At 43.8% G+C, this 143,176-nt stretch overlaps 3 protein-coding genes and 1 long non-coding RNA gene across 15 annotated transcripts; 2 read left to right on the forward strand and 2 right to left on the reverse strand.

Annotated features, from left to right (window-relative positions):
- Positions 1–3,476: 3,476 nt before the first annotated feature.
- Positions 3,477–16,760, reverse strand: GOLT1B (golgi transport 1B). Of its 3 annotated transcripts, XM_064155987.1 has the most exons (6): positions 16,569–16,760; positions 11,494–11,585; positions 10,174–10,352; positions 7,402–7,483; positions 6,402–6,435; positions 3,477–6,054 (listed from the first exon to the last, which is right to left on the reverse strand). In XM_064155987.1, the coding sequence occupies exons 1-5, from the start codon at positions 16,591–16,593 to the stop codon at positions 6,427–6,429; spliced, it is 387 nt and encodes a 128-aa protein (XP_064012057.1). In that variant the 5' UTR covers positions 16,594–16,760; the 3' UTR covers positions 3,477–6,054; positions 6,402–6,426. The 3 variants fall into 3 exon arrangements, with proteins under 3 accessions (XP_064012057.1, XP_064012056.1, XP_064012058.1); XM_064155986.1 differs by lacking the exon at positions 6,402–6,435 and having other exon boundaries at positions 16,569–16,757; XM_064155988.1 differs by lacking the exon at positions 6,402–6,435 and having other exon boundaries at positions 16,539–16,756.
- Positions 16,761–16,879: 119 nt separating this feature from the next.
- Positions 16,880–51,734, forward strand: RECQL (RecQ like helicase). Of its 7 annotated transcripts, none has more exons than XR_010305060.1 (16): positions 16,880–16,932; positions 22,621–22,693; positions 25,190–25,387; positions 27,329–27,508; positions 28,330–28,436; positions 31,314–31,512; positions 32,571–32,737; positions 33,273–33,354; positions 34,346–34,494; positions 34,807–34,924; positions 36,416–36,554; positions 38,082–38,173; positions 39,766–39,985; positions 40,587–40,716; positions 40,907–41,132; positions 51,652–51,734. XR_010305060.1 is itself a non-coding variant. In XM_064155989.1 (15 exons), exons 2-15 carry the CDS (start codon positions 22,678–22,680, stop codon positions 41,060–41,062), a joined length of 1,953 nt encoding a protein of 650 aa, XP_064012059.1. In that variant the 5' UTR covers positions 16,880–16,932; positions 22,621–22,677; the 3' UTR covers positions 41,063–46,132. The 7 variants fall into 7 exon arrangements, 4 of the variants coding, with proteins under 4 accessions (XP_064012059.1, XP_064012063.1, XP_064012061.1 ...); XR_010305059.1 differs by lacking the exon at positions 51,652–51,734 and adding an exon at positions 41,774–46,132; XR_010305061.1 differs by lacking the exon at positions 51,652–51,734 and adding an exon at positions 45,541–46,132.
- PYROXD1 (pyridine nucleotide-disulphide oxidoreductase domain 1) lies at positions 49,722–67,072 on the reverse strand. 4 transcript variants are annotated; one of them, XM_064155995.1, is made up of 12 exons: positions 66,911–67,072; positions 64,342–64,422; positions 62,727–62,846; positions 59,846–59,974; positions 58,013–58,086; positions 57,138–57,298; positions 56,183–56,283; positions 53,711–53,840; positions 52,581–52,693; positions 51,688–51,810; positions 50,805–50,942; positions 49,722–50,309 (listed from the first exon to the last, which is right to left on the reverse strand). In XM_064155995.1, the coding sequence occupies exons 1-12, from the start codon at positions 66,920–66,922 to the stop codon at positions 50,061–50,063; spliced, it is 1,431 nt and encodes a 476-aa protein (XP_064012065.1). In that variant the 5' UTR covers positions 66,923–67,072; the 3' UTR covers positions 49,722–50,060. The 4 variants fall into 4 exon arrangements, with proteins under 4 accessions (XP_064012065.1, XP_064012064.1, XP_064012066.1 ...); XM_064155994.1 differs by having other exon boundaries at positions 66,858–67,072; XM_064155996.1 differs by lacking the exon at positions 66,911–67,072 and adding an exon at positions 66,638–66,713.
- Positions 67,073–83,271: 16,199 nt separating this feature from the next.
- On the forward strand, positions 83,272–91,102 carry LOC135181605 (uncharacterized). Its single transcript, XR_010304945.1, has 3 exons — positions 83,272–83,364; positions 87,159–87,273; positions 90,861–91,102. It is a non-coding gene; the product is annotated as an uncharacterized LOC135181605 (long non-coding RNA).
- The last annotated feature ends 52,074 nt before the right edge of the window (positions 91,103–143,176 follow it).

Consider the following 143,176-nt stretch of genomic DNA (forward strand, 5'->3'; position numbering starts at 1 on the left):
GTTAAAGAAAGTGTTCACCCTCTGAGAAGACTGGAGAGTTGGTGTCAGTAGACAAGGACAAAGCTGAGGTACTCGATAACTTTTTTACCTCATTCTTCACTGAGAATCTTGCTCTGTACTTGTCCCAAGCCAATAGATGGCTAGGTGAGGACCAGGTGAATAAAGTCCCTTCCACTGTAAGGGAGGCAGTCAGGTGAAGCCCCTGGAGACTGGAAGAAGTGAAACACTACACACATTTTAAAAATGGTAAAAAAGAGGACCCTGGAAATTACCAACCTGTCAACCTCACTTCTAGGCCTGGGAAGACCATGGAAGAGATCCTCCTAGAAGCTGTGCTAAAGCACATGAGGATTTGAGACATGACTTTGTGAAGGGGAAGTCATTCCTGAGCAACCCAATTTCTTTCTACAATGGAGTGACTACATCAGTGGACAAGGGAAGACCAACAGATGACATCTATCTGGACTTCTGTAAAGCCTTTGACACAATCCCCCACAACACCCTGCTTTGGAGAGATATGGATTTGAGGGTGAACTGTTCAGTGGCCAAAGAATTGGTTGGATGGTGACATCCGAAAGGTAGTGGTCAATGGCATGATGTCTAGATGGAGAAGGGTGACAAGTGGTGTGGCTCAGACATCCATACTGGGACCAGTGCTGTTTAGTATCTTCTTAGTGTGAGAGAGCCTGGAGAAAAAAAGGCAACTGGCCTGTGGGAAGTGGAATGCTCACTTTATGAATCTTCGAATCACAATCTGAGTGCTTCAGATGCTGTCAGCTAAGGGCTTATGTACAGTGTTTTGTCATGAAAGATATGAAAATTTCAACGTGCACTTTGTCTTCCAAAGCCATGCTGTGGCTCCCCAGAATGAGTTAAAGCGAGCCTAAGAAGAACACATGAAACCAGCCATTTCCAAGACGTGTTTCAGTGCCCGTTTACTAGCTGTGTAGGACTGATTTGCAAATAATACAATAAGAAGTAGCTTTTGCCCTCGCCCACCACTTAATCTCTAATCCTCAACTTTGCTGGTGTCAGCTCCGCTCTGGCTGCCTGACCCGTGCTAGTGGTTGCCCCGCCAGTGAACTGCAGGTACCAGTGGGCCCTTCCTGCTGCCTGTTTCACTTCTTCCTGATGCCCCTCAGTGGTCACCACTTATCATCACAGAAGAACAAGGTGCAAGGTAAGATTAAAAAGGGCAAATAAAGAGGTTGTGGGTCACCGATATTTCTTGGTTTGTGCTAATTTGAGGTTACTTGCAATATTTCAATGAGAAAAAATAGATTATAGGCTGCAAAAAGGAAACAATGGTAATGTCTACTTCACTCATAGGCTTGCTGAGATGTATAAAAACAAGAACACAAAACATAGGTAAGACAAAACAGGAGAATCAGTGTGTTTGTGTGTGTATCTGTTGCGAGGGGGGGGGGGGGGCTGGGCTTTTCTGTATAACTAATTCTTCTGCTTTCTAACCGCTCTTGCCAATCCTCCAAACTCACCTTGCATGTAAGGTATACTCTGGAGTAAGGTAGAAGGGTGGAAAGAAGGTGGAAGGGTAATTTGGAGCCCCTCCTGGGGACTCTTATTTCTGGGACGGGTGTTGTGTTTCAGTATTAAACTTGCATATTTCTGTATATATCTATATACATTTGTGATATATTGCAAATATCTGCTTGTATATTGTGTTAAGCTGTAAATAGAAAGCTTCATTCCTTAACTTTCAGCTGGCTGAGTCTAGTCTGGGTGATTACATAAGAGTGGTGGGGCAGCTAAATCCCAAACCATCACATAGTTATAAGCATCTTGGCTCCTTGATCATGAGACCTACAGCCCTGTGCCCTTTCAATAGATATTTCTGTGCATCCAGCCACAAACCCAATACTTTTATAAGCTTTCAGCACCATATGAAAAAAAAAATGCTTCTTACCTATGCATTTTAATAGGAGATCCCCCACATTCCCCAGCAAAATGGCACTACTACTTCAGTAAAAAATAGTACATGCTAGAACGTACAGAGGAACACACTTGCTTTCCAGCAAATGTATCTCCAGGCATGCATGCACTGCTTCAGCAAGTAAACTAAACACATGAATGAAGGTTAAAAACACATAAATACATTGCCATAAATAGATCTTAAGCAATATCCCAAAATATTAGTCATAACACAGTCTGAGACAAAGAATTCCACACAAAATTACACATAAGTTCTGTTATTTTTTCTGTAAATTGTTTTATATTCAAGGATGCTTCAGCATATAATCATGCTGAAACTAGGCTTGGCAAGGGATTACAGCAGCTGTGAAATCTCTGTTGGACGGAGCATGAGAACCAAGTCTTCTGAAAGTTGCTTTAATATGCCAAGACAAATACTAGAGGGGTAAAACTCAGAAATAGGCCACAAAGGCCAAATTCTGCTGCATAAGTTAGCCTGGTAACAGCACACTAGTGCTGTCGTAGCTGGCAACAGCTATGCAAAGGATAGAGGGAACAGCCAAAGCATGCAGGATGTGGCAGCCAGAGAAATAGTGACAGCAGTCCAAGGGTTGACAACAACATTTGAAGAGGCAACAGGGAGATAACATGTACTACATTTGTTTTAGTGATGTGAACGCTACTTTGCAGTCTGATAATCAAGAAAACCAAGAAAGGATATAACTAGGGGAATCTATGCCTTGAAATCTGGCAAGGAAAGAATTTAAAAATAACCCAATAAAACCTTGCTTTTGATGTCTACTGCAGACAAGATCCCTTTCTTCACAATCTTTTGGACACAAACTCTAGAGTAGTAGCATATTGTCAAAGTATGGTTAAAAAGAGACAACTGTCCACTGGAAGTAACTAGCCATGAGCTAAATACATAGTAATACTGCACGTCTTACAGTTTAATAAATGTAATTATAAATGGGATTTTTTCCCTTTTAAATTACAAAGTGCCAGTCCTTTGGAACTCTTAGTATAGAACTAACTCCAGTAAAAGTTAGTTGAGAGGCTTGAACTTGTCTGTTTGGTTTTAGGGCATCAGATAGCACATGGCACCAACACCACATCTCACCAACCAATCAAAATCCCTGCTTTGCTGTTCTGCTCCATAGAAATCCTCAGCAGCAGGCTGCATGCTTGCAGATCACCGCAGAAGACTAAACCTGTGTATCAGGCTACTCTTTGGCATACAGAAAACTTACACTCCTATCCTTGAGCTAAGCTGAAACCACGGGGGCTAGAACCTGCTCCAGGTTCTAGAGACATACCCTTTTCTTCTGCAGCTTCAGTACTTTTCTCAGAAAGAAGGCAGTTTAACAACACTGATTTCCCATGTAACTTCGATTTCCACACTTTGTTGTGATGTGCTTGAAGTGAGAACCTGAATAACTAGGGGAATGTTTATTGCAAGAAAAAGAGAGCCTACACTCCCTAACCTCCAGAAAGGAAAATCTGTCAAAACACTGTCCTAAAGGTGCATGAATAGAGACACAGACACATTATAGAAAAAGGTACCCATTTATTCAAGGTATGACAAGGATATTTACAGTATTCATTTGCTCAGAATAAGACCCATCCTTACAATTTTGAAAGCAGCAATTATAAATTATATTTCAAAGAGGAAATGCTTCAAGCATGTTTCTGTTAAAGATATTTTCACAATGACAGAAACACTTTAAGGCTAAGTTGTATTGATCTTTGCTGCCACCCACATTTTTCTAGGCCAAACTGTCTCAAAAGCAACATTACTTTGAGGGATGAATTTAGATTCCACATTCAATTTTGCTCCCTCAGACACTTTTCACAATAGCTCACATCTGACAGAAATTGACTTCTATTTAATTGTTTTAAATCAGAAGTGATGAACTGCCTGCATTGCTGCATTTCAGTGGACTAAAAGTGCAGCAATACATTCATCACTTCTGAAGGATATCATTAAGCTTTCTTTTTGACAAAAGTACTTTAGCTTACCAAGCAATTTGCTTTCAGTCAGAGCTCCATAGTAATCTGGTGCAATCCACCTTTCCCATCACATAGCTTTTCAAAAGATAAGAATATACAGCTTGAGGGAGCTGGCTTCTAATGTAAACGAACACTGCTTGATTCCCACATACAGACTAGCTCCCCAGTAAAGCAAACAAGGTGTTTGCTAAACTGCAGTAGTGTTATTGTCTAGTCACACACAACAGATCTACAAGTGCAGTTAAAATTCATTTTTCTCTTGAGGTAGAAGCCACGAGTCATACTTAGTCCTGTCTGTAAACTACAATGCACATGCTACCAGGCAAATATAGTATTTTTTTTTTTTTTTTTGCCATTTATAAAATCACTGATTTTTAAAATGATATTTATTGTAAATAAATGGCTTTTTTTTCTTTTCACTGAGTAGCTTTGTGCCTGTCTTGAGAGGGAAGCAAATTAAAACTTGGGAATGGCAGACTGTAGCTATTTATACAGTTGCAATGAAAATAAAAAATGCTTTGCAGAAGTAAACTTCACAGCAACTTCCAAAACAGTTGGTATACAAGGATTCTTCTTATTTTGGAAAATACCAATTTTAACTGCTTAATAATGAATAAACCAAAACCAAACTCCATTCATTTAATCTTTAAGACTCCTAGCTACTTGAAACACTACCACTGTATTTTGGTCGGTTTTATTCTTGTTTTTATGATTACATTTATGGGAAAAGAAAGATAAACACAACACAAACCCTTAAAGCCTGCACAAATGCAAATTACTGAAATGATCCCATTTTGTTAGGTGAGGACCCAACAGAACTAAATCTATTGAAAGTGCACAAAGTTTTAGCATTTCAATAGAAGCAAAACAGTGACCCTGGCAGAGGACATTTACTCCAGGTTAGCTAAGAATTGCTGCAACAACAAAGTAGCTGCTGTGACTGATAGGAGTTTAAAATTATTTCAAGATAACCCAAGCAACATGATACAAAACACACAGAGAGTGGCACTTGATCTGATCTGCAGTTAGCCCCATCAATTTTCTCCCCAGAGACTCACATACACAGAACTTTAAGTTTTCCTTTTATTACCTTAAAAAAAGTCAAATTGTAGTTCTAAACAAAAACCTTTTAGCCTCCAACTACTTGAAAACAAAGGTTCAAATTCTGCTAAGATACATTTCACAGGGTCCACATCAGCACCTTAACCAAAAGCTTTTTTTTGTGAAATAAGCATATTTCAGAAAGATTTCATCTTAGTGACAAGGGGCTACATTCTCATCTGGATGCACACATAACATGACTCAATGAGAACAAACTGGAAGGAGCGCAAGTCAGTCCCCAGAATCCCCTGTTGAGCTCCACATGGACAGAATCAACATTCATGACTGAAGTTAAAGATTGACCTTTTGCATATTCCAAAAGGGAAGGCAAATACAATCAACTTAATTTGGCTTTGAAACATTAGGATAACAATGTTTTACTTCAGCCACATATGTACAAAAAAAATGTTTACAAGACAACCGTTTAGGAGTTTTAGAGTTTTTTTGCCAGTACACTTAAAGATGAATAGTCATCTGAACCGTCACGCAAAGACGCAGCTCTTGTTATACAAGAAGTTTTCCATTTATAATTTTTTTTATTTTTTCTTCACTCTGAGGATAGCAAGCAGAGAGTTGGGTAAGTTTGGGCCACCTTTAAAAACACAGGCCTGTTTGTTCTACTCTACCTCCTTATTTTGAAGGTAAAGTACAGGCACTGTTAACTCCACAAGGGTTCATCGCCTCTGTCATGTTTCCCAAAACTGACAAAAATGGTCTCAAACAAGTTATAACATGGGTTATTCCATGACTTTCACCTCTTCGGTTTACTCTCTGACCTCTGGAGTTACTTTCCTAGAAGCATACTCTTGCTTAGCTTCTTTTCTAATGTATATTGTTGACTATACATTTTAAATTAAACTTAAGAATGTAACAAGCTTTTCCTTTGTACACGACTTAATCTTTGTGCTGAGTAGTCTTCAAAAGGATTTTATAAATAATACAGTTAAGTTCAGTCAGTCTTCTTCCCTCTTGCCATTATACCATGTTGTTGCTTTCTCCAACTTTATCTACAAGCTGTAGAAAAGACAAAAAGGTTTTAATCTGTATGACACTTATGTACAGTGAAGTTATTCTCAAGTATTATTTGCTGCTTGTACAGTTCGTATGCAACTGAAAATGAGAGTCAAATCATACTCACCAAGGTCTCACGGTTTAATTTGTGAAAATTAAAAATCTAACATTGCAATTGTGCTTCTGCATGACATGTTTTTCTCATATATACATTAACAGTGCAACATGAAGATGCAACAGGATGGAAAAAAGAATGCAGATAACACTGCTAGCTTAAAGATCAAAACAAAACAATACAATACAGTATCAGCCACATGCATTAGTAAACCAAGTAAGATATTTCAACTGACCATTACTGTGGATTCTCTTCTGAGCCTACGTAGGCTTTGAATAAAACATTAACAATTACCTTTTAAAAATAAGATTTAACCCCATTATGATCAAATTAAAGAGGACTAATTAAGATCAATTGCCAAATTAAAAATTCAATTGATCATGAATTACGAGCCAGAACCTGGCCTACCTTTAAGACAGGAACAGATGATCTTGAACACTAATTTTTACAAAGCAGCCTACAGACATCCAAGTTATACCCCCTATTAATTTTGTAGTAGCAGCTATTAAAACCACTGCTTTCTAAGCCAGGGTTAAAAAATGCTTGTGTTAAACTACATACAAAAATTGACACAGTAGTTGACTGAAACACCCTAGATTACCAGCTTTATGGCACCTATAAATGGTTTTCAAATCTCTGGCTATTTGGTTAAGAAAAGTGAAAACTGTACTTGAAAAAATACAAATCTCAGTAAATAGCAAGATGTAGCCTGCTGCAATGGACCTGACTAAATAGATTTGATGAATGTGTTTTGAAAGCTTCTGAATTTGCCATAAAAGCTGCAACTCAATATTGAATTACACTGTTTGCTTTTACAGGTCACTTTTCATAAATATATGCTAATACTGTACCAAGAAAAAGAGCATCCTCACTGTACAGACAAAAGAGGTAGAGAACAGTAGCACAATTCACCTATATGTTCACCTAGAGCCAACAGTGAAGCAGGAAGCAGAATGCCAGCATCCTGAGCTTGCAACCATGGCTTTTGTGACTTCATAACGCCTAAATGGGGGCAGCTTCTGCAACTGATCTTTTGTTCCTTATGTATCTACAATTCTCTCTCTCACTGGGAATGAAAGTGATCACTATGGTGCAAGAACTGTACATGAATACAGACAAAATCACTGCTCTGAAGTTACATTTGCTCTACTACTGATGCATTCCTATTATTGCAATAGCAATGGAATAAAAAACAGTACAAACTTCAAAGTTTGCATGAAGTACCACACACTTACCGAGCTTATACCAGGTAAATTCAAAAGATATCCAAGAACTGGAACTCTTCTAATAAAGCCAACCACCACAGGAAAGAACCCCCTTTAGGCAAGATTAACGAAGACTGCATTAGTTTTCACATTTAAACTTTCTAATGTAGTTACAAAATTAAGAAATAGGAGGTAGTTTTGCAGCTTGTCAGCAGCACATTAGTCTTACCAAACTATCAATTCACATTCTGCAGAGAAAGGAAAAAAACAGGGATGAAAACACTCTTTTAAAATGGACTTACATTTTCTTCATAGCTGGCAAACATATTAAAAGAAACTACAGAAAGAATACTTAACAGTTAACAGAACTGACACTCTCCAGCAATTTCTCAACACTCCTGTAATTCACATATACATCTGCAGAGCAGTATCCAGCTCTGGGGCCACCAACACAAGAGACACATGGGCCTGCTAGAGTGGGCCCAGAGGGCCACCAAGATAATCGGAGGGCTGCAGCACCTCTCTCATGAAGACAGGCTGAAATAATTGGGGCTGTGCAGCCTGGAGAAGAGAAGGGTCTGGAAAGACCTTACTGCTACATTTCACTATCTGAAGGGGACCTTCAGGAAGGCTAGGGAAGGACTGTTTAGAAGGGCTTGGAGTGATAGGATATGAGGCAATGTTTTTAAACTGGAGCAGGGTAGACTTAGGTTGGACATAAGGAGGAAGTTCTTTACAATGAGAGTGGGAAAATACTGGAATAGGCTGCCCAGGGATGTGATTGAGGGCCTGGAGACATTCAAGATCAGATCTGATGTGGCCCTGGGCAGCCTGATCTAATTGGAAGTGTCCCTGCTCACTTCAAAGGTCATCTTGTCCAACCTGCTTGAGGCTCCCTTCCAGCCTAATGCAATCTGTGAAACTGAGATAATTTGCTTTTATGTTACAGAAAATAAATTCTTACCACACCCAATGCAAAAATAACTTAAGGGAATTCTGAATAACCCCCTTTGTAACCATGAATGGTACTTGTTACATTAACTAAATAAACTTAAGCATGACAGAGTCATGTGTTCCTTTATTTCATGAATTCATGTAGTCAGACATTTCTATCATCAGCTAGCAGATGTTGCCTGGCATAGCTGCTATGGTATAGCCCCCTGCATTGTCCACTTCATCTCTGCAGCAGGAAATCAATTTTTCTACAGCATTATCTCATTTGCTTGCAGTCAACTACAGCAGTTCAGCTGGTGGTAGCATCCTAAGTTATCTCTTCAGCTACACATACCTTGTGAAGAATAAGGATTAACGTGTACTGAGATCTCAGCCATAGAGGAACACCTCTATGAGGACAGGCTGAGGGAGCTGAGGTTGTTCAGCTTGGAGAAGAGAAGGTTTCAGGTAGACCTAATCGTGGCCTTCCAGTACCTGAAGAAGACTGCTTACAAAAGCCTGCAGTGATCAGACAAGGGGCAATAGTTTGAAATGAGATTTAGACTGGGTGTTAGGAGCACGTTCTGCACCATGAGGGTGGTGGTAATATCAATACCAGACGTTTTTTCTAGAAATTTTCTTTCTAAAGATGAGATGTCAGTGGTCCAATAAATTGTGATGTAGGGCACACAAGTCACTTGTAACAGATTAAAATAAATGGTGTAGTCAGGAATAAGGAACAGTCAACACTGGATGGATGACGGCATGAGCCATAACTTTAGATGCCTTTAATCTGAACAAAGCTCCAAAGCACCTTAGAGTACATAACTATCCCATCTGCTGGGAAACTTGTAGCAGCATGTTAAAGGCAAGAAAAGAAAGACCAGACTAAAAGAATAACTGTGCCTGTGTCCCATTTAGTCAGATGCAAAATTAATACAAATAATATCTTTGCAATTTTGTAATTGAAGTGTTCTTGATCACCAGTACCTAACCATTGCCTTGTGGATAAGTATGACTCTGCAATTACTGCTCCCAAGGTGCATGAAAGGTGTTTGTGCAGAAATAGTCTAGATAAGACAACAACCTGCAGGTAAAGATTCTAGAGGGAGCTGAACACCTAATGGAACTGCTTTGGTGATCTAAAAATCGAAAGACTGAAGAAAAATACAATCCAGTGATTTACATTTGTATTATCTTAGTCTGAGCTGAAGTTACCAGAACTGCTAAATCGCTTTTGATATAAAAGTTTCCCATGTAGAAATTCTGATAACCCACCTAACTATAACCATTAAATACACAGAAATGTCCATCCTTAAAAGATACTGCTCTAACAAATCCAAAGGTACCTAAGTATTGATCTAGTATCCCTTGGGTTTAAGGAAATTATGTACTTCAGAGACAAATGAAAATGTTTTGCAATCAAACAGCAAGATGCTGAGGAATCATAAAAGTCTGAAGAATGGAGATTAGTTAAGACTTAGGGAAAAAAAGTATTTGAAGTTTTGATTTTAATTTAAAACCAGGTAATTTTACTGAGTGGGGAAAAAAAGCACCATGAGAACACTGGTTTGGGTTTAACAGGAACAGCATTACTTAGCCAGTAGCTGAATATTTTGAAAGTATTTTAAGAGTCCCAGATTTATAAACATTAATGTAATAGTCTGAACAGAAGTCCAAGAACAACTGAAAGCCTCCCTTCTTATTTATTAGCAAATGTAAACCAACAATTTATATATGAAAATAAATCTATCAAAAGCAAACATTTAAAGGATGCTGCTTTGTGTTAGCTGTAATGCAGCAACACTAAACCAATACATTTATTCCTAGATATACCAACCCAGAAAAGTATGTTGCAAAAAGTCTTACCTGAATAATAGGAAGAACCCATAAATTTCAAGAATCATTCCTATTAAAGGCCAGCCAATGAGAACTATAAGCACACCACCCAGGAAAAAGCTTGTCGCTTTCATTTTGTGTTTTTGAAAAAAGAATCTAAATGTTCTCTCTAAACCGATAACAAAAGACAAGCCAGCCACAAATAAAACCTAGAAAAGACAAAAAGCAACAAAGAAAGAAAATAGCTGATTATATTCCTGAATTAAGGATCTAGACATATATTCTACAAAATTAGATCGCACTTCTTGCCTAAGTCTTACTACCAAAAGATAGCAGAGAAGAAATTTACTAGTGATTTTCTTTTGTAAAGCTCATCTTAAGGCATTCGGAGGTAGCATTCTGTCCTGGAGTCCTGTACCCCTAAATTCCTGCCCGGACTTCGGGGAGAAAGGGGAAAAGCCGCCTGGTTTCCCTCCCCCCTCGCCTGCCCTGCAGCCGTGAAGGGGGGGAGGACTGCCCCGTGAGTTCCCGCGCTGGAGCCAGGCTAGGATTGGCCGTGCGCTTTCGCGCCTAAGGTGTGGTAACTCTGCCCTTTGTCTAGTGAAGGTTATAAATATTGGGGGTCTTCCCGCCTTTGGGGTTCCCGCTTTGGAGTTTGCCTGTGCCTGGACGTATGTGTCTGCCTGAGCCCACACACCCCCCTCGCCTGGACTGCAGAGAGACCTTCAAGGATTTGTTTTCCTATTGACACCTTTGTGTGCCTAACGACCCTTAACGACCTCTTAACAATTCACCTGCAGCCGCTGGAGAAGAAGAGGAAGACAGACCACACGAGTCAGCCTGAGTGAGTTATTTGGCTTAGCCTAATTTAGTAAGAAACCGCTATTAATTAATAGCTGAGTCCTTTTCCAACTTCTGACTTCCAAAATAGTCAGATTATTGACGGTGTCCTTGTAGTTTAATTCTCAAGCAACTGAACCTGCTTATCAAACTAAATTAATCTTTGTATATACAGTTGTGGGGGCGGGTTTTGGGAAAATAAAAAATAACTATTTTTGATAAATTCCCGACTCGGCCACACATTAATTCCTGCTCTCCGCAACACATTCTAAACTCTTCTCTCAATTGCTTAAAAAGTGAAGAGTCTGCCTTCATAGACTCTGACAAACACAATCAGGGCACAAGAGCTGATAACAAGTTACACCTGTTCTGTAACATAAGTACAACTGTTATCTACAAGCAGTGCCAAATTGCTACATCTGTTTCAAATTGATAACACTGTTACATTTTTAATATGTCATATACTTAACTATAAGTAAAACAGAATCTGTCTAAACAGAAGACACTTACATTTCCAATAGCCAAAAGAGCTTTGTCAAAGAAGAGTATCATTCCAAAGAAAAGGAAAAAAACTCCAAAGCCTGTTAGCCCCATTCCAATCTCTGAAAAAGAAACATATTTAGGCATATAACAAAGCATGGCATCAGCAAAGGCTCAGGCAAAAATATTGTCAAAAATTTAGAACCTCTAATCTACATTTTGAATGCATAGAAAAACTCAAAGGCTGTGCTGCTATTCAACTAGACCTGGCCAGGCTGGAGAGTTGGGTGAGGAGAACCTGACTGAAATCCAACAAGGACAAATGGAGAGTCTTGCATCTGGGAAAGAGCCACCCCATGGACCAGTATAGGTTGGGAACTGACTTGTTGGAGAGCAGCATAGGGGAAAGACACTGAGGGGGATGGTCCTGGAAGACAGAAGAATGAGCATGAGCCTGCAATCTGTCCTTGTGTCCAAGAAGGCCAACGGCATCCTGGGCTGTATTAGAAAGGGTGTGGTTAGTAGGTCGAGAGAGGCTTTCCTCCCCCCTCTACTCTGCCCTGCTGAGGCCACATCTGGAATACTGTATCCAGTTCTGGGCCATTCAGTTCAAGAAGGACCTCAGGGAACTGCTTTAGTGTCCAGCACAGAACCACAAAGACGATTAAAGGAGTGGCACATCTTCCTTACCAGGAAAGGCTGAGGGAGCTGGGGCTCTTTAGCTTGGAGGAGACCAAGGGGTGACCTCATTCATGTTTACAAAGATGTGATGGGCAGTGTCAGGAGGATGAAGCCAGGCCCTGCTCAGTGTTAGGACAAAAAGACAATGGGTGCAAGCAGAGGAGGTTCCCCAAGAGCATAAGGACAAACTGGAACAGGCTGCCCAGAGAGGCTGTTGACTCTCCTTCCCTGAAGACGTTCCAAATCCACCTGGATGCATTCCTGTGTGACCTACTCTAGGTGATTCTGCTCTGGCAAGGGGGTCAGACTGGATGATCCTTCCAAGTCCCTTCTAACCCCTAACATTCTGTGAACTCAGCCTATTTCATGACCACTTAAAAACTTTACAGTGCCTACAAATATTGCAGACTCCAACAGAAAGATCTCTGGAAGCTGCGTATCCAAAAAGTACACATTTGGAACTCCATACTGAAATTTAAGGCAACAAATAAAGCATGCATGAACACACACGCAGCAAAATCATCTCTCTTGATTTGCTGCTAGTATGGAGAAACAAAGTTTTGTCAGCAGATAATGAAACCTTGTTTCCCACTTGCAACTCTTAGCCATTATGTTCACTGCTGGTCCTTTCCATTCTCTGGAGACTTCACATTCCACCTCCCAAAATCTTGCATAACAATCCCATCTTGTCCAGCTTCCAGACTGCACACAACACAGGCTCTTTCCAAGCAACATATGTACTGATGACTATTAAAAACTAGTTTGGGTCTCCAACCCGTTGCTAGTTTCAAAAGTATTAAATACTAAATATCCTTGCCTGCCTGTAAAGGTTGCTCAAGAAATATCTGGAAGACAAAATTAGGATGGAAGGTTTGTCTGAGAAAACTGGACTAGCTGTGATCAAAGCTACCATTTGAAAATAGCCTCCAATGTATCTTGAAGACCATGGTTAGAAATACATCCTACTTTTGAAATGATAATTAAAGGCCTTCCCATTTGGTCTACATGAGAGTTAAAGGAGAGAAATAACATGACAAGCAGCAACATGGCTGCAAAAGCCTTTGCATTTGTCCAGTCGCTCACCCTTCCACTGCTGTTATCCCTGCGACCAGAGAATTTATAAACCTACAGACCAGGCAAAGACAGGTAGGAAAACCAGCCATAATACTTCAGATGGGGCAGCAGCCCAGTTTGTGTCTGCGTATGCATATATTTTGAAGACCCCACCAGTGTTGGAGAGTCTAGCCTGAAATAACAACAAAACAAACCCACGATACCATAGCCTTCACTGCTATTAGCAAGATCCACTTAAATATATTCTAAGTTGCACTTCAGCTACAATGTAGAACTAGTTGTTTACTGTTGCTTGAGTAGCTCACGAGTAGCTTCACCTATTTCAGAAATTCCCTTAACTAAAAAAACAACAAATCGCAAATCGCAAACAAACAAACAAAAAAGCATCTCTGCATGAAGAGGTTTGTCCTAGCAACACTGAACTTCCCTAATTTCTGTAAGAGCTCATCTTTCAGCAACATTGTAGACCACATAGCGTTAACTTGGTAGTTCTGCCACTTTCAATATTGCTGTAAGAATTTTAACCAACTAGAATCAAAATCCACTACAACTGATTTGCTGCAGACATTCTCACTATTTGCTTACAATGAAGAATGGAATAGAAAATAATTTAAGAAAACAACAATTCGCTGACTGGAGGCAACATAACAATTGCCGTTTGCCCTTTTCTCTAGTACTCTTTACTTTGGAAGAACAGAAATATATTCTGGAAGGAAAACACTTGAGAGGCAGGACTCCAAAGGACTTACCAGCTGCCAGTAAGACAAATATGCAATCATAGGAGGCAAGTGTGCATTCCACCCACAGACAGAACAAAGTATGGATCTAGGAAGGCAACAGAGGCCAACTCCCAACAGCTGCTGAAATTACTACTCTGACACTCCTCCTGCATTCACCTGGAACATGTTTGTAATCAACTACTCCTACAATGGATTCAGATTCATTTTAGAAGTTAACCATATTCTCTCTTTAATGGAAGGAAAACAAAAGGAGGAACATCATTCTCATTGTCCCAAGTCTACCCTCAAAGAAGATAAGTGGTCTAGAACTAATATTCTAATGTCAGTACCTCTGACAAGATATTCCTAACTTAATTCATATCAGAATTAGAAACGTATTTGACTAGCATTCTCAGAAAAGGTAAAAAATGACATTTTATCCACAGTCTTTGCAGCAATGAACTCAGATATTTTGTAGATGATGTGAACAGAAGAATCTTCCTGTATTAGTGAAATTCACCATTTTGGTGCCTAGAAATGCAGAAAAACATACTAGTCATGTGCCATTTATTCTGACTTTTCAATTATAATAATTTATTCCGAGGAGGGAGAGATGCTTTTCTAACGTTTCTGCATAAATCTTGTAAGCGCCACAACAGTGTTGTAGTCTGCATAAAAACATCTTAGTAAATATTAACCTAAGATGTATACAAAAATAATGATGTAGTCATGCACTGTGGGTTCTCAGAAGACAAATTAGTGCAGCTTATAGGTTAGTTAAAAATGAACATTTCCCTGTTATTTTGCTAGTATTGAAAAATTTGTGGAACACTAAGTGTGTTGTTCTGCAATTTGTGGTGATTTAAGCTCACTGAAGAAATAATGAAAAAAATGTTCTTGATTACAGCTGCAAATTTAACTTTTCACACATCAACTGATAGAGTGGTTACCATGCTACTCCACCAGTGACTCTATGGTAAACTCCATATTTTTCCAGGCAGCAGTTAGTTTAAAAATATCTGATTAAATATCTTCAGCATTCCATAAAAAGTGTGAAAAAACCCAAATCAAACAAAGAACCCTAAACTCTACAGCATTTTACCTACTGCTCTTGCATCTGACAATTGAAACCAACAGTCAGCACTAGAATTTGCTGAAGATCCCAAATGAGGAACTAGGAAAAGGAAAAACAGAAAAAAAAAAAAAAAAAAATATATATATTTTTTTTTTCTTTTTTAAAGATATTTTTCCCTTTTCCCCAGTGAATACTCCAGAAAGGAGAATGGGCAAAATCAAAGCTCACAAGGGTTTAATCAATTAGAAATATAAAAGGTAACCCCAAGGGTTAGTATTTGTCCCAGTAACAGGCAGTAGCACTTGAATTTCACAAGAAATCCTTGATCTTGAATGCTTTTCGCCTGCCTTTCTGCCTGGCTTCATTCACTGGCTGGCTCGCCAGCATCTCCATTTCCCATATCCTACTATAAAGTTAAACTTAGCTCTTAGTCCCCTTTGTAACTGACACTATTGTGCTTATCAAGTAGACCAATTTCCTTTTGCGTCAGCCATGCCAGAAACCCATAATTTATGAGATGTTAATTTAAATCAAAGACCTTACCTTCTCCTCTACCTTGCAGTTTAGACTCTTATGAACCCCTTTACTTTGATTCATTTGTATTTTCCTTTTCACTATCTTTATTTCCAAGTATTTTTACTAATAGGAAATCAAACCTACGGTGACATGCAAGTACTTTTTTCACTTCACTGTCTGGTCCTCACCTTAAAACACCTTTAGCGTCATCTGCACTTAGCATGATAATAGAGTTGAGAAACATAATAAAGCCACTAACACGCGTCCACACGGCGGCGTACTAGACGACTTTAACTAATTTTTACTTTTATTTACCATTCACTTTCCATGCATTTTCGTCACCATCACAGCACCGCCCGACACCAAAGACCTTACAGCCCAAGACAGCAACTGCGATAGGAGCACTCATGACAGTGTTCTCCTAACGACGAAAGGACTAATAGCTGTGGCGCGTTCCTTTGTTGCACTGCATCCTATTTCACTGTCCGGTTTACGCTACAGCTCATCGAATTGCCACCACACCAGCGAACAGGGCCAGCACGGTTTTATGACCCCTTACAAAGGGGCGATGCCGGCAGGTGCGGACTGCAAATCTCCACCTGCGTCGTCCGTTCCCCATTCCAGCCGGTGTCCACTGGGAGCAGCAGGGTGGAAAACGGTTGTGCGGACGGCCCTCCTTCGCCTTGACAAACCAGACCCCTCCTCCGTGATTCTCGCCCCAGCGCCGAGAGCCACCCCTCCGCGCCCTGTGCGGGCGTGGGCCGAAAAAGGAGATAAGCCTTCCGCCACAGCGAACTAGACAGGGGCCCTGAACCCCGACCAGTCCAGCGGCTGCAACTGACGCGCCGCTGGAGCAAGAACAAAGAGCGAGGGTCCGGGCGGTTTCGGGCCTGGAAGACCAGGCTCGCCCCGCGTTACTCGGCCGCCACCAGGGTCCCTTCCCAAGTTCCCGCCTCCCCGCTTCGCAACTCGGCCGTCCCCAGCCCTGCAGTAAACGATGCGCTCCCCACCTCTCGCCAAGGATTACCAGCGGTGCTTACTCTGGGTGTCGGAGAGGGAGATCATGGTGGCGGCGGGAGCGGGGCTGATAAAAGGCAGCTGCAGCGGCCACGTCTTCCGGAAACACGCAGCCCCCTTCGCCTCGCCGCCGGATGAAAGGAAACCGCCGATTGGAGGAGCCAGCGCCAATCAGCAGCCACATTGTTCGCACAGCGGCGCCCCCGTCCATCTCGGTACCGTTTCTTTGCTTCCGATAGCCTCGTGGGGCCAGTGCTGATTGGAGGAGAGTGTGCGCACGTGGCCATTGTCGTGCTCGTCTCGTCCTAATGATTGGCTGAGAGCAGGCGGTAGCGGAAGAGGTGGGATCGGGGCTGGTGGCCAGGTACGGGTCGGGTGGAGGCTGTGGTAAGTACCGGCGCTCGCAGAAGGGACGGGGCGACCGAGTGTGGCTGGGTTCAAAGCTGCATCCTTTCTGCGCCTGGAGTGGGGCCACGGCACTCTCCTTGCCGTGCATTCTCCACGACGCCGTCTGCTGTTGCTTTTCCCGCCGGCCCGCCGAGCGGAGGGCTCTGCTGCCAAGTCGTGGCGGCTCCGACGCAGAAGGCGTGGGGCCGCCTCGGTGGGACGGGCGCTCACTGCCCTTCGTGCCCACGGCTCGCGTTCGGCTTACAGGTGACTCATGTTGAAGTACCCGGTATAAATATATATCTTTCCTGTCGGTTTGACTTCTTATTTTCCTTTCCTAATAGGTGGCTTTTCAGGGTTTTATGGCCCTAATGAGGATTTTTAAATCTAGTTAACTAAACTACCTCTGGGACACCGTGTTTATGCATTTATTGTTGGGTTTATCCCCTATCTATTAGAGTCCTCTTTGTTTTATAATGCTCTATTTACATCCCTTCTGGGTAGAAGAGGTTTGATTTGGAGATTGGATAGGAGGTGGGGTAAGAAAGCTTCCGGTGCTGAGTTAAATCTCTGCTGGTTGGAAGCGACACTGTTACTAATCTGTCTATTTTAGGCACGACCAGCATGTATTTGTGTAGAAGGCTTTTTTCTCTTTTCCCCTAAGTGGGCTACTTAGGAAAGGATGTAATGGGAGAAATTCCAAGGAATTAATCTGTTTTTACAGTGGCTTAAAACTGCCTGATGAGCAAGATGCTTCTACTAGCCTTTTGTCCGCTGTGGTTTGTAAAACAGTTCATCTTTATATAATTTCATAGGAGTTACATTTTTTGAAGAATCAAATGAGAATTGGGAGTTTTTGTTGGCAACGGTCATATAGAATTAGTTATAAAATATGCTGATCTTTTAGAGGAAGCGGCTAAATTAAAGACCTGTGGAGCTTTAGTATCATATAGGGACAATTTCACAGGTAGTTTTCATTCTCTTTCCGCTCCTTGGATAAGGAAGGGTGTTATGTTACTAGCCTGGTAATATTTATAGGGGGTTGTATTTGTTGGGAGGAATAGTAGTCTAATGGCATTTACAGTTGTCTATTCCTTACCTGCTGATTTTTCTGTATGTCCCTGCTTGCTGTGTATTTTAGGGTCACTAATATTTCCACATATGTTTGGGAAAGCAGCAGGTGACATAAAGACAGAACTATGTAACTCAAATTGTGTAGATGACCTGGGTGCTACTGAGTTATGTTCACTTCTTCCTTATGTGTGGGCCCTTAACTTATTTTTAATTATAAATGCCTCTGGCAAAGATGATGTTTTTTTTCATCCATTCTTTATATATATGTATTTCCCCCTATTGAAAGGAGATCTGTTATGGTAAAATAAGCTTGTGAGGGTCCACTGAATTTGTCTGTCACCTTCTCTCAGATTTGGCTCCCATGTATATAGTATAAAGTTCAGAATTCACCAACTCTGGAAGAAAATAAAAAATGTTTGAGTTTGTATAGTTAGCATAGAATACAGCAAAGAACACTGTTCAAAAAATTAGCCAATAAATAAAATTCTAAGTTTATCTCACTGATGACTTAAAACCAATCCCCTTTCTCTGAATCAAACTACATTTCTACTTCCTCATAGAAGATCCCAAAGCACCTACATGATGGCCAAGGGATCAGGCCCAACCAGCATGGGTTTAGGAAGGGCAGATCCTGTCTCACCAACCTGATCTCCTTTTATGATCAAGTTACCCACCTGGTGAATGTGGGGCAGGCTGTGGATGTAGTCTACCTGGACTTCAGCAAATCCTTCGACACTCTCTGCCACGAGAAGCTCCTGGCAAAGCTGGCAGCTCATGGTTTGGACAGATTCACTCTGTGCTGGATCAAAAACTGTCTGGATGGCAGAGCCCAGAGAGTGGTAGTGAATGGTGCCACATCCAGTTGGCAGCCAGTCACTAGTGGTGTTCCCCAAGGATCAGTGCTGGGCCCAGTCCTGTTCAATATCTTTACTGATGATCTGGATGAGGGGATAGAGTCCAGCATCAGTAAGTTTGCAGATGACACCAAGCTAGGAGCAGGTGTTGATCTGTTGGAAGGTAGGAGAGCCCTGCAGAGGGACCTGGACAGACTGGATGGGTGGGCAGAGGCCAATGGGATGAGATTTAACAAGGCCAAGTGCAGGATTCTGCACTTTGGCCACAACAACCCCAAGCAGTGCTACAGACTGGGGACAGAGTGGCTGGAGAGTAGCCAGGCAGAAAGGGACTTGGGGGTAGATAGTAGGCTGAAGATGAGCCAGCAGTGTGCTCAGGTGGCCAAGAGAGCCAGTGTTATCCTGGCCTTTATCAGGAACAGTGTGGCCAGTAGGATGAGGGAGGTTATTCCCCTGTACTTGACACTGGTCAGGCCTTACCTTGAGTACTATGTCCAGTTCTGGGCCCCTCAATTCAAGAGAGATGTTGAGGTACTGGAATGTGTCCAGAGAAGGGCAGCAAAGCTGGTGAGGGGCCTGAAACACAAACCCTATGAGGAGAGGCTGAGGGAGCTGGGGTTGTTTAGCCTAGAGAAGAGGAGTCTCAGGAGTGGCTTCATTGCTGTCTACAACTACCTGAAGGGACGTTGTAGCCAGGTGGGAGTTGGTCTCTTCTCCCAGACAACCAGCAATAGAACAAGGGGACACAGTCTCAAGTTGTGCTAGGGGAGGTCTAGGCTGGATGTTAGGAGGAAGTTCTTCACAGAGAGAGTGATTGGCATTGGAATGGGCTGCCCAGGGAGGTGGTGGAGTCCCTGGAGGTGTTCAAGAAAAGTCTGGTTGGGGCACTTAGTGCCATGGTCTAGTTGACTGGCTAGGGCTGGGTGATAGGTTGGACTGGATGATCTTGGAGGTGTCTTTCAACCTGGTTGATTCTATGATCCTCTAGGTGTTGTGGGAGCTGCTTCTCTAAGAGGGACATCATAATTTCTTGAGACTTTTCCAGAAAACTCTTTGATGAGGTAGGGGAAAAAAAGATAGGTGAATGATGTGTATTATAGATTCATAGAATGGTTTAGATTGGAAGTGACCTTGAAGATTGTCTACTTCCAACCTCCCTGCCATGGGCAGGGACACCTTCCACTAGACTAGGTTGCTCAAAGCCTCATTCAACCTGGCCTTGAACACCTCCAGAGAAGGAGCATCCACAACTTTCCTGGGCAACCTGTTCCAATGCCTCACTGCCCTCACTGTGAAGAATTTCGTCCTAATCTCCAGTTATCATCTGCCCTCCTCAAATTTCAGTCCATTTCCTCTCACCCTGTCGCTACCAGACTATGCAGGAGAAGAATTAGAGAGGCTAAGGCCCAGCTAGAACTTAGGCTGCCACCTCTGTGAAGGATAATAAAAAGCACTTTTATAAATTTATCAACGCTAAAAAGAAGGGCAAGAAGAGCCTCCACTGCTTACTGGACCAGGAGGGGAACATTATAACTGACAACGAGGAAAAGGCTGAGGTCCTGAATGCCTTCTTCACCTCAGTTTTCAACAGCAAGGAGGGAGGAGTTCAGGGCAAGTGGCCTCTTGAACTGGGGGATGGGGTCGGGGAGCAGTGTGTTCCCCTGGAAATTCATGAGGAATTAGTTCAGGACCTGCTGAGCCACCTGGACACCCACAAGTCCATGGGACCAGATGGGATCCATCCCAGGGTGCTGAGAGAGCTGGCAGCTGAGCTGGCCAAGCTGCTCTCCATCATTTTCCAGCAGTCCTGGCTCACCAGAGAGGTCCCAGGAGACTGGAAACTGCCAACGTGGTCCCCATCCACAAGAAGGGTGGGATGGAGGAACCTGGGAGCTACAGACCTGTCAGCCTGACCTCAGTGCCAGGGAAACTGATGGAGCAGGTTAGCTTGGGGGTGATAAGAGCGCACCTGAGGGATGGCAAAGGGCTCAGGTCCAGCCAGCATGGGTTTAGGAAGGGCAGATCCTGCCTCTCCAACCTGATCTCCTTCTATGATCAGGTGACTGCTTGGTGGCTGTGGGGAGGCCTGTGGATGTGGTCTATCTGGACTTCAGCAAGGCCTTTGACACTGTCCCCCACAGCAAACTGCTGGCTAAGCTGTCAGCCCATGGCTTGGATGGCAACACTCTGTGCTGGGTTAGGAACTGGCTGGAGGGCCGGGCCCAGAGAGTGGTGGTGAATGGTGCCACATCCAGCTGGCAGCCAGTCACTCGTGGTGTCCCTCAGGGATCTGTGCTGGGCCCCATCCTCTTTAACATCTTCATAGATGATCTGGATGAGGGCATCGAGTCAGTCATCAGCAAGTTTGCAGATGACACTAAGCTGGGGGCAGATGTGACTGAGTTGGAAGGCAGAAGGGCTCTGCAGCGGGACCTTGACCACCTGGACAGATGGGCAAAGTCCAATGGGATGGGGTTCAATAGCTCCAAGTGCAGGGTGCTGCACTTTGGCCACAACAACCCCATGCAGAGATACAGGCTGGGGTCGGAGTGGCTGAGAGCAGCCAAACAGAGAGGGATCTGGGGGTACTGATTGATACCCACCTGAACATGAGCCAGCAGTGTGCCCAGGTGGCCAAGAGAGCCAGTGGCGTCCTGGCCTGCATCAGGAATGGTGTGGTCAGCAGGAGCAGGGAGGTCATTCTGCCCCTGTACTCTGCACTGGTTAGACCACACCTTGAGTCCTGTGTTCAGTTCTGGGCCCCCCAGTTTAGAAGGGACATTGAGATGCTTGAGCGTGTCCAGAGAAGGGCAACGAGGCTGGTGAGAGGCCTTGAGCACAAGCCCTACGAGGAGAGGCTGAGGGAGCTGGGATTGGTTAGCCTGGAGAAGAGGAGGCTCAGGGGTGACCTTATTGCTGTCTACAACTACCTGAAGGGTGGTTGTGGCCAGGAGGAGGTTGCTCTCTTCTCTCAGGTGGCCAGCACCAGAACAAGAGGACACAGCCTCAGGCTGCGCCAGGGGAAATTTAGGCTGGAGGTGAGGAGAAAGTTCTTCACTGAGAGAGTCATTGGACACTGGAATGGGCTGCCCGGGGAGGTGGTGGAGTCGCCGTCCCTGGAGGTGTTCAAGGCAGGATTGGACGTGGCACTTGGTGCCATGGTCTGGCCTTGAGCTCTGTGGTAAAGGGTTGGACTTGATGATCTGTGAGGTCTCTTCCAACCCTGATGATACTGTGATACCAGCCCTTGTAAAATGTCCCTTCTCAGCTTTCTCTTCAGATACTGGAAGGCTGCTGTAAGATCTCCTTTGAGCCTCCTCTTCTCCAGGCTGAACAGCCCCAACGTGCTCAGCCTGTCCCCGAAGGGAAGGTTCTCCAGCCCGCTGATCATATTCATGGCCCTTCTTTAGATCTACTCTAGCAGTTCACTGTCCCTCTTATCCTGTGGGGGTCTCTTATCCAGGTGGGGTCTGAGAGCAGGAGCAGAAGGGCAGAGTCACCCATGCTTCTCAGAAAATTCATGACTTGGTTAAAATTCACTTGAGTCATTTAGAAGGCAAATGAACCATACCCTTAGGAGCTGATCGTGAGTTGGTACCTGCCCCCTTTGCAGAAGGGAAAAAGTGTGTTGTCATTTAGACATCTATTTATACAGACAGGTTAAAACAGTACTTAAAACTGGTATTAGCACCTCTTGCAGCAAATTTGTTCTAAGTTTAAAAAGATTATTCAAGAATTTTTTTTTCTTGTTTGTTCTTAGTGACAGTTGCTTGATTAAATAAGACCTTCTAAGGATAACATTCTCTACTCTCCAAAGATGTCAGCTGTTGCAGGTAATCCAGAATTGATATTCAATATGTTAATTTTTCTATCTTTTATTTGACAGCACAATCACCTGATATTATTGATTGTTATTTCTGTTAATTTGAGGTATGGGGAAAAGTGTATGAAGCATATCTTCACTGAATGATAGGGCTTGGAAGGGACCTCTGGGAATCATCTGGTTCAACACCCAACTCAGTAAAGTTCTTCTACGTAACATTTTGGTTTGTAGATTAAAATTAAAGCAAATACAAGTTAGTCCAGAAATTACTTGATTTTCAGTATTTTGAAAATATGGATCATATGTCATAAGGTACTTTCATCTCTTTCCTAGTAAGTGACAGCAGTCAGGATGCCAGATGTCCCCATTTTGAGCCATTTGCAGTGAGCATGTCTTTTTCCATATCATTTTCTTTCATGAGCAGATTGTCATACCTGTTATGTTTGGACAAAAGTCTCTTACTTTTTGTGGTGGAAGGGAGGAAGATATTTCACTTTGTGCATTTATAGCCTGGTTGTGAGGTAGTGGTACATGCTTGGCATTCTGTGGTGTGTGTTAATTATTCTCTTAAAGCTTGGAGACTGGATTTTAGAACACGTATTAAGATAAAAAGATGCATATTTCTGCCAAAGATTAACTTAATTTAACCCTAGATTTTGGGGAATATTTGCTTCATTTTTTTCAAAGGTGAAGTATGACTTGTGTTCACAAAAGCTTTCTGTCCTCTGTGTTCAAACCTTGACATTCAGCAGATCCTCTGGCTCTGTGTAGGAGGGAAATTAGGGTGCCTGAAATGTGGCTTTGTGATAATGTCCCCATTTCCATCTTCAAAGACCTTTATTTGCTGAGATTAATATTGCTTCTCACATGTTACTGTGAACACTATTAAAAGTGTTCTTGTGTTGTGCTCACTTTGGAATTGGCTGGAGTGCTCGTTTTCATTGTAAAGCACCATTGATATCAAGGGCAGATGCAATATGTTTTTTGTTGCATAACATGCATCTGCAGCAAAGAAAATAACTTCAAGTGTTTCTCTGGAGAGGCACTGCTTTTGAGTGGGCTATGATACTTTATTGTTTCCTGCACTGATTAGTAGATAAAAATGTTGCATATCTTTCATGTGCTGTACTGGAAATGTCCCACGAATATGTGAAATATGTTGTGAAGCATTGTTCAGTATTTTTGCTCAGAACATACAATATTGGATGTTATCATTTGATCAGTGGGCCTGTCAGCCTATCTGTTTGGCTAGATCCTCTCTTAGGGACACAGGCTGCAAGAGTTGGGGCTGTTTGGTGTGGAAAAGAGAAGGCTCAGGGGATATCTTATAGCAGCCTTCCAGTACCTTGAAGGGAGCCTACAAGGAAGCTGGGAAGGGACATTTTAGAAGGGCTTGTAGTGATAGGATGAGAGGGAATGGATTGAACCTTGGGGAGAGTAGATTTACAGTGGGTACTAGGGAGAAATTCTTTCCAGTGAGGGTGATGAGACACTGGAACAGGTTGCCTAGGGAGGTTTGTGGATGCCTGCTGTTTGGTGGCTGTTCAAGGCAAGGTTGAATGAGACTTTGAGCTAGTCTAGTGCGAGGTGTCCCTGCTCATGATAGGGGGATTCGAAGTAGATGATCTTCAAGGTTGTTTCCGACTGCTGTGGAGGCAGGGAATCAATGTGGCCGAGTCAGGCATTTATATAAAAGTAGAGTTCTTTTATTTTCCCGAAAACCTGCCCCCAAAACTATATACAAAAATTAATTTAGTTTTACTTACCAAATTCAGCTTGTTTGAGAAAATCTACAGGATGCCACAGATAATTTGACTACTTTGGAAGTCAGAAGTTGGAAAAGGCTTTTAGCTGTTAAATTATCGTTTTTTCTTAATAATAAAGCTGAGCCAAAGGCTGAAAAGGGTGGTCCAGCTGCCTGTCCACTCGGGTTCTCTTTCAGAAGCCGTAGGAGACTAGTTAAGACCTTAATAGGCGCTAATGGCTGAAGCTGTCGTTTGAAGCAGAGCGCCAGGCTCCTTCTGCAGAATCTATGGCGGGGCAGGGGAAGAACTTTCAGGCAGGCAGGAACGCTCAGGCAGGCAGGATCTCTAAGGCGGGAACCCCAAGGCGGGAAGTCCCCCAATATTTATATCCTTCCTAGACAAAGAGCAGAGTTACCACTGCCTAGGCGCAAAGACCACAGCCAATCCCCAGCCCAATTCCAATGCGGGCACTGCATGGGCACCCCTCGTGCCGGAAGGGCCCCTTGCTCACCCACTTCACGCCTGTGGGGGGAGACAGGTCTTTTCGCGCCTTTTCCTCTCCCATTCAAGCCACAGAGGGAGAGGAATTTAGGGGTATACAGGACTCCAGGACACCAACCTAAACCATTTTCTATAAATATGTGAATTCTTTTTATTTGTGTTGCAATTTTATTGTTTTCAATTGATGGAGTATCCTTTAAAATGGATATTAGCAATTTACTGTAATATTTATTCTGCCTTCACCTTGTTTTTCCCTTCAGTGCTAGAGGAGGTTTTGGTCTCCATTGAAAATGAGCTGCAGGCAGTGGAGATGCAGATTCAGGAGCTTGTGGAAAAACAGCAAGAACTGGTTCAAAAGAAAATGAGGGTGAAAAGTCTGATAAAGCAGTCCTCAGGAGACTCGGAGGCAGGTGGAAGTGAAGCCACTGAAACTTCAGCTGAGGCATGGAACAAAAAAGGTTTGCCAAGTAAAACTCAAGTATTCTAACCTACAAGTAAACTAATTCAGTAGGAGGAAAATGTGTTTGTGTAGATTTTTATCTGGATGATGATATTCTCCTATCTAATTTTGTTTAGCTGGCAGGCCTGCCTTATTTATGCAGGGTAATATTTGTACTTCACAGAATCACAGAATTATAAGGCTGTAATAGATCACTGAAATCAAGTAGAGCTTATGACCTAACACCACCACACTGACTAGACCATGTCACTAAGTGCCACATCCAGTCTTCCCTTAAACACTTCCAGGTGCACTGACTCCACCACCTCCCTGGGTAGTTCGTTCCTAAATACCAATCTGAATTCTTCTGGGCAGAGTTATCACAGGAATGGCATGTTATAACTACTTTGATTATTTTTTAAAATGCAAATTTATTAACTTGTTTTGCTATAAGAATGCCAGAGTAAATCTGAATATATTGCAGTGCCTGTATTCCCTGTTTGTTTATTTTCTAAAGATAACCACTCTGGCCATTTCCAGGATTTGATAATGACAATCTTGCACCCTTCAAAGTTACGTCTCCCTGCATCTGTGTGTGTTCTTGCTTGGGTCTGTAGAACATTGGTTGTGTTGGTCATGGATGATGCAGCACAACTGCTTTACCAAATTATACAAATTAGAGGGATACTGCCTATCCAAATTAATGCAGAATACGTTAATATGGTAGAGGTAGAATTAGCCCAAGCGGCAGTGTCCCATGGTGGTGTGAGGGCTGCTATGCTTTTGGAAATGCTGTCTTTCAAGTTAAAAATTAATGAAGATCCTGAATTGGCAGTGTGACTTGGCCATGTTATGCCTATCCAAATTCAATTCAGTTGTGTTGTTTCATTTTCCCCTCCTCTTTTACTTCATTTGCAATTTGGAAATGCACTGTTAATTTCCGCATCTCCCTCTTGTATGTTTTCTCTTTTTGGCTTTTTTGAAAGTGAAATTTATTTTGTAGCCTAATCCATATTTGTCTGTTTGGAAAAATATACACGTATAAAAATAAAACTGTAGATTTGATGCTGTTGAATAAATTGCTTTGTTTTGGGTGACATGTGACTACTAGTCTTCTCTTATGCTTTAAAAGCTTAAGTCTTTGTAATCAGCTGCTGTGTACATATTAAGTAAGAGTAGCAGCTACATCTGGTCCTTACATAAATCTCACTGAAGTTAGTGGGAGGCTTTTCTTGGTTTCAGAGAGCCTGGGATCTTGGCTGTGATCTCTACATTAGGATGCAATGTCGCTTCAAGTCCCGAAGTTAACTCTTGTGTTGCATGTGGTATAGCATTGAGTTCCCACGTTTTTTAATTTTAATAATACAAAAATGCTTAATATGCTTCCCCGTCCAGATGAAATTTAAGTTTTTATGGTACTATCTCTTTATGCCGTTCTTAGCTTTTAATGGAAGAAAAGGAAAAATATTATGGGCATGTTGTAGGCATTACTTTGGAGAAGATTAAATTTCCTCTTCTTCTTTATTTAAAAATAAATGCTTATTGTCTTTAAAATATATCAAGAAAAAATGTTAGTCTTGCCTTCATTACACTATTTTCAGAGTGGGCTTCTCAATTCCATTCAATTTCATAACAAGTTAACTTGATCATTGGCACTTTGAAGCTGTCCATCTGTTATGAGTTTTTAATAGTAGTTAAAATTTCTGTGCAATGAGAGTCTGTAGTCTAGGGGTGGATTGTGTTTACATTTCATATTAGTTGAGACATTAGTTTAATTTCAGATTAAGTGAGACAGACTCAGGTTGTGTGTTACCTTTTGTGGGCCGTTGCAGAATCTTTGAATGCTTTCCCAGATCTAAAACAATATTGCTTCCACATTTTGTTACTGAATGTGTAAATTGCCTGTCCTTCTTTACTTTAGTTATGAAATGTATTGTGGGTTATTTTTTTCCCTTTACAGACTTTCCATGGTATGAGAAGATAAAAACTGCGTTGCACGGCAAGTTTAAACTCCAGAAGTTTAGGTCTTTGCAACTTGAAACAGTAAATGCTGCAATGGCAGGGAAGGATATATTTCTTGTCATGCCTACAGGTGGTGGAAAGAGCCTTTGCTATCAGTTACCAGCTGTCTGTTCTGATGGTAAGGGAAGAAGAGGTCATATATAAGGAATTACATTTATTTTCTCCCTTTTATAGTTACTTGGAGAATGAATGCTGAATTGGTGAGTAGTATGGGGGGAAAAAAGAGCAAAGATATGAGAGAAAGTCTTTCCTTTACTCTCTTATTTTCTTCTCTCTGAAGATGTAAGAGAAGCTTTAAAATAGATGTGCCTTTTAGGTGTAATTGAGATTTAGATCATTTATCTAGCTTCCTTTCAATATGAAAGAACTTTTAAGGTTTGTCAATATTTTTTTTCTTCTTTTCCCTTTTAATTTAGTATAAACTCTAAATCATTGAAATATGAATGTCAGTTGTCTACTCTAAAGTTTTAATTCCAGATTATTAGAGACATTGCATATTTTTAGAACTAACTATTCAGTTTTATTTTGGTTGATTGGTTTTATTTTTCATAATAACCCATCAAATTACCTGGCAGCTTACTAATTTACATGACCAATACCTGTCATTGCTTAATTGTGTGGTAAATTAGCATTTCTTGACTTCGTGACACAGATGTGAATCCCAGCGTTCGTTGGTTTGTGTGTTAGTTCTTTTACACTGTTAGTTGCAACTTACTTATCTGTGTTTAACTTTCAAAGTACATGTCACAGGAAAGTAAGAAGTATGCCTGTGTGACACATTACTTACTAGCTATGGAGAGGAATCTGCTGCTGTGTACGAGGTTTAAGGTCAAGTTTGGCAGTTCCTGAAGAACAGGGCTGTTGCATTAATGAAAAATATTACAGGAGATATTTGTGACATCTGAACTGTTCAGTTTGCACAATGATTGATTATTACAGGTTTCACACTTGTGATATGTCCTTTGATATCACTTATGGAAGATCAGCTCATGGTTTTGGAAAAACTTGGTATTTCTGCAGCTTTATTAAATGCTTCAAGTAGTAAGGTATGTTCAACTGTCAAGTCTTCACAGTTTCTGTGTGCTGGCCTCTTGCCTCTGTGTATTGTTACATTGTTACATTTATTCAGTAACAGCTAATGCCATGTGGATAATGGCAATAAGTATTTTGCATTCTCCTTTTAATGACAAGAATTCATGTAAACCAGATCTTTCATGGAATGAAATAGATTTCATGGGGCTATTTAGAGGATGTGAAGTACCTTTGGCTGTTGTGGGTTTTTACTCAGTTTGGAGATTTAAGAGAGGAGGGAAGGCGACCAGCCTGGATGAGCAAAGAGCTCCTGAAGGAAGTGGGGGAGAAAAAGAGGGTGTATCGCCTCTGGAAGGAGGGGAAGGCTTCTCCTGATGTGTTTAAGGAGGTAGCCAGACTATGTAGGAGAAAAATTAGAGAGGCTAAGGCTCAGCTAGAACTTAGGCTGGCCACTTCTGTGAAAGTTAACAAAAAACACTTTTATAAATTTATCAACGCCAAAAGGAAGGGCAAGAAGAGCCTCCACTCCTTACTGGACCAGGAGGGGAACACTATAACTGATGATGAAGCAAAGGCAGAGGTCCTGAATGCCTTCTTCGCCTCAGTTTTCAACAGTAAGGAGGGAGGAGTTCAGGGCAAGTGGCCTCTTGAACTGGGGGATGGGGTCGGGGAGCAGTGTGTTCCCCTGGAAATTCATGAAGAATTAGTTCAGGACCTGCTGAGTCATCTGGACACCCACAAGTCCATGGGACCAGATGGGATCCATCCCAGGGTGCTGAGAGAGCTGGCAGCTGAGCTGGCCAAGCCACTCTCCATCATTTTCCAGCAGTTCTGGCTCACCAGAGAGGTCCCAGGAGACTGGAAAATGGCCAACGTGGTCCCCATCCACAAGAAGGGTGGGATGGAGGAACCTGGGAACTACAGACCTGTCAGCCTGACCTCAGTGCCAGGGAAACTGATGGAGCAGGTTCTCTTGGGGCCAATAACTGCGCACCTGAGGGATGGCAAAGAGCTCAGGTCCAGCCAGCATGGGTTTAGGAAGGGCAGATCCTGCCTTTCTAACCTGATCTCCTTCTATGATCAGGTGACCCGCTTGGTGGCTGTGGGGAGGCCTGTGGATGTGGTCTATCTGGACTTCAGCAAGGCCTTTGACACTGTCCCCCACAGCAAACTGCTGGCTAAGCTGTCAGCCCATGGCTTGGATGGCAACACTCTGTGCTGGGTTAGGAACTGGCTGGAGGGCCGGGCCCAGAGAGTGGTGGTGAATGGTGCCACATCCAGCTGGCAGCCAGTCACTAGTGGTGTCCCTCAGGGATCTGTGCTGGGCCCCATCCTCTTTAACATCTTCATAGATGATCTGGATGAGGGCATCGAGTCAGTCATCAGCAAGTTTGCAGATGACACTAAGCTGGAGGCAGATGTGACTGAGTTGGAAGGCAGAAGGGCTCTGCAGCGGGACCTTGACCGCCTGGACAGATGGGCAGAGTCCAATGGGATGGGGTTCAATAGCTCCAAGTGCAGGGTGCTGCACTTTGGCCACAACAACCCCATGCAGAGATACAGGCTGGGGTCGGAGTGGCTGGAGAGCAGCCAAACAGAGAGGGATCTGGGGGTACTGATTGATACCCGCCTGAACATGAGCCAGCAGTGTGCCCAGGTGGCCAAGAGAGCCAGTGGCATCCTGGCCTGCATCAGGAATGGTGTGGTCAGCAGGAGCAGGAAGGTCATTCTGCCTCTGTACTCTGCACTGGTCAGACCACACCTCGAGTACTGTGTTCAGTTCTGGGCCCCCCAGTTTAGGAAGGACACTGAGATGCTTGAGCGTGTCCAGAGAAGGGCGACGAGGCTGGGGAGAGGCCTCGAGCACAGCCCTACGAGGAGAGGCTGAGGGAGCTGCGGTTGTTTAGCCTGGAGAAGAGGAGGCTCAGGGGTGACCTTATTGCTGTCTACAACTACCTGAAGGGTGGTTGTGGCCAGGAGGAGGTTGCTCTCTTCTCTCAGGCAGCCAGCACCAGAACAAGAGGACACAGCCTCAGGCTGCGCCAGGGGAAATTTAGGCTGGAGGTGAGGAGAAAGTTCTTCACTGAGAGAGTCATTGGACACTGGAATGGGCTGCCCGGGGAGGTGGTGGAGTCGCCGTCCCTGGGGCAGTTCAAGGCAAGGTTGGATGTGGCACTTGGTGCCATGGTCTAGCCTTGGGCACTGTGGTAAAGGGTTGGACTTGATGATCTGTGAGGTCTCTTCCAACCTTGGTGATACTGTGATACTGTGATACTGTGAAGTGGGTAATTTTTGTCCATTAGTGACAAGTTGAGCTGTGAAGGCTTTTGCATTAAACTATCTATATTACTTTAGGATGGTAAGCTGTGATGGATCCAGAGGCCAAGAAACGATTTATTTCCCAGTCTGTTACTAGTGAATTGGTTTTCACAGTGAATTACATTTTCCTGACTACGAGAAGGTTGTGGTCATTAACCTGCACATGGTGCTGTGCAAGTTAAAAAGTTAGGGACTTGATGCAATGTGCCAAATTGGGAACTGTCTTTGAGAGAGAGTGCTTTGAAAACTCAGTATTAAAGACTATAATTGTGTGCCTTGGGGTACCATAGGCACGTTTGGTACATTATAATTTGTTGGGAAAATACTGATATTGTGTGATGAAGCAAAGACAGATACTTCTTTTTTTCAATGTTCTGTGACGGATTTTTCAAGTATTAAAATGAACATTTTACACATAATGATCTCCTACAAGAACTTATAGTAGTAGTAAATACTGTGTAACAGTTTATCAGTCTCTGTTAATTATCTTTATGAATTGTTAACAACGTTGTAAGAATCTTAGTGCTAAGCAACTTCAGTGAGCCCCTGATTTCTCCTTTTGTTTTGAACAGGAACATGTGAAGTGGGTTCATACCGAAATGCTAGACAGAAATTCACAGCTGAAGCTCATTTATGTGACCCCGGAGAAGATTGCAAAAAGCAAAATGTTCATGTCAAAGCTAGAGAAAGCTTACCAAGCAGGGTGTCTCGCTCGCATTGCTGTAGATGAGGTCCACTGCTGTAGTCAATGGGGCCATGACTTCAGGCCTGGTATGCTTATTAGAAATCCAGCTTACAATTATTCGGGCATCAATAAATCATGAGTTGGGCCTGAGATAAAGCTAGGTGCTTTCTTCATGTGTTAAGTAAATACTTGGTGTAAGGCAAATACCTGTGGTAGCTCAAGGACTTTAAAATTTTGTTCCCAAATTGCTATATCTTTCTCCAGAAGCTAAGCTCATGCAAATGAGGGTGATTGCAATGTAGATTTTGCAGTCACTGTTCTGAAAAAAAAATCCTAAATCAGTTTAATTTGAGCTTAATAAAACAAAAGTATTTGGTCATCTTTACTGCTACGTGAAAAAGTATCACTGTGTACACTGCTCCCTAACAGTCTGGGTGACAGAGATAAACATATCTTACAAATTTACAAAATCTTCTCAACTGCTTCTTAAGCATCTAAGTGAATGCCCTTGACTTGCAGGGAAATGAAGTGTGCTTTAGTTTACTAGCTTGTCAGTTGTAGAAGACTGTTGCTTGTCAGTTACGCTGGCTTTGGAAGAAAACCTGATTTGAATCATGACTGTGAAGGCAACCTTTGCAGTTTTGTTAAAAGTAGTGTCTGAGCAAAGAGCCGTGACAGTTAAACAGGCAGAGCAGAATACCTCTGGCTACATTTCCATGCTAAGGCAGCAGCGAGCCTTTAAAATCTTCCTTTAGTACAGTCTGGTCTGTGTACCCCAATTCCATGTTACTGCTTTATTAGCAGAGCTGCATTTACTGAACAACTGTTTGTGAAAACAAACTTGCAAAAGATCCTGAATATTGATTATTGCCATGCTACTTGTATTTTTCTAGCTTTTTAAGAACTTCTCTTTCAATATGTCTTGCCTTCTAAATTGTGGCTATTTCTGTAAAATTCAGTTAGAAGATACAGCATCTATTTTGATAAATAATTTCAATGTATTAATCAATTCTGTAGTAAATTGTTCAATTATAATGTTTATTGCAGTATTATCCCATTAAATGCTATCTACATTAATGTCTTCTAACTCTGGAGCTATAGTATGAGAAACCTTTTTCTTTCTGTGTTTTGTTTTCTTGCTTAGACTACAAATCTCTTGGTATCTTAAAAAGACAGTTTCCCAGTGCTCCCTTGATTGGATTGACAGCAACTGCCACAAATCACGTGTTAAAGGATGCTCAGAAAATTTTGCATGTTCAGAAGTGCATTACCTTTACTGCATCATTCAACCGGCCTAATCTTTACTATGAGGTATGTGTTGGTACCTGTTTATTTGACTGCACTGCATTCATGTTACATTCTGTAAGTTACAACTGATGAAATTTAGAGTAGATATTCAATTATACATTTTAATAATATTAGCTTTTCAGCTGAATGGTGGTGTTCTTATATGACTCCATCTTGCTGAACTTCTTGTCATCTGCAGGGAAACTTGGGTAGCTCTGTCTTTGTGAACAAGGTTTAGCAGGTAGGACTGTATACAAAAGTGAAGTACGTAACAGCTTCCAAATCATTGGAAAATATGACATATGATTACAGAAATTTGTGAATGGCTGTGTTGTCCTGTATTTTCAGTTTGACTACAGATTCTTTTTTTGTTCTTTATGGAAAGACTTGTGCAGTTCTTTTTCATTGGGCTCTTGAGGTGTAACTGGGCTACTCAAAAAGAATCTAGTAGTTCTGGTTAAATGGTAGAGTAGTTGTGTTTATTGTAGTGGAAGGAGGATTGTCTGACAGACTGTGTGCTCACTTGAACTCTCCAGCTTGTGTTTATTATATTTTTGAGGTTCGGTATAAGCCTTCAAATAATGAAGATTTCATTGAGGACATAGTTAAGCTCATTAATGGCAGATACAAAGGACTCTCAGGTAAAAAAAAAAAAGGCATGGTATTTTTAATAATGTGCAGTGTTAGAGATCCTGAAGTTTACAGGGAAATTCTACCTTCACCATACGTTAACATCCAGCATTAGAAGGAATAAAATTTAATAAGATCTCTATTTTGAATAATTATTCTTTTAATTCATCATGTTTGAATGCTTTCACAGTTTACTGTAATGTATTATACTTTAATATAATGGTGATGTATGCAGAACAACCTTCACATAGGTAATAATAATAGCACTTTTAAAGACTGTTAAGAAGGTATTTTTTTTGAGTCTTGTTTTAAGTCATATATATGTTAGTCGATACCTGTATATCAAGATAGGTACTGCCTGTAATACTTCCTGTTCATCTTTGATCGGAAGATTCATGTATTATCTAGTGCCCAAAATGGACGTGTGGTGGGTTGAACTGAATTTTTGTGATGAAAACAGCTATAAAAGCTGGACTTTGTGCATTCAGTAAATCATGCAATGCAAATAAAGGTTAGAGATGTATTGCAAAGGCAACAGAACACAATTTTCTGGAGCAGCAGTCAGGCCCTGCTAATGCTGTGGAACTTGGTGGTCTTGATGCACAGCTCCCAAGTACAGACAGTGTTAAGATGATCACAAATCCTGTGGCTTTGTATGTAATCCTTGATTTAGCTCAGACTGCCTAATGACAAAAAGCAGATTTATCTGAAACTTAAGGTGAGATATCATAAGGAACAGCAGCCCCTTAAATAAGCATTAATAACTGTTGTTCTCCTTGAACATTAATAGAATGCTTCCATGATCATGTAGAGTGACACCCATATTTTCTCTTAGCCACAAGTCAAAGTTGGTAATTGAAATTCCCTACATGGTTACCAATACTGCAGACTGAACAGACGCAAATATTATTTATTGGCATTTATTTGTTTACTTTTAAGCACTGGGGATTGTTTGTTTTTTTCAAAAGACACTATAATAAGGCATCTTTCACTTCTGTGCAGGAATTGTGTACTGTTTTTCTCAGAGGGATTCTGAGCAAGTTACTGTGAGTTTGCAGAAGCTGGGAATCAAGGCAGGGACTTACCATGCAAACATGGATGCTAAAAATAAGACCAAAGTTCATAAAGGATGGACAACAAATCAAATCCAGGTTAAGTAGATACTTCTCATAGATTCATAGAATGGTTAAAGTTGGGAGGGCCCTTAAAAGTCAGGTCCCAGCCCATCCGCCATGGGCAAGTCATGCTTTCCACTAAACCAGGTTGCTTGAGGCCTCCTCCAACCTGGCACTGAACACCTCCAGGGAGGAGTCATTCAGGACCTCGCTGGGCAACCTGTTCTAGTGTCTCACCACCACTGTAAAGAATTTCTTTGTAATATTCAAATCTCCCCTCCTCATAGACTTGTGTTCCATTTTGACCCTGTTTTGGTATCTTGATGGTTTCTTAATCTTTTTCTTCAGGTTGTAGTGGCAACTGTTGCTTTTGGAATGGGAATTGATAAACCTGATGTGAGGTTTGTAATTCATCATTCTATGAGCAAATCAATGGAGAACTACTACCAAGAGAGTGGTCGTGCAGGTATTGTAGAAAATGGCTTTTGTGAAGTCACCATTTACATCTGTTAAACCAATAAAGTTGTACTTCAATTTCAGCTATTTTTGCAAGGTGTCTTGTCTTGTTGACAAATTCCAAACTCATTCATGCCACTAATTCTGTAAAGAGGCCTTGAAACAAATAGAAATTACATTAATGATCTCAGGCTTCTGTGCTGCACTGTAACTGAGCATCAGTTAAGTTACTTGATTTTTGTGACATCTGTGGCTTAACAGAATAATTCCATAACATGACATTGATTTGATATTTGTTACAGAAACATGACAATTGGGATGTATGATTCACTCAGATTGTCCCTAGGTGATGTCTAATCACTGCATGAATTTCAGTGGCCATGTAAATAGAGGTAGTATGGGGCGTCTGGAGCAGAGAATTGTTGGTCAATGTGTAACACCACTAAGTAGCTGATATGGCTGAATAAAAGCGTTTTGTGATGGTTTGGGGTTATTTGACCTGTGTGGAGGAAAGCTTTTTAAGGACCTCAGGGGACAATGAATTCAGATTTTAACTATGACCATGTGATAGAAATTTGCCTTAATGCTGGCATAAGAAACACAACAGTGTTTGTGGGAATTTGCATCTGCTTGCATGAGACCTGGGTACTTACAGATAGCGTGGGAGATAACACGTGTGTAGAGGAGTGCTGTAGAGGTGCTGAAATAATTGTTTCACAATGTTTGTCAGCTTGGGATGACTAAAGTAAGCTTTTGTGTTTCTTTTTTTATAACTTGGTTTAAATGAGATTCTTCTGGGGAGGGATTAATTAAACACTGATGCTCATTTGCTTACACATATCTTAGGAAACCTTTCTTTTTCCCTTTGACTGCCCATTCAAGCGAAGTAGTTCCTTTCTCTTCTGTTAAACCTTTGACAAAGTTTAGGGGCTTTAGGCCTTTTCTGTTTCTGGATGTTGTAAACAGCAACACACACCCATCAGCAGGTCGTTGGGAGGGGTGGGCAATGGGAAGGAGAAGATGATATAATTTAAGCTACAGAAGGCACAACTGGTTTTAAACAGAATATTTTGTTAAATTATACTAAACTCTCTACATTTGTTTCCATTAGTACCTAATTAGGTATTTGAAGCTCATAGTGTCTTTTAATCAATATTTTGGCTTCAAAGTGTATTTGGCTAAGGTTTTCCAAAAAGTCTTAGGATGAGTTCTCACTGAATTTCAGTAGGACATTAATATTTTATTGTCAAAACCTTTGTTGCATAGTATTTTTCAGTTTGCTTGCTTCTGTACTTGTAGAAGGCTGTTCTAAATATGTTTTGTTTCTAGGCTGCATGCTATTGGCTTAAATCAGTGGTTGATTCTCTGTTACAGTAAGGTACTCTCTATATAGGGGCTGCGAAAGTCCATGTAGATAAGAGTGAGATTTGTACCAGAAAATGCTCTGCTTGAAATCTTTTTTTTTTTTCCTTCTTTTTTTGTTCATTTTAATGCATTACAGGTAGAGATGACCAAAAAGCTGACTGCATTTTGTATTATGGTTTCGGAGATATATTCAGAATCAGCTCAATGGTAGTGATGGAAAATGTCGGGCAAAAGAAGCTGTATGATATGGTGTCTTACTGCCAGAATATGAACAAGTAAGTTACTATAGTGGCTTATTGCTTAGTTTTTAAATGGTTACTTTTGTAGATTGTTTGGTTAAGGGAGTGATTTTTTTTTTTCAAATGCAATACTCTACAAGACAACACTGAAACAAAGTCACCCAGCATACAATAGAAACTCTGCTGGTGGAACAGTCAAGTTGGTAGTCGGTTTTGTGTACTCCTGGACACAATTGAATGTTGGTGTGCTGCTTGTTTGTCAGTATGAAGTTCTGTGTTGAGGTGAAATACCAACAAAACACTGTTTGTATTTCAAATCCTATTCAGAGCAAATCTGGAATGCTTTTGTTTTTCCTCTGAGGTACCAGTGTTTAATGGCTGTACAGGCATCCACAAGTGTTTAATGCTTCATCTGCTGCGCTTAGCTATTCCAAACGCTTCATGAAAGAGATCAAGTTGTGGACAACTTATGCATTCAGTAAAGCTTTTTTTAACCTCAGTCTAAGAATTAGTTCATGTTTTTATGATTTTTTGAATTGGAGAAGGGTAGATTTAGATTAGACATTAAGAAGAAATTCTTCACTGTGAGAATGGTGACATTCTAGAGTGGATTAGCAGTGGTGTGGTTAGTAAGACAAGAGAGGTTCTTCTCCCCCCTCTACTCTGCCCTGCTGAGGCCACATCTGGAGTATTGTGTCCAGTTCTGGGCCATTCAATTGCAGAAGGACCTCAGGAAACTGCTTGAGAGATTCCAGTGCAGAGCCACCAAGATGATGAAAGAAGCGAAACATCTCCCTTGTGAGGAAAAGCTGAGGGAGCTGAGTCTCTTCAGTTTGGAGAAGAAGAGACTGAGGCATGACCTCATTCATGTTTATAAGGATGTGTCAGGAGGACAGAGCCAGGCTCTTTGCAGTGATGTCCAGTGATAGGACAAGGAGTGTAAGCTGGAGCAGAGGAGGTTCTAAGGAAACATGAAGAACATTTTTTTCAGTGTGAGGGTGACAGAGCCCTGGAGCAAGCTGCCCAGAGAGGTCATGAAGTCTCCTCTGGAGACATTTTAAAACCCTCCTGGGTGCCTTCTTGTGTGACCTACTGATCCTGCTTTGGCAGGGGAGTTGGACTGGATGATCTTTCAAGACCCCTTCCAACCACTAACATGGAACAGGATGCCCAGGAAGGTGGTAGAAGCCCCATCCCTGGAGACATTCAAGGTCAGGCTTGATGGGGCTCTGAGCAACCTGCTCAAGTTGAGGATTTCCCTGCTTAGTGCGGGGAGGTTGGATTAGATTACCTTGAGAGGTCCCTTCCAAGGAAGTGCATTCTGTGATTCTTCCTATTGAAACTGCAGGGTTTTGTTGCTTTTCTGCTTTAACCAAACTGTTCCTCTATCAGCAAAGCTGACAGAGATTGCTGTGGAACAATACTTGTTTCCTGATTTTTTTTTTTCTGAGCTGTTTCTTGTTTTGAGACCAGAGCTGACCCAAGGGACCTTCTTTTTGCCCCTTTCATGATATTTAACACAACTGTATCCACTAATGATCTATAGTCTCTTTGCTTTTTCAGATGTCGACGGGTCCTCATAGCTCATCATTTTGATGAAGTGTGGGACTCTGCTAACTGCAACAGAATGTGTGATAACTGCTGTACAGAGAACTGTAAGTACATGGTTTTATAAGCAAGGACAGAGAACATGCAGAAGGTTGGCTTAAAGAGATAACTTGCTCTGGACAAACTATGAGCAGCTTTTGTAGAGTCTGCTTATATTATTATCTGTTTCCCAGGTACACATTTTCTATGAATGCAGTTTTCAGTGGCTTAGTGTTGCCAAGTTCAGGATGTTTAGCAGGATACTTCCCCAGGCTTTTTGCCTGAGGCCAAACGCTTCATCTTTTTAGGCTCATTCACTTTCCAAACATGAAGGTGGGGCAAGGGAGAGGTTGTTCACCTGTTTTAAAAAGGTATATGTTGGATTTTGCTTCAGGATTTCTTTGGATGTGAAAGCTTATTGTAAAGAAGCCTCTTGCTATCTGCATGCCAGACTGTTCACATCTAGGCCCTTGCACATGGCCTCTTGCAACTTGCTTGGTAAAGTATCTGAGGATTTGAGTGCTGCATGCTTGTAGGACATCCCTCTGTCAGGACTGTGTGTGACAGCTGTGTAGAACAACTGAGCATGCCAGCTGAGGATTTTGCTGTGTGTTAGCCCTAACAGCACAATGTCTGTAGAGTGTATGCTCTTCCTTTGGAAAAATGGGCCAGTTGTAGAGGGAGCTGAGGAAATGAGCTGAAACAAGACCTGCTGCATGGTAAAGGATGATGTTCTCAGTAGAATGTGGTTCTGGGACATAATTTTTTCTTCTGCTTTCCCACAAACATCCTGAGCAGTTTTGGGTAGCTAACTTAAGCCACACTTTGATTAGTGATTATTGCCTGCTTTAACTGCAATTTTTGGTACCCATCCAGAAAGCTCTAACTCTAAAGATGCAGAGAGTATCTGCACTTACTAAGTGAGAGTTGTGGCTTGAACAAAGGACACAACCATAAAAAGCCTTGAAAGCTCTGAAAAGAACACTGAGAAAAAGTTGGGCTTGGACATCTCTACCTGGATACACGAGAACACCTCAAATTTCTTTTGAAAACCAGAATAACTCCTGTAATATATTACAGGAAATTAGGAAAAACTGTCTGCAGAGCTGTTTTTACAACTAGACTTGGTTTCCCTGTACATTTTTGGGGGTGAGAGGAAGTAGACAGAACAAAGATATTTAACTTCTAATTTGTATAATGAAATTAATGCCTTTTTTTCCATCTCATTTGGTCTGTGTTTTAAGAGAAGAAATGCCTTGCTTGTGTTCTTCGGTTTTTCTTTGCTCTTCAGTCTTTCCATAGTAAACTATGGAGACTGTTTACCAAGGCCTGTAGTGATAGGGTAAGGGGTGATGGTTTCAAACTAGAGAAGAGTAAATTTAGATGTTAGGAGCAAGTTCTGCACCATGAGGGTAGTGGAACACTGGAACAGGTTGCCCATGGAGGTATTTGGGGCCCCATCCCTGGTGAGGCTCAACAGGACTCTGGGCAGCCTGATCTAGTGGAGGATGCCCCTGCTGACTGTAAGGGAGTTAGACTATATTATCTTTGGTGATCCCTTCCAGCCCAAACCATTGTATGATTCTAATGTGTATCTGAACATTATCTGAATCACTATAAATAACTTGCTGTTGAAATATTACTTCATGTCTATTGGTAGCATGTGAGAAAATGGATATAACAGGACACTGCAGGGATCTCATTAAGATACTTGAGCAAGCTGAAAACATGAATGAGAAACTTACCCCGCTGAAATTAATCGATGCATGGTCTGGGAGAGGTGTAACAAAACTCAGAGTGGCTGAAGTTACTCCACCAAGGCACCCTCGGGAGGAACTGGAGAGAATTGTCACCCATTTACTGCTGCAGCAGTATCTGAAGTATGTAAGATGACTCCTTTATATTTTTTAACATCTTGTAGTTACTTTACTCTTGGGTTACTTCTGTGTAGTGTTAATGGATACATTCTGCAGTCTCCTTTTAGTATCTATTTCAGATCCACTTTTGAAGATTTTTTCAGATGTGTTAATACTATTTTATTTCTACTAGAATGTTTAAACAGAATTCAGAGGAACGCTGGAAGTGCTTCATATCTTGCAATTTTAAAAAGTTGGGATTTCAGAAAGCATTCTGAAAATAGCAACAGTGCTGCTCTCATGACCTGGCTGCCTGTGCAGCATGTGTTCTGGCTTTCCTTGAGCAACCTGTTCTAGTGGAAGGTGTCCCTGCCCACATCAGGGGGGTTGGAATTAAATGATCTTTAAAGGTGCCTTCCAACCTAAACCGTTCTGTGACTCTATGAGTGCATTAAGTGTCGACCAGAACCCTTCTATATTAAATATCCATTTGAATAGGTAAGCTGAATCAAGCTGCTATTTGGAACACACATCAAAAGGGTTAATGTGTCCCATTTTTCCCCTGCATGATCTAGCCTGTCTTCATCTCCAGCCTTCCCTTATAAGACTGATTTGATTTATGCAGGGAAGACTTCAGCTTCACGGCATTTGCTACAATATCCTACCTTAAGATAGGACCAAAGGCAAGTCTACTGAAAAACGAGGCACATGTTGTGACTATAGAAGGGATAACAAAGAAGAAAAGTGTTTACAAGGTATTTATCTCTGTCCTGGCTTGTAGCTGTCTTTTCTATCCTAGTTTAATAGCTTGATACCTGCTCAGTGTGTTTTTTTATAGTAATGCAATCAACAGGATTTAAAACAGACCTCAGAAGTGTCTTCATTCTTGGGTAGGAACACCAAAAAAGAACTTAGAATTTTATTAGAATTGTTTTTATTTTACAGGACAAACCATCTCAGTCTTCAAATTCAAGTGCTCAGACTGTTTCAAAGACTACTCAGGATTCAGAGGTGAAAAAGTCAGAGAAACATAAACAGCTTAACTGTGGTTCTGACATAAAAGCAAAGAAGATGAAGCAGGTGGAGATGACTAAACAGTAGTGCTTGACTGAGCTTCACAGACTGCATTTAGGATCTAATCATGTTTGCTTCTCTGTGGATAATGCAAGATGTAAGTTCAGTTTGTGTTTTAGTAATGTTACTTCTTGTGCATTTTTAAAAATGAAAAGCAAATAACGAAGTAAGTGTTGTTAAAACTCTCAGGCCTACAGCAGTCTAACAGTCGAGGAAGCAAGGTTTCATATCAAATAGCTTTTGTGTATCTTAGGATACAGCAATGGCTACAAAGTGTCAATAACTACCCTGCTGTCTTTTTTAACTCTGGAAGCAGTAGTGTATACCAACACTATTGCAGGCTGGAAGAGACTTACAGATCATCTAGTCCAGCCTCCTGCTCCAAGGAGCCCAAATAAAATCAGAGTACTCAGTGCTGTCAGGTAATTTTTGGCCATTCCCAAAGATGGAGATTCCACAGCCCCTCTTAGCACCTGTTGCAGTGTTTCACTATCTTCATGAGTGAAAAAAAGAGAAAAGGACATTTATTAGAGCTAATTTTTATTTCTTGTGTTGCAACTTGCCTGTTGCCTTTTGTCCTGCCAGTGTGCTCTTCTGAGAAGGATCTGGCTGCATTGCAGCTCTGCTTGGCCATTAGGTAGCTGAAGACAATCACAGAGTCACAACTGTCACTTCTAGCCCTTGCCTTTCTTCTCTTTTAATGTGAAATAAATTCAGTTCTCTGGTGTTTCTCTCCAGGTCCCTGCTTCTTCTCTCAGAGTACCTAGGCAGCCCTCTGATAGACTCAAACCAGTGTAACAGTGTGTTTCTCTTCCTGGGAAGTACAGAATGTCACCCAATACTCCAGCTGTCATCTCACAAGTGCTGAATACCCAGAAAGAGTTTTTATGCCGCATTGCTGGTTCTGCTTTTGCATTACAGCCTACTCTGCAGTTTTTGCATGTGCTGCAAAGGCACACTGCTGACTCACTTTAGCTTGTTATCTCCTGGAAACCTGGCTCCTTTTCTGCAAAGCTACTTTCTAAAGCAGTCTGGTCCCAGCCTGTGTGGTATTAGTCCACTCCAGGTGCAGGACTTCCCTCTTGCCTTTAACTTAAGAGGTGCCTGTCAGACCATATGTTCTGCCTATCTAGGTCCCTCTGAAGAGCAGCCCTGCCCTGCAGTGTGTCAACAGGTTTCCCAGCCTTGGTGTCATCTGCAGACTGGCTGGAGCACACTCTGTCCTTGTACCTAGACTGTAAGTGAAAACCCTAAATTGTACATGTCCCAATATTGATCTGGGAGCATTGCCGAAAGTAAATGGCCACCAGCTGGATTTTGCACCACAGATCCTAATTCTTTGAAGCAGGTGGTGTGGATGACTTTCTGCCTAAGCTGTTGTATATTTATCCAGTCTGTATCTCACTGTTATTTGTTAATTGAAAGGAAACTATGGGAGATAATGTCAAAAGCCTTCTAGAATCCAGTGGTACCTTCTTTATTTATACACCAGCTTGTCCCAGTCTTCTTGATCAGGTATGCTTTTACTTCTGCTAGATCTATCTGTCTATTCCCAGTCACCTCCATGTCTGAAAATGTCTTCTGGGAGTATTTGCCTCTTAAGTTTTCTGTGGGTTATGGTGAAGCTGACTGGTATGTGACTTGTTAGACCCTTCTCTTTGAAGACAAATGAGATATTTGCCTTTTCCCAGTCATCAGGAACCTCCCTCCAGCCTCCTAAGCCCTCTTAGAAGTTATAGCAATCTTGCAGTGACCTCTGCTAGCTTCCTCAGTGCAGCCTGGCCTGTGCAGTGACTCTCTGTCTGGCCACTTGGCTGATCTGTAACTTCCACCTTCCTCTAGTTCTTTAATCCTATGGACTGTTAGTAGGCCTAGGGAAATCAGGTCTCAGGACAAACTTTACTGGTGAAAATGAGTCATAAAATAGGAGTCCCTTGAGCTTTCCCATGTCCTGTCACTAGTTCCCCTACCCCTCTGACCCATGGGACCATACTTTCCTTACCTTTTCTTTTACTGCTGACATACTTAGAGAAGCTTCTTAACTGCTTTTCATATTCTCTGCTAGTTCCACCTAACTCCCTCCCTACATGCTCAGGCAATGTCTCTGTTCTGGGTACCTTGTACCTCTTGCCTTCTTTTTGTGTTTGAGCTAGCTCAGCTCACTTTTCACCTCTGCTGGGTGGCAGAACCTTTCACACATAAGGATTGACTGGTGTTTTAAGGAGGTTGTGGTTTAGAAATCAATCAACCAATTTTGGGAGTTGGAATTAGACTGAAACTCATCTTTGCTGTCTTTGTGTTTTTGTGGGAGTTTGTTTGTTTGTTTTTTCTAAAAAGGCATAAAATTTATATTTGAAGTTGAATGTTGTCAGAACCTGAGACTGAATTTGGGAAGCCTAGGTGCAAAGGGAGGGGTGATAAAAAGAATGCTTGAGCTGTTACCTTGATGAGTTTGGAAAAACATGTGCTGAAATCCTAGTGTTGGTAACCAACAGAGCCTTTGCTGCTACTGTGAACATGTTGCTTTCAATTCTTCTTGTGTTTGGCCAGAGCTGGGAGCAGAACAGCTAGGTTAAGGGAAAAGGCCTGAAGAGCAGCTCTGCTCACACTTCAGTTTCTGAGCACAAAAGTTGCTGGGCTTTGATTTTATTTACACTTAACCTTTAAACAGTGATTAAATCCAGAAATGCAGATGTTTTGGTTGTGCTATTTATTAAAAAGAACTTTTGAGCCATGTGAAAGTTAACAAGTAAGAGCAAGTATTGCTTTCCCTGCCCCTCAGACTTCTGGAATTCCCAATAACTTCTTCAAAACTAGAAGATGGTTTATATTGATCCTCCTATTCCAAGAGTTTAAAATTATGTTGGATTAAAGTCAGTAACCAGGAAATTACCCTTACTCAAATTCCTCTGAGACTGATCTCAATCTAGAACCATCTGACCTCCCCTCTCTCACATGGACTTCAAGAAATTGATAGAATATCTTTGCCATCTTAACATTTAACTAATTACAGAAAAGCTTGGTGATATGGAAAGTATCATTTTCATACAGTAAGCAGACTTGAGGAAAGTGCAACCATGTGGCTTGGCACTGCTCCACATTCAGACAACAGCATAATCACTGAACTGCCTGTGTGGGAAGGGACATTGAAAATCTGGTCCAACCTCTATGGGAAAAGGATCTTAGATGGGATTATAAGAACTCTTGTGCAGATGTGTCTTGGAGGCCTCCTATGATGAGAACTCTGCCATAGCCCTGCAGCAATTGTACTAGTGGCTGATTGTTGTCACTGTGAACTATATTAGGTGGAAATACACAGCAGCCTGCTCCATATGCTCCAGCCAGCTGACATCAACCAGTGCTGTTGTGTTTGCCTTTCCTTGGAGTGCACTGCACCTGGGTCCTGCTGGAGATCTGATAGGATGAAGCAGTGCAGCTCCACTGCAATGTCTAAACACCTAGAGTGACAAGCTGTAAAAAAGCTGTTCTCAACTGTGATGGTTTGGGTGTTACCAGTTCCTCCCCCATTTTGGAAATCACTCAGACTAGACTCAGCAGCTCTGGAAATTGAATGAAGCTTTATATATAGAGCTTAGCACAATATACAAGCAGATATTTACAATATATACAGTTATATACAGAAATATACAAGTTAAAAGATAATACAGAAACACAACACCCCTCCCAGAAACCCAGGAGGGGCTCACAACTGCCCTTCCACCTTCTCTCACCCCTCCCCCTCTCTACCTTACCCCAGATGTTGCCTTGTGCCCAGGGAAGATAGGAGGGTCAGCCAGAGGGGTTAAGAAGCAGGTGGATTAGTCACAAAGATGGCAGGTTAGATTAGAGGGAGAGAGAAGTTCAGCCCAAAGCCCAGACAGCGACTCTGTGTTATCTATGGATTCTTGTTCTTACACATTTCAGCAAGTCTATCAGTGAAGTAGACATCACCACTGTTTCCCATTCATAGCCTGTAATCTATTTCTTCTCACCAAAACATTCTAGCTAGCTTCAGAGTAGCACAATCCACCCCTATTTCACTCAGTATTGCTGAGAAATCTTCTGTCTAATCTAAACCAATATTTACACTAATGAATATTACAAGTTCAGTTCACACTTCATTGTGGCTATCTCAGATGTAGGTGATTCAAAAGCTCAGAAAACAGCAGTTTGTCTCCTCACAGATGAGATGAGAACAGGGACTCCCTGGTGACACTGGGTTCATGCTCTCATACTGTAGATTCTCTCGTAGATTCTTTCATTGGATGCCAATAGTATTTAGAACAGAAAACTCCTAACAGCTTGTAATATACACTGAATTTAAACTCTCTCAGCTAAGGTTAGATTTCTCTGTGGCACACACTGGATTTCACCATTCTCCTGCATTACCCAGTAGGTGTGACCAGGACCTTCAGCAGACACCACCCCTCGGACAGGTTTCCCTTTGCCCGAAGGAGAAAATTCCCAAACAGTTTTCCCTAACAGATTCTTTTCATGTACAACAGGAACTTTATCACCGTCTGCTGTTTGGAGCAGATCTGATTGTTCAGGGCTCGCGCTGGAATCGGGCTGTAATTGGCTGTGGTCTTCACGCCTAGGAAGTGGTAACTCTGCTCCTTGTCTAGCAAGGGTATAAATATTAGGGTTTCCGCTCCTGGGGTTCCCGCCTTGGAGTTCATTCCCACCTCAGAGATCGTGCCTGCCTGAGACTTCTCCCCGCCCGCGCCTGGCCTGGATAAAGAGCCCAGTGTTCTGAAGGACTGCTTCACCCATCAACACCTTTTGTGTAGACCTTAAAAACCCTTAACGACTCTTCTGCTGCTTCTGAAAGAGAACCCGAGAAGACGAGCAGCAGTCCACCCTTTCAGCCAACCTGACCGTGAGTTTATTTTGGCTCAGCTTTATTATTAAGAAAACACCATTCATTTAATAGCTAAAGCCTTTTCCAACTTCTGACTTTCAAAATAGTCAAATTATCTATGGTATCCTGTAGATTTTCCCAAGCTGAATCTGGTAATGAAAACTCAATTAATTTCTGTATATAGTTTTGGGGGCGGGTTTTTGGGAAAATAAAATAACTCTATTTTTGTATAAAAATTCCTGACTCAGGCACATTAATTCCCTGCCTCCACAACAAGGGCCTACTCTGTTTACTGAACCTCTACTATTTACCAACCAGGTAGCTTGTGCTAAATGTTTGTCCCAGTTTTTCAGAGTTCCACCCCCCATGGCTTTTAGGGTGGTTTTCAGCAAACCGTTGTAGCGCTCAATCTTCCCTGAAGCTGGTGCATAGTAGGGTATGTGATAGATCCATTCAATACCATGCTCTTTGGCCCAGTTTTTTACAAGATTGTTCTTGAAATGAGTGCCATTGTCTGACTCAATTCTCTCTGGAGTTCCATGTCTCCACATGATCTGTCTTTCCAAACCAAGAATGGTGTTACGTGCAGTAGCATGTGGAACTGGATAGGTTTCCAGTCATCCAGTGCTGGCCTCTACCATTGTCAGCACATACTGCTTGCCAGAACGAGATCGAGGTAAAGTGATGTAGTCAATCTGCCAGGCTTCACCATACTTGTACTTTGACCATTGCTCACCATACCATAAGGGCTTCATTCGCTTAGCCTGCTTAATAGCAGCACAAATGTCACAGTCATAGATTACTTGGGTGATAGCGTCCATGGGTAAGTTAATTGACCTATCACGTGCCCAGCAGTAGGTTGCATCTCTGCCTTGATGTCCAGATGAGGCATGGGCCCACCGAGCTAAGAAGAGCTCACCTCGGTGTTTCCAATCAAGGTCAAGATCAGAGTTTGTACCAACTTGAGAAATTCTAGCAGCTTCATCTGCCTGATCGTTGTGTTGGTGTTCCTCAGTAGCTCTGCTCTTAGGATGTGGACGTGCTGGAGCGTGTCCAGAGAAGGGCCATTGGGTTGATCAGAGGGCTGGAGCACCTCTCCTATGATGACAGGCTTAAAGAGTTGGGGCTGTTCAGTCTGGAGAAGAAGAGGCTCCAAGGTGCCCTTTTTGTGGCCTCTCAGTATCTGAAGGGGGCCTACGAAAAAGCTGGGGAGGGACTTTTCAGGGTATCAGGGAGTGACAGGACTAGGAGGAATACAGCGAAGCTGGAGATGGGTAGGTTCAGGCTGGACGTGAGGAGGAAGTTCTTCAGCATGAGAATGGTGAGAGCCTGGAAAGGGTTGCCCAGGGAGGTTGTTGAGGCCCTGTTCTTGGAGGTATCACAGTATCACCAAGGTTGGAAGAGACCTCCTAGATCAAGTCCAAATCTTTACCACAGAGCTCAAGGCTAGACCATGGCACCAAGTGCCACATCCAACCTTGCCTTGAACAGCTCCAGGGACGGCGACTCCACCACCTCCCCGGGCAGCCCATTCCAGTGTCCAATGACTCTCTCAGTGAAGAACTTTCTCCTCACCTCCAGCCTAAATTTCCCCTGGTGTAGCTTGAGGCTGTGTCCTCTTGTTCTGGTGCTGGCTGCCTGAGAGAAGAGAGCAACCTCCTTCTGGCTACAGCCACCCCTCAGGTAGTTGTAGACAGCAACAAGGTCTCCCCTGAGCCTCCTCTTCTCCAGGCTAACCAATCCCAGCTCTCTCAGCCTCTCCTCGTATGGCTTGTGCTCAAGGTGTTTAAGGCCAGGCTGGATGGGGCTCCAGCCAGCCTGATCTAGGGTAGGATGTCCCTGGGCATGGCAGGGGGGTTTGAACTAGATGATCCTTGTGGTTCCTTCCAACCCTGACTGATTCTATGATTCTATGTGTGCGTCTACGTGCCGCACCTTCACTGGAATTCTCTCCAGCCATGCATCAATGTCCTGCCATAGATCAGCACACCAGGCTTTCCTCTGCCAACCATTCTTCCAGTCCTTTAGCTAACCCCATAGAGCATTGGCTACCATCCATGAGTCGGTGTAGAGGCCAATTCTCACGTTCAGCCACATCAAAAGCAAACTGGGCAGCTTTTACCTCAGCGAATTGACTGGATTCACCTTCTCCATCTCTTGCTTCAGTAAGTCGCCTGGTAGGACTCCAGACTGCTGACTTCCATCTTCATTTGTTCCCAACAAGATGACAGGAACCATCTGTGAACAAAGCATAGTTCTTTTCCTGATCAGAGAGATCACCATAGGGAGGAACTTCTTCAGCATGGGTTATTTTCTCCTCTGGAGGTTTGGTACAGTCTGTGCCTTCCGGCCAGTTGGTGATCACCTCCACCAGACCAGGTCAATTGAAATTACCCATTTGTGCTCATTGGGTTAGCAAAGCCATCCACTTAGACCAGGTTGCATCTGTGGCATGATGTGGTGAACATCCAGTTTAGAACTGGCAATTTAGGAGCTAAAAGCAATTGTGGCTCAGTTCCAATCACTTCAGAAGCTGCTTTCACTCCTTCATAGGCTGCTAGTATCTCTTCCTTTGTTGGGGTGTAATTTGCCTCTGAACCTCTGTAGCTGTGACCCCAGAAACCAAGTGGACAACCACGTGTCTCATTTGGAGCTCTCTGCCAAAGACTCCAAGTTGGACATTGTCACCGGCAGCCGTGTACAGAATGTTCTTAATGTCCGGACCAGATCTCACAGGTCCCAAGCCCACTGCATGGACTACTTCTCGCTTAATTTGATCAAAGGCTGCTTGTTGTTCAGGTCCCCACTCGAAATTGTTTCTCTTATGAGTCACATCGTGCAGAGGTTTGACAATCAGACTGAAACCAGGAATGTGTAGTCTCCAAAATCCCACTGCACCCAAGAAAGAGAGCGTGTCCTTCTTACTGGTGGGAACTGCCATGGTGGAGACTTTGTTGATCACATCCTGAGGAATGTAACGGCGACCATCCTGCCACTGCACTCCCAGAAACTGAATTTCTCTGGCAGGTCCTTTGACCTTGTCTCTCTAAATGGCAAAACCTGCTTGCAACAGAATGTCAATGATTCTGTTACCTTTCTCGAAGACTTCCTCAGCAGTTTGGCCCCACACAATGATGTCGTCGATGTACTGGATGTGCTCTGGAGCTTTACCTTTCTCCAGTGCATTGTGGGTGACTGAGTGACAGATGGTTGAGCTGTGTTTCCACCCCTGAGGCAAACAGTTGAGCTGGTACTGGATTCCTCTCAAACTAGCACATCAACTAAGCAATTAAAGCCAGGATGAGATGTCAAAGATTTTGTGTTCTGTACTAAGCTGGGGAGAAAATACATTTATTTCAGAAATAATCTTACCAAAAGTCCCAAAATAGATACAGCATTCATCTTACATTTGCAGGTCCCATTCCAGGTAAGGAGAGTTCTGAATGTCCTGTCCTAAAGGTAGCCCCTGTTAATCTGAGTATTCTCTCCAGAGATGGTACAGGATTAGCTGAGACTGGAGTCTTGAAAACCTGTGGCAGGGTGCTAGTGGAGTGGTACTACATGGCACGGCTACCTTCTAAATGGTGACCTGATCCAAGGAGTTTATGAAGCATGGGCCTTCCCATCCTAGCCAATACTGACACCACCCAAATCTGGAGGTAGCTTGAAGCAGGTAAAGGCAGCACCATCACACCAAGGCATCCTGGCTCACTGGCTGATGTGAGGAACTTGCATGTTAATGAGCCCTGGGGAAACAGGACTTTACTACCCAGGGCAGGTGAAGTCTCTTATGGTTTGGGGAAGAAGTGAGCTATGAGGCTGACACAGGATTGAACATGTTTTATTTACTTTAAAAGAGTGCAGGCTGCCCAGGTGACTGCACTCCTGTCTTAACAGCACTGTGAAGGCTACTTTCTAGGACTTTTGCAGCTTTGTTCTCATAGACTCACCTACTGTAGATGAAACCTCTTTGCCAATACTAATACACTTGCTTTTGTTCGTGCATTTCCACATGGAGTTTACCAGCCACTATCTTAACAAGATCAACATGAAATCTTAGCAAGGAAGTGCATTTGTCTCTCATTTCTGGTAATCCTGAGTGAATGGGTTTATAAAACATTATTCCCTATCAAAATGTCATATAAAATGGAAATGGGGTTCCATTCAATCAAAATAATCTTCTATATCAATATCTGGATTGAGGAGATCTTCACCATAGGCTGAAAGGTCCATTTGATTTAAAATTAAGTTTTCAAAGGTTTCTTCCAAGTCTGTTTCGCCAATCAGCACAGCTCCCATCATTCGGCCATTCTGCATCACCACCTTAACATACTCTTGTCCCTTGGTACACCTCAGTAACAGTTCATGGTCTAAATCCAAGCCTTGAGCATTGTATTTTCCCAAAACCACCACCTAACAGAAGAAAAAAAGAAACAGCACACATCAGTGGCTTTTAATATTTCTGCTGATGACAGTTCTAAGCTTTAAAAGACTAATGCAAGTCGGAAATTCTTTGTCCCTGTGGAATATTCTCTCCTTTCATTGGCTTGCAAACCCACAACAGAATTTAAAATCCTCATCTTGAAGTATCATTCACAAGCCCCAGTAATGACCCAGAGAGCATGCTGAGACATGTGGAATTTATCCACAATCAGAAATTTACTGAAAAGCACAATACAAAGATGCAAAGCAGAGCAGTTGTCAGTCACCAAATAAAATCTGTCAGATATCTATAAAGATTATTTTCCCCTTCAGTTTCAGCATTCAAAATTAGTATGAATGGAGAAAATCTAAGATTATTACTCAGAGAAAACTGTTTAGTTCCTACTAAAGTATCTGCTTAGTATTAGTGAGGGAATACTGACAGCAACCCCTGTTACACCATGGGTTAACACCATTAGACTTCACCTTGTAATTGAAAAACTTTGTGATGTGAGCAAACAGTTCAAAGCAGAAATCCATCTCAATAGGTTCCCCTAAAGTATCTGCAGCCATGCATTTTGCTGCATACCATCCCATCTGCCTGGCTTGAGTCCACAGTCTCATCTGAAAAAAAAAACCATCAGAAGCCTTTACAAGAGCAGATCCGTATCAGTGTGTAATGCTCCACACTTGCTGTTCTCTGTGGTGCATACGATGGATTTGCAGTGCACTCAGCTTTCATCCAGAGAGGGAGCTGGCTGCTGTCAACACACCCAGGATTATGGAATTGCAGAACAGTTAGCACTGGTCCTCCGTAGGTATCTAGTCCAACCCCATGGCAGTCAGCAGGGACATTCTCCACCAGATCAGTCTGCCCAGAACCTTGCTGAACCGAACCTTGAAGATCTCCAGGCATGAGGCCTCAACTACCTCCCTGGGCAACCTGTTGCAATGTTCCACCACCCTCATGGCAAAGAACTTGTTAGTAACATCCAATCTAAATTTGCCTTTCTCTCATTTCAAACCATTCCACACATCCTATCACTGCAGGCTTTTGGAAACAGCCTCTCTGCTGCCGCCTCCTAGGCCCCTTTAGGTAGTGGAAGACTGCTGTTTGGTCTGCCTGGAGTCTTCTTTTCTCCAGGCTGAACAACCCCAGCTCCCTCAGCCTGTCCTTGTAGCAGAGGTGTTCCAACCCCCTGATCATTTTTGTGGCCCTCCTCTGCACCCGTTCCATCCTCTGTTGAAGCTTCCAGAGTTGTTTAGCAGTTTCTGCCTCAAGTGACACTTCTTTCTCTCCTGCCTCTGCAACAGTGCATGATTTGCTTTGTAGATCAGACCACTGCTGAGCCACTACAATTTGATTTACCTGATGCCACACTGGACTAGGTTCCCACGACGCTGTGCAGATATCTCCAGCTGCATATATATCTGGCAGAGATGTGCGCATGTGTTTATCTACTTTAAGACCTCCATCTTCACCTACAGCAAACTAAAGTATTTGCACAGATCAGCAGTAAGTACAATAATCATTTTAAGTAATTCAACTCCATCTGTGTTAAGCAGTTACCTCATTTGTTACTTTATAAGGGCAGACTTCTAAGAAAATTTAGTAAATTCACTATTCTGCTTAATCAAAACCTGGAATCATAGAATGGTTTGGGTTGGAAGGGACCTCCAATGGTTATCTAGTCCAACTGCCCAGCCATAAGCAGGGACATCCTCAACTAGATCAGGCTCCCCAGAACCCTGTCAAGCCTGACCTTGAATGCCTCAACTACTTCCCTGGGCAACCTGTTCCAGTGTTCTGCTACCCTTATAGTAATGCATTGTTCCTAACATCCAATCTAACTCTCATTTCAAACTGTTGCTTCTTGTCCTTTCACTGCAGGCCTTTGTAAATAGTGCCTCTGCAGCCTTCTTGAAGGTCCCCTTCAGGTACTAGAAGGCTGCTATTAGGTCTCCCTGGAGCCTTCTCCTCTCCAGGCTGAACAACCCCAGCTCCCTCAGCCTGTCCTCATAACAGAGGTGCTCCAGCCTCCTGATCATCTTTGTGGCCCTCCTCTGGGTCCACTCCATGAGGTCCATGTTGTTCTTGTACTGAGAGCAGCAGAGCTGGATGCAGTACTCCAGGCGAGGCCATATTTGCCTTATTTTGAAATGCTGTACAGATGTTTCATGTCAGAATGAAAACATAGATCAGCTGAACAAACTCATTTCACCTGACCTAAAGAACAATGCTGAAAGAAATCAGTTACTTACATCATTACCATCAAGAAATGGTTTCACATTTGGCATGACTCCAGTTGCACTGACAATGAAATTGCATCCATAAATTTTTCCATTAGTTAATTCCACGTATACAGGCCACAGAACTGAAAAAGGGGAAAATTTTGCCCTAAGAATGTAATTAACAGGAGTTCTTGATATTGTTATATGTTTAATAACCAAGATATTAAATAAAAAAGATTATTTTGAATTATCTAACTGATTAGGTAGGGAAAAAATAAAAATTACAAAAGAAGAAATGGAAAATAATCAGAGGGTACCTATCACATTCCTTACCTTCACTCCGAGACCAGTAAAACATCAGATTTTGGAGCTTGGCCCCATGTCCTGCTATTAACCCTTATTTGTAGGGGGAAAATAACATGTCCTGCCACTGCTTCAGACCTGTTGGATGTTCTCTGAAATACGTAATTGCAAAACGTTCTTTTACATGTAAATTTACAGATGCACAGGAAATGCCATGAAAGCAAAAATATTCTGGAACAGGCTGCCCAGGGAGGTTACGAATGCCCTCTCCTTGGGGATGTTCAAGGTCAGGTCAGATGAGTCTACTTGTGAGGCATCCCTGCCCATGGGTGGGGAGGTTGGAGTAGATGATCTCTTAGGTTACTTCCAATCTGATCCATTCTATGATCAAAAATTTGACTTCCAAGGATGTTACGCTGGAAGTAACTGTCTATTAAAACAGTACTTTAAATACTAATTTTCATTCAGTGAAATTCAGATACAACTATTTATGAAAGACAATATTTTCTTCTACTTTCTTTGAAGGATTACTTCAGTTTTGACACTAAATGTTTTTGTTTCTATTTAACTTCACTATTAACAAATTATTTTATTAGCCTACCACAAGGAGGGAATATCCTGTATACAAGATTTAAGTGACTGGGAAAAGGGTGACTCATAACATTGTGTAATTTAATTGCAGCCCATAAATCACACTCTCAACTACTATAAACTGATCAAGGTCCAGTTAATTTCTAGAAAGAAAGGATTTCTTTTCCAAATCTCTGCTTACTCTAAACCAGGAAACAAGATCAAAAGTGCTCCAGATGCACTGCTTTATCTTCAACATGTTACTTCTAATCAGCATTGCTACCTACCCTCATCTGGTTTTGCATTTTTCTCTTCCTTAGGAAAAGTCAAAGAGGTCTGCTGCAGTTGTAGAAATTCTTGTTGCAAGTGTATTTTCTTTACTTCACACAGGATTTCGATATGCACTTTATGAGAAAACTAAAGAAGGATTGACAGCATTTTAAACTTAACAGTTTACAATAATAATATTTTTAATAGCAAGGATATCTTCACTTACTAAACCCTCCCCCCTGTTCCAACTCATCAGCCAAGCTCGTTTTCCTTTTGTGGCACAGATCTCAAAACAGCAAGTGGCAATTTACCTGCTTTTTCAGCACATAGTCCCTGAAATTCCAGGACAGTCTGGATATTCAAGTCCTCCAGGCAAATCCTGTCTGAGAAACCTAGTAGCCTTCTATGAACAGGTCACGACATTAATAGATGAGGGGTGAGCAAATGATGTCATTTACCTGGACCCATGCAAGGCCTTTGACACTGTCCCGCACCACATCCTGGTCTCCAAGCTGGTGAAACATGGGGTTTGATGGGTGGACCACTAGATGGATAAAGAACTGGCTTGATGGCCGCACCCAAAGAGTGGCTGTCAATGGGTCCATGTCCAAGTGGAGGCCAGTGAAAAGCAGAGTCCCTCAGGGATCAGTCCTGTGACCAGTCTTGTTTAACATCTTTGTCGGTGACATGGACAGTGGCACTGAGTGCACCCTCAGCAGGTTTGCTGACCACACCAAGCTGTGTGGTGCAGCAGACATGCTAGGGGGAAGGGATGCCATCCAGCAGAACCTTGACAGGCTGGAGAGGTGGGCACAAGCCAGCCACATGAAGTTCAAGAGGACCAAGTGCAAGGTCCTGCATCTGGGTCAAGGCAATCCCAAGCACAAATCCAGGCTGGGCAGTGTCTGGCTGGAGAGCAGCCCTGAGGAGAGGGACTTGAGGGTGCTGGTGGATGAGAAGCTCAACATGAACCAACAGTGTGCACGTGCAGCCCAGAGAGACAACTGGATCCTGGTTCTCCATCAGGAGAAGTGTGGCGAGGCAGGTAAAGGGAGGTGATTCTCCCCCTCTACTCTGCTCTGTTCAGACCCCACCTGAGTACTGCATCCAGTTCTGGAGCCCCCATTACAAGAAGGATGTGGACGTGCTGGAGCGTGTCCAGAGAAGGGCCACTGGGTTGATCAGAGGGCTGGAGCACCTCTCCTATGATGACAGGCTGAAAGAGTTGGGGCTGTTCAGCCTGAAGAGGAGGCTCCAAGGTGACCGTCTTGTGGCCTCTCAGTATCTGAAGGGGGCCTACGAAAAAGCTGGGGAGGACTTTTCAGAGTATCAGGGAGTGACAGGACTAGGAGGAATACAGCGAAGCTGGAGATGGGTAGGTTCAGGCTGGACGTGAGGAGGAAGTTCTTCAGCATGAGAGTGGTGAGAGCCTGGAAAGGGTTGCCCAGGGCGGTGGTTGAGGCCCTGTTCTTGAAGGTGTTTAAGGCCAGGCTCGATGGGGGTCTGGCCAGCCTGATCTAGGGTAGAGTGTCTCTGGGCATGGCAGAGGGGTTAGAACTAGATGATCCTTGTGGTTCCTTCCAACCCTGACTGATTCTATGATTCCTGAGTTTACAGGAAGAGAATTCAGAACTTATAAGTAAACTTATCTTTTCCACTACCTTTCAGGATTTCAAATCCTTCATTTCTCTATCAAAAATTACATTATGGTCAGAGTAAGTTTATGTTCTAAATGCTGTAAAAAGAAGATATATCTTGATCCACCACCCCATATTTCAATCTCTGCTATTCTGAGCTTGAATTGGGAAGTTACTCGTTTCTCTTTTTTGTTGGTTCATGCCTTGACCTTATTTCATTCTCCACTACACAAACATTTCCACAACCTTCAACAACCAAAACACCTTCTGTTAATCTGCTGAATATCCTGAACATCCTTTATTGGTATTTAAAGCCCTTCTGCCAAATTTAGGGCTGACCATGTTTGAAAGGTCTTTTTTTTCAACTGATATAGACCCCTACCAGCTTAGAAATGAAAACTTGATAATAAAACTATGAATTGTTAGGATTTTTGCTTTAATGAAACTCTTCACAATGCTCATATCCACCACTGATTTTTGCATTTTATTATCTTCTATGATGAGACTGATGTTCTCTGTACCTTTGTACAAATCCTACTGTACTTTATTTTTTATAGATATGGCAGCTAAAATCAACCCAACAAAGCACCACTGTTTCTGGTTAGACACATTTGTGTTACAGTCCAAAGAGCCTTGCCAGTGGAATTGATTAGCCTCCTTTTTCCTGAAGCAGAAAATTATTTTGTGTTTTAATGTCTTTTCCTGTTTAATTCTGACAGGAGAATCGGTTTAAACTTTTTTTTTTTTCCGGGGGGGGGTATAATAATCCTGAATGTGACATTTCAAGTTCTCTCAACCTTACCCACTTAAATCAACATTTAAACAAATGTGTACACAGGATTATCACTGTACCTCTTTAGTCCCTTTCAGATCTAAGCCCTCATGCCAGTCAGGGCCTAAGGCACTGCCCAGTTTGTCAGGTGCTGCTATAGGCCTCTCTTTTTCATAATTTCCTGAAGGAAAGAGAGAAAGAGTGTCAGATTTAGAGTGCATCCTTAATTTCCTGCAGAATTCAGAACACAGACTCAATTAAGAGAAACAGATATGCTTGCCCAAAGGGAAGATAAAAGTGTGTATTTCCCAAAACCATTGATTTGCAGACAAATCAGCTCCAAGCCAGTATTTTTAAACACCTTTTAACTTTATGCATTTCATTACTTCACTCATCTCTGAAAAAAGCATGCCACTACAGACCCAGCTGCTTACTATCAGTGCAAATTCTAAGCACAGAATGACGCAAATGAAGAACTATGTGTGCCATTTTGTGATGTTTAGGCTGACTATTTTTGCAATTTATTCTTCCAACCTCAAGTCTAGAACTATGCTTCTCTTTTTGTTATTACTTTGGTCATAAATCTGTGTACTGTTTGTTCATGCATTTCTAGCTAGCTGTTGTTACTGAAACTGCAGTTTCACTGCATCTGTAATAATGTCCTTTGAGGTTTCATCTGGTCTTCCAGTAAGTTATTACAGAAGTCCTTCATGATGTCAGATAAAACATTAAAATATTACATAAAATACAAGTTTTTCAGTAGGTGGAATACAGGGAATGTAATGTAAACCTGGCACAGCTACAAAGACAAGCACATTGTTTGTCATCTGTAGGTACTGTGTTACATGCTGTCAGGCATCTACAGACATTCTGGATGGATTTTTTGATCACCTTTTTCTATTTTTGTTAAAGAATGAAATGCTATTGATGGTAATAACAAACACCCTTTACGGCCTGCTAAATTAACTGGTCTCAGAACTACCTTTAATATTTAATTTCCTAATGCTGCAGCATTAGGAAACTAAACCATCATACCTTCCATTGTATACTTGGTTCTTTTACATTCAATTGGAGTCTCCTGGTTTACAGCAGTGAGCTTTGGAATAAGAAATTCAGCCGCTCCTGCATCAAAAAAAGTGTTCCCAATGGCTTTGTCTTTGATAGCCCAGATTACTTCACAGCCTTGAATTTCATACCTGTGGATATTTAAACAGTGCATGAAGTGATAGACTATATGAAAAGGATTCTGACTCTTAGCAACACAACTGGAAGCATGCCAGGTTTCATTCCAAAAGCTAGAAATATAAAATCTACTATTTTTAAACCTAGCAAATTCACTACTGCTTCTAAATATTTATATCAGGAACCCATTAAAACAAACAAACAAAACCAAACACCTCTTCAAGCAGAAAGGTCATAATTTCTCACCAGCACAACCATGACTGAACTGGGGTAGGAGGATGAGAGAAGACAGATCAAAATTATAATACTATTTCCTGCTCTCCACAACAACATGCATTTTAGCCAGTTTGCCCACAAGAACAAGCATCTGGATCTTATTCACACTACCTGGTAGATGAACTAGTAGAGCCATGCAGAGGACAACTCTGCAAGTGAAAAAGTTAATGCCTGTAATGCCAACAAAGACCATATAATTGCATAGTACAGGCGGTTCTGTAATCTAGCCGACTGCATGTCCTTGATGTTTATGTGTCAGAGCTTCTTCTGATGCATCAGTAAGCACCACTGTACTATAAAAAAAGGTTTTTTAATCAATTTTCCAACTGAATGCCTTAAAGCTACAATTTTGTATGTGAACCTTCTCCCAAAGTCATGCACACTAGACTTAGCATTGCATTGTTAAATATTCTATTTACATCTGTACCTTAAAGACTTAGTTGTATACTTACACTAACTCAAGTGCAATCCCACCATTTCCTACTACTACTATCCTCTCAGCTTGAGCCAAATTCTTCTGAAAAGCCTGCATTAAAAAAAAAGTAAAGAAAGTGAAACAACTTAGATCCTATCTTCCTTCGCACTCATCAACTATATCCTTTTCAGTATTTTCTTACCTTTTAGTCTTCTTTCTTTGATTTTCTCAGACTAACAACACACATTTACTTATGCTAGGGTCTGTTACAGATGCTAACGAGAGCTGCATAAAGGGATGAGTTATTGATACAGCCTTACAAGACCTCAACTGAGACAGAAGTTAAGTAACTACATTTAAGCCAATTCAAGAGAGTGCTAATATAATCCAGGAGACTTTCTCTTTACTAGAGCCCATTAGCATTGTGGTATCTATGAATCCAGTTTTATCACAGCTTGCATAACTTTCACAGGAATTTGTGTGAAGTCAAAAAGGCAAAGGTACAGAAATTGAGGTGTCAAACTGCTGATCAGAAATCAGGAATGTAAAAAATAATGACTTGTAGCAAATCTGAGAACCAATCCTAATTTGTGCAAAAAACTTTTTGAAAGAAGCAAGTCTCCAAATGTCATCTAAATTCTGTCTTAATGGTGAGAAAAACAACCAACCAACAAAATACAGCCATGACAGCATTTTTAGATCGTAGTATAACCACCTCAAGGATCTGCTTTCAAACAAATCAAGAACCATGACAATCAGACCAGCTATTGCAACTCTGTTCATCCACACTTTCAGTTTACCTGACTAATTGTTTTAGAGATCCTAAAGAGCAGGAAAACTGTAGTGCTTTAATCCTTTCAAAGTAGGACACTGAAGTTGCATCAAAGGGGAGTAGCGAATGCAACCAATCACCGTTAAAAACAAACAAAAAGAAACAAGGATTTTCAGCCTCGTTCAACGTTCTACAGCTATTTTGACAAGTGATAGCCTGCTGTCAGTCTGCTCTTTCCCAATGGCCAACAGTGGATGCTCATCCAGAAAGCAACACACGCATGACAATGCTGTCCAGGAACACTGCTCAGGTGTGTTCTTTCTCTTCAATTCAGACATGACAAATTTATCAAAAGCTATATTATTTGGTGTGTTTATTTCTTCCCTTTTTTTTTTTTTAAATTCAGGTAAAATTTTAACATCCACAACAATTTCATGGTTTCGCTTCAGTTTGCTTGAAAAAGTAACTCCTTGTTTATCCCCAAGTTTAAATTCAATTTGGTGAATTACAGTTCTTATGTTATGGAGAAGCAGGGTTCACTTTTACCATGCCTCATCTAACTCTGGAGACTTCACAGCAGCAAAATCTCACTTTCTACTTCCAAGCTGGAGCTCTAGTCTGTTAAGTCACTGCTCACGTGAAAATTTCTCAGTATCTTTGACTATAACTGTACCTCTTTCTGTAAGATGAGGAAAAGATAAGGTAGAAACAGAAAAAAGTCCTTCAGTAGCTTTTAACTGTAGGAAGCGGCCCTTTGTACCCTGTACCAGATACAACTTCTCATGGTGGAGTCTACTTCATGTTTATATTTTCAGAATATATATTCAGAAGAATATAATTTATTCTAGATTATCATTTTAGGGCTAGCTATAAACTTCATAGACTGACTAGTTTATTTAATGGCATTTTAAGGCTCATTCTCTGCTACTAAATGAGTTCCTATTTAAGGATATATAATAACAAATGTAATCTCATGCTTCTCCATTTCACTCAACAATCATATTTAGTATTTTGCATCAAAAGCAAGAATATTATACACTTAACATTCTACTAATAAATAGAATAAATAATAGAATACTAAGTTCAAAACATATTTACCTCTGCACTGTCAGTATCCCGGATTCCTAATACATACGGATTTCCTTCCAAAATTAATTTTGGTTTTGCTCCAGCACACAAGCAAAGTTTTTCATATATATATTCTTTACCATCTTCAGTGAGAACTTCCTGTTAAAAATTAAGAGACAAAACTATTGAAGACATCTACGAGAACATCAGCTTTTTTCTTCTTTTACGTCACAGTGTTTGGCAGATATTAAAAGCTGTAACAGGCTACTTAAAAAGCAAGCCGTCACTGACTGTCGTTTATTTGCGTTACTTACAAGCCTAAGTATATGACATACGACTGACACAGTGCACACAAAGGCAGATGACATGAAGACTGCCACATGATGGCACTCTCTACTCACTAGCTGTGCCCCACTCCATTCACGGATGCAAACCTCTACACTACTACTATACCTTAGCAATTAAAAATCTCATGCCAAACATTTCAACAACAATAGATCTGTGCTAACTAGGCACAGGCTAAAATACCCTTCAGAAAGACTACAAATTCCATGCTTCACCAAAGAAGACAGGCAGGCGCTGCACAAGCTACATCCTTGTGAAACATGTAATACTTGCATTTTAATACTTTCACAACCTTACTGCTTGTTTTCTAAACTAGAAACTAGATAGTTTATAGTGACTTTCCATATAGTGCAAATTAGTTTACAGTGGTTTTGCACTATATAGTGGAAATAGTTAATAGTGGTTCTCTGTAGCAGTTTGCAGGAGAATGCAGGCAAAGCCTATAGAAACCAGTATGATCAGAGCAATGCCACATGGACTCCGCACGATTCAATGTGAATTCTACTGGACACCTTTATTGTTCGTACTGACTCCAATTATATAGTCTTGAGCATAGAGCACACATCTACACATTAGCATAATTAGGCAAGAACAACCCAGTCTTTTACATACACCGCACTCTGTTTTTCTCATTAACTAGATCCCCACTTATCTGTTCTTTCCCCAGATAAGGTGTTCTGCAGCTGTGGGAACCAAGGTTGAAGTGCTCCATTTGCTTGTTATTATTCCTTCTCACCTTGCATTCCCACAGCTTTCCATACATGTGACATACTTATGTCACAGTATCACAGTATCGCAGTATTATCAGGGTAGGAAGAGACCTCACAGATCATCAAGTCCAACCCTTTACCACAGAGCTCAAGGCCAGACCATGGCACCAAGTGCCACGTCCAATCTTGCCTTGAACAGCTCCAGGGATGGCGACTCCACCACCTCCCCGGGCAGCCCATTCCAGTGTCCAATGACTCTCTCAGTGAAGAACTTTCTCCTCACCTCCAGCCTAAATTTCCCCTGGCGCAGCTTGAGGCTGTGTCCTCTCGTTCTGGAGCTGGCCACCTGAGAGAAGAGAGCAAGCTCCTCCTGGCCACAGCCACCCCTCAGGTAGTTGTAGACAGCAATAAGGTCACCCCTGAGCCTCCTCTTCTCCAGGCTAAACAATCCCAGCTCTCTCAGCCTCTCCTCGTAGGGCTTGTGCTCGAGGCCTCTCCCCAGCCTCGTTGCCCTTCTCTGGACACGCTCAAGCATCTCAATGTCCCTTCTAAACTGGGGGCCCAGAACTGAACACAGTACTCAAGGTGTGGTCTAACCAGTGCAGAGTACAGGGGCAGAATGACCTCCCTGCTCCTGCTGACCACACCATTCCTGATGCAGGCCAGGATGCCACTGGCTCTCTTGGCCACCTGGGCACACTGCTGGCTCATGTTCAGGTGGGTATCAATCAGTACCCCCAGATCCCTCTCTGTTTGGCTGCTCTCAGCCACTCCAACCCCAGCCTGTATCTCTGCATGGGGTTGTTGTAGCCAAAGTGGAGCACCCTGCACTTGGAGCTATTGAACCCCATCCCATTGGCCTCTGCCCATCTGTCCAGGTGGTCAAGGTCCCACTGCAGAGCCCTTCTGCCCTTCAACTCAGTCACATCTGCCCCCAGCTTAGTGTCATCTGCAAACTTGCTGATGACTGACTCGATGCCCTCATCCAGATCATCTATGAAGATGTTAAAGAGGATGGGGCCCAGCACAGATCCCTGAGGGACACCACTAGTGACTGGCTGCCAGCTGGATGTGGCACCATTCACCACCACTCTCTGGGTCCGGCCCTCCACAGAGAGAAACCTAAACTAAAACACCATTACAGGAATGACACAAGAATATAATGAATTCCAGAATATTAGCAGAATCGTATCTCTGTGACTTAAAATGAGCAAACCCAGGTTTTGGGTCTGAATGTGAATCTGATCATGCCAAAGTGAAAAATAATACATTAAGTGGAAGCAGATGTTAACAAGGATCTGTACATACTGTACAGTGCTCATACTTGAAACCTATTTCTTGCTACAAAGAAAGATAAAAAGGTGGAAATGTTGCTTCCTTCAAGATTTTTATTTTTCTATCATGAAGTTCTAATATTTGGTCTCAGTAGCAGCACAGAGTAACTCAGGAGTCTGACAGGTCTTCAATCAAGGGCTAAAAAAATGTTCAGATACCTATATAGATATACAGGATTGGTTTCATTGACTGGTTTTTCTGCTATTCCGATCAAGTATTCAATGTAGTATCTCTAAGGCATCAACAATTTCAATCGAAGAGAGTTAGCATCTTAATTTACAAGCAATTTTTAATCTACAGTTTCCCCCACTATATATATCTCTGCTTGAACAACAATGTAAGTGATATATACAATTAAAGTTAGGAAGTATTTTCTTGTAATTTGGCAACTTATCTTGAATACCCAGAATGTCCTTTAATAGAATTTGACATCCCTAACATTAATCTGCTCCTTAGATTATTTTTTTAATAAATCATTTGGAAAAAATACATAAAAGTAAAAAAAGAAAGAATTTCCTTACATGTTCATCACTTCTCAATTGTTTTACTCCAGACTGTATAACTTTAATATTGGGATATCGTTTTTCTAATAGAGAACTTGGTTGCTCTTCTACATCAAAGTCCTCAAGTGTTTTGGAGACCTATAAGAAGAAGAGAGGTATTTAAAACGAGTAATAATTTATCTGTCTCTTAGATATTTTATTCTTTTTTCTTTTTTTTAGTTGGAATGCAATGAAGGAAAAATGGACCACTGTGAATAAGCTAAGGTCTCATAGGCCTTGGAAGAAGAGTTCTGGTGTTAAAGCACAGACTTAGGTCTGAGTTTATCCATGTGCACTTGCTTGTAGTTTTCTGCCATCTCTGTTGATGCTGTTAATTCTCAGGAATCAGGATTTGGGATTTTTGTAATGGGATTAAAAAATACTGAAGTTCTGCATTCAGCCCAGGTACTTGTTTCCTGCCTTAGGCTACTATGCAGTTAGAACACAGCAATTAATTTTGGCAGCACTATATTATAATCTTTAATTCCTGTTCATTAAAATCCAGGAACACTTTTAACACTCTGCAAGGCTTTTGTTCACAAACTTGACAGGTAGAAGGATTTCAGAAAGCTCATAAACTTCCTGCTGAGACATAACATTCTGTTGATTTTCAGCAGCGTGGAAAGGTTGCTTGAGCATGCTATTCTCACCCATGTATAATACATGAGGTGAAACACTATGTAATCACTGCAAACCTAAAAGACCATGCCCTGTGTTCAGCAAGATGAAAAGCAAGCTGCCACTGGAAATAATTTTTTGGGGATCTTTTTCAATTCTATTTTCAGTATCTTTTAATTAGTCTTTCAGAAAAAGCAGCTTTGAGGAAAAGAATTCAGGAGTCCTGACAGACAACATGACCATAAGCTAGCAATGGGCCCTTGTGGCCAAGAAGGCCAATAGCATCCTGGGGTGTGGCCAGCAGGTCGAAGGAGGTTCTCCTTCCCCTCTACTCTGCCCTGGTCAAGCCCCATCTGGAATATTGTGTCCAATTCTAGGCTCCCTAGTTCAAGAAGGACAGTGACTTGCTGAAGAGGATACAGCAGAGTGCTACAAAGATGCTGAAGGAACTGGAACATCTCCCTTATGAGGCACCTGACAGAACTTTTGAGTTTGGAAAAGAGCAAAGTGAGGGGAGATCTCATCAACAGCGATCAGTACTTCAATGGTAGATGTCAGGAGGATGGGACCAGTCTTTTTTCAGTGATGCCCAGACAAGGGGTAATGGGCACAAAATTAAACATCAGAAGATCCACCTAAACATGAGAAGGAAATTCTTTAAGAATGTCAGAGCACTAGAACAGGCTGTGCAGGGAGGTGGTGGGGTCTCCATCTCTGGAGATATTCAAAATCCACCTGGACATATTCCTGTGTGACCTTCTCTAGGTGACCCTGCCTTGGCAGGGTGGTTGGACTCAACGATCTCCAACCCCTACCATTCTGTGATAATATCTCATCAGTCCTACTAACACACCACTGCAGTCACAGTAATGTGAACACAATTTCAAAATCCTAAGCATTTTCAAGATTAGGTTCTAGGGTACATTTACAAACTTCTGAAGAGGTTTTACTATAAGAAAAATTAAGTGGATCTTACCTGTTTGAAGTTTGTTACAGCTTTTATAACTGGAGAAGCTGTTATTAAAAAAATGTTTTCTGATGGGAAGTCCATAGCCAGCTGGTAAAGAAGCAGAAAATATGATGAGAGAATACACTTATCAATAGCTTTTCACTTAAGACTTAATAAAATTATTGCTGAAAAGTAATAGGTCTTACTATATTAGTTTTTTAGAATCCTACTAGATAACCTCTACTTCAAGATTATTAAATCTGATAATTACTGAAAATGAACAGAATCTGCTGAGTCAAGATGTCATTTCATTCACAAATGTATCTTCAACAATTGCAGCTATGGTGTAAATGGCTACTGACAAGACTATTCTCACCTCAACTGTAGGAAGACTAAGATCATGAGATTTCTGGAGACACACAGTTGCTGGACACCTTGTTTATTGCAGAGCAGTGGCTAATTGTTCACAGATTTCATTCTGGCAGAGGAAATACTAATTCCTATTGACTATTTAAAACGTTTAGTAAACCAATACATTCATTACCATTTTCAGAGTTCTACCAAGCACACAGCTAAATACTTCCTGCAGTTCTGAAAGATAAGACAAGGCTCTGCCATCATGTAACAATCTGATCTGGGTTTTCCAGGAAAAATATAAAGGTGAGAGAAAGGAAAGAGCATAAGAGGTGTGAATTAACAGCGGCAAGGAGCTGTGAGCTTTGGAAGAAAACAAATCACAGAATCACAGAATGTCAGGGGTTGGAAGGGACCTTAAAAGATCATTCAGTCCAAGCCTGCTGTCATAGCAGGATCACCTAGAGTTGGTCACACAGGAATGCATCCAGGCAGGTTTTGAATGTCTCCAGAGAATGACGGTCCACAACCTCTCTGGGCAGCTTCTCACGTAACTCTCACACTGAAAAGTTTTAACTTTATGTTCACTTGGAACTCTGCTCCAGCTTGCACCCGTTGCCCCTTGTCCTATCACTGGATACCACTGAGTAGAGCCTGGCTCCATCCTCCTAGTACTCAGCCTTCACATCTTTACAAACACGAACTCACCCCTCAGGCTCCTCTTCTCCAAGCTAGAGACCCAAAACCAAGCCAAAACTCCATGTCACTAATACAGTAGAAAACGTTTTAAAGAAAATAATAGGTTTTAGTCCCTTCAGAGCAATCGTAAAAGATTACAGATATCCAGTATATACTGGAAATAACTGCACTGTGAAGCAGCATTGTAGTCATTTAATAAAATTCTAAAATATAACCAGTAAAGCAAAGTCTTTGGGAACATTAAATACTCACTGAAACTATATTCTTGCAAGTACAAAATGATATAGAAGTCTTATGTACGTGAACAATTTAATTGACTTTTCAGTGGTTACACATACTAATATAGCATTTAAGTGTCTGTAGTGTCAGTGACCGTGTATTACATTAACTACAAATAAATGGGAAAAAACCTCAAACTAACAAATGGCAGAACCACTTCCATAAAGAATAGTATCAATATTTTTTGTATTTTGTTCTGTGTGTGGTTTATACAGTGTCATAAATGAGACTTTCACTAAAGAGTCCACATCTCTGACAATGAACGAGCCTCAGGGTCAACTAGCAAGCAGACTTATGAAGAACATCAGAGGGAGAAGTCAAGGGCATTTTTCTTGAAGTCCCTTCCTGAAAATTGCCAGAGGATGGGCGTGCACATGACAAAGAGGTATTTGCATATATTAGCATAAGCTCTGAAAGACTAAAGAATATGTTAGAGATTTCTGGGCAAAGCAATGAGTATGTTTTGCTGTGTGTTTCATAAAGCCATATCCAGACCCTGCTTGCCATGCAGGAACTTTGCGAAATGCACCCAGACATAAAAAAAAGCCTTTTTGCTCCCCAAAACCTTCAAACCAGCCTTAGTGAGTTTGAATTCGAGATTTGCAGTAACACTATCATCTTTCGCTTCAGCTGCAGAACAGCCTACAGCTACGGCGGTAAGGGACGGTAATGCACACAGTGCTCCTTCACATCTGACCTCTCCACTAGCACACAGAATGCCACCTCCTTTTTATGAAGCGACAACAAATTCTTGTCAGGTTACACAGTTTCGACCCCTTCAGAAATATTTATAGAGAGGTAAATACTGTTACATTACAGCACTGTTTCCCTGGGGTTGATTTTGTTTGAGTTTGTCTTTCCCGTTGGTTGGTTGGGTTTTAAGAGATACAAGACATCTGCAAAAACCTGGGAGAGACGAGCAGAATGTCCAGTTACTGTATAAAACAAGAATATTCACGCAACTGCTGTATCAGCCTGCGTACACCCTTACGTTACGATAACGCCACAAGGCCGGAAAGCCTCCTCCGTGAGTCCAAGGCTCAAACTCCGGCCTTAAGGACTGAAGTGACCCCGTCCGCCCCAGCCGTAGCCGAGATAGGGGCGACCGAAACTGCTGCCCATGGCCAAAGCCAAACACACCGGAGAGGGTCCCCAGAGGCTGGAGGAGTGAGCGCGCATGTGCAAGCCGATCCGGGGTCCTGCGGTCATACCTTCTCCGCGCAGGTAACCCCTGCGATTCCTCCGCCCACTACCACGAACCTACATCGCGTAACATCGGGGGCAGTCGTCATTTCCCCGTGTGCTCCCGAGCGCGTCGGCTGACGATGGGAACAAAACTCGTTTCTCCCTACGGAGGCAATTTCTCATCGTCACGTCCACGACAGATCGCGGAAGGAGGCGGCAGCACCCCGCCTACGGCGAGTTCTAGCGCCCAAAATTTCTCCGGTGGCGGCGCTCCTTGGCCGCGACGTCCGGAACAGAGTGAGGGTGTCGCCCCTCGCTCCTCCCCCACGAAGCCCCCTCTAAATAAACTGATAAAGCTGTCCAGCAGTGCCCGTGGTCTGGTATGGACTGCTCAAAATTAGTTGACGCTTTTGCCATCTGATTTAAGAGTTTTCAGCGTATTGCTAAGTACAGTTTTCATTCTAAAACTGATCTTTGATCCGTTTTTTTTTTTTTCTCATGGAGGAAAAGATAATTATAAAACCAAAAGCCTACTAATTGTGTGCACTGCAGGAAAGGATCCTATTTTATGGTTGATGCCTTTTCACCCATTCTTGCTGCTATTGGAGGTGCCTCGCTAGACCTATCAAAGACTGGCGGGTGACATGGTAGTTGGAGGCTGTCTTTGGCTTAGCAATCATGAAACAATAGAATTCTCAGTTCTTGGTGAAGTGAAAAGGGGGATCAGTAAAACTGTTAAAATGGACTTCCAAAGGGCAAGCTTTCAGTTTATGTGGGCTTCAGAGGGCAAAGGGGTCCAGGGAGGCAGGATGCTCTTCAAGAAGAAAGTCTCAGAGGTGCAGGGGCAGACAGTGCCTGTGTATCATGAACTGTCAGGGAAGATGAGCAGCCTGGCTGAACAGGGAGGTCTTGCAGAGACTCAGGGGATAAAAAATGGAAAAAAAAAATACCACCTTTGGAAATATAACAGCAACTACACTAGTTTGTGCTGCTTGGGCCAGCAGACGGCCTGCAGAGATTGTCCCTCAGGTTTGGGGATCTGCCTGTGCCCTTGGAATGTGGGCAAGTTTGGCCTTAACCACTGTGCTTGTAGCTTGTAAGCGTATCTGTGGGTATGGGATTCCTTTGGACACTACAGTTGGACTTGCATAGTCAAGTGAACTCCTTTTAACCTCCACATTGGTCCCTTCTATATTCAAATGGGTTAGCTCTCAACTTTTCCACAAGTCCTCTCTTTTGCTTTTTTCTCTTTCCACTGTTGCATATTTTTCTATTTTAGAGTCTCCTGATGCTCATGGACAGCCCACTGAATCGGGCTGGTCTCCTGAAGGCTTATATCCACACCCAGAAAAACTTCTAATTGAAGTCAATCCCCAGACTATAATCTCAAGAATTTTTGGTCAGTTCTGTGGTCGTATGGGTAAATGATTAAAAATTACCAGCCACAAAATAATGCAGGAAGATGTTTAGGAGTGGAGGAACTTTGGAAAGAGTCAAAAAGTTTCACTGACATCAAAACTGTGGAAGTGAGAGCAGAGAAATTAAAGGTTTTTTGTTCCAGGATGCATAGCCCAACTTAACACAGTGGAGATTACCTGTGCTAGCAGCAAAATGGTCCAAGTATTTCTTAGGACTGCATTAGATGATGCTCAGAACTCTAAAGATGGGCTTTTATCTACTTCAGATCTGAACATTAGGTAAAAGAATATAATTCCTTCAGCAAAAGGAGAGGCAGCTTAATTGATTTTCTTCTCTTACCAGCCCAGTTGCTGCATAAGCTCAGTGTTTGAGCAGCTGATGGGCCTCTGAAATTGCTGAAGGAAAGTATTATTTGACACAGGTATGTTGCAACATTCCTGAGTGGCAACTAGTAATGTAGGAGTGATATTTTTGTGTGTGTGTGGTGGGGCTCTCAACTTGCTGCCCTGAGGCAAACCAGGGATGATGCACCAAGACACTGCAATGGAGTCAAGGGAGACTGGCACAAGATGATGACACACCCAGCCCAGCTAAAGTGCCTCTGTGAATGCAAGCAGCTTGGCCAAAACCCAAGATGAATTAAGGGCCACTGTGCTGCTGGGATGCCATGACATAGTGGCTATTACTGAAACTTGGTGGGATGATTCCCTTAACTGGAATGTGGGGATTGATGGATACAGGCTCTTTAGGAAAGACGGGCAGGGAAGGAGAGGAGGAGACGTTGCCCTCTGTATCAGTGACCAGCTGGAATCAGTGGAGCTCTACCTGGGGAAAGATGATGAGCTGGCTGAGAGCATACAGGTTAAAATCAAAGGCAAGACAGGGGAGGGTGATATTACTGTAGGGGTCTGCTACAGGCCACCTGGCCAGCAGTACCAAGCAGATGAAGACCTCCACAGGCAAATATAAATAGCTTCAAAGTCACATGCCCTGGTCCTCATGGGGGATTTCAACCACCCTGGCATCTGCTGGGGAGACAACACAGCAAGACACCAGCAATTCAGGATGTTCCTGGATTGCACAGATGACAACTTTCCCCTCCAAATGGTAGAGGAACCAACAAGAAAAGGTGCTGTGCTGGACCTTGTTCTCACCAACAGGGAAGGGTTGGTGGCTAATGTGAGGCTCAGGGACAGCCTTGGCTGCAGTGAGTATGAAGCAGTACAATTTAAGATTCTCAGGGCAACTAGGAGGATGTACTCTAAGCTTATAACCCTGGACTTTGGACATGCAGACTTTGATTGCTTTAGGGATCTGCTGGCCAAAGTAATCATGGGATGAAGCCCTAGAGTGACCAGAGGCCCAGGACAGCTGCTCACTGTTCAAGGATCACCTTCTCTGTGTCCAGGAGAACACAGTGAGAAGCAGACCAGCAGAGAGGGGTGAGCAGTGCCAGGCCAGGCAGAAAAAAAACCCAAAACCAAAGTCAGTTCCTTGAAGGAATTGAGCCATGTTTAAAACTTGGTCAAAGGCTGTTTGTAAAACTGTGGGTACCCAAACAGAGCCCACATGTAAGCATGCAGGTGTCCAGGCAACTGGCTGCAATGAGTGTCGGAGCCTGGCACTTAAAGTTGAGGGTGGCAGAGACAATGCCTGCATTAGGCGTGAGCAGATTAATGGTCTGCTTAACCTAGTGGCTGAACTGAAGAACGAAGTAGAAAGACAAAGGACTATAAGGGAATGTGAAAGGGAGTTAGATTTGTGGCACCAGGCTCTGCATACCCCTTTAGCATAGGGAGGTGACCCAAGAAACAGGGGGGAATGGATACAGGTGCCTGTCAGAAGGGGCCTTTCAGCCCCCCTCACCTCCTCAGTTACCCTTGCACAGCAGATATGGGGCACTAGAAGTTGAGGGTGAGGTGATTTTGGAAGCAGAAGTAATGCCTTCTGGGGGGGTTGACTAAAACAAATCAGTATCCCCTTCACATCAGAACTTGTACCAAAAAAAACCTGAGGAGGATAATTGTTATTGGTGATACCCTTCTGAAGGGAACAGAGGGCTCCATATGTTGGCTGGCCCCCTCCCACAGGGTGGTCTGCTGCCTCCCTGGGGCCCAGGTCAGGGATGTCACCAGAATGTGGGAAGTGATGAGGTCGATACCAGAAATCTAAAAGCAATCAAAAGGGACTTCAAGACACTGGGAAAAGTAGTTCAGGGATCAGGGGCACAGGTAATTTTTTTCATCAGTACCCTTAGTTGCAGGTAGGAATGCTGAAAGGAACAGGAAATCAAACAAAATTTTGGATTCTTTGATCTGGGGGAACTTTATGCGGCTCTAGGTCTGCTAATGACAGGTGGGGTACATCTGTCTCAGAGTGGGAGAAAGATCCTGGCACACGAGCTGGTGTGGCTTTAGACTAGGCTTGAATGGGGAGGGGGTCAAACACAGCAGTAGTAAAGATGAACCAAAGGAGGCTGAGGGTGGTAAGCCAGAGATAGGGGTAAAACCAGCAGTCCAGCTGAAGTGTATGTACACTAATGCATGCAGTATGGGTAATAAACAAGAGGAACTGGAAGCCTTGGTAGAAGAGGAAAACTATGATGTTGTTGCCATCACAGAAATGTGGTGAGATGACTCACACAATTGGAGACTGTAATCAATGGCTAGACTCTTCAGGAGAGACAGCAAGGGAGATGGGGTGGAGGAGTGGCCCTGTGTATTAGTGAGGCTCTGGATGTCATGCAAGTAGAGATCAAGGATGATTTAGTCCCTGTGGGTAAGAAATAGGGGGAAGGCCAACAAGACTGAAATCCCGGTTAGAGTCTGTTATAGGCCACCCAACCAGGAAGAAGAGGTTGATTTATTATTATTGTGGTGGTTTGGGTGTACCCCGCCCCCCCACACTTTAGAAGTCACCCAGCTAGACTCAGTCGGCTCTGCGAATATAAACGAAGCTATTTATTTACAGCTGGCACAATATACAAGCAGATATTTACAGTATATACAGTTACATACATAAATAGACAAGGTAAAAGTAATACAGAAGCACAACTCCCCTCCCAGAAACCTGAGTCCCCAGGAGGGGCTCTCAAACACCCCTGCACCTTCCCCCTGCCCCTCTCAACTTACCCCAGTCCTAAGGAAGAAAAGAGGTTCAGCCAAGAGGTTAAGAAGCAAAGGTGAGTGGCAGGTGAGGTTAGGGAGATGCAGCTCAGTCAAAGCCCAGCCCGAAAGTGAAAAACAAAATGGCGAGAGTGTTATCTAATGTTTACATTCTTCTTCAGCGAGACTCTGAGGGAAGGAGACATTATCATTGTTTTCCTTTTCACAGCCTATGGTCTAGTTTTTCTTACCAAAACATTCTAGCCTGCTTCAAACTAGCACAATTCTTTAAGTAGCTGGAGGCTGCCTGCAGATCCCTTGCCCTTCTTCTTGTCCGTAACTTTAACATGCCAGACATCTGTTGGGACTTTAGCACTGTAAAGAAAAGGCAGTTCACAAGGTCCCTAGTGTGTATGGAGGGTAGCTTCTTATCCCAGCTGTTACATGAGCCTAACAGGGATGCAGCCCTGCTCAATCTGCTGTTTACAAATAGAGAAGGGGTGGTGGAAGATGTGGTGGTCAGAGGCTGACTAGGGTCCAGTGACCACAAAATTACAGTTTTCAATACATGGTGAAACCAGGAGGGGTATCAACAAAACCTCCACACTGGACTTCTGAAGGGCAGACTTCAGGAACTAACTTGGAAAGTTCCTTGGGAAACAGCTCTTAAAAACAAAGGGGTCCATGAAGGCTGGACCTACTTCAAGAAAGAACTCTTGGAGGTGCAGGAATAGGCTGTCCCAGTGTGCTGTGAGATAAGCCGATGAGGGAGACAGCCAGACTGGATGGAGAAGGAGCTTCTAAAGGAATTAAAGAGAAAAAGGAGCATGTGTCACCTTTGTAAAAAAGGGGAGGTATCCCAGGAAGAGTTTAAGGGTGTTGCTAGGTCATGTAGGCAAAAAATTGGAGAGGCAAAGCCCACTTAGAACTTAGGCTGGCCACTGCTGTAAAAGAGAATAAAAATGTTTCTATAAATATATTAATGGAAAAAATGTGGAGAGATTTTTGCTAACAGGACATAAAATGATAAATATGAGCACCCGTGCTGGGAAGTGTCCCTTGAGTCCATCTTGGGCTTAAGATACTAGGCAGTAAATAATAGCATTCCACATGCAGCTGCAAGGGGTGGAGTGCCAGCTGCATGTGGGCAAAAAGCCAGCTGCAAGGAGGCAGGGTCAGACAGCCGTAGGGGGCTGACCCTGCAGCGTTGTGACCTATCTGTACCATGGTGGTAACCCTGGACCAACCGTGAGCTATCCACATGTACCAATCCTAGACTAAGTTAGCTGTGCACGCCTCTTCTAAGTAAGCATATAACTCACTGTAACATGGAAATAAGGCGAAGAATGACCTTCTAACCATATTGGTGAACCCAGAGTCATTTTATCCCAGATGCAACGCTGGCAGAAAAAGAAGGGGCAAGGATAACCTCCACTCTTTATTGGATGTGGAGGGGAATATAGTAACAAAAGATGAGGAAGAGGCAGAAGTACTTAACACCTTCTTTGTCTCAATCTTCAGTAGTGCAGGACAGCTGGCCTCCTGAGCTGGCAGATGGAGTCAGGGACCAATACAGTTCCCCTGTAATCCAGGAGGAAGCAGTAAGGGACCTGCTGAGCCACTTGGATCCTAACAAGTCCATGGGACTAGATGGGATCCATCCTAGGGTGCTGAGACAGCTGGCAGATGAGCTGGCCAAGCTGATCTCCATCATTTATCAACAGTCCTGACTCACTGGAGAGGTCCCGACTCACTGAAGAGGTCCCTAATGACTGGAAGCTGGCCAATGTGATGCCCATCCACAAGAAGGGCTGGAAGCAGGACCCAGAAAGTTACAGACCTGTCAGCATGACCTCAGTGCCAGGCAAGGTGATGGAACAGGTCATCTTGAGTGCCGTCACAAAGCACCTACAGGATGGCCAAGGGATCAGGCCCAACCAGCATGGGTTTAGGAAGGGCGGTGTTGGAGAATTCTTGTTAGCAGAGGACACAGAAATGATAAGCATGAGCAACTGTGCTGAGAAACGTCCTTGGGACGCTGCTAGCCCAGGAAATCAAACTGTAAACAACTGAGCACCCCACACACAGCTGCAGTGGGCAGAGTTAGATAGCCAAGGCGACTGGAGTAGGTGGTCTGAAGGGCTGACCCTTAGAATGTTATGGTATGCTGACCTATTGATGCCTTACAAGTAACCCTGTACCCCCTGACTGTAACCAGTCTTGGTGGAGCATGCCTCTTGCTAGAATGCGTATAAGTCACTGTATCATGGAAATAAAGTGGATTTGACCATCTAACCATATTGGTGAACCAAGAGTCATTTTACCCATAGCGCTCCACCGACAATTGGCGCCTGAACAGTGAAACAGGCATTCGTCTCAGACCGAGGCAGGCTGGCAGCGGGTAAGACTACAATCAGGAAGCCGGAGGGTTGGCCAGAAAAGAAAGGGCTGATCATCCTGCGGATGTTTTTCATATCGAAGAAACTATCGTCATCAGTGTCGCTGGACCGGGTAGCGCCGCCTCAGGACGGGGGTGGTTGCTGGACATTCATTTTCATGAGTGAACAACCTGAGTGCGCAGGTAAGGCCCACACGGAATTGCTGGGGCACTGCATCTGCTGGCGTACATATTCTGAGAGAACGCTCGCCGGACATTGGAAAGCTCCAAGAGCTGTTGGCCTGGGCGCATGTGCAGGGTCATATGAGTGAGCCTCCCATGATCTTTAAATCGGAAGTGTGGCGGGAGGTCAGAGGTGCGCTGTGGGACGTGGTTATTAATGATGGAAAAGACTCTAAGACAGCTCGACAGCCAGGTCCCACCTGGCGGGATGTGCTCCATGCGTTACCAGAAATGAAAGCCGAAAGAAACGCTGCAGTCACGGCTTCTCAGTAGCTTCTGCCGGTGACGGTCACTGCCGGCAGTTCTGACACATGCGCGGTGCCAGCTTCCACCTCTGCCCCCACCCCAAGTGCCCCGTCGCTGCCTGCGGTCGAGAAAGAGAGCTCGGTAGCTCGGTTTTTCAGACTTAGTTGTGCCGCTCCAGTCAAGGGCATGACCGAGAAGATTGCCAGCTCAGTGGCAGAGTTGAAAAAGAGCATGCAGCATGATCCGGGCGGACAGCCATGTTGCCCCCCCCATGCCCCGCCTCCGTCCCCCCTCCCTACCGGGGCCATGCCCGATAAACCGATCGTTGACATCTCCAAGCCTGACGATGGCGGTGCAGCCGGAGGGGTGTGCCCTCACGGCTTGGCATTCATTAGTGATCATGGCACACCTGCACTCTCCTGTGACTGTGATGTTCGTCTGGATTTTTGGGTTTTTGAATTAATGACTTACTGTCGCTTGCAGAAATAGCTTTTGGGATTGTTAGCTAAGCCTGGGTTGTTAGCTTGCCAGACTAATGCTATTGATGAAAGCTCTGACAGGTTTATTCTCTTTGTGGTTTTAGCACTATTGATTTGTAGCTGTATCATTTACCCCTGTGTTGAACAGCCTATGTAAAGTTGAAAGGTCAGCCCAAGTTGCTCAAAAGAAAGAGAGGGAATTCTTGGAGAATTCTTGTTAGCAGAGGACACAGAAATGATAAACATGAGCAACTGTGCTAAGAAACGTCCTTGGGACGCTGCTAGCCCAGGAAATCAAACTGTAAACAACTGAGCACCCCACACACAGCTGCAGTGGGCAGAGTTAGATAGCCAAGGGGGCTGGAGTAGGTGGTCTGGAGGGCTGACCCTTAGAATGTTATGGTATGCTGATCTATTGATGCCTTACAAGTAACCCTGTACCCCCTGACTGTAACCAATCTTGGTGGAGCATGCCTCTTACTAGAATGCATATAAGTCACTGTATCATGGAAATAAAGTGGATTTGACCATCTAACCATATTGGTGAACCAAGAGTCATTTTACCCATAGCGCTCCACCGACACGGCAGATCCTGCCTAACCAACCTGATCTCCTTTTATGATCAAGTTACCCACCTGGTGAATGTGGGGGAAGGCTGTGGATGTAGTCTACCTGGACTTCAGCAAAGCTTTTGACCCCGTCTGCCACAAGAAGCTCCTGTCAAAGCTGGCACCTCGTGGTGTGCACAGATTCACTCTGAAATGGGTCAAGAACTGGCTGGAGAGCCAGAGAGTGATGATGAATGGTGCTACATCAAGCTGGCAGCCACCCACTAGTGGTATCCCCCAAGGATTAGTGCTGGGCCCAGTCCTGTTCAATATCTTTATTGATGATCTGGACGAGGGGATTGAGTCCATCATCAGTAAGTTTGCAGATGACACCAAGCTAGGAGCAGGTGTTGATCTGTTGGAAGGTAGGAGAGCCCTGCAGAGGGACCTGGACAGGCTGGATAGGTGGGCAGAGGCCAATGGGATGAGATTTAACAAGGCTAAGTACAGAGTTCTACACTTTGGTCACAACAACCCCAAGCAGTGCTACAGGCTGGGGACAGAGTGGCTGGAGAGCAGCCAGACAGAGAGGGACCTGGGGGTACTGATAGATAGTAGGCTGAAGATGAGCCAGCAGTGTGCCCAGGTGACCAGGAGAGCCAAGAAGGACAAGGGAGGTTATTCTTCCCCTGTACTCAGCACTGGTCAGGCCACACCTGTGTCCAGTTCTGGGCCTCTCAGTTCAGGAGAGATGTTGAGGTACTGGAACATATCCAGAGAAGGGTGACAAAGCTGGTGAGAGGCCTGAAGCACAAGCCCTGTGAGGAGAGGCTGAGGGAGTTGGGGTTGTTCATCCTGGAAAAGAGGAGGCTTAGGGGTGATCTCATTGCTGTCTACAACTACCTGAAGGAAGGTGTAATGGAAATTAATAATCAGTTATGAATTATGATTATTAAATTCTGTATTAATATTAATTTTTATTATTAATATTAAAAAAATGGGAAGATTCCCTGAGGTTCTATAGATTTTTGGTTGACAAGAAGCAATTGCATAGAATTAAGCAGTTTAAACAATCAGAACTTGGAAAACAATAACGTGAGAACAGAAAAAAATTAACTAATGCCTATGGAGTCTGGGCATTCACTCCAGCATATACCCACGGCGCCTTTGGTCCCTGAGTATGTCTTCTGTATGAAAGATGCTTTCAAACTCACAATGATCCCAGGGTAAAATACAAATATTTCAGGCAGAGGAGGAAGGAGATGCTGCTAAGCTACTAGTGTGAGCTGTATACACGTGGCTGCCTGTTAACGAACCACAAAAGAGGAGAGGCTCCGTGCAAACAAAGGCATGGTGCGTGCAGACAAAGGCTAGTGCAGAAAAGCTAATGTAGACAGGCAGAATGTAGAAAGGCCAATGTAGAAAGGCTAATGTAGAAAGGCTGAACACAGAAAGGCGTGGATTCCAAATCATCCCCCTTTATATACTTGATTTTGAAATCAAACTGGCCAGTAGGCACTAGCACCATTGTTCAGGCCAATGAATTCAAAGCTTTGTGCCTCCTTTGACTACACAGGCACATTGAAGGCAGCACAAGACAGCTGACACGTGGTGCTAAGCCTCCTAGTCCTCAAGGCTTTGCTGGGGTGAAACCTTTATTGTTTGCTCATCTACTTGCTCCTGGACCCCCATACAACAGGATGAGAAGAGCCAGGGTTAAACCTGCCCAGCAGGATTTATGCTATACCAGGACAGGAGTTTGTAACCAGGTGGGGGTCAGTCTCTTCTCCCAGGCAACCAGCAACAGAACGAGGTCTTAAGTTGTGCCAGGGGAGGTATAGGCTGGATATTAGGAGGAAGTTCTTCACAGAGTGATTTGCCATTGGAATGGGCTGCCTGGGGAGGTGGTGGAGTTGCTGTCCCTGGAGATGTTCAAGAAGAGGCTGGATGAGGCACTTAGTGCCATGGTCTAGTTGAGTTTATAGTCTATATAGTCTGACAGGGCTGGGTGCTAGGTTGGACTGGATGATGTTGGAGGTCTCTTCCAACCTGTTTGATTCTGTGATTCTATGAATGTATACCAACAAAGAGAAAAGCAGGAAAATTCTATGAGGCCTGCCTGGATGAGCAAGTTGCTCCTGGACATGCTATCACTTAAGACGAAACTCTACAAGGACTGGAAGAAAGGACAGCTATCATGGGAGGTATACAAGGAAGCTGTCTGAGCAGGAAGAGATCTGGTTAGGAAAGCCAGGGCCCAGTTTGAATTAAATCTAGCCAGGGAGGTCAAAGGGAGCAGCAGTAATTTCTACAGGTATAGTAATGGTAGAAAGAAGACTAGGGAAGGTGTGCACCCCATCAGAAAGGAAACAGGTGAAATGGTCATGTGATATGGAAAAGGCTGAGGTTCTCAATGACTTCTTTACTGCAAAGGCCTCCAGACACATTCCTGGAGTCATGGAAGATAATGACAAGGACTGGAAGAACTGCTCATCATAAGTGAAGATCAGGTTTGTGACCACCTGAAGAACTTGAAAGTGTTTGAGTCCATGGGACCCAAAGGGCTATACCCACAGGTGCTGAGGAAACTAGTAGATGAGGTTTCTAAATCCCTCTCTATTATATTCCAAAACTCATGGCAGTCTGGTCAAGCCCCCACTGACTGGAAAGGGGGAAACAAAACCATTTTCAAAAAGGGTAAGAAGGAAGAACCAGGGAACTCCAGGCCAGTCAGTCTCACCTCTGTGCCCAGTAAGATCATGGAGCAGATCCTCCTGGAGGCACTACTGAGACAGAAGAATAGTGAAGAGGTGATTTGGTACAGTCAGCATGGCTTCAACAAGGGCAAATCATGCCTGACAAAGCTGGTGACCTTCTATGAAAAGGTCACATTAATTAATGAGGGGTGAGCAAGTGATGTCATTTACCTGGACCTGAGCAAAGCCTTCAGCACTGTCCTGCACCACATCCTGATCTCCATACTGGTGAGACATGGGTTTGATGGGTTGTGATGGTTTGGTGTTACCCCGCCCCCCCCCCCCCACTTTAGAAATTACTCAGACTAGTCTCAGCCAGCTCTGGGAATATAAATGAAGCTATTTATTTACAGCTAGCACAATATACAAGCAGATATTCACAGTATATACAGAAATATACAAGGTAAAAGGTAATACAGAAACACAACTCCCCTCCCAGAAACCTGAGTCCCCAGGAGGGGCTCTCAACCACCCCTGCACCTTCCCCCTACCTCTCTCAACCTTACCCCAGTCCCAAGGAAGAATAGAGGTTCGTCCAAGAGGTTAAGAAGCAAAGGTGAGTGGCAGGTGAGGTTAGGGAGCTGCAGCTCAGTCAGAAGCCCTAGGCAGAGTGAGTGAAAAATGGCGAGAGTGTTATCTAATGTTTTCGTTTCTTCTTCAGCAAGATGATGAGGGAAGTAGACATCATCACTGTTTTCCTTTCACAGCCTATGATCTAGTTCTTCTCACCAAAACATTCTACCTACCTTCAAACTAGCACATGGGTGGACCACTAGATGGATAAAGAACTGGCTTGATGGCCACATGTTGAGAACTGGCTGGAGAATGGGGGGCACAAGCCTCTAGAAGCGTGTACAGTCAAGCCTTGGGATGTGAAGTCTGAGTATTGGAACTGCAGTAAACCACAGTGCTGTGTGTGAAGAAGCTCAAAGAAATTTGTCCTTGAGCCTTCTGATAAACAGTGTCTGTGGGGCTGTGTGCAAAGCAGGAGGGAAGTAGGGAGGAATATGCAAATTCCAATACTTAGGTGCACTAAAAATGCTTTTGCAGTAACCACAATTAGGGAAGACTATGCATATTCAAATAGTTAGATGCACCAAGGGATAAGGAAAATACTACGCAGTATGCTGTATGCGTTTCACACTTCTCACCCTAATTGAAAATTATGTTCTTTGTAACTTGGAGTCTGATGCCCTCAATAAAGAATTGGAGCTTAGATAGCTAGCTCAAATTGAGTCATCTCCAGGCTTTCCTGTTCCCTCCCATAGCCACACCCAAAGAGTGGCTGTCAACAGCTCCATGTCCCAGTGGAGACCAGTGACAAATGGAGTCCCTCAGGGATTAGTCCTGGCACCAATCTTGTTCAACATGTTTGTCAGCAACATGGACAGTAGCATTGAGTGCACCCTCAGCAAGACTGGAGGGAAGGGATCCTTCCAGAGGGACCTACACAGGGTGGAGAGGTGGGCCCAAGCTAACCTCATGAAGTTCAACAACCAGGTGCAAGGTCCTGCGTCTGGGTCGAGGCAATCCCAAACACTAATATAGTCTGGGCAGTGACTGGCTTGAGAGCAGCCCTGAGGGGAGGGACTTGGGGTTGCTTGTCGAGTTGGCCTCTCTTCTAGGCCATGCGGGAGAGGGAGAGACACTCAACTTACATCAATGTGATGCATAATGGTCAATCTGATTTATTGAAACTTAGCGTGGTACCTATATAGTGGAGTTCAGTAGAGGGATGTGTACTTTTGATAGGCTTAAAAAGCAGAGATGGGCTGTCCACATGCACAGAGGCAGACCTGACCAACTACCCCCCTTTGCAAGAACTTAGCCATTACATTGCTTGTTCCCAGGGCCGAGCAGCCTACCTTCTCGCACAGCTCAGAACTCCCTTCTCTGCCAGCCTCCCAAGGCCACTTTTCTGCAGCTGTGCCTCCTTATCAGTTCAGTTACTCAATTCTGCTCATTTCTGCTCAAACCTCGAAACTTTTTTCCGCTGTTACCTCTGGTACTATGAAAGCGTCAGTGAAAGCGTCAAAACCCAAGAATCCAGACAATTGTCACAATCACGGAAGAATGCATGTGTATAAATTTTAGGAGCCCTAATGCACTCATGTTTTTCCTTTTGCCTTTCTAATTACCCAGTATTCTTTCTCTGGCTCCCACTGTTCTGGATTCACTCTATAAATTCAGAGATTTTGACATTTTTGCCGCAGTCCCATGCTATGACCTGCATCTGTGTCTTTTGTGCTTAAGAGCCACTAAATTTAGAATACGAAATAAAATATATACCCTATACCTTACTTCTAGACTTTCTATTAAGCTTAGCGCATTTGTGAAATGCTGTTGCACTGCAAATACCCTTGAAACATTAGGATTATTTACTGCTCCTGGCAGTTCTGATAAAGGTCTTACCAGGAATGCCTCAAGATGCTGTTCCACCATCCAACTTTCTATGCGATTTTGGCAAATTGAACATTACCAGTGCAAATCTATGTACACTTCTCCACCCTTTGTAACTGCAGTGCCTACAGTGGGTGTCACAACACTGCTTGTTCAGACTCCATCCATATAGACCTAATTCCCACAATTCCTCTTTTGGTTTTAAGATGAAGGCAGTGTTGCTCATCTTTTGCAGGGCCCTTTGCAAACAGGTAACAAAGACAGCACTTTAAACATTGCTAACAAAACAGTTATTCCCCATCTTTGCCAATGAGCGCGTTTGGCCCTAATAACGGAGGTCAAACAAAATACCTAACTCAAAGCATGACCAAAACCTATACACCAACCATATCTCATATACATTTCTCTGCACAGCCATCTGAGCAAGACTTCTCCTCACTGCCAAAAAACTTCTGAACATAACAAGCTAATAACCATCAAACAAAACCAAGCACATTCATTCTCTAGGCTGACTAGTGAATTTTCAAATTTTCTTCTTCTATCTTTCTCTCTCTCTCCATTTTTTTACATGAACCTTATCCTATAATGCTATCTTGATATACAGAAAAAAAAAAACCTAAGAAAAAATAACCTATAATATCCCTATTATAAACTCTTAGCCTTAACTATGTTATTTATCAACTTAAAAATATATCAATTAAAGGAAATTAAACCATTAAATTATTACTAAGGAAAAACAAAGAAAATCAAGAAAATATTACATCCATGGAGCTCCTTGGAAAATACTCTGACATCCAAAAAAAGAAAAGAACCTTAAATCACAACTTATACACTCACAAACAACTCTGACCATAATATTCCATTATATTAACTGTTGAACATGTTCAGCTATCATGTACTTAACATACTCTAATTACTCAAGTCTTATCACAATTATCCTGCTAAAATTATTCCAAAACTTACCCTATTACAATTAACATCTTATCCAGTAAACTCCTAAACTCTAAGATCTATTACTATCAAAACTAAAAACGTGATCATGATTTTAATTCACAAAATAGTTATCACAAATTCACCCTGCTTTTTTAAGAGTGAAGGATGACTTCTCTACAGAAACTGCAAGAATCCCACGGGGGATGCCACTCCCGTGGGTCCAATGACTCTCATGGTGTCCCAAGTAGAGCTGGTACAGCTTAGCAGATTCGCTGATTTGGCTCGCCCCTCTGTTCTCCCAGTCATCTATCTTGCAGCCAAAAAGTTAACTTAGATGAATTTTGAGTCGCAGACGTTCAGATAACAGTTAATAATTTCTCATCACTTTTATGGCTTTTGGCTTATCAGAAATTCTTCAAATACCTTTGCGGCTGTTAGCTGCTGGCTTTCTGTTACTCTCCTCATCTTCTCTTTAAAGGCAAACTTACAAGTCTTTGGAGCCCTGGTTTCTGTCATCTCTCACCACATGCCAGGTGATTTTAAAATCAGTCTTTTGCACAGCAAAAATAATTTTTAATGTTTCAGTGTCCATCTCTCACGGAGAAACAAAACTTTCAGAGAAGTTTCCTTATGGCTGTTTCTTTCCTCTCCCTTCTCAGATCTTTCCCATCTCATACTTAGCATTAGATTTATGGCTTCACCAGATACAGCCTCCCGATGTTTACCTCATAAACCTTCTCCTGATTCTGCCAGACCTCCATTGTTTTCAAGTCATGGCCAGAATGAGCTTTGCCATGCTTTTTAAGAAGCTCTTTCATAAGTTGATAAACATCTCTTTCTGTTAAGGAGGCTTGACTTCCCATAGTTTCCCTTGGCTCACCTTTCTCTCCTGGAAAGGCAATGAATCTGGGCCTCATCCTGCTTCCTTTCAGAAGCTGATTCCAAGTTACAAGGGACTCACGCCCAGTCACCTAGCTTAGGCAGTCTTCTTTCCTGTGTCACTTTGGGATCACCATTTGCCGTGATTGAGAGACGGGAAGTAGCTTGATGCAAGCTAAGCTCTGTTTATTGTACTTTCAGCACTTGGTTATGTACTTTAACATACAAGCTAAAAGATCGTGCCAAATCCTAATTGGTCATTAAGACAGACCTCAGTGCAGACCTCAAGACAGACCTCATACCTTAGCAACTAGGTAAGCAAGGATCAACAAAAAAACGCGAGTTCATGCTTTACATTGTTTCATCTGTTGCTACATTCTCTAAGGTCATTTTGACACTCTGTTTTACTTAACTCAGTACTTTTCCACTTATACATTCTGAACCCATGCTTACGTTCCAGTGCGTCAAGATCAAGCAGCTGTACAGCACTAAAAGGCCTACCATTCCCAACAGTTGCTGGTGGACAAGATGCTCGATATGAGCTGTCAGTATCCTCTTGCAGCCCAGAAAGCCAACCAGATCATGGGCTTTAGCAAGAGAAGTATGGCCAGCAGGTTGAGGAAAGTGATCCCTCCCCCCTCTATTTCACACTGGTGAGACCCCACCTGGAGTACTGTGTCCAGTTCTGGAGGCCCTATTACAAGCAGGATATGGATGTGCTGAAACGTGTCCAGAGAAGGGCCATGAGGATGATCAGAGGGTGGGAGCACCTCTCCTTTGAGGAGAGACTGAGTGAGTTGGAGCTGTTCAGTCTGGAGAGGAGAAGGCTCCGAGGTGACCTTATTGTGGCCTTTCAGTATCTTAAGGGGTGTACAGGGTTAACCCTCCTGGAGGAGTGATCTTGAACCTGACTCCAGGTGGTCTTGACTCCTCCCCATGGGGTGGGTCTGAACACTACCAGGTGATGGCGGTTAGCCCACTCCCCCTTTCTGTCTAAGATCCATAAAAGCAGGGGGGACTGCCTGGTTGTTTCTCTCTTTTCTCTGCCCTCCTGCTCACCAGAAATCACCATTCCTGTTTCCTGCTGCTCTTTGTTACACCATGTGGCCAGCACCCGTGGGGCAGACAAACCCATTGCCATCAAATCAGGTTGTATATTTATCTATTTTGTCTCTTATTTCCCTTCCCTATATCTTTGTAACTTCCCTACCTCATGTGCCTTTTATTTATTGTTAAATGTTTCTTCTTTTAACTTTGAAGTCACAGTGAGATTATTTATTTGGGTGTGCTTACCTTTTTTCCCTCTCCAAAGAAGGGGGAAGAGGGAATGACATTCTATAAATTGTTATTGGTCCTATCAACTATATTTGAGTATCTGGAAAATTTAAATTAGAACTGAGACAAGGGGGCCTATGAGAAAGCTGGGGAAGGACTTTGTTGGAGTTTAATCTGGTGGAGCGCTATGGGAAAAATGACTCTATTCACCAATATGGTTAGATGGTCAAATCCCCTTTATTTCCGTGATACAGTGACTTATATGCATTCTAGCAAGAGGCGTGCTCCACCAAGATTGGTTACAGTCAGAGGGTCCAGGTTACATGTAATGTGTGCATAGGTTAGTATATCATAACATTCTAAGGGTCAGCCTCTGGGGCTGGCTAAACTCTGCCCACCTGCAGCTGCGTGTGGGGTGCTCAGTTGTTTACAGATTGATTTCCTGAGCTAACAGCGTCCCAAGGACATTTCTCAGCACAGTTGCTCATGTTTACCGTTTCTGCTAACAAGAATTTCTCCAACAAGACTTTTTAGGATGTCAGGTAGTGATAGGACTAGGGGGAATGGAACAAACCTGGAAACGGGTAGATTCAGACTGAATGTTAGGAAGAAGTTCTTCACTATCAGGGTGGTGAGACCCTGGAATGGGTTGCCCAGCGAGGTGGTCAAAGCCCCATCCCTGGAGGTGTATAAGAACAGGCTGGATGAAGCTTGACAGCCTCATCTAGCATGAGGTGTCCCTGCCTGTGGCAGGACCATTGGAACTAGATGATCCTTGTGGTCACTTCCAACCCTGACTGATTCAATGATTCTATGCCTCCCCTCTCCCTACTTTGAAAAGAAAATAATTGGGTAGAAAGAGTCCAAAGGGGTAAAACACCCACAGAAACCACTCTAACACTGATTTTTTTTGGAAGTTAAAAACAAAATTTTAACAATGAATCAAGAGTATTTAAGGTAAGGGGGGGGTTGTTGGGTATAGTAATGTTACATATAGCGATTTCATAGAAATGTCTGAATATTAGTACACTGAAGCACAAGTTATGGGCTTGAAAGCAGGCCAGCAAAAGTGCAAGATCAAAGTGCCTCTGAAAGAAATGTGGTTTGTAAAACAAGAGGCCTCCAGTCTAAACTAATTGTTTTATGGCCTTCACAACCTGGGACCATCTGGTGCCTGTTTTCTCACTTAGACGCCATAACTGTCTGCTTAGAATTAAGTTGATAAATCCTCTGAAGGACTAAGATAATATAGCTTTGCTGAAGAAAAGTTATTGTGCTTTGTTAGAAGATAAGAAATATGTAGCTACTGTATTCTAATTAGTGTGTAATCCTAACGTTCTAACATAGGCGTGTATAACCAATCAGAATTTAACATGATTTTGCAATCCTATTATGTAGCCTTTTGATAAAAAGTGTATAAACCCATGCTTGGGTGTAATAAACTGGAACTCATTTATGTTAAGCCTTCTCCCCATCTCTTATTACCACTTTACCTATGGTGAGCAGCCTATGACAAATGGTGACCCCAATGTGAGGTATAAGGGAATGGAAACAGGTACAAAAATATATATATAAAATCAGATGGATAGAGGCAGATTCAGGAGATAGCTGCTCCACCATGTGATTGGCTTGCCATGTGGTTCAGCTGGAGAATCTTGAGCAGCAAGGGTATTGCTCTTCAGGCAAGGCAGAAAGAACAGAAAGTTTGCCTGCTTTTATAGGGTTGCAGAAAGGAAATGGGACTGGGCTAAACTTTGCTCCTGGGGGAAACCTACTACCAAAAGGGGGCCAGAAGCACCTGGGGTCAGATTCCAGACCACCTCCCAGGAGAGGCCAGGAGGACCTAGGGTCAGGTTCCAGGCCACCTCCCAGCCCCCTAAAGGCTCCACCTGTAACAGTGCTGATGGTCATGAAGTTGGACTCATAGGCTTGCTGAGATGTATATGAACAAGAACATTGTGGTGAGGCAGATCTCGCGCAGAAGGGTGAATCTCAATATGCAAGGACACCGCACAGTCCAATGTGGATCAAAAGCGAGTGACAACTTTGACAGACGCATGCTTATATGTGTTACAGATAATATATGCATACATGTAAAAAGGTAAATGGCGGAATCTCTCAATACCCCATTTGCATGGTGCACCTACTTGCTACGTGCAGCTGCAAGCTGCAAACCTACTTTCTTACCTCATTCAGGGTTAGCTGGATTCTGCTCTGCTTGAGTTGTCTGCTGACTCATCAAGGACAGTGCCTCCCTGCCTAGTTATCTTAAATGCTGCCTTTGTTTCTTCAATGTGGCCTTTGTTTCAGTGTGGCCTAGTACAGCCTTAATTTAGTTCTATATACTCATCCTGCTTGCCCACCTCTAAGTCATGTTCATTTTCCTTTAGCCATTCTGCAACAGAACATAGATAACAGAGTCGCTCTCTGGGCTTTGTGGGCTGCACTTCTCTCTCTAACCTAACCTGCCATCTGTGTGACTAATCTATCTGCTTCCTAAGCCCCCTGGCTGACCCTTCAATCTACTTTGGGTGTAAAGCAAAGATCTAGAGTAAGGTAGAGGAGTGGGAGGAAGGTGGAAGGGTGGTTAAAGCCCTTTCTGGGGACTCAGGTTTCTGGGAGGAATGCTGTGTTTCTGTATTACTTTTTAACTTGTATATAACTGTATATATTGTAAATATCTGCTTGTGTATTGTGCTAAGCTGTAAATATAAAGCTTCATTCAATTTCCAGAGCTGCTGAGTCTAGTCTGGGTGATTTTACAAAGTGTGGGAGGAACTGGTATCACCCAAACCATCACATCTTTATTTTGGCATTATGTATGAGGAATTTTAATGTGATGCCTTTAAGAAACCAGAAGAGATGACTGTCCCTGCCTAGACAGTCTGAGATAAGCAGTACAAACAATGTAAACAATCTCAGCCAGGAGAGAGAGCAAGGGTGGCCTACCACTACACCTCCTCCTGCAGATTCTGGGATGACTGCCCAAGTCCCAGTTGTTGACAATAACATGGCTGGCAGCCAAGGAACAAAGGTAGCTGCTCAGCCTTCTGATGTTCCTTTGCTTTAGTTTGAATCCCCAGGTAACAGAACCCCTAAGCCAGATTCAAACTCACAGGCCTCAGGTCAGACCCCAAATAATTCAGACCTGCTAGAGGGAACGTCAAAATCCATTTCGGCTCTTTTTTTTTTTTTTTTGCTCCAGCTAAAGCCCAGGTGAAAACAAAACATTTGACAAAGAGTGATTCAAAAGAGCATTTAGGGGAGGGGACCTCTGGCACACAAGAAGCGGAAGAGGAGCAGTACAGTTTTCAAGAGTTGGCCAGCATACTTATATCTCAGTACTCTGATGAGAAGAGCATAGAATCAACCAGGTTGCAAGAGACCTCCAAGATCATCCAGTCCAACCTAGCACCCAGCCCTAGCCAGTCAGCTAGACCATGGCACTAAGTGCCTCATCCAGTCTTTTCTTGAACACCTCCAGGGACGGTGCCTCCACCACCTTCCTGGGCAGCCCATTCCAATGGCAAATCACTCTCTCTGTGAAGAACGTCTTCCTAACATCCAGCCTATACTTCCCCCGGCACAACTTGCGATTGTGAGATTGGCTGCCAAGAAAGAGGATGGTTCTGAGGAGTGTAAGAGTGCTCTTAAAATTCTGTTTCTAGGCCAGGGACAACCAGGACAACAAGAGGAAGAGAAGGATGACATCCAGGATTCCAATAGACAGGAGAGGCACCTAGGGACTGGAGGAGGGCAAACATCACTCCAATCTTCAAAAGGGTAAGAAGGAGGACTCTGCTAACTATAGACTGGTCAGCTTCACCTCCATCCTCAGAAAGGTAATGGAGAAAGTTATCCTTGATGCTGTCCTTAGGCATATCAAGGACAGTGGAGTCATTAGGAGCAGTCAACATGGTTTTACCAAGGGGAAGTCATGTTTGACCAACGTGATAGCCTTTTATGAGAACATAACTGGGTGGATGAGCAGTGGATGTGGTTTATCTTGATTTCAGTAAAGCATTTGATGCTGTCTCCCACAGCATCCTTCTGGCTAAACTGAGGAAGCATGGTCTGGATGATCAGATAGTGAGGGGGATTTGGAACTGGTTGAAGGAAAGAAGTCAGAGAATTGCGGTCAATGGGATGGAGTCTAATTTGAGGCCTGTGACTAGTGGAGTCCCACAGGGGTCAGTACTGGGATATTCTGTTCAATGTATTTATCAATGACCTAGATGAGGGCACAGAGTGCACTGTCAGCAAGTTTGCTGATGACACCAAACTGGGTGGAGTGGCTACCACACCAGAAGGCTGTGCTGCCATTCAGTGAGACTTGGACAGGCTGGAGGGTTGGGCAGGAAGAAATTGAATGAAATTCAACAAGAACAAGTGTAGAGTCTTGCACCTGGGAAAGAACAATCACAGGTAGCAGGATAGGTTGGGGACCGATCTGTTGGAAGGCAGCAAAGGGGAAAAGGATCTGCGGGTCCTAGTGGATGTGAGGTTGACCGTGAGTCAGCAATGTGCTTTTGTGGCCAGGAGGGCCAATGCCATTCTGAGCTGTATTAGAAGGGCTGCCATTTGTAGGTTGAGAGGGGTTCTCCTGCCCCTCTACTCTGCCCTGGTGAGGCTACATCTGGTGTACTGTGTCCAATTCTGGGCCCCCAGCTCAAGAGACATGGAACTGCTTGAGAGTCCAGCACAGAGCCACAAAGATGATTAAGGGAATGGAACATCTCTCTTACAAGGAGAGACTGAGGGAGCTGGGGGTCTTTAGGTTGGAGGAGACTGAGAGGTGACCTCATCAATGTTTATAAATATGGTATGGGTGAGTGGATGAAGCCATAAGGAGGAATTTTTTCACTAGGAGGGTGACAGAACACTGGAACAGGCTGCCCAGGGGGGTTGTGGAGTCTCCCCCTCTGGAGATATTCAAAACCTGCCTGAATGCATTCCTGTGTGATCTGGTATAGGAGATCCTGCTCTGGCAGGGGGGGTGGACTGGATGATTTTTCAAGGTCCCTTCCAGCCCCTGACGTGCTATGATTCTATGAAGTGCAAGGCCCTTCATCTGGGTTGCAGCCATCCCAAGCACAAATTTAGGCTGGGCAGTGGCTGGCTTGAGAGCAGCCCTGAGGAAAAGAACTTGGGAGTACTGGATCACAGGATCACGGGATGTTAGGTGTTGGAAAAGTTCTCTGGAGATTGAGTCCAAGTCCCCTGCCAGACCAGGACCATAATCTAGTGCAGGTCACACAGTAACACATCCAGATGGGCCTTGAAAATCAAGAGAGAAAGAGATTCCACAACATCTCTGGGCATCCTGTTCCAGTGTTCTTGTGACCCTTACAGTACCGAAGTTCAACATGAGCAACCAGTGTGCACTTGCAGGCCAGAGAGCCAACCACAGCTTGTTGGACTTGTTTTGACAAGTCCAAGTGCCAGGTTCTGCACTTTGGCCACAACAACCCCTTACAGCACTACAGACTGGGGACAGAGTGGCTGCAGAGCAGCCAGGCAAAGAGGGACCTGGTCAACAGCTGACTGAACGTGAGCTGGCAGCGTGCCCAGGTGGCCAAGAAGGCCAACGATATCCTGGCCTGTATCAGGAATAGTGTGGCCTGCAGGACCAGGGAAGGCAGTGCCCCTGTACTCAGCACTGGTTAGGCCACACCTTGAGTGTTGTGTCCAGTTCTAGGCCCCTCAACTTAAGAAAGATGTTGAGGTGCTTGGACATGTCCAGAGAAGGACAACAAGGCTGGTGAGAAGGCTGGAGCACAAGCCCTATGAGGAGCAACTGAAGGAGCTGGGGTTGTCCAGCATGGAGAAGAGGATGCTCAAGTGAGACCTTATTGGTCTCTACAACTACCTGAAAGGAAGTGGTAGCCAGGTGGGGGTTGGACTCTTCTAGGCACCCATGGACAGAACAAGAGGACACAGCCTCAAGCTCTGCCAGGGTAGGTTTAGGCTGGATGTCAGGAAGAAGTTCTTCATAGGAAGAGTGATTACCCATTGGAATGGGCTGCCCAAGGAGGTGGTGGAGTCCTCATCCCTCGAGGTGTTTAACAGGAGGCTGGATGAGGCACTTAGTGCCATGGTTTAGTTAATTAGAAAAGTTAGATGATAGGCTGGATTCGACGATCTCAGAGGTCTTTTCCAACCTGGCTAATTCTGTGATTCTGTCATATCCTGGGCTGCACCAAGAGAAGCATAGAAGGTCGAGGGAAGTGATTCTCTCTCTCTACTCCACTCTGTTGAGACCTCATCTTGAGTACTGCATCCAGTTCTGGAGACTCTGTTATAAGAAGGATATGGATGTGCTAGAGTGTGTCCAGAGAATGGCAACAAGGATGATGAGGACTGGAGCACCTCTCCTATGGAGAGAGACTGAGAGAGTTGGGGCTGTTCAGTCTGGACAGGAGATGGCTCTGAGGACACCTTGCTGTGGCCTTCTAGTATCTTAAAGGGGCCTTCAAGAAAGTTGGTGAGGGACTTTTTCAGATGTTAGGTAGTGACAGAACATGGGGGAATGGAGCAAAACTAGAAGTGGATAGATTCAGATTGGATGTTACAAAGTTCTTCACTATCAGGGTGCTGAGACACTGGAATAGGTTGCTGAGGGAAGTGGTGGAATCCCCATCCCTGGAGGTCTTTAATGCCAGGCTGGATGTGGCTCTGAGCAGCCTGATCTAGTGTGAGGTGTCCCTGCCCTTAGCAGGGGGGTTGGAGCTAGATGATCCTTGAGGTCCCTTCCAGCCTTGACAATTTTATGATTCTATGTAGTTTAAGTTGCAAGTGTGAGCAAGAAGGGATTTCAGTACAAGAATCAGTTGAGATGGTCCACTGTATTCATACACTGGTTTGGGTTAAAAGGGACCTTAAAGATCATCTAGTTCCAATCCCCTGCCATGGACAGGGACACCTTCCACTAGACCATACTCATCCAACCTCTCTGTACAACCTGCTCCAATGTCTCCTCACCCTCACTGTCAAGAATTTATTTATGATCTCCAGTCTCAGTCTCCCCTCTTCCAGCTCAAAGCCGTTGCTCCTTGTCCTGTCACTACAAGCCTTTGTCAAAAGTCTCTTCTTGGCTTCCTTGTAGACCTCCTTTGTCATTTTCATGTTGTAAGAGTGAATTTGAATTATTGAATTATGTGGAATCTGAGCTTGATGCAAATGTTATTGTGATAAACAAGGGTGATTCGTGTCAAGATAACACCAAGAGGGAACAGGGAAGTAGCATGGGAATTAGGGGGGTTATGACACTTGTGTGGTAGGGGGATTTGTGTGGCCAGGTTCTATTGTGCATGTGCCAAAAGTCAAGGTCTGGAGGATACACTGAGGAGGACATCGGTTTTCATCTCCAGCAACCAGAGGGACCCAGGGACCACCAACAGCCCAGATGATGCAAGTGTGGAGGGGACCTCTGATGCAGCAAGAACACCAAGAACTCATTCACATAATTCCAGAAACTTGATACATATGCATAAACTGGATATATAAATTGGAGAGTCTGTTTTGTACTCATTGCACAGGGCTACTTGCTTTTGTGCCCAGGGCTACTTGCTTTCACTCTAACAAATAAACTTCATATTGTCTTTGGTACAAATTGCATTGTGCCTGAGAATTCATATTTCTAACAGTATGGAATAAGGGGTGAAGACTGTATTGGGTTTGTCTGAGCTGAAGTTAATTCTCCCCAGAGCATCTTTCTAATGCTGTGTTTTCAATGCTGGATGTTGATAACACACCAGTGTTCTAGCTACTGCTGAATAGATCACCAGGGCTGTACTTTTCAAACATTTCCCCACCTCATGAGTATGCTGAGGGGTGGGCAAGATCGTGGGAGGGGACATAATGTGGTAGGAGGTCCAAAATTATCTTCAAAATACATATCCAGGACTTGTCTCTACATGTCCCAAACACATACAGACATATCCACTTTACCCCCCACTCCCCCCTTTCCCGGACTGGGACAAGGCCGGAAAGAATACAAAAGCCATGGTGCTTGTCATTCTGCACAACACCACCATGTTTGGACTTGGTTTTGAGCCTGCTTTGTGTTCTGGGAAACAAATTACGTTTTAACCTGTGAACCGCCAATGCTGAGCATGTGCATCTCCTGGTTTTGGTATGAATGACCCAGGCTATTTGTGGTATTTTATCTGTTCTGATTGGACAAATATTCCTTTGGCAAAATGCTTAAATTCAGACTTGCTAGGCAAGGCCTAGCGTGCTTGTTTGCTTGGTTTGTTTTGCTTGTTTCCTGTCCCTGCCTTGTCTGCTTTCACACAGTGTCTGGCTGAGGGCCTTCCTCTGCCCACGAAGGCACTGCCTGTCTGCAGAACTGACCCAGGGTTTGGAATCGTGAAGCAGCTGCCCACCTGAGCTCAGCCAAGCCTGAACCTCTCTAGACCTGCCACAGCCTGAAGGCACCGGGTTGCGACGTCAAAGTCCACTTCTTACAATTGCGAATGGGACCAGCCCCGTGCCCAGCACTTTCCCTACTGCCCCGGTCCCTAAGGCTGAACCTGCCGCATCTGGGTAGCTGGCCGATCCGGGAACACCCTTAGAGCCACGGGAAGAGTTACCCTCACGCTGACGGTTTGCCTTGCCGCGCCCGCGGTCCACGCAGACACCGCACTCTATTTCAACTGTAAACTATCCTCTGCAGCAGCACCTGTCCGCCCCCCCCCCCCAGCCTCCACACGATCGGAATTATGTTTCTTTATTTTGTGCAGCCATACATCATTTTACATTAAAAGTAGTGAAATCTCAGGATATTGAGTGTGAGTAAATGGACTCTTTTCTCTAAAGCTCATAAAGTTTGTGCCTGCTGTTTAACTTCATACAGCTGAAAGTTCCTTTAATGTTACCCCTAGAGGGCAAGCGACATATTGCACCGCAAGAATCTCTTAAACTGATTACTGCTCCTAAATTATCTAATTAGTGTGTGTGACTGAGATGGGAACTGGACAGTCCAGATTTGCAAGGTGAGTGCAGAGTCCCTCTAACCGCGTTTCCATTCTCCCACAAGGGAACTGGCCGGTGAAGGGATGAAGTGGTTGGTGATAGATGAGTGGACCTCAGGAAATGGGGCGAGGGTCAGGTAAAGAGATTAGCCCCGGGGAGAAAGGGAGCAAGAAGGTACCCATGTATGTTCCCCCAGACAGTCCCCTGGGGGTTAAGTTAGTGCACTGGAAATATTCTCCAGAAATGCGGGATAAGGACAAGATTAAAATGGTCATTTTTTGGTATGAAAGTGTGGACAAAGGAAAAGATTAGATCTGGCAATTTATGGCAGCCAGTTTGGATCTTATGAAGACTGGATATGTCAGGCTATAAATGTTTATGTAAATTCCAAAGAACGTTTTAATCAGGAGGAGAGTGACTATGCAGCATACAGGAAAGGAGGTGTCAGGACTGAAGTACCATTAAATATCTTTAAAGTAAAAGAGGAGGAAAAAGAAACAAAAATGGGAGCCTTTAAATCATCTACCTACCCCTTATAATCCACCACCTACAGCTCCAGTGGAAAGCCTGGCCCCAAGGGAGGAAGTAGCTCCCACACCACCTTTAAGATGATCAAACAGGATATCATGTTCAAATCATGAAAAAAATCAAAAGGGACAGAGATAAAATAGGAGGAGGAAAGGCATCCTTACCATAAGTGGGGAATCAGAAAGGTCTGATGATATTTAGTTATATCCATTAAGGGAGTGTGCTAGTTTGAAGCTAGCTAGAATGTTTTGGTGAGAAGGACTAGATTACAGGCTGTGAAAGACAAACAATGGTGATGTCTACTTCCCTCATAGGCTTGCTGAGATGTATAAGAACAAGAAACAAAACACAGATAAGACACTTCTCCTGCTGGGGAGCTCTGAGCTGCATCTCTCTCTCTAACCTCACCCTCCATTTCTCTGACCAATCCACTTTGCTTCCTAACCTCCTGGCCAAACCTCTATTCTTCCTTAGGACTGGGGTAAGGTTGAGAGGGGCAGGGGGATGGTGAAGGGGCAGTTGGAGCCCCTCCTGGGGACTCAGGTTTCTGGGAGGGCTGTTGTGTTTCTGTATTGCCTTTTACCTTGTATATTTCTGTATATACTGTAAATATCTGCTTGTATATTGTGCTAAGCTGTAAACAATAAGTTTCATTCAATTTCCAGAGCTGGCTGAGTCTAGTCTGGGTGATTTCTAAAGTGTGTGGAGGCGGGTAACACCCAAACCATCACAGGGAGGTTCCACTGGGGGAGGCTAATAGAGGAATTGGGTATGTTAACGCTCCTCTTATTTCTATGGAAGTATGGACATTCAAGAGGGAATTACATGGGCTGTTAGAAGACCCTCTAGGCTTAGCAGAACAATTTGACCAGTTTCTGGGACCTAATATTTATATCATGAGAATAATATTTACCTTCAAGGAGAGGCAGATGATTACGACAGGAGGGATGCAAATCTGGGAAAATCAGCAGGCAATGCCAGGGGATCAGAAATTACCCCTTATGGCATCAAACTGGAACCATAACAATGACCCAGGGAGACAGAACATGATCAATTATAGAAACTTGATCATCCGAGGAATTAAGGAAGCTGCACCAAGGGAGCAAAATACAAATAAAGCATTTGATGGGCATGAAGGGAAAGAAGAGACCGCTACTGATTGGCTAGAGAGACTAAAAAAGAATATGCAACAGTATTCTGGGATTGATCCTGTTAGTCCAGAGGGACAAACTTTATTAAGGGTGAATTTTGTCACCCATTCATGGCCAGATATAAGGAAGAAATTGGACAAAATAGAAGACTGGCAGGATCGAGAGCTGCAGGAATTACTGAGGGAAGCTCAGAAGGTGTATGTGAGAAGAGATGAAAAAAAAATGAGGGTAAAAGCTAAAATTATGGTAGCCAGCATGAGAGAAGCAGGACAGATTAAAAGGAAGTACTATAAGATCCTCACCCCCCTGACCATGCTGAGCTGAATTGGGGGATAAAGTGGTTAAAACTTATATTAGAGTAACTGGGGAAAAATTGACACAACTACAGGCATAGGGAATGCTTGGTCAGTCTGTAGCTTTAGACTTCACTATTCATAGGTTTATTCACTGGATTATGATAAAGGCATGGAGAGAACAAACACTCCTCAATGGGAAGGTCCCTTTCAGGTTCTTCTCACCACAGAGACTGCAGGACTCCTGAACAAGGGTGGACGCAAACTACTAGGATCAAGGGATCAGTGGACACCCCCAAAGAGTGGATGGCCACACCCCATAATGAAGGACTAAAACTTACCTTGAGGTAAGGGTTCCAGGTGAAGGTGGTGGTGCACCCTAAAGCTGTAAGAGAGGCCTGAGTGGTAAGGAACTGGGAGACAAGGCCGGATAGACCTCTGTAGCTGCCACAAAGAAGATTAACAACCATGGCTCTGAAGTGCAACCTCATAGGTCGTGTGAGTGGAGGTACATGTCAAACTGGACTCCTATTCCTTGGGATCTTACTAATCCCTTTTCTGATGGTGAACCAGCAAAAGAAGTGCAATGAATGCATAAAAAACACATGGATGGACAATTTGGTAACTCAGACTTTTATCTACCATACACATTACCAATGTACTAATCAAACCCAAGAAACCTGCAAGAACGAGTCTACAATTTATGGGGTGTGTTGGGAAGTGACTTGTTACAACCCAAGAGATATAGCAAGGAGAGGATTTTTAGAAGTCAGATTTTGGGACCAAGATGGGGAACTCATCACCTGAATGGAACTTACTACCTTGGATAGGCCTGTTAGTGTGAGCTTTTATGCTTGTCAAGTGATAGATCTGCACAGTGGATGTGGGTCTATGGACTGGGTGAGATATTACTGCACTCAACACAAATACATGTGCCTTCAGGCTACTAGGCGATGTCCTATGCCACCCAACAAGTTTACACACATGGGGACACATGAGTGGCATACGCAGGGAGGGGATTGTGTGAAGTGGGGAACATGGAAACCCCAACCGTACTGGTTGGCTATACTGTCATGAAGTTGCTCCTCCTAATTGTACTAGGACTCAATGTAAGACAGTGAACCTGACTATCCTGGAACCAGATAAATGGAATGATGAACACAAACAGAAACTTGAGAAGCTTAATTTGCTTAACTGGAGGTTTGGATTAGCAATTGAAGGGAAGGGATGAGATCCAGTAACTGTGGTGAATGTCCAAATCCAGGAGGAAGTCCAGGAGACAAAAGAACATCATATACTCTTCAATTCCTTTTACCAAGAAACAAAAACAGGGGTTAAATTTGAGATACCTACAGTAGCCAAGAATTTGGTTACTAACCTAGCAGAAAATACAGCTAAAGCTTTGAATATAACTAATCGCTTTGTCTGTGAGGGGATTAATATGGGAGAACAATGGTCCTGAGAATCTAGAAAAACAAATGTTAGTAGACCTGATATATGGAATTATAGTAGGATAAAGAGGGCAAAACAATGATCATTATAAACCAGTTTTGTTGGAGGATCTTACTGGCAGAGGAAATTAAGACCAGGGAGGGGAGTGGAGATTGGAAGCTTGATGTGCACTGGGATGTGTATTTGGAATGAAACCCAGGGTAATTGGACATGGTGGGGTTCCTCCTCCAAACCAGACATCCTAATCCAGGCTGGAAAAGAATGGGGACATGCTGACAATTGGTCAGCACCTGGGGGCTTGTATTGGATATGTGGAAAATTTGCTTATTCAGAATTACCCTCCAACTGGACTGGAACCTGCACTTTAGGAAGTATACACCCTAGCTTTTTCCTCCTACCCTTGAGAATGTGTGAAAAGCTGGGCATGCCTGTCTATTCTGAACTAGAGAGAAAAAAAAAAAAAAATATATCCAAATTGGGAATTGGAAGGATGATGAGTGGCCCACAGAGAGGATAATCCAATACTGTGGCCCTGCCACTTGAGCTGAGGATGGGTCCTACGGTTACCATATTCCTACTTATATGCTGAACCACATCATTTGGCTTCAAGCAGTTCTTGAAATAGTTACTAACAAGCCAAGTGATGCTTTGACCCTCTTGGCCAAACAAAACAGCAAGATCAGAACTGCAGTATATCAGAATTGATTGGCCCTGGATTATCTGTTAGCCCAAGAGGGAGGGGTGTGTGGAAAATTTAACTTATCAAATTGCTGCTTGCATACTGATGATGAAGGAAAAGCGATAGTCACTGAAATGAAAAAAGTGGCCCATATCTCCCTGTCAAAAATTGGAGGGGGCTGACAGGGGATTTTGAGAAATGGTGGTCAGAAAATTGGTGCAGCCTTGGCAGCTTAAAAAATTTATTAATAGGCATTGGTGCAGTTCTTTTAATATTGTTAATAATTCCCTGTTTATTACCCTTGTTAATAGGACTAATAAAGAAAATCGTGGAAAGATGGGAATTTGAGATTGTTAAGGAACCAGATTCTGAAGCAAAAATCAAACTATATAAGGTGGAAAAATGAGATGATGAAGGCAGAATTATTTTGGAAAAACTTGAGAGAATGGACAAAGTACAAAATGGTATCTGAGGCTCAAGCCAAATACAGTAAAAAAAAGGAAAAGGGGGAATTGTGATACATGGAGATTTGGCTTTTGCACAATCGATTAGTCATAGGACTTAATTAGTAAACTAACAAGAGAGCCAGAGATCTTAGGAGTTGCCAGGGTGTCCAGGGATGAAGATATCAGTGCTGCAGGATCCAGGCAGCCTCTCTGATTGATGTTCAAAGAAAACACAAGAGGGCAAGTTCACCTTGTAAAGAAGAGCAGCTGTTGATTTCATTGAAAGGACTAAGGGGTGGGGGCTAAAGGGGGGTTAGGGGCAGTGCTTAAAAAAAAAAAAGTAAAAGAATATTCATGAATATGTATCAAGTGAATACAATATTATCTAGTCCTTATCCTATATAAGCATTATCACCTGTTGTTAGGGTGTGCCTCTAGCTATTTATTTGCTATGCACCCAGCACTGTTTGCCTTTATTTTATAATAAACCTGTCATATTTAAAATTTTATAGTGAGCTCATTTCTCACATAATGTTGTTTAAAACATTCTGATTGCCTGTATATACATTCTGCAAAGCTAGCTTCTCCAAATGGATAACTGAATCTGTGTGAGTACTGACTGTAAATTTGGGATTTTTAAAATACTAATAAACAATATTTAATATTTTGCTAGCAGCCTCATTATAATTCATATTTAACTGATATTTAATTGTAATACCAGACTGATCGAAGGAGTATTCTATGCCATATGACATCAGTTCAGTTATATAACGTAAGTGAAAGAAGGAAACGTGTGGACCATTCATTGATGGTGTCTGTCCTCTGGAGCAGTTGCTATGTGCATTGGAGCTCTGCTTCCCGAGAGTGACCAGCTGTGACCCCAAACTGGAGTACTGAGTCCAAAGAGATATTCACAGAATCACAGAATGTTTGAGGTTGGAAGGGACCTCCAAAGATATCACAGTATCACCAAGGTTGGAAGAGACCTCCTAGGCCATCGAGTCCAACCCTTTACCACAGAGCTCAAGGCCAGACCATGGCACCAAGTGCCACGTCCAATCTTGCCTTGAACAGCTCCAGGGACGGCGACTCCACCACCTCCCCGGGCAGCCCATTCCAGTGTCCAATGACTCTCTCAGTGAAGAACTTTCTCCTCACCTCCAGCCTAAATTTCCCCTGGCGTAGCTTGAGGCTGTGTCCTCTCGTTCTGGTGCTGGCCACCTGAGAGAAGAGAGCAACCTCCTCCTGGCCACAGCCACCCTTAAGGTAGTTGCAGACAGCAATAAGGTCTCCCCTGAGCCTCCTCTGCTCCAGGCTAAACAATCCCAGCTCCCTCAGCCTCTCCTCGTAGGGCTTGTGCTCAAGGCCTCTCACCAGCCTCATCGCCCTTCTCTGGACACGCTCAAGCATCTCAATGTCCCTCCTAAACTGGGGGGCCCAGAACTGAACACAGTACTCAAGGTGTGGTCTAACCAGTGCAGAGTACAGGGGCAGAATGACCTCCCTGCTCCTGCTGACCACACCATTCCTGATGCAGGCCAGGATGCCACTGGCTCTCTTGGCCACCTGGGCACACTGCTGGCTCGTGTTCAGGTGGGTACCAATCAGCACCCCCAGATCCCTCTCTGTCTGGCTGCTCTCAGCCACTCCGACCCCAGCCTGTATCTCTGCATGGGGTTGTTGTGGCCAAAGTGCAGCACCCTGCACTTGGAGCTATTGAACACTATCCCGTTGGGCTCTGCAAATCTGTCCAGGTGGTCAAGGTCCCACTGCAGAGCCCTTCTGCCCTCCAACCCAGCTACATCTGCCCCCAGCTTAGTGTCATCTGCAAACTTGCTGATGACTGACTCCATGCCCTCATCCAGATCATCTATGAAGATGTTAAAGAGGATGGGGCCCAGCACTGATCCCTGAGGGACACCACTAGTGACAGCTGCCAGCTGGATGTGGCACCATTCACCACCACTCTCTGGGCTCATCCCTCCAGCCAGTTCCTAACCCAGCACAGAGTGTTGCCATCCAAGCCATGGGCTGACAGCTTAGCCAGCAGTTTGCTGTGGGGGACAGTGTCAAAGGCCTTGCTGAAGTCCAGACAGACCACATCCACAGGCCTCCCCACAGCCACCAAGCAGTCACCTGATCATAGAAGGAGATCAGGTTGGAGAGGCAGGATCTGCCCTTCCTAAACCCATGCTGGCTGGACCTGAGCCCTTTGCCATCCCTCAGGTGAGCAGTTATTGCCCCCAAGCTAACCTGCTCCATCAGTTTCCCTGGCACTGAGGCCAGGCTGACAGGTCTGTAGTTCCCAGGTTCCTCCATCCCACCCTTCTTGTGGATGGGGACCACGTTGGCAGTTTCCAGTCTCCTGGGACCTCTCCAGGGAGCCAGGACTGCTGGAAAATGATGGAGAGCAGCTTGGCCAGCTCAGCTGCCAGCTCTCTCAGCACCCTGGGATGGATCCCATCTGGTCCCATGGACTTGTGGGTGTCCAGATGGCTCAGCAGGTCCTGAACTAATTCCTCATGAATTTCCAGGGGAACACACTGCTCCCCGACCCCATCCCCCAGTTCAAGAGGCCACTTGCCCTGAACTCCTCCCTCCTTGCTGTTGAAAATTGAGGTGAAGAAGGCATTCAGGACCTCAGCCTTTTCCTCGTTGTCAGTTATAATGTTCCCCTCCTGGTCCAGTAAGCAGTGGAGGCTCTTCTTGCCCTTCTTTTTAGCATTGATACATTTATAAAAGTGCTTTTTATTATCCTTCACAGAGGTGGCAGCCTAAGTTCTAGCTGGGCCTTACCTTCTCTAATTTTTCTCCTGCATAATCTGGCTACAGCCTTAAACACGTCAGGAGAAGCCTTCCCCTCCTTCCAAAGGTGATACACCCTCTTTTTTCCCCCCAATTCCTTCAGGAGCTGTTTACTCATCCAGGCTGGTCGCCTTCCCCGCTGGCTCATCTTTTGGCACATGGGAACTGCCAGCTCCTGTGCCTTCAAGAGCTCCTGTTTAAAGCAGGTCCAACCATCCTGGACCCCTTTGTTCTCAAGGACTGCTGCCCAGAGGACTTTGCAAATAAGTTTCTTGAGCAAATTGAAGTTTGCCCTCTGGAAGTCCAAGGTGAGGGTTCTGTTATAGTTCCTCCCTATCTCCCTGCATATTGAAAATTCCACTATCTCATGATCACTACACCCCAGGGAGTCTCCCACTGTCACATCTCCTACCAGCCCTTCTCTGTTGGAGAGCAGCAGGTCAAACTGAGCTTGACCCCTAGTAGGCTCACTGAACAGCTGGGACATGAAGCTGTCCTCCATGCACTCTAGAAACCTCCTGGACTGCCTCCTCTCTGCTGAATTAAGCTCCCAGCAGATATCTGGCAGGTTAAAGTCACCTACAAGAACAAGATCTGATGATCTTGAGATAGCCTCCAATTGTTTGTAAAATATCTCATCTGTTTCCTCATCCTGGTTGGGTGGTCTGTAACAGACTCCAACCAGGATGTCAGATTTGTTAGTCCTCCCTCTGATTTTAACCCACAAGCTCTCAACCCCTTCATCCCTCACCTCAAGCTCAGTGGCAGGGAGTGACTCCCTAATATACAGAGCCACCCCTCCTCCTCTTCTCCCTTGCCTATCTCTCCTGAAGAGGTTATATCCCCCCATTATAGCACTCCAATCATGCCTGTTATCCCACCAAGTGTCTGAAATGGTGACTATCTCATAGTCACCCTGGTGGACCAGGACTTGCAGTTCCTCCTGCTTGTTACCCAAGCTGCGTGCATTGGTGTAGATGCACTTCAGCTGGGCTCTTGATTCCTCAATTGACCCTAGTTTCCATCCCACTCTCTCCTTCTCACAGAGAGTAATTGCCTCACCCACCCCCTTCAGACCTAAAGCCCACCTAATGAGCCCTGCCAACTCCAGTGCCAGAACTCTCCTGCCCCTCCTAGACAACTGCACCCCATCAGGATCGAGCAGGTCTGGCTCAATAGAAGTTTCCCCATGGTCAAAGAACCCAAAATGCCGCCGCTGGCACCATCCCTTGAGCCAGTTGTTGATGGCATGGGTTCTGTTGTTCCTCTCTGTGAACTCCCTTGCCACAGGGGGAACTGAGCAGAACACCACCTGTGCTCCTGCCCCATCTATCAATTTCCCCAGGGCCTTAAATTCCTTTTTAATTGCCCTGGTTCCCTTCTTCTCAATCTCATCCCTGCCAGCCTGTATTGCCAGCAAGGGGTAATAATCAGAGGGGTGGATAAGGTTTGGGAGTCTCCTGGCAATGTCCCTAACCTGGGCACCAGGAAGGGAGCAGACCTCCCTGTGAGATGGGTTGGGACAACAAATGGGTCCCTCTGTCCCCCTCAAGACTGAGTCCCCAATAACTATAACCCTTCTCTTTTCCTTGGTTTTTGTGGAGCTGGTCACCACAGTTGGTGGGGGCTGCGCCACCCTAGGCAGCATCCCAGATGGCTGCTCCTCAGCCCTCTCATCCTCCCTGCCCTCTGCATGCAGGGCCTCATACTTGTTGTGCAAGGGCAGTGGAAGAGGAGGAGAGGGCTGGGGTGGATTTCCCTTGCTGCCTCTGCCAGGGATCTGTACCCATCCCTCCCTGTTTCCAGGGGCAGTTCCCTTAGCAGGGGCGATCTGCAGGGCCTGCTCCCACAGATCCAGCTCCCTTTCGTTTTCCCTTATTGACCTGAGCCTGGATACTTAATCCTTCAGCTCAGCCACTTCATCTTTCAGTTCTGCCACCAAGGTGAGGAGAAAGTTCATCTGCTCACACCTGGCGCAAGTGTTCACCCCTTCTCCTTCTATGGCAAGTGACAGGCTCCAGCACTCCCTGCAGTCAGTAGCCTGGACTCCTGTGTGTTGTTGGGTCAAATCTGTCTGGGTGCACATGCTTTTTCTGCCCTTCATTGTGCAAGTGACAGGCATGGTGCACAGTGTTATTGACAGTTATAAAGAGGAAAAAAAAAAAAACCTAGCCACGGGCAGGCTGGCTCTCTATTGGCTCTGCAGCCAAAATGGCATCGCGCGTGCCGCCCCATGGGGTTTTAAACCTCCCGTGGCAGACTCACGAGCCCGTGTCACAGCCCCGCTCAATCCTGCGAGATAACAGCCCTGCCGACCCCTCTGCCTACCTGGAGGACCTCCCGAACTGCGGAACAGCAAGACAGAGGTCATCTAGTCCACTTTCCCTCCTCAAGCAGTGCCACCTAGAGCTGTTTGCCCAGGACCACATACAGATGGCTTTTGAAAACCATCTCCAGGATGGAGACTTCACAACTGTGTTTCCTGATGTTCAGATGGAAACTCCAATGTTTCAGTTTGCACATATTACCTCTTGTTCTGTCACTGGGCATTAAATGGACATTGATGAAATAAGACATCGTTGAAAAGGACATGTTAAGGGTAAGCAGCGGTCACACAAGAGTTCAAAATCCAGTGGAAGACACCTGCACCAGAGGGAGGGTTGCACACCTCTCTGCAACAAGTGCTCTGCAGCCTGGGCATGGCTCCACAAGATGCTTGCTGGAGAATGCCGGAAAGTGTTATATTAGCTGCCAGCTCTCATCCTGTCTGCAGCTTAACTCGCAAGATTTGCTTTCATGCAAGTCACCATCCACCCAATTTTTTATGGGTCCAGCATCCAGCAGGGCTGTGACAAGAGGAAAGTGCTCAGCAGCAGCCCTGCTTCTTACCCTGTGTAACAGACCAGGAGGAGCCCAGTGTCCCAACAGCTATGCACAGGGAACTGAGAGAGGGCTTAGCATAATGCAGCACCCACAATTCTCCATCTACCAGCACTGGGGCTAGGTTGGGCAGGGTCCTAAAGGCGTAGTCCCCCCCATTAAGCATTAAATTAGGCATTTCTCAACAGTGGTATTAAAGCCCTTTTCTCCTTGATTGTCACCCACAGTAGACTGAGGCCTCTCCTGGATCTCACATCGTATTGTGCACCTCTGTGTGAGAGAAACTTTTTGATCCCCTCCCTTCCCCTTCACCTTCTGTCTTCCCTTTCTCCTCTGCCCAATGCAGTTACTATTCATCATCTTATACCTTGATGCATTTCCATCAGTTAAGGTCTCAGTACCCTAATATATGAACCACTAAAGAACCACAGTCCTTTGCTTATATGCCTATCCCCATTCAGCCCTTTCTTAGCTGTCCTGGAGAGGGGCTGCCCATCTCTTCATCACACTCCCTGTGCAGGCCAGTGCTGGGGAAACTGGGAGGCTGCTAAAGAGGATCCACTTCAAAGGAGAGCCATCCCCCAACACACCACACCTTCCCCCAGACAACGGCAGATCCTTGAACACCAGCCCCACTGCATGTTAGCCTTTGTCCCACACCCTTTCTCGGGCTTTGGCCAAAGAGTGCCCTCCTGTGACCGAGGCGATGGCAGCGTCCCGCCTCACCCCTCCCCACGAAGTCTACACTGAGGAAGCCACCGTTCTTTTGCCAGAGTAGCAGGGATGCCGGAAAAGTGGGCTCCCAGGTAGCTCCTGGACGGGGCCAGCGAAGACAGGATGATGCTGCCCCGTGATTGGAAGAGCTCCCCTCAGTCCCGGCCGACCTGTGCCACACTCTGCCCGAGTAGGCCTCGTTGCCCTGGCTGCAGAGCGACGGAGCAGTATCAGTGGGGAAGTAGCTGCCCTGCCCTGAGTCAAACCACTGGTCCAAAGCCCCGGACCCCACCGGTGTGAGTGAACACCTGCACCCCCCTGGCACCCCGTGCCCCCTCCAAAGCGGCATTTTCATTGGGAGCACGCATACTGTGCTTCTTTACAGAAGGGGAAAAGTACAGGTTTTTACGTTCCTCCAGAGCGGGAGATACTGTGCAGGTCCCGTTGGTGGAAAGGTTATCCAGCGCTGTGGTGTGCTGAGCTCTTAAAGGAAGCTACAGGAAAACATGTCTGTTCAGCATTTCTATTGTCAAACGAAATGGATGTTCATACGAGAACTTGCTGCACTGTTAAAGGCAAGGCCACGCAGGTGGTGTAATCACCAGTACTGAGTGGGAGCTGAAGGAAGGATCCTTGGTTATAATCAGTTGGCTAGATTCATCCTGTGGCCAAGGGATGAGTACAGAACAGCACATCCTGAAGGAAGGTCAGGCTGTACCAGCATCACAATACATATTGTGGTTCGGCAAGAGAGAGCAGGACCGAGGCTAGCTCAGCCGAAACGTGCTTTCTCAAAGCTTTTTCTTCTCCATTTTGCGTCTCTCTCCATCTGAGGAGCCCAGAAGGGGGCAGGGAGCAGCAGGTGCTAAGTGCTCGCTGGAAGGCGAGGCAGAGGGGGCGGTGCCTGGCGAGCGGCAGATTTAAACGAGGAGCGGCAGCGGGGACGCCACAGCCTGGTTCGGCAAGAGAGAGCAGGACCGAGGCTAGCTCAGCTGAAACGCATTTTCTCGAAGCTTTTTCTTCTCCATTTTGCGGCTCTCTCGATCTGAGGAGCCCAGAAGGGGGCAGGGAGAGGCAGGCACAAAGTGCTCGCTGGAAGGTGAGGCAGAGTGTGGGAAGCTTTCTCCTGCAACGAGGTATGGAATGTAAACATCAGGCCCTGTGACGGGAAGTGTCCTTGGAGTCTTACTAATTTCCAGAGGCCTAGGCTGAGAACAGTGAGCAACCCACGCACAGCTGTCAGGGGGTGGAATCTGCCAGCCCCTGGGGCGGACACAGCCCCAGGCGGCTGACCCTGGCCAGCCCCCCTGGGGGGGGGAGCCACAGGTTGTTTACCACAGGTAACCTATCTCTGCCTTACACATAACTTGGGGCCAATCCGTACTGTCCACTTCTGCCAGCCCCAGGCTGGTTGTGCACACCTCCTTGGAAGGCTATATAAACCGCTGTATTGCCTTAATAAATCATACTGATGCACAGATGCCTAGAAGCTGCTGTCTCGAGTCGTCAGTACCCCGATCTCGCCTCTCGCCAGCCTCCGTACCCCGACAGGAGAGGGGCGGTGCCTGGTGAGCGGCAGATTTAAACGAGGAGCGGCAGATTTAAACGAGGAGCGGCAGATTTAAACGAGGAGCTAGCTGTCTCTGCTGAGCCCAGCCACAGCATGCGCCGGAAAAAAAAAAACACAAAGAAAAAAAAAAACAAACCCCAAAACCTCCATACTAACTTAACTATCATCGGACCTTCAAGAAAGCAAGACATGGTGCAAACTAGGTCCAAGCTGTACAATACTTGTAAAACTGTGGGCACCCAAACAGAGCCCACCTGTAGGAATGCAGGTGTCCAGACGACTGGATGTGAGGAGTGCTTGAGCCTGGCACTCGAAGTCGAGGGAGACACAGACATTGGCTGCATTAGGTGTGAGCAGATTAATAGTCTGCTTAACCCGGTGGCTGAACTCAAGGGAGAGGTGGAAGCCTCAAGGCTGAAAGGGGACATAAAAGAGAGCACCATGCTCTGCAGTCCCCCTTGCCAGAGGGAGATGAACTAACCAACCAAGGAGAATGGATGCAGGTACCTGCCAGAAGAGGCAAGGGTAAACCCTTCCAGCCATCCTCACATCCTCAGCTGCCCTTACACAACACATATAGAGCACTAGAGGTTGAGGATGAGGTGGTTTTGGAGCAAGCAGAAGCATCACCGGCTGGGAGGGCAACTAAAACAAATCAGTTGCACCCTCGCATCAGAACAAGTACCCAGAAGAAAAAGAGGAGGGTAATTGTTATTGGTGATTCCCTTCTGCAGGGAACAGAGGGCCCCATATGCCAGCCAGACCCCTCCCACAGAGAGCTCTGCTGCCTCCCTGGGGCCCGGGTCAGGGATGTTACTAGGAGGCTGCCTACTGTAGTGCAGCCCTCTGATTACTATTCCTTATTAGTTATACAGGCAGGGGATGATGAGGTTGATACCAGAGGGCTAAAAACTATCAAAAGGGACTTCAAGGCACTGGGAAAAGCAGTTGAGGAAGCAGGGGCACAGGTAATCTTTTCCTCTATACCCTTAGTTACAGGCTGGAATGCAGAGAGGAACAGGAAAGTGTATTTGATTAACAAGTGGCTCAGAGGCTGCTGCCTCCAACAAAACTTTGGATTCTTTGATCTTGGGGAACTTCATCTTGCCACAGGTCTGCAAGCAACAGATGGGGTACAACTGACACAGAAGGGGAGAAGCACCCTGGCACATGAGCTAGCTGGGCTTGTTGAGAGGGCTTTAAACTAGAATGGAAGGGGGAGGGGGTTAAACATGACAGCACCAGAGATAAATCAAAGGGAATTGAGGACGGTAGGCTAGAGCTAGGGGTAAAAGCAGCAGCCCAGCTGAAGTGCAGTACACTAATGCACGCAGTATGGGTCACAAACAAGAGGAGCTGGAAGCTCTGGTGCTGGAGGAAAGCTATGATATTGTCACCATCACTGAAATGTGGTGGGATGGCTCACATGATTGGAGTGCTGTAATCAATGGCTACAGACTCTTCAGGAGAGACAGGCAAGGGAGAAAGGGCGGGGGAGTGGCTCTGTATATTAGGAATGCTCTGGATGGCATGGGGGTAGAAATCAAAGATGATCAAGTTGAGTCATTATGGGTGAGAATTAAGGGGAAGGCAAACAGGGCTGACATCCTGGTAGGAGTCTGTTATAGACCACCCAATCAGGAAGAAGAGGTTGATTTATTACTCTTTAAACAACTGGAGGCTGCCTCAAGATCACCTGCCCTTGTTCTGGTGAGCAACTTTAACCTACCAGACATCTGCTGGGACTTAACCACTGCAGAGAAGAAGCAGTCTAGAAGGTTCCTGGAATGTGTGGAAGACAACTTCTTATCCCAGCTGTTACGTGAGCCTACCAGGGGGGCAGCCCTGCTTGACCTGCTGCTCACAAATAGAGAGGGGCTGGTAGGGGATGTGGTGGTTGGAGGCTGCCTGGGGTCCAGTGACCATGAAATTATAGAGTGTGCAATACATGGAGAAACCAGGAGGGGCATCAACAGAACCTCCACACTGGACTGCCCAAGGGCAGACTTCAGCCTATTTAAGGAACTAACTCAGAAAGTTCCTTGGGAAAAAGCCCTTAGAAACAAAGGGGTCCAGGAAGGTTGGAGCTGCTTCAAGAGAGAACTCCTGCAGGCACAGGAGCAGCTGTGCCATTGAGACGGAAGATGAGCCGACGAGGGAGGCTGCCAGACTGGATGGGCAGGGAGCTGCTAAAGGAATTGAAGATAAAAAAGAGAGTGTATCACCTTTGGAAAAGAGGGGAGGTGTCCCAGAAGAGTTCAAGGAAGTTGCTAGGTCTTGTAGAGGAAAAATGAGAGAGGCAAAAGCCCACTTGGAGCTCAGGCTGGCCATGGCTGTCAAGGAAAATAAAAAATGTTTCTTTAAATATATGAATGGCAGAGAAGGGCCAAGGACAACCTCCAGTCCTTGTTAGATAGAGAGGGGAACATAGTGACAAAGGATGAGGAAAAGGCAGAGGTGCTTAACACCTTCTTTGCCTCAATCTTCAATAGTGGGACAGGTTGTCTCCAGGACAGCTGGACTCCTGAAGTGGTGGATGGAGGCAGGGACCAGTACAGTCCCCCTCTAATCCATGAGGAAGCAGTAAGGGACCTGCTGAGACACTTGGATCCTCACAAGTCCACAGGACCGGATGGGATCCACCCTAGGGTGCTGAGAGAGCTGGCAGATGAGCTGGCCAAGCCACTCTCCATCATTTATCAGCAGTCCTGGCTCACTGCAGAGGTCCCTGAAGACTGGAAGCTGGCCAATGTGATACCCATCCACAAGAAGGGTTGAAAGGAGGAGCCAGAAAACTACAGACCTGTGAGCCTGACCTCAGTGCCAGGCAAGGGCATGGAACAGGTCATCTTGGGTGCCATCACAAAGCACCTACAGGATGGCCAAGAGATCAGGCCCAGCCAGCATGGGTTTAGGCAGGGCAGGTCCTGTCTCACCAACCTGAGCTCCTTTTATGATCAGGTTCCTGCCTGGTGAATGTGGGGCAGGCTGTGGATGTAGTCTACTTGGACTTCAGCAAAGCCTTTGACACTGTCTGCCACAAGAAGCTCCTAGCCAAGCTGGCAGCTCATGGTTTGGACAGATTCACTCTGTGCTGGATCAAGAACTGTCTGGATGGCCGAGCCCAGAGAGTGGTAGTGAATGGTGCCACATCCAGTTGGCAGCCAGTCACTAGTGGTGTTCCCCAAGGATCAGTGCTGGGCCCAGTCCTGTTCAATATCTTTATTGATGATCTGGACGAGGGGATTGAGTCCAGCATCAGTAAGTTTGCAGATGACACCAAGCTAGGAGCAGGTGTTGATCTGTTGGAAGGTAGGAGAGCCCTGCAGAGGGACCTGGACAGACTGGATGGGTGGGCAGAGGCCAATGGGATGAGATTTAACAAGGCCAAGTGCAAGGTTCTGCACTTTGGCCACAACAACCCCAAGCAGCGGTATAGGCTGGGGACAGAGTGGCTGGAGAGCAGCCAGGCAGAAAGGGACCTGGGGGTACTGGTAGATAGTAGGCTGAAGATGAGCCAGCAGTGTGCCCAGGTGGCCAGGAGAGCCAATGGCATCCTGGCCTGCATCAGGAACAGAGTGGCCAGTAGGACAAGGGAGGTTATTCTTGCCCTGTACTCAGCACTGGTCAGGCCTTACCTTGAGTGCTGTGTCCAGTTCTGGGCCCCTCAATTCAAGAGAGATGCTGAGGTGTTGGAATGTGTCCAGAGAAGGGCAAAAAAGCTGGTGAGGGGCCTGGAACAGAAACGCTATGAGGAGAGGCTGAGGGAGATGAGCTTGTTTAGCCTGGAGAAGAGGAGGCTCAGGGGTGACCTCATTGCTGTCTACTACTACCTGAAGGGAGGTTGTAGCCAGGTGGGGGGTGGCCTCTTCTCCCAGGCAACCAGCAATAGAACAACGGGACACAGTCTCAAGTTGTGCCAGGGGAGGTATAGGCTGGATATTAGGAGGAAGTTCTTCACAGAGGGAGTGATTTCCTGTTGGAATGGGCTGCCCCCGGAGGTGGTGGAGGCACCGTCCCTGGAGGTGTTCAAGAAAAGACTGGATGTGGCACTCAGTGTCATGGTGTAGTTGACTGGCTAGGGCTGGGTGCTAGGTTGGACTTGGAGGTCTCTTCCAACCTGGTTGATTCTATGATTCTATGATATCTGAGCCTGCCATGACAGAACAACTGTGTGGACCACTGACTCCTCCATGTACAGTGGTCCTCAGGCCAACTTCAGTAGGTTGCTTGAAAATGCCTTTATAATGTGATTATGCATTTCATTCTCATTTCAGTGCCTTCAAACACCATATGTGATATAGCAGGCCCAGTGTCACTGGCAGCAGTGACAGTGTGGTGGGGAAACGTGCACAGGTGTGCAGAAGCACATACCATACATGACATATGTGAATCATGACAGCTTATGCTCTGCACAGTGCATGAAGGACTAAAGGCAAACCTGGTGGGTGGGGTTCTTCCCTCAAGATGCAGGCGGTGGATGGATGCCAGTTGTGGGGTGAAATCGGTAGGCACTCATTAACTTGCAAGGCAGAGGCTTTTCTCTGTCCTAAATTATGTGTTATGGGAGGAACTCCCAGCTAGAGCACTATTTTATTGATTGTGCTTGGCTCAGAGCATAACTAGACCTAGCTGTTGAGTTGAAGGTGTGTTGATCAGCTCTGCTACACTCACAAATGCCTGTGGAACAAATTAAACAGAGGAAATCACAGTGACCTCAAAGTGTTGATAGTGCAGTGAGGGGCATGAGAGGGGAAGATGGAAGCCTAAGTTTCTCACTTTTCATGAGTCTTGGTGTGGTTGAGAGGGTCTGTGATCCTGCTGGTCTCTAGTTAACTCACAGTAAAATGTTTTAAATAGCCAAAACACCCAGGAATTCAGAGAGATAGGAAATCAGTAATTCCCTGTATACTCCTAGGCATGTCATATAAAGTCCTTCTCATGAATTGTTTAACTGTAAGACACTTTTTTTTTTTTTTTTTTTTTTTTTTGGTGAGCAGCTAATTTGGAGAAACATCATGCAAGCCATTGTACAATTTTGCAATACTTTTTCTTGCAAAGGAACAATCTTATTTTTAACTTCCTGGTGTGAAGGAGACGCTAATCTGCATGGGGAGTACTTTGCCACATTAAGAGTATGATTTGGTCTGGGATTGGTGTATTATTTGCCAAATAAAATATTAATATAACACCCTATGTGTGGCTAGAATGTTATTTCATTGCGAATGTACTAGCTTTTATAAATGAAATCTTGGCAGCTCCCCATTTTTTTAAGATTGATTGGACAACAGCAAATACTTAAGCAAACTCAGAATTTATAAACATGTGAGAAAAGACATACAGACAGTATAATTTGACTTGTTGACTGTTAAATGAAGCCAATACATTTTCTTATAGTCTATCAAACATTCTGGAAATTTGAAATCCGTGCAGTGGTAATATACTAGGCTTGCTGCTATATCGGTTGTCATCTTTTCCCCTTTGCCTTTTCCATATCTTTGCCTTTTCTTTTACTTATTGTGTGACACTGTGGTTAAATGTTTGTTCTCCACAGTTTCTGGGTTGTCTGATTGTGCTAGTTTGAAGCAGGGTAGAATGTTTTGGTGAGAAGAACTAGATCATAGGCTGTGAAAGGAAAACAATGGTGATGTCTACTCCCCTCAGAGTCTCGCTGAAGAAGAAAGGAAAACATTAGATAACACTCTCACCATTTTGTCACACTCTGCCTCTGGCTGCTGGCTGAGCAACATCTTACTCCCTAACCTCATCTTCCACTCACCTTTGCTTCTTAACCTCTTGGCTGAACCTCTATTCTTCTTTAGGACTGGGGTAAGGTTGAGAGGGGCAGTGGGAAGGTGCAGGGGTGGTTGAGAGCCCCTCCTGGGGACTCAAGTTTCTGGGAGGGGAGTTGTGTTTCTATATTACCTTTTACCTTGTATATTTCTGTATATAACTGTATATACTGTGAATATCTGCTTGTATATTGTGCTAGCTGTAAATAAATAGCTTCGTTTATATTCCCAGAGCCATCTGAGACTAGTCTGGGTGATTTCTAAAGTGTGGGGTGGCGGGGAACACCCAAACCATCACACTGATTCAAGGCAATTAATGAGGTCTTGGACAGCATGCAGATTCTGACAGCAGAAGCTGAAATTTCTAAACTGTTGCCATTGCTTAAATGAGGATCAAGAAGAGTTGTAAGAGATGTGTGAACTTGTGTCTGCCCATATGTAGGTGCTCTCACCAGTCTTGTCTACACTGGCTTGGACCATCTCCCCAGGAGTCACAGAATGTTAGGGTTGGAAGGGACTTCCAGAGATGATCGAGTCCAACCCCTGTGTCAAAGCAGGATCACCTAGGGCAGGCTGCACAGGAAGGCACCCGGGCAGATTTTGGAAGTCTACTCTAGACATGGAGACTCCACAACCCCTCTGGGCAGCCTGCTCCAGGACTCTGTTGCCCCCACCATAAAAAAGCATCTGTGTTCCTGTGTTGAGGTGGAATTTCATGTGTTCCAACTTGTACCTGTTGTTTCTTGTTCTGTCACTGGGCACCACTGAAAAGAAGACTATCGCCTTCATTTTGACACCCACTTCTCAGATATTTATAGACATTGATAAAATCCTCTCAGCCCCAATTCTCTCAGTTTTCACTTTTCAATTGTGGAGCCTAACACCCACCTTGTATTTGTCACCAGTAATTCATGCATTTGGCCGCCCAGCCAGTTGCATAGAGGAAACTCTGCATTCTTGGCTTGGTAGAGCATGGATGACCTGGAGGTCTACAAGATTTGCAGGTAGTCTGAAGTGATCCTTGCCTGAGGAATAGAAAGCAGACAGGAAAAAAAAAAAAGAAACAGGGAATACCATGAATAACATTTAATGGCTATTTGAGGTCTCATAGCTCCTAGCCAGTCTTTAACCCGTCCATTGTGAATCAGCCATGTGGTCAACAAAACGATGTTTGGAATGGATATGTACCAAGGTAGTGAGCAAGGCCTGTAAGTTCAGCCAGGATCCATGCAGGAAAAAGAGCACAAGAGATTTTCATGGTGCACAATGAAGTGTTATATAGCAAACCTGCAAGTCCAAAGTATGCAATATAATGGTAATTCAGATTTTTTTTTTTTGCTTACTCATTCTACTTCTGAAATTTGTGTGGTTAAAGCTTGTTTTCCACCTGATACATCCTGAAATAGAGATGACATAATTTGTCATTGCCCTGGAAGGACTCTGACAGTTTTATTCTGTTTTCTTATAATCAGATCACAGTCGTGTCACTTTCAATTAATTGTGCCTGCCTATGCCAGCCTGGATTAGTTCTGTCAGGGAAATTTACAGTAACAGGAGCTATGACACTGCTCTCTTGCTAGTCACTCGCTTCTCTGTCACCTGTGTTGCCCCTGGACAGAGCATCATCAATGACAAGTCTGAGCTGCTTCAGCAAATCGTCTGGCCTGCAATTCAGCTTTGGGAGGTGATTTGCTTTTAGGATAGAAAATTCATTTTCCCTGTAGCTTTATTCTTACAGATGTGTTTGTCCCTCTGGCCTCTGCTCTCTACCATCAACCAGATGGCAAGCGTCAATTTTTCTGATTATTTCCTGGTGTCCTGAACACTTAGAAATTATGTTCCCCAAACAACGCTTTTGCCAAACTCTGTGAAAAAATACATACTCTTTTCAAAGCTGATAAAAATACTTTGTTGGCAGAACAGGAGCAAATAATTGAACAAGACCTTGTGAAGAGAGCAGCGGTGCTCGCTGGTCAGCTGAAGATTCATGGCGTTTGTCAGGACCTGGCTCTGTAGCAATCCATGCTGAGAAGACACTGGGGCTAATCTGCCGACAGAGGGAGTTTTTGTCCTTCAAACGTTTCAACAGTTTTAGATACTGTTTTACCGAACATTGTGGAAAGCAGGGTTGCTTTCCACAAAACTAATATCAGAACTAACAGCAGCTTATCTTTTCTTGTGTAAACCTGCCCTTGTGTCTAATCCTGGATTTGGCCTGAGGACGACTTACCTCCATAGCTACAGGTAAGGGAGCTGCCTCAGCACAGACCCCAGCAGTTTAGCAAGCTGGTGGCAGCAACAAGCCCCATGAGGCAGCCCTGAGCAGAAGCAGGCTTCTGAGGAGCAGCAGGAGGCAAAATGATGGCACAGGTCTCCAGTCTATCCAGAGACTAGGCTGGACACAGGTACATCTACAGCATGGTGTGGGCAAAGTTGGAGGCCCCAGCCTGAAGTGAAATGAGGCATCAGGAGCATTAAGGCATCCTGGTGACCTCTACAACCTCCTCAACGTTGGGATGCACTCTATTGGAGAAACTGAGCCAGACCAAGATCCCAGGTGTAGTGAGGGAACCAAGCCTCCCCTGAGATATCCTGGAGGTGTATGTGGGCCTAAAAAGCTGAGCAAGGATCCTGAAGGCCCTGGGAGCCAGGTCCATGGTCCCTGGGCTCTGGGGCAGGTCCTGCACGGTGTGAGGGCCAGGCACACCAGCTGGAGTGACCCATGAGGGAGTGTGGGAGTGGACCTGCTCTCAGAGTGACTCACGTGCAGACTGCACCCCTCACCCACTATCACAGCCCCATTGATCTGAACATGGAGGGCAGGTCATGGCTAGGGCCTTATCAGCAGCCTCAAGTATGGCATATAATGAGCCAGGTTCACCTAGGGGGTCCCACCTGGAGGCAGAACTACAGGAGAGGCCCAAGACCATCTAGAGACAGCTGCTTGTTCACCAAAGTCCAGCCAGAGCTTCAGTAGGGCTTTCCAGGCAGAAGGTGTGGGGCATCCCAGGTGAGGCCAGTCAGGGGAATTAAGGCTTGTTAGTGGCTGACATAAGTGTTTTTCTTTCTGCACATTTTATTTACCTACTGGCTCTATGGTTGTCCTCACTGTAAAAAAGTTAGCTTGCTTTTGGGCTGCCTCCTGGAACTAGGTGACAAGTTCCTGCTGAGGTGAAGCCCAGGTGCAATGTTGAGGGTAGTTTGCTCTAGGGGCTACTCCCAAATGGTTTTGCTGCCTTCTCCTTGCAAAGACTGCTGACGTCAGCCCAAGAGGAATCTGATAGTTTAGGTGCAGCCAGAGATGTCCGTCTGTTTCCTGTGACGCTGGCAGCGATTCTGACAGTAATAAGTTTTGATGGGTTAAACAAATAATATTTGGCCATGTTTAGTTTAATAGTTGCCTTAATGTAGTCTTGTCATGCGACTGAACTTGTTTGTTGGTAAATGAAACCATCAGAACTGAGATAGAAACTTCTTTTTTGAACTACTTTTTATTTCTGTAATTTCTCCAGGGACTTTGATGAACAACAACACAGTAGATTTATTTCCTGATTTGCTGTTGTAAAAGCCTTGCCATTAATAATGCCATTCAGTGCATGATTTCTGGGTAGTATTTTAATTCTCTAAAATCTTAAGTTTGTTACAACATAGAACACCATCCTCTGTGATGGTATTTGTAAAGCATTGCAAAGTGGGATATGGACAGCTAGTTCTGCATTTGGACACTTACAAAACTCTGGCTGTAGTTTTTCTGTGAATTTAAAAATATACAGTGCAGCAGAAATGAAATACAGTATACTTTTTCTGTTCGTGCATAAGAACAGCCATACAGGGTTGGATCAAAGACTCTGCCAGACTGTCACCTGGTTTCTGATGACTGCATCAATCTAGAGAAAGGACACGGAGTGACTTTCCTCTAGAATATTCTTCTAGGCTCTTGCTGTCTTTGGTTAAGATATATCAGAGTAAGGAGTTTCAGTCTAATCCAGGGTATTTAATATGCAGAAAAGGGCTTGGAAGTGCTGGTGGATGAGAGGCTGGACATGAGCCAACACTGCGTGCCTGCAACTGATTGCATCCTGGGCTTCATCAAAAGCAGTGTGGGCAAGAGATAGAAGTGATTCTGTCACTTTGCTTTGGTTAGACCTCACCTGGAGTACTGTGTCCAGCTCTGGAGCCCTCAGCACAGAAAGGACACAGACATAAAGGCCATATTCTTCTTTATTTTGTGAAGTTACCTCTTGAATTCCACAAACCAAAATTCTTACTGGCACATCAAGTTCTGCATGATCTGGTAACTATGTATGTCTTTTTCAAATGTACTTGGCAACATGTGTCTCTACAAAGCTTGCACTTGAAAACAGAAACATTGGATGATGCATGATTCAAAACAGATTGAACGAACATTGTTAGGAAGGGGAAAGTGCTGTTATACCCCTAAATAGATGCATATATCTTAGTATCCAAGACTTCAATGACATTTGTTCTTCTTACCTGAAGGCTGATCTTTCTCTTCAGACTGTGATATCTTACAGCAGTGACAGTGTAAATACTGAGCAATGGAGAGCATGTACAGCTCAAACCTTGTGCTTGCAGAAGAATGATCCCAGAAGTAACTTCTTATGGAAATGAATTGACTAAGGCATATAGTTGCTTTTTTGTTGTTGTTTTTTTTTGTACACATACAGACCCAGAGATTACTCAGACATACTGATCATGAGAGCTTTGCAGCTAGAGAGAAATTCTGGTGCAGCCATTACTTCTTCAGAACATGGGCTTAGAAAATCTAGTGGGTTAACCTAGCTGTTTGGGATGGGCTGTGGCATCTTCAGCATAGAGATAGCAATAGACAAATTGAGTACTCTCACACACAGTGGGAAACCAACCAAACAACAAAAGTGTACAACATTAAAAAAAAAGTATTTCAGTGTCACGGAGGGGGATTCTGCCACCTATGCCAATTGTGGTGGAGGGGAGAATTAATTAATGCGAGAGGATATTTATAAAAAAAATATATATTTATTAACTTCCAATATTTCAACTCTCGCCACCCCCCAACCACTGAACTTTAATATTAATATTCATTCTTACACAGTTATGAAAACATTCTAGGATATATATCTACAGAAAATTATTAATAACTAGCAAACATTCAAACTATTAACAGAGAGAGTTTCCCCATGGCTTAATGCTGCTTGTGGTCATATACTATTTGCCCAGCAAGAGTGAGCTGAAAGCTGTTTCCTGCTTTATGGCAGAGGTAATAGAAATTACAGAGGCATTCCAGTGTTTACTCACAATTTGGATTAATCAATAATCAGCCTCTGGGGCTACGTCACAGCCTGTGTGAATGTCCAGTTCTCCAGGGTCTCTGCCTGTGGACTTCGAGGCTGGAATCCTCTGGCTTCAGGGGAAATGACAGTCTCTGACCTTGTGCTGCTGATTTCTTCTGGATGTTCTCTTCAGGGGTATGTAGGCAGGATCTCAGGTGCAGAGGCAGGATTCCGTTCAGTCTGAGCACGGGTCTAATGCTGACTACTGAGGCTGATTGAATGCAGACAAGTGGGTCTGCTCCTGGCAACTTGTGGCAGTGGCGCACACCAGGTAATCATATAAAGGCAGGCATAAGTGAGCTCTGCAAGGAAGCATGCAGGCAGGCAAGCAAGCAATGTGGCGGAGCTGCAAGTAATGTGAGGAGGTCTGCACGTGAGCCCATGTACCCCTATTTATTAAATGTGGACTGAGCGTTAATGGTCTCATTGGCCATTAGAATGACTAATCAGGTTGGCAGTCAGCCAAACCTTACCATACTAGGCAAAACCCACAGGCCTGGACTCCAGATATGGGAATCACATGGGCCTAGCACTAGGCAGGCACCAGCTGGGTGTGTGAGGACTTACACAATCAGGTGTCCTGGGCAACTGACTTTATGGCCCCAGTCTGTTGTGCCCCTTTGTGCTTGTTTACCCCTGGTGCAGGCAGAGAGACATGTCCAGGCAGAGCAAGCATAGATAAGCCTGCTTTTGGGCCTACAGGTCCTCCACAACATTCAGTAAAAGCCTGACAAATCATAATTCCAACTGCCTAAGTCTGAGGCTGTAAAGTATACGTAGGAAGTTCATAGAAATCTTTAGAAATAACACGTTTCATTTATTTACTGAAATGAAACAGGTTTAGAATTTTGTACCCTAGAGCTGTCTGTGTGTATTTCACTTAGCAAGCCAAGTATGTCCTTTTTCTGGTAGTTTGCAAGTTCTGCTTTAAACTCTAAAATTCATTAAAAGTTAGACCTTAATGGCTGAAGTATGCTTCCCTTGCTCTTGCTGGATATTGTGTTGTTGTAGGAGTAGTTGTAATTGTGATTGTGATTTTAATTCTGATACAATGAGAACTGGCTATGATCTATCATGAGTCTCTAGTCAGTCTGATGTAAAAGAAAATGACAGATGTTTCTTTGGTGTTTGTGGGAAGACTGTTTTAAAGGTCTAGCATCTTAGGTAAGTTTTGGGTCTGTGAGTAGTATTAAAGTAGAGGAAAAATTGATGCTTGTTAAATTATCATAACACTCTTCAGTATACACCACATTTAATTTTCTGAGCAATATTTCCAGTTGGCAACCAAAAAGTGAACAGTGGTACTCAAAGAAAAGCATAATTCTTCTCTTCTAGTCTCCTACTGTCCAACTGCTCAACTTTCTGCCTTTATTCAGTATTTTTTTGTTTCTTCCTTTCTTCCCTAAGATTAGATTCATGAATCATTCGCAGAGGGAGAAACTCTACTGTGATATTGTTTTTCATTAGTTCCTTTTGATGATTCATTTTAACACAGATGCTGTCATTTAACTCTGCTGTGTATCAAATGCTCACCTTAATCACAAGTTTTTGGAACATGGACTTTTTTTTTTTCTTTGATAGCAGAAGCTATCAGAATGGGTTTCTCCTTTCTCATATAATTTTTCTGAAAAGGTCAGCATGGTCCTGTCTTCTGAGCAGAATTCGTAAAATTATAAATAAGTTGATCAAGCTTGAAAATAAAAATCTTATCTGACAGAATAACAATGACCTTAACAATCACAGTATTGGAATAAGAAAATGTGGCCTTACCTAAATAAGAATAATAATGACATTGCCTTTGAAAATTCACATATGCCAGAAGTGCAAGTCAGCATAGTGCAAGCTGCAAGCCACCTTAATTTGCAAAGCCAAGGAGCATATTTCTTGTTTAAAATTATAAAAATTAAATATATATAAATATTTTTTAAAGGCAAGGCCGGTAAATAACACATCTTTTGCAGCCTGGTTCTGACAGTATTTACCTCATTTAGGTGCAACACCCTTTAAAGCTACCATAAGTAAAGCAGTGATAAACTGGAAGCTCTTCCTTGGTCTTTCCTTATCCATAAACAAACCTTTCTCCTTAAAGATATTTTTACAAATATTTCTGCTGTTTCATGTACTCCAGCATTTCCTGTTGAATGTTTGCTTTGTTGACACAACAAGCAGTGTCCTTTTTAGTGTAGAGAATTGATAGGAGAATTTTGTGCTTTGAATCGAGAGAAGGCTTCTTGTTGACTTTTTTGGGCATCATGAGGCCCTTGCCAATGAACATATTTTTCTGAAGAGGAATTAATCACAGTTTGTAAAATACAACATTGTATTGTATAAACAAAGTAGTTAAATCTAGGCCAATTTGGAAATGTGACTTTTAATTTACCACAACATATGTTCATAGAAGTATTTTTTAGTTAGTTTTACTTAGAAAATAAGCCATAGAGCCAGGTAATGTAGCTGATACATGAATGATACTGATGTTAGTTCTGAATATCTAAAGACTATCAGAAAAAATAATATATTAAGAAATATATAAATATCAGAAAAATATGTAAATCCAGTGATTTTTATGAAGATGATCAGGGTGCTGGAGCACTCCTCTGATAAGTATGGTCTGAGAGAGCTGGAGTTGTTCAGCTTGGAGAGGAGAAAGCTCCAGGGAGACCTAAGAGTGGTCCTTCAGTAGCTGAAGCAGGGCTACAAGATGGCTTTCAAAGGACTGCTTACAAAGGCCTGAAGTGATAGGACAAGGGGCAATGGTTTGAAATTAGAGGAGATTTAGATTGGATGTTAGAAACAAGTTCTTTACCATGAGGGTGGTGAAACACTGGAACAAGTTGCCCAGACAGGTAATTGAAATCCCATCCCTGGTAATCTTCAAGATCAGGCTTGACAAGGTTCTGACCAAGTTGATCTAGTGGAGGATCTCCCAGCTGACTGCAGGGGAATTGGACTGGATGACCTTTGGAGGTCCCTTTCAACCCAAACCATTCTATGATTGCTTATTGCTGCCTCTACAGACTTGCAGGTCACAATTCCAAACATATCTCTGGTGGAGAGAGGCTTCTCTGAGATAAATTATGGTCATAAAAAGGTATAAGAAATTCTGTGATGAAAAGTTGTTTGATATTCCCCTGTAGCCTGTTTGCATGAATCCTGTGCAAAACCAGATCATCTCTAGCAGTAAGTGGCACTATACAACTTCCCTGGGCAGCCTCTTCCAGTGTTTCACAACACTGTAAAAGTTTCATAATATTCAGTCTAAACCTCTCCTGGTGCAGCTTGAAGCCATTTCCTCTTGTCCTATTGCTTGTTAATCGAGAGAAGAGACCAACACACAAAAAGGTTGGTACCCACACAGACAGGAAGAAAATGTTGAGATTCAGCTTACTCTGAACTATTACAAGTACAGAGAGGGATGGGTCTTTCTCTTCAGTGAACTGAAACTCAATTTTTGCTAGTTAATCTGTATTTAGGGCTAGCTAATGCTAATAGGAATGTTCCTAGATTTGTTTGGAGATTGTATTAATGGTCACTACATGGCTGTTGAGTTCCACTATTTTTTTTCTGTCTAATATTTTCTTTTCCATCAAAGCCAGCCAGTTAACAAGCCATAGAAATAACTTTAGAAGTGTTCTCAATCTTTCCATATCTGTGGGTACCTGTATGCACCTATGAGGATGGAGAAAGCATATTCATATTCAGATAAGTCAGCAAAAGGTATCAAACATATATTGCTTGAATGAAAGGAATTTTATGTTTAAAAAATAAAAATCTCAAACCTCATTAGTACATAATCAAAATTACACTGCCAGGTATCATACATCTCACCTGACATACAAGTGTTCAAATGTTTGATGGCAATTTTTTGATCTCAGTAACACTTCCTGAGATTATTGATGGGATGAGTAGTTCTTACTTTCTCCTTTCTTGCCATGTGACGCAAAAACCTGATCAAGGTTGGCACCAGCCTTCAAACAGGAATCAATTTTAGGCTGGTCTAGAGGAGCCCTTTCAATATTTGTAAGTGTGATGGTTTGGGTGTTCCCTGCCACCCCACACTTTAGAAATCACCCAGACTAGACTCAACCAGCTCTGGGAATATAAATGAAGCTATTTATTTACAGCTAGCACAATATACAAGCAGATATTCACAGTATATACAGTTATATACAGAAATATACAAGGTAAAAGGTAATACAGAAACACAACTCCACTCCCAGAAACTTGAGTCCCCAGGAGGGGCTCTCAACCACCCCTGCACCTTCCCACTGCCCCTCTCAACCTTACCCCAGTCCTAAAGAAGAATAGAGGTTCAGCCAAGAGGTTAAGAAGCAAAGGTGGGTTAGTCCAAATGAAGGGTGAAGTTAGAGGGTAAGATGTTGCTCAGCCAGCAGCCCAAGCGAGAGTGAAAGTGGTGAGAGTGTTATCTAATGTTTTCATTTCTTCTTCCCATACTCCTCAGCAAGACAATGAGGGAAGTAGACATCACCATTGTTTTCCTTTCACAGCCTATGATCTAGTTCTTCTCACCAAAACATTCTAGCTAGCTTCAAGCTAGCACAGTAAGCAGCCCCACTCTCTTGTCTCTTGGACCAAAGAGAAACCTAGAGGATTTCAACATGATACTGAAGGATTGTGCCATTGTTTGTACCTATGCCTAGAAAGTTTCAATGTAGGATGTGGAAGATATAAATCAGCAGTTGTTCTATACGCCTTACACCTCACTGGCTAGAACAGAAAAGATAGAATCGAATTCACAATTTAACAAGCGTGGGAGAAGTGTGTGCAGCATGGAACAGTGTCAGGGTTGAGCGAAGACAAGGAGCGTCGGCAAGAGTAGGGTTGTAGCTGAGGCAAAACTGAATGTAGAATGATTAGGGGGGAAACACTGACTTCTTATCCACAAAGTATATAAGCACATGTTGATTTGGGTATGCGGGTAATTGTATTATGTTCAACACAGCTGTCTATGATTGCTTTGAATTCAGTGTTGGTTTAGGTTTTGGTTTTTTTTTTTCTAGAGAGTTGATACTTAAAGAAAAAATAGTTCATGTGTCCTGACTTAAAGGGGGTGGATTCTTTATTTCTAGTGTGAGATGTAAGCTTTAACAAATGACCCATTTTTTAGAGATGGCAAGCATTCACAGCTACTGCGTTATCCAGAAGATTTCAGCTCAGTTTGTTCTTCTAGCAGGAAGCAAAACCAATTAGGCTTTGTCATTGCTCATTTTTTCATTGTGTGCTCCAACAAAGATGTTCTGAGTGCTGATATTTCAAATGTGGGCAGTTAATACTGCTGCCAAGTAATTAAAATTACAGTCTAATGTCTATATTTTGGGACAGGGGAAATTTCATTTTCAATTATGGGTCACACTGACCATAGTATTTTACTGTTGTGTTTTTTTGGTGTGGGTTTTTTTTTTGGTGTTTTTTTTGTTTTGTTTTGTTTTTTGAAAGATTTAGAACATTATCCATTTAGACAGAAGTTCAACATGTACTATAAATGTGTGAAGTTCATCTGCAACTGGAAAGCTTAAGATGCATTAAGCATTGAAATAATCACCTTTGAGGAAGTTTATTAATTGATCAGGGTTTAAATTACCTCAAAAGTTAATTCACAAGTTCTGTGGCTAGTGCCTTTAGCTCTGTTTTCAATGAGGTCTTTGCCTTTTGAAAGAGTTAATTGTAGTAATATCAATAAATGCCAATTGTACTGAGTGAAGTAAAAAGAGAATGGCACTTTAGCAATTATTTTTTGTGGTGAAAATGACCACTTTTTGTTGCCTCCATCTGCATCCTAAGAGCACAGCAATACTACGGAAGTATAATTTCCACACAGACTGCACTGGGTTGGGAGGAACTCTCACAGGTCATCTTGTCCAACTCCCTTACAGTCATCAGGGACACCTCCAGATAGGTCAGGCTGCCCAGGGCCACTCTGAGTCTGATCTTGAATGTCTCCCGGCACAAGGCTGTGATGGTTTGGGCATTACCTGCTCCCCCAACACTTTTGAAATCACCTAGACTAGACACAGCCAGCTCTGGAAATTGAATGAAGCTTATTATTTACAGCTTAGCACAATATACAAGCAGATATTCACAGTATATACAGTTATATACAGAAATATACAAGTTAAAAGGTAATACAAAAACACAACACCCCTTCCAAAAACCTGAGGCCCCAGGAGGGGCTCCCAACTGCCCTTCCACCTCCCCCCTGCCCCTCTCAACCTTACCCCAGTCCCAAGAAAGAATGGAGGTTCAGCCAGGGGGTTAGGAAGCAAAGTGAATTAATCAGAGAAATGTCAGAGAGGTTAGAGAGAGATGCAGCTCGGAGCTCCCCCGCAGGAGTAGTGCCTTATCTGTGTTTTGTTTCTTGTTCTTATACATCTCAGCAAGCCTATGAGGGAAGTAGACATCACCATTGTTTGTCTTTCACAGCCTGTAATCTAGTCCTTCTCACCAAAACATTCTAGTTAGCTTCAAACTAGCAAAATCCATCCCTGTCTGTTTCACTCAGAGTATTGCTGCGAACTATCTGATCTAATCTAAAACAATATTTACACTAATGAATATTACAAGTTCAGTTCACACTTCATTCTGGCTCAGAGGTAGGTGATTCAAAAGCTCAGAAAACAGCAAACAGTTTGTCTCCTCACAGATGAGATGAGAACAGGGACTCCCAGGTGACGCTGGGTTCGTGCTCACATACTGTAGATTGTCATGTAGATTCTTTCATTGGACAGAGATGGTTCCTAGAACAGAAAACTCCTAACAGCTTGTATTATACACTCTGAATTTAAACTCTCTCAGCTAAGGTTAGATTTCTCTGTGGCACACAGAGATTTCACCATTCTCCTGCATTACCCAGTAGGTGTGACCAGGACCTTCAGCAGAAACCACCCCTCTGACAGGTTTCCCTTCACCCGAAGGAGAAAATACCCAAACAGTTTTCCCTAACAGATTCTTTTCACAAACAACAGGAACTTTATCACCGTCTACTGTTTGGACCAAATCTGATTGTGCAGGTCCTGCTCTATTTACTGAACCTCTACTATTTACCAACCAGGTAGCTTGTGCTAAATGTTTGTCCCAGTTTTTCAGAGTTCCACCCCCCATGGCGTTTAGGGTGGTTTTCAGCAAGTCATTGTAATGCTCAATCTTCCCTGAAGCTGGTGCATGGTAGGGTATGTGATAGATCCATTCAATACCATGCTCTTTGACCCAGTTTTTCACAAGATTGTTCTTGAAATTAGTGCCATTGTCTGACTTGATTCTCTCTGGAGTTCCATGTCTCCAAATGATTTGTCTTTCCAAGCCAAGAATGGTGTTACGTGCAGTAGCATGTGGAACTGGATAGGTTTCCAACCATCCAGTGCTGGCCTCTACCATTGTCAGCACATACTGCTTGCCAGAACGAGATCGAGGTAAAGTGATGTAGTCAATCTGCCAGGCTTCACCATACTTGTACTTTGACCACCTCTCACCATACCATAAGGGCTTGATTCGCTTAGCCTGCTTAGATCACCATAGGGAGGAGCTTCTTCAGCACAGATTATTTTCTCCTCTGGAGGTTTGGTACAGTCTGTGCCTTCTGGCCAGCTGGTGATCACATCCACCAGACCAGGTCAATCAAGATTACCCAGTCATGCTCATTAGGTTATCAAAGCCATGCATTTAGAATAGGTTGCCTCTTTGGTGTGATGTGGTGATGAACCTTTGCCTCTAAACATCCAGTTTAGAACTGGCAATCTAGGAGCTAAAAGCAATTTTGACTCAGTTCCAATCACTTCAGAAGCTGCTTTCACTCCTTCATAGGCTGCTAGTATCTCTTTCTCTGTTGGGGTGTAATTTGGCCTCTGAACCTCTGTAGCTACGACCCCAGAAACCAAGTGGACAGCCTCATGTCTCGTTTGGAGCTCTCTGCCAAAGACTCCAAGTTGGACATTGTCACTGGCAGCCATGTACAGAAGATTTTTAATGTCCGGACCAGATCTCACAGGTCCCAAGCCCACTGCATGGACTATTTCTCGCTTGATCTGATCAAAGTCTGCTTGTTGTTCAGGTCCCCACTTGAAATTGTTTCTCTTATGAGTCACATCATGCAGAGGTTTGACAATCTGACTGAAACCAGGAATGTGTAGTCTCCAAAATCCCACTGCACCCAAGAAAGAGAGAGTGTCCTTCTTATTGGTGGGAACTGCCATGGTGGAGACTTTGTTAATCACATCCTGAGGAATGTAACGGCGACCATCCTGCCCCCGCACTCCCAGAAACTGAATTTCTCTGGCAGGTCCTTTGACCTTGTCTCTCTTAATGGCAAAACCTGCTTGCAACAGAATGTCAATGATTCTGTTACCTTTCTCGAAGACTTCCTCAGCAGTTTGGCCCCACACAATGATGTCGTCGATGTACTGGATGTGCTCTGGAGCTTTACCTTTCTCCAGTGCATTGTGGATGACTGAGTGACAGATGGTTGAGCTGTGTTTCCACCCCTGAGGCAAACAGTTGAGCTGGTACTGGATTCCTCTCCAGGTGAATGGAAACTGAGGCCTGCACTCCTTTGCTATGGGAATAGAGAAGAAAGCATTAGCAATGTCTATGGTTCCATACCATTTAGCCTCCTTCGATTCCAGCTCGTACTGGAGTTCCAGCATGTCCGGCACAGCTGCGCTCATGGGTGGCGTCACCTCGTTGAGGGCACGAAAATCCACTCTCAGCCTCCAGTCTCTGTTGGACTTCTGCACAGGCCAGATGGGACTGTTGAAAGGTGAATGAGCTTTCTCGATGACAGTCTGATCCTCCAGTTGACAAATCAGCTGATGAATGGGCAACAAAGAGTCACGGTTAGTTCTGTACTGCCTGTGGTGCACAGTTTGAGTAGCAATTGGCACCTCCAGATCCTCTATCTCATGATGTCCCACAACTGCAGATTCATCAGAAAGTTCAGGTCTAATGGACAATTTCAATTTATCATCCTCAATCTCTACAGATGCTATTCCAAAAGCCCATTTATGACCCTTAGGATCTTTGAAACAACCTTGTCTCAAAAAGTCAATTCCCAGAATGCAAGGCGCATCAGGACCAGTTACAATAGTATGTGTCTTCCACTCTTTACCAGTTAAACTGATCTCAGCCTGTATCTTAGTTAACTCTTGAGATCCCACAACTGCAGATTCATCAGAAAGTTCAGGTCTAATGGACAATTTCAATTTATCATCCTCAATCTCTACAGATGCTATTCCAAAAGCCCATTTATGACCCTTAGGATCTTTGAAACAACCTTGTCTCAAAAAGTCAATTCCCAGAATGCAAGGCGCATCAGGACCAGTTACAATAGTATGTGTCTTCCACTCTTTACCAGTTAAGCTTATCTCAGCCTGCAACTTAGTTAACTCTTGAGATCCACCAGTGATTCCAAAGATAGATATGGACTGTGTCCCTTTGCAATTGGATGGCAACAAAGTACACTGAGCACCTGTGTCAACCAAAGCCCTGTATTTCTGAACTTTTGAACTGCCAGGCCACCTAATGAATACATTCCAGTAGATTCGGTTCTCTCCACTATCCCTTTCCTCCTCCGGGCTGGAGGCAGGGCACCCCTCATGCTGAACATGGCATGTGGGGCGTACACAGTGATTGGTGCTGTTGTGAGAGAAATTGCAATTGTTGGAATAATTGCAGTTGCACTGGGGAGCTGAAGAAGTGGCAGCTACTTTTCTGGCATTGCTGCCTCTGTTTCTGCCACTCTGCAGTTCCCTGATTCTCTTTGAAAGAGCTGAAGTAGGTTGACCATCCCATTTGATCATGTTCTCACCGTACTGGTCATGCAGAATTATCCACAGTGACTCATGTGATTGCTGATGTCTAGGTGGAATTTGTCTCCTCCTGGTCTGGATTTGACTTGCAGGAGGTGGGCAGAAACCTGCACCCATTCAGAAAATGTAGGAATGGTATCCTTTAACAGATTGGAAATGAAGGTTTTAAGTTCCTCCTTCAGTTCTCTTTTGCTATCTTTAATGTCATTCTTTATCTCTTTCATCTCTGTAGTCATAGTTTGTATGGCAGAGACTATGGCAGAATGTGACAAGCTATCTTCTATCTTCATGAGCTGGTCAGTGAATTCACCAACAGTGGAAGACCTTCCATTGTCACTCCTTGATAGAAACCTGCTAGCCAGGATGTTAGCATAGGAAGAAGGAGCAAGCTTAATAAGCTTCTTCATGAGACTTGTTCCAGAAGAAATGTCATCCGGCTTATGTGTGCCATGATCTCCATAAAGCACTTCCTTCACAGCAAACTCCTTCAGAAGCTTAATTACCTGCTCAATGGTGTTCCACTTCTTGGCTGCCCATGGCAGATCATCTCAGGAAGGATATCTCATAGCCACAGCCAAGAGAAGGCGTGTCCACAAGCTAACCTTACCAAGAGGACTTGCTAGGTATTTGTCCACTCCACTCTCCTTAGTGAGTGGCCCTAGCTGCTTGGCAGACTTGTCTCCTACCTGTAGGGCATTGGCACCAATGCTACAGCATCTCACTAGCCATCTTAGGATTGGCTCTCCTGATTCCCTTGAGTATTCTTTTCTAACTGTCGTGGAGGGCCCATAGGCCCAAAATATGCTTATACATGTTTACCTATCAAACAGACACAAGGGGACACCAAGGGCCTGGCGCCATAAAGTCTGGCCTGCCCAGGGCCCAGGTTGTGTAATGCTTTTGTGTAAGCCCTGTGCCTAGCTTATGGCCTATCAGGTGCAAGGCCTGTGCTCTTCCCATATCTGGGGAGCTAGGCCTGTGGACCCTTCCTAATTTGGTATGTTTTGGCTGACTGCCAAAAGCAGATTGGATAATATGATGGCCAAAGGACCATTAATCTCATCCCACATCTGATAAATAGGAGAATACAGGTGAACAAGATGCTCACCTCTCCCTGCTTGTTCGCTGCTTGCTGCTGCTTTTGTTTTGTTCACTACCTGTTTGCTTTACGTGCCTCTGTGTGCCACGACACTTTGCATCATGTGTAAGTGGGGACTTCTCTATGACCAGCAGCCTGACCCTGCCTGATTGAGCCCAAATACAGGTAATGACCCAGCAATGACCTACCAACAAGTTTCAACATTGGGACTTGCTGGCCCACCGCTCCAGCGTGCCGTGCCAGCCCGAGGGCCAGCTCCTTGCTATACACAGCACTCAGACTGCCCTAGCCCACAAGCCTGTACTCTGCTTTGCCCAGGTGGCTGCTGACCAACCAATGACTTCCTGAGAGCCACAGAAGACCCCTCTCATTCCCGTGAACCATTCTCAGACGGCGTGCTCAATTTGGACTGAACAAGCAGCAAGGCCACATCACATCATTACCATGTGAAGTCCGCCTCATGGCTTTCACTACATATATTTTTCTGTTTATGCTTTTAGAGCGCAAATATTGAGACTTTTGACCAATAAGTATCCTAGTTCTCTTTACTCAACTTTGTAAAATTTATGCTTGACCTTTCAGCTGCAGTTTGTGCTGCAAGTCTCTGTAGTTATAAGCTTTTGCAAAGATTTTTCCCAAATTGCGTAGTTTGATTGTATATAGACATTCTGCAAAAATAGTTCTACCAACCACAACTTAGAATTTGTATGGGTTAGTTGTAAATAAGTTTGGGGAAATGTTTTCTGTATATATTAATAAATTATTTAATAACTTTTACATCAGCCTCATTGTATTTCACCCTAAACCCAGGTTCAAACCCCTCCTTAATACTAACTTCCCTGACCTCTCTGTGGGGATCATTGGAATCCTGGACGTCATCCTCCTCCTCTGGTTGTCTTGGCTGTCCCTGATGGAAAAACAGAATTTTCTTAAGAGCACTCTTAAAATCGTCAGAACCATCCTCTTTCTTGGCAGCCAATCTCACAAAGCTCTTTTCATTAGAATAGTGAGATCTGAGTATGTTGTCCAAATCTTGAAGACTGTACTTCTTTTATTCCTTCTTTTGTGAACCAGAGGTCCCCTCCCCTAAATCCTCTTTTGAATCACTCTTCATCAAAGGTTTTGTTTTCTCATGGGCTTTTGCTGGAGTGAAAATAACTGGAGCTGAAACGGATATGGACATCCCCTCTAGTAGGTCTCAGATATTGGGGAATCTGACCTGAGGCCTGTGAGTTTGAATCTGGCTTAGGGTTAGGGGTTTCTGCTGCCTGAGGATTTGAACCAGGTGATGAAACATCAGAAATTTGAGCTGCTATCTTTGTTCCTTGGCTGTCTACCATGTTATTGGCAACAACCGGGATTTTGGTAGTTGTCCCAAATTCTGCAAGAGGAGGGGTAGTGGTGGCCCCCCATTGCTCTCCCTCTGAGCCAACATTGTTTACATTCTCTGTGCTGCTTATTTGGAGTCTCTAGGCAAGGACACTTGTCTTTTTCTCTGCCTAGTTAAAAGACCCAGTTTCGAATTTCTAATACACAATGCCAGAATTAGAGCTGAAACCAGAACACAATAAATACACAATAAATATACCACTGTGTTAAGTGTAAAATATTTGGCACAAGGATTAGGTAATTCTGTCTTAGGCAAAATTACTCACATTAAAACTGTTGAATAAAATCCAACTGTTGTATTATTTCCTGATTTAAGAACAGATTCATTAACAGCCGTAGTAATATTGAACCCAATCCATCCAAGAACATAGTCCCCAAAATCAGACAACATTCCTTTAATAGTCCTCCAAATTAGATTAAACAAAAAGTAAACAATTTGGGGTGTCAGCCAATGGTAAAAGAAAAGGGTAAAAACTGGCCACACAACAGCCCACAGTAAGTAAAATAGCTTCATTCTGGTTCCCAGAGTTAATTAACAATCAATCAAATTTAATTTACCCCATGTTGAAGCGCCGAACTATAAGGATGTGATGGTTTAGGTGTTACCCACTGTGGACATTTGAGCTAGATTTCTAGCTCAGGCATAGAGGAGAGGTAAACATTGTAGGGATAGGCCATATAATGGCAACAATGGATAAGTTAATATAATTTCATTGGAGTATCAAGAGCTTTATGTCTAGAAGCACAGCTTGGTTCTTTCCCCTTGCTGGCTTCTGCTGCTTCAACTGCCCCCGTAGCTATCTTTCACCCCTGCTGTTTTGGCTGCTGCTGCTTTGCTGCTTTGCTACCGCTTGACCCCTTCCCCATCTTCGTTAAGGTTGTTATATCTCTGTAGTAGTTTATTTCTCCTTATACAGCAATAGAACAAGGGGACACAGTCTCAAGTTGTGCTGAGGGAAGTCTAGGCTGGATGTTAGGAGGAAGTTCTTGACAGAGACAGTGATTTCCCATTGGAATGGGCTGCCCAGGGAGGTGGTGGAGGCACCGTCCCTGGAGGTGTTCAAGAAAAGACTGGATGAGGCACTTAGTGCCATGGTCTAGCTGACAGGATAGGGCTGAGGGATAGGTTGGACTGGATGATCTTGGAGGTCTCTTCCAACCTGGTTGATTCTATGATTCTATGATTTAAACTGTAAGAAATACGATTTCATTTTTCTCTGACTTTCCAAAAAAATCCATGGTGTGGTGAGTTTACTCTACTGGGGGAGGGATCCACCCTAACCCCAGACACCTGCAGCCCCATGCTTTTGGAAAATCACACAGACTTGGCTCAGCAGCTCTGGAAATTGAATGAAGCTTTATATGTACAGCTTAGCACAATATACAAGCAGATATTTACAATATATACAGATATATACAAGTTAAAAAGCAATACAGAAACACAACACCCCTCCCAGAAACCTGAGTCCCTAGGAGGGGCTCTCTGCCATCCTTCCACCTTCCTCCCACCCCTGTACCTTACCCAAGACTTTGCCTTATGCTCAAGGTACTTTGGAGGGTCAGCCAGGGGGGTTAGGAAGCAGATGGATCAGTCACACAGAAAGCAGGTTAGGTTAGAGAGAAGTTCATGCAGCCCCAGACAGAGAGCAACTCTGTTATCTATATTTGTGTTCTTGTTCTTATATATCTCAGCAAGCCTATGAGTGAAGTAGACATCACCACTGTTTCCTTTTCACAGCCTTTAATCTAATTCTTCTCACCAAAACATTCTAGCTAGGGTCAAACTAGCACACTTTGTCAATTAGCCCTGCGATCTCCCCCACAAAGACACTCTTCCCCCTTTGAGAGAGGTGTCTCCTGTTTGGTGTCAACAACCCTGGTGCTGTATAGAACATACCGTTGTCAAAGAACCCAAGTTTATGGTGGTGACACCATCCATGGAGCCATGTATTAAAAGACTGTATGTGGCTGCTTAATCCAATGTCTCTGCTATTGATTGAAATAATAGAAGAAAAGATGATTTGTTCCCCTGAGTCTTGTATCACTCATCCCAAGGCTCTGAAGTCTTTTTCGATTGTTCTTCTCCTCCTATGTGGACGATCAGTAATGGATAGTAGTCTGTAGAGTGCACCAGGCTAGGAATTTTCCTAGCAACATCCCTAACCCAGGCTCCAGGTAGGCAGCACACCTCCCTATGAGAGAGGCCTGCCCAACATATTGGTCCCTCTGTTCCTCTCAGAAGTGAATCCCTTACAACTATCACTCTCCTATTTTAATTTGGTGCTCTAGTCCTAATTCTTAGGGCTGGCTGACACACACTGGACAACTGAGCAGGTGGACTTCCCCCTCCATCCTCCTCTGCCTGATCTTCAGTTTCTAGTGCCCCATATCTGTTGTGCAAGGGCAGCTGGTAAGATGAGAAGACTGAGACAGTGCTCTCCTGCCTCTTGGGTAGGGGGGGACTGTCTCCACTCCCCCTCATCTCCTGAGTCTCATCCTTTACCTGCTTTGTCTGGGTAGCAACAGGAAACTGAATCCTCTACTCCTTGTCCAGCCCTCACCTGCTGCCCCTCCCTTGGGGATGGCATAGCCTTGGCTCCACCAGTCAATTTCCCTTTCACAATCCCATATAGACCTTAGTCTCTCAACTTCCTACTTTAGCTCAACCACCATACTGAGCAGATCGCTCACCTGTTCACACCTCACACAGGTTTCATACCCACCACATTTCATTCCAAATGCTAGGCTCAGGCATTCTCTGCAGCTAGGGGTCTGGACACTCACATATTTGCATGAAGCAGCAGTCTGGGTGTCCACAGTTTTCTTGGCCACAGGGCTACAGGTTATTTGCCTGGGTTACAACCATGGCTAATACTTTGGTGTAAATTTGGTGTTGTTTGTTCATTTGTTTTGTTTTGTTTAATTTTGTGTGTGTGTGGGTGTATTTTTTTTTCAAAATAACTCTCTTGGTGCGCTGCTCACCGGGATTGCATAAAACAGCCGCTGCCGCTCTGAATGGTATTCTGCTGCTGGCTCACCTGCCTTTGTATCTTGCATGTAACCACGGCAAAGTCCCCAGCTGCATCAGCCCCTTTATGCAGGTGCGTGAAGGAGCTGCCTCTGCACTCCCCCCCGCCCCCCCCCGCCCCGTCCTCTCTCCAGGTGCCTTTGCATTAGGAAGCCTCCTGTGTGATGGTTTGGGCTCTTACCCACCCCCCCACACTTTTGTATTTGCCTCAGCTAACTCAGACGGACCCTGGGAATATAGATGAAGCAATTTATTTACAGCTAGCAGAATTTACAAGCAGCTATTTACAATATATACAGTTATATACAATTATATACAGAAATATACAAAGGATAAACAATACAAAAGCACAACTCCCCTCCCAGAAACCTAAGTCCCCAGGAGGGGCTTTCAAACCACCCCAACCCCTCCCCCAGCCCTCTCAACCTTACCCCAGTTCTCAGGAAGAAGAGAGGTGCAGCCAAGAGGTTAGAGAGCAGGGTTAGAAAGCAGTGATGTTAGAAAGATGTGTCTTGGTCTAAGGCAAAAGCAAGAGTGAGAGACAAAATGGAGAAAGTTTACTTCTTCTTCCCAGAGTTCTCAGCGTGACTGTGAGAGAAGTTGACATCAATTGTTTTCATTTCACTGCCCGTTATCTAGTTCTTATACCAAAACATTCTAGCTTGCTTCAAACTAGCACAATCCACCCCTTTTCTACTTCGCTCAGAGTATCGCTGAGAATTATCCAATCTAATCTAAACCAATATTTACACTAAGACAATATATACAAGTTCAGTTCACACTTCAATCCAGATATAGGTGATTCAAAAGCTCAGAACAGGGACTCTCAGGTGACGTTGGGTTCGTGCTCACGTGATGTAGATTCTATCGTAGATTCTCAGTGTTGGGCGCCGGTGTTACCTAGAACAGAAAACTCCTAACAACCTATATTAGACACTCTGAATTTAAACTCTCTCAGCTAAGGTTAGATTTCTCTGTGGAATACACTGAATTTCACCATTCTCCTGCATTACCCAGTATGTTTGACCAGGACCTTCAGCAGAAACCACCCCTCTGACAGGTTTCCCCTCGCCCGAAGGAGAAAATACCCAAACAGTTTTCCCTAACAGATTCTTCTCACGTACAACAGAAACTTTATCACCGTCTACTGTTTGGACCAAATCTGATTGTGCAGGTCCTGCTCTGTTTACTGAACCTCTACTATTTACCAACCAGGTAGCTTGTGCTAAATGTTTGTCCCAGTTTTTCAGAGTTCCACCCCCCATGGCTTTTAGGGTGGTTTTCAGCAAACCATTGTAGCGTTCAATCTTCACTGAAGCTGGTGCATAGTAGGGTATGTGATAGATCCACTCAATTCCGTGCTCTTTGGCCCAGTTTTTCACAAGATTGTTCTTGAAATGAGTACCATTGTCTGACTCGATTCTCTCTGGAGTTCCACGTCTCCACATGATTTGTTTCTCCAAGCCAAGAATGGTGTTACGTGCAGTAGCATGTGGAACTGGATAGGTTTCCAACCATCCAGTGCTGCCTTCTACCATCGTTAGCACATACTGCTTGCCAGAACGTGATCGAGGTAAAGTGATGTAGTCAATCTGCCAGGCTTCACCATACTTGTACTTTGACCATCTATCACCATACCATAAGGGCTTGATTCGCTTAGCCTGCTTAATAGCAGCACAAATGTCACAGTCATAGATTACTTGGGTGATAGCGTCCATGGACAAGTCAACTGACCTATCACGAGCCCATCGGTATGTTCCATCTCTGCCTTGATGTCCAGACGAATCATGGGCCCACCGAGCTAAGAACAGCTCACCTCGGTGTTTCCAATCAAGGTCAATGTCAAGTTCAGAGTTGGTATCAGCTTGAGCAATCTTAGCAGCTTGGTCTGCCTTCTGGTTATGTTTATGTTCCTCAGTAGCTCTGCTCTTAGGCATGTGTGCATCTACGTGCCACACCTTCACTGGAGTTCTCTCCAGCCGTGCATCAATGTCCTGCCATAGATCAGCACACCAAATAGGCTTTCCTTTCCTCTGCCAACCATGCTTCTTCCAGTCCTTCAGCCAACCCCATAGAGCATTGGCTACCATCCACGAGTCGGTGTAGAAGTAAAGGATAGGCCAATTCTCATGTTCAGCCACATCAAGAGCAAGTTGAACAGCTTTTACCTCAGCAAACTGACTGGATTCTCCTTTGCCATCTTTCGTTTCGGTAACTCTCCTGGTTGGACTCCAGACTGCTGACTTCCATATTCGCTTGTTCCCAACAAGACGACAGGAACCATCTGTGAACAAAGCATAGTTCTTTTCCTGATCAGAAAGATACCATAGGGAGGAGCTTCCTCAGCACGAGTTATTTTCTCCTCTGGAGGTTTGGAACAGTTTGTGCCTTCCGGCCAGTTGGTGATCACCTCCACCAGACCAGGTCGGTCAAGATTACCCATTCGCGCTCGTTGGGTTATCAAAGCCATCCATTTAGACCAGGTTGCATCGGTAGCATGATGTGGTGATGAAGCTTTGCCCTTGAACATCCAGTTAAGAACTGGCAGTCTAGGAGCTAAAAGCAATTGTGACTCAGTTCCAATCACTTCAGAAGCTGCTTTCACTTCTTGGCAGCCCATGGCAAATCATCTCGGGAAGGATATCTCATAGCCACAGCCAACAGAATGCGTGTCCACAAGCTAATCCTACCAAGAGGACTTGCTAGGTATTTGTCCACTCCACTCTCCTTAGTGAGTGGTCCCAGCTGCTTGGCAGACTTGTCTCCTACCTGCAGGGCATTAGCACCAATGCCACGGCATCTCACTAGCCAGCTTAGGATTGGCTCACCTGATTCCCTTGTGTATTCCTACCTAACTTCCCTGACCTCTCTGAGTGGATCCTTGGAGCCTTGGATGTCATCTTCCTCCTCCTCTTCCACCTGTTGTTCTGGTGGTGCCTGGCCTAACACAATCTTCCTCATAGCATTCCTAAACTCATGGGAACCATCCTCTCTCTTGGCAGCTAACCTCACAGCACTCCTCTCACTTGAGTATTGATGTCTCAGCACATCTGCAAGGTCTCGCAGACTAACTATCTCCTCCTCCTCTTCTCCTTGCTGCTGATCACCAGAGGTCCCCTCTCTTACATCCTCCTGCGAACCACTCTTTGTCTTAGCTTTTGCCTTAGCAGGTGCCAGAAAGGCCTGAACAGCAACAGACTTGGATGTGTCTGCTGGAGGATTTGAATCATTAGGGGTCTGACTTGGAGCATTTGGATCATTAGGGGTCTGACCTGGAGCTTGTGAGTTCAAACCTGCCTTGCTTTTAACAGGAGGATTTTGGTTCTGGTCTGCTGGCTGGGGGTTCGAATTGGCTGAGCTGGTGTCATTAGGATTTGGACTGACTGGGCTAGCGTTACCAGCATTAATGGGATTATTATTTGCCTGTCCTCCTGCGATACCTGCCAAACTCTGTGGATTGTTGTCATTTTTGCTAGGAACATTCTGATTTTGGGTACCTGTCTGTGCTCCTGGGGCTCCTGTCAAACTCTGCCCGTTATCGTTATTGTTTATATTATTGGCGGGAACATTGGCCGTGTTCCCAGCACTTGGAGAAGGAGGGGCAGAGGCTGGTAAGGGGGAAGCCGATAACTGTGTTCCCTTGTTTTGCTGTGAAAGAGACTGCTTCTGAGACACAGAATTTTTCCTAGTTCTTACAGAAGCTGGTTTTGAATTTCTCACACATAATGCCAAAATTAATATGAATATTAAAATCATGAGGCAAATATTAAAAACTGTGAGTAGCAAAACAGTTTTACACGAGCATGTACCTAAACAAACAGTTGGAATTCCTGTCTTAGGCTGAATAACTCTCATTAGAGCCATATTTAAAGCAGAATTTCCATTGATTGTCATATTATTGACCAGAGCTCCTGTAATATCCTTGGTAATATTCTCAGAGATATTAAAAGAATCAAATCACCCCAGCTCCAGAACATGCTTGAAAGCTTAGCTTTGACCTTCTTATAAGCTACATGAAGCAAGAAATAACCAATTTGATCTTTGATCCAATTGTACACAAAAAAACAGAAAACAGGCCACACAAAAATCCCCACCAAGTTCAATAGCTACTTGATTAGCTTCATCTTAATTCCCAGAGCTAATTTCCAATCACTCAAATATCTGTAGCCCCACGTTGGGAAAGCCAATTAAAAATGTGATGGTTTGGGCTCTTACCCACCCCCCCACACTTTTGTATTTGCCTCAGCTAACTCAGACGGACCCTGGGAATATAGATGAAGCAATTTATTTACAGCTAGCAGAATTTACAAGCAGCTATTTACAATATATACAGTTATATACAATTATATACAGAAATATACAAAGGATAAACAATACAAAAGCACAACTCCCCTCCCAGAAACCTAAGTCCCCAGGAGGGGCTTTCAAACCACCCCAACCCCTCCCCCAGCCCTCTCAACCTTACCCCAGTTCTCAGGAAGAAGAGAGGTGCAGCCAAGAGGTTAGAGAGCAGGGTTAGAAAGCAGTGATGTCAGCTGAAATTTTCAAGTTAAAGTGGTGAGTAGTCAGGCTTCTCTGATTCAATTTTTCTCAGTTTAGGGGTGACCTCAAGGGGAAACATTTTTCCTTCCTTCCAAGTATTTTGCCTTTATTTTCTCCATTTTTCCATAGGTATAGAAACGTTCTTTTCCTGACTAGCAAGAGACACCTATGTGTGTGTTCTGTTATTCTGTGTATCATTGCAATTAGGCCAAATACACACATGTATCAGTATCTGTCTGAAGCTTATTTTAAGCACCTTCTTTGCTGATCCTGTTGCTTAAAAAGGTTTATACAGTATTAATTCAGAGGGCATTTCTGGCACTAAGGAGCTACTTGACTCTTTCACACATTGTGTTAGTGAGAACCTCAGGTCATCAACAAGGTGCTTCCTACTTGGCAATGTGTATGTCTCTACGTTAGGGTTTCCTTCATTTGTGTTGAGAAAATGTTACCTTGGGTTTGCTAAAGTGGTGTCTTGATGCCCAATTTGTGGAGTGTTTGATGAATGCATAAGGAAGATACCAGGGTGAATGTATTTCCTTAGGAGTTCTCTGCTCATTTTTTCTTTCACTGCATGTGATCACCTCCTTTCAAGGGCAAACAAACTTAGCAGTTTTCCTGGCTCACAGATGTTATTAAGTTTTCTTTTAAAGAGAGAAGGGCAGCTTGAACACTGAACTTGGACATTGCTGCTCTGCTGGAGAGAGTGGACTTGGGAGTGGGAGGAGGAAAGTAGCTCATTACTTCATATAATGTTTAAATGAAGAAACTGAGAGTTTCATTTCTAAAATGAAACTAGCTCCTGTGTTAGCAGGAAGTTAGCAGCTCCCAGGAAGTACAGAAGATGACCACTTGCTCCACCAGCATTTTTCAAGGCACTGCCTCCAGAACAGGACAATAAAATGCCAGTTCTGGTAATTTGCTCTGGTTGTGAAAATCTTTGTTCCAGTGGAGGTAGCAGCTTTTGATCTCTATAATACCACTACATGCTCACCCTGAAGTCTGAAGTGGTGCTTTGATCTGTGAGGCAGTCTTTCCTCCTAAGATCCACTTGGTCACATTCCACTCTCAGGCTGCTTCAAACCTGTACTTTCTCTGAAAGAAAGAATGTACTATCTCACAAGGAGAATCTTAGTTTTCCTCTCTCCTTCCTCTATCATAATACAACAGATGATTTAGGAATAAAAAATGACTACTAGTTGCTTATTGACCCTGGAGAAAAGATTGAAGTGTTTCGCAACCTTGATGTTATTTGCCTCCTTTAGTTTTTATGACCTCATTGCTCCCTTCCCCCTGGGAAATAAAATCCTTAAAAATATTTTCTTATCTAGCTTGATATGCAACTGTTGTGGTAGGCCTGATAGGCCCAAAGTAGGCTTATACATGTCCTGCCTCGCCTAGGCATGTTTTTCTGCTCTACCAGAGAGGCAAGTGCAGGAAATAGACACAAAAGAACCTGTAGCCACTGAGTCTGGCCTGCCCAGGGTCCTGTGATAAACAAGGTACATACTAAGCTTGTGCCTGCTTAGTGCAAGGCCTGTGCTTTTGCCAAATGAGGAAAAAGTGAGCCTATGGCTTCACCTAATGTAGTATGGTTTGTCTAACTGCCACCCTGATTGGCTATTCTGTGTCCAAAGGGGCAATTAATCTTGGCCCACATTGATAAAAGGAGATATGCAGGTAAACAACATGCTTTTGCTCCTCTGCTTTCTCTGCTGTGCTCAGTCGTGCTCTGCTGTTGCCTCTTGCAATTGCCTACTGTCTTATGGTTTGGCTGGTAAACGCCACTGCCGTGAGTTACCAGGAGCAGACCCCAGATGCCTGCATGCGATCGGCCTGTGCGGTCAGTGTGACGTGCTGAAACTGCATTACATCCTGCTTCTACACCTGAAAGTCCTACTTAGAAGAGCCAGGAGAACAAGGTCACAGATTGTCTGCCTCTTTCCCTAGAAGCCAGGACGATTCAAGTCTCAACATCCAACAAGACAAAGTCCCCTGAAAGCATTTGGACACTGTTTGGACTGTGGCTAAGCCCTGCAAGTAGGGTAATAATAATTTGTGAGTAAATGCTTAAATGCCTTGTTGCAATTCTCCATTGCTTTCGACCATAGAGCAGAAAGAGCTCCTTGAGCCCATGTGTTGGGCAAGTGGCATATTGACCACAAGCGGCATTTGACCGTGGGAATCTTCTCTTCCAGTTCAATTATTGTTTATATATTTTGCTGGTTATTACTAGATCTGTGTAAGAACCAAAACATTATTAAAATTAGTGGTCAGGGATGGTGAGAGTTCTGAATATCAAAATTAACAAACAATATTAATTTTGGAAAAAATATAATCTCACATCAACTAATTTCCCCTCCACAACAGCAACACAAGTAATGAGCCTGTCCAAGAATGATGTTTGAAAATGACCCATATTCTGACAGTTAAATAGCAGAGCTTCTTCAGTGCTAGGCTGATTGTATTTTGCACAATTACCTTAGTGACGGCAAGTTCCATTTTTACTCCTTCCAAAGGGACTGGCTCTGTTTGAGTAAAGTGGCAATAACAAGCAGATTCTTGGTTTAGAATCACAGAACCACCACAGAATCCTTTGGGTTGGAAAAGACCTCTATATTTTTAATCATATTCAGGAGCATTTCACTCCAGAATGATTCCAGCTATTTCAATTCACATATGTAGTGATCTGTTTAATACATGTCTACTTATTTGAATGCACCCCAATATTTTAATTCCCTTTGAAAAACAAAAATACTGAGCCCAGTACATAAGTGATGCACTAATCAAAACTTGGCACCAAAGAAATCCAATTTACTCATTTTTTATCACCCTTGGTGCCACCAATTGTTCCACTGCAGAACTCAGGCTACATATACAGTAATCATTTCTATTAATGACATTGTAAAATAGCCTATAAGAAGCAATGTGTTTCATTGTCTCTAAAGCAGGATTAAAAAAAGAGTCTTTTAAAGTAGAGGAAAAAATGTTATCAAAGTAGGGGCAGATCTAAGATTCTTAATTTGGATAATTAAGCCTTTTATTTTTATTATTATAAAAGCCTTTCTAGGAAATAGTGACTTTGTGGCATGACTATTACTCAAATCATCCCTATTATTAGGATTAAAATGGATATGACTTTGTTCTTTTTGTTCAGATGTTTTAACATTCAGGGAGAAAATTTGTTGCATAACGAATCACAGGGTTTTTATTATCTTTTCACTCTTGTCTCATTCTTTAGTGAGCTTCTGAAGTCATGGTGACGTATACAATTCCTGGCTTTTGATATTAAGATAAGTTATAGTTAGAGAAACACTTCATAACTGTATCTAATGAAGGATGTGTACTTTTTATAGCAATTGAAACTGGAAACCAAATCTATCTGAAGTTTTCAGAAAAATTTGATCAGTAGAGAATCCAGATTTGGGCTGACTTTGTTCCAAAAGCAGAGCTTAGTTTAAATGTTGGGTTTCAGGTCTGGTTATTGAACCTTAGTCATCTCACAAAAATAGTTTATTTTTCAGTGTAGTATTTTTTCTGTGTGGAAAAATGGAGATAACAGTACGATGCTTGAAACAAAAATGTCATATCTCTCATGAAGATTTTATTTCATGTTATTTCTACCATTACTTTTATATTTTATGTATAGCAAGGAGATGTGTCATACCTAACCACAGATTTTTCCTAGGTGCATTGCAAAAGCAAGGTAGAGCAGTCTCTTTTCTGTATGATAACAAAGGTAGAAAATGAAATTACTTAATCTTGTAAACCTGAACAAAAAGATTCTACCATACCTGTCAAACTGTGTTGGATGCACCACCAGCAAGTTTGCAGATGAGACTAAACTGGGTGGGAGTGTTGATCTGCTCAGGGGTAAGAAAGCACTCCAAAGAGATCTGGATGGGTTAAAGTGCCAGGTCCTGCACTTCAGTCACAACATCTCCAAGCAACATTACAGGCTTGGATAAGAGTGGAAAACAGCCTGATGGAAAATGATCTGAGAGTACTGGTGCACAACTGGTTGAACATGAGCCAGCAGTGTGCCCAGGTGGCCAAGAAGGCCAGTGGCCTTTATCAAAACCAGTGTGTGCAGCAAGAGTAGGGAAGTGCTTGTGCCCTTGTACTTGGCCCTGGTGAGGCCACAGCTTGAGTACTGTGTTCAGTTTTGGATGCCACAGTATAGGAAAGACATCGAGGTCCTGGGTTGTGTCCAGAGAAGAACAATGAGGCTGGTGAGGGATTTGGACAGTGTCATATGAGGAACAGCTGAGGGAGCTAGGGTTAGTTACTCTGGAGAAGACTAAGAAGAGATCTTAATCCTCTCTACAACTCCCTGAAAGGAGATTGTAGTGAAGCTGGTGCTGGTCACTTCTAGTAACTATTGATAGAACAAAAGGAAATAGGCTTAAGTTGTGCGAGGGGAAGTTTAGATCGGACAATAGGACAAATTGGACTGAGAAAGTGGTAAGGCATTGGAACAGGCTGCCCAGGCAGGGTGTGGAGTCATCATCCCTGGAGGTGTTCCAAGAAGCTGTAGATATGCTTAGTGGTCATGGTATTTGTGTTATGATTGGACTCAATGAGCTTAAAGGTGTTTTTGAGCTGTAATGACTCTAAAATTCTATTTGTAAGTGAGGTAACTAACTCAAAGCCAGCATAATTCCAGAGAATTATGTATTAAATAGTTCTAGAAAGTAATTCAGTAAACTCTAGACTTTCTAATAATGTTATCCTGGGGTTTTTTTTGGTTTTTTTTGTTTTTTCTTTCTCTCTCTCTTTTTTTTTTTCCTCATAATTTAAAATCCACTTTTCTTCCGGGCTCATTCTGTCAGGACTATGCTTATATCTTGGTTTACAATGACTACCTTCTTCTATAAAAGGCCGAATTGCATTTGTAACTACAGAGCAGGAGGAGGAGTAGCAGAGCTGTGTTGTCAAGGGTATATACTGGAAAAACAAATCTCATTGTAGACAGTTTCTCGCTTTGGTCTGGTTGATGAATTAACTGATGTAGTTTAGAATTGCAGAGTTTATCACTCTCATAGTGTAGAGCCTGAAGTGGTTTTTAGTTCATTTTTTTTCGTGGTACTTTTTATTTATTTTCCATTAAACAGTTCACATGACTTGCATATGGGATTCCTTTCAGTTAAGTCATCTTAAAGTTAAGTGCTCATTTTCAACTAATTGTCTAGACTCTATCATCAATGAAGAGGTAGAGGTACTTCAAGAGTGTGATTCATGCAATCTGAAAATAGACATCTAATATGAGATAAATTTGAAATATCTGCCTTTCTCCACCAAAAAGCAGGACAGCATTGAGAACAGATTAGGCAAAAAGCAGCCAAAGATAGGAGAGATGGTCTCCCTCTGAGCTATTGATGTATCTCTTATCCATCTCTGTTGTTTTGGTCATTCGGGAGATAAGCAACTTTTTTTCAGAAGCTGCCAGACATGGCAAAAATATTAAATATATGTGAATATCAAGTCCACTAGGTTCAGAAGCATAAAACCACAGAATCACAGAACGTTAGGGATTGGAAGGGGGACCTCTAAAGGTCAGCTTGTCCAACCCCCCTGCCAGGGCAAGATCATGTAGTGTAGTCACGCAGGAACGCATCCAAGTGAGTTTTGAATGTCCCCAGAGAAGGAAACTCCACAACCTCTCTGGGCACTTCAGTTACACTGAAGCCATGCTTAGACACTCTGTGCTTTGCTTTGATTTGTCAAATGGTAGCTTAAAGAGCAAAAACTGATGGGTAAAGCTTTTCATGTTTCAGGCTGAGATTAGCCTAGAAATTGGCATCCAGCCACAGTGAAGGCTCCACCTGGTTACTTCTGTGTGCAAACAACATCGTAGTGACACTTCAGAGGTATCAAACCACTTTTTCGTTCCTTTTGTGAAAAGTAAATATTCTATCGGAAAAAGAATAAATTAGATCCACGATGTCTGTATAACATCTCAAAAGTAGCTTGAACGGAAAGCATTTCATGGCAGAAATGAGTTTAATCCCATCTGAATGGTGTCATCAATCCTTTTCAGAATAAATATCCAATAAAACATTAATAAAGAATGAAAACTTCTAAGCAGAGAGTAAAACTTTTACAGCAAAAACTGTAATATATATTATTTGTAAAATTAAAGGAATATGCCATTTAACACTAAGTTTAGCAAAAATGCCCGTATTTTGAAGCACTCTGTATAACAGAAACAAATCAACCAAACACAGATTTCATCCTCCTCTAAATGTTTTTTGTAACTAGACAGTCATATTTTTTCAGATGACTGAAAATTATTAGGGGGGCTGGAATACCTCTCCTGCAAGGACAGGCTGAGGGAGCTGGGGTTGATCAGCCTGGAGAATAAAAGGCTCCAGGGAGACCTAATAGCAGCTTTGCAGTACTTGAAGGAATCTGATGACAATGCTGGTGAGGGACTGCTGCCAAAGGTCTGTAGTGATAGGGTGAGGGACAATGGTCTCAAACTAGAGAAGAGGGGATTTAGATTGGATGTTAGGAACAAGTTTTTTACTATGATAGTAAAACACTGGAACAGGTTGCCTAGGAAGATAGTTGAGGCCCCATCCTTGGAGGTCTTCAAGGTCAGGCTGGCAAGGCTCTGAGAAAGTCAATGTAGTGGAGGATGTCCCTGCTGACTGCAGGGTGGTTGGACTAGGTGACCTTTGGAGGTTCTTTCAAGCCAAACCTTTCTATGATAGTGAACACCTCAAAGAGAAAACAATAGACAGAACAACCATCATGTGGTACTGATTTTCACTTCTGTGAAAGTTCACTTAACACTTTAAAGGGACAAGCATATTTGGTGAGCCTGTACTGATAATGGGCTGAGGTTGGAGAAAGTAACTGTAAAATTTCCATGAAGGTCTGCTAATCTCTAAAATGGCTTTCTGGATTTTGGTAACAATTTTGATGCCTGAACTGCTCATTAGTTTTGTCTCTTCCCTTTGGTGCTCTAGTTCAAGGAGAGGAATATGAAAGGTTAAGTGTTTCTGCTAGCTTAACTGAGTTTTCTTTTTTTCGTGTTTAGGAGGAGTAACGTTCATTATGCTCTCATCTTACTGATACCATCCTAAAGTAAGAACTATAATTTCTTAAAATCCCACCCTCAGCACATAGAGAAATCTGTGCTGCATGACCACTTCTACTTACTTAATGAATGTTAAAATGTAAAGA

The sequence above is a fragment of the Pogoniulus pusillus genome, chromosome 15 (genome assembly GCF_015220805.1).
Source record: "Pogoniulus pusillus isolate bPogPus1 chromosome 15, bPogPus1.pri, whole genome shotgun sequence".
Classification (NCBI taxonomy): domain Eukaryota; kingdom Metazoa; phylum Chordata; class Aves; order Piciformes; family Lybiidae; genus Pogoniulus; species Pogoniulus pusillus.

Coding starts and splice junctions, on each gene's coding strand:
- GOLT1B (XM_064155986.1), bottom strand. CDS start 16,593: ATGATCTCCCTCTCCGACACCCAGA. Junction 11,586..16,568: donor CTCCCTCTCCGACACCCAGA/GTAAGCACCGCT, acceptor TTTCTTTTTCAG/AGATTGGAATGGGGCTAACA. Junction 6,055..7,401: donor ATTTACCTGGTATAAGCTCG/GTAAGTGTGTGG, acceptor TCTTTTCTACAG/CTTGTAGATAAAGTTGGAGA.
- RECQL (XM_064155989.1), top strand. Junction 28,437..31,313: donor TAAATGCTTCAAGTAGTAAG/GTATGTTCAACT, acceptor TGTTTTGAACAG/GAACATGTGAAGTGGGTTCA. Junction 32,738..33,272: donor GGCCTAATCTTTACTATGAG/GTATGTGTTGGT, acceptor TATATTTTTGAG/GTTCGGTATAAGCCTTCAAA.
- PYROXD1 (XM_064155994.1), bottom strand. CDS start 66,938: ATGACGACTGCCCCCGATGTTACGCGATGTAGGTTCGTGGTAGTGGGC. Junction 59,975..62,726: donor AATTGAGAAGTGATGAACAT/GTAAGGAAATTC, acceptor AATTTTTAACAG/GAAGTTCTCACTGAAGATGG. Junction 56,284..57,137: donor AACCAAGTATACAATGGAAG/GTATGATGGTTT, acceptor TCTTTCCTTCAG/GAAATTATGAAAAAGAGAGG.